Source organism: Colossoma macropomum, unplaced genomic scaffold (genome assembly GCF_904425465.1).
Source record: "Colossoma macropomum unplaced genomic scaffold, Colossoma_macropomum, whole genome shotgun sequence".
Classification (NCBI taxonomy): Eukaryota; Metazoa; Chordata; class Actinopteri; order Characiformes; family Serrasalmidae; genus Colossoma; species Colossoma macropomum.
The window spans coordinates 36,324,625-36,439,624 of NW_023494798.1; the positions used below are offsets into that span (position 1 = coordinate 36,324,625).

Genomic DNA, 115,000 nt, shown 5'->3' on the forward strand with positions numbered 1-115,000 from the left:
GTTATCATGATAAACAAAATTCATATCGTTCGATATCGATACATATCGCGATAAAAGTCAAATCATGATTTCTTTCACGTTTGAAGGCTGATTTTGCTCCTGGGGGGTTAACTGTGGTTTTAAACTATCACTTATGGTCCGATCATAACAAACACTCGGCAAGCAGTGGAACATTTCACTAATCTGTCTTGGGACAGTGGGAGAAAGTTTCTGAGCTGTTTTTATCAGCTGGAAAAGCACAGCTGCAATTTTTGTAATAGTCATAATTTAAGAAAGAAAACAGAAAACAGATTATTTTAGCTGTCTGGTGTCGAGCGCTCGGCTACCCCGCTACAAACGCTAAACAAGTGGCCAACAACAGGGCTAAACTCTTTAGTTTCTCAACAACGTCCACTCGGTTCGGTAGGTCACTGCGGTCACTCCTACCACATCCATGTCAGAGCAGATCACAGTATTCAGACACCAGCTAGACGGCTGGGTTTCTCTATGCTATCGCAGTAGTTCAAGGGGTGAACCGCAGTATATCTGACGCTCGCTGTGTAAAAGCATTATCTGCAGTGTGAATCTCTCTCACCAGTCACAGAGTCCTCCTTTTAGGCATGTTTAAACTGAAAGCGGTGATTTTGTGTCTTGTTTGATCTACAGTATCATCAATTCACCGTGTTTTGCCGGAGCGCTGCTTCAAGTTAGCCAGCAGCTAAAAACAGCTAGCCTGGAAAGACAGCGCTCTCCCGCTCTCCAACGCCTCACAGCTTCCTCAGTTTACTTTCGAACATGAACCACTTCTTTCTTTCACTTTCGTTGCTCGAGAATGCACTAACACTAAAATATGGCGGTTTGGCTGTAACACGGCGCTGCAGACGTGATTTAACACCGCTAAAGCTGTTAGGATGTTAGTAAAGAGGTGAGTTCACTGTAGGACAGTACAGTTACACCACTGACCTCGTCACTCAGACTCGGTCACAGGAGAACAGATCGCCGGTTGCTCCACTCAGACAGGGAATGCATAACTCCGCGTTTCAGCCGTTGTTAAAGTATATTTGGCAACCCTTTTTTTACTTGTGGCCCCCTCCCTCTCTAATCAAGTCGAAAAATTCGGAAGTGCGCCCTCTCCTGGCGACAGCAGAGTAGTGTCGCTTTCCTTGCAGTAGAAAGCGCCACCAGGGCTTCCGCTAAAACGTGGAAGTGTGAGAGTGGTGTATTATATTGAACATTTATCGAACCTGTCTTATCGCTCTATCGAGGAAAAGTTATATCGCAATACTTATCGTTATCGTTTTATCGCCCAGCCCTAAGTGATGCTATTTATTTGTTTGTTTGTTTTTTAATTTGAGGGTCCCATTTCATAGGGCAAGATTTCAACCACTACCCCTTGTAACTCAGCTACACTCGAAAACAAGGGGTAGGGGTAAAAAGAAGAAATGGGACTGGGCCTAAAAATGATCAGACGTTTGATTCTGTTAAAGCTGTACAGAACATTTACAGATGGTGAAATATTAAATTAATTTTTAATCATAACAACTTCTGTTGTGAACATGCCCGCTCTCCTCCTCCAGCGCTGCCACAGAGGAGCTTTAATCAGGCCTGAAATTCCGCCTGAAACTGACCCGAGTTTAACGAACGTCTGAGCGAAACTGCTTTTTGTTTTATTATCTAGTGGACGCAGAGGGCAGATCGCCAACGACACTGCCAGGAAACTGAATATTTCACTGCAGTCTTCAGATCATCACAGAGGAGGGAATAAATTATTCAAACCACAGAAAAGAGTCGTCAGATCAGGAGCACAACTAACAGCTAAAGTTAGGAAGTTAGCCTGACTCTCCAGATATCTTCCTCAGTTCGGCTCTTTTCTCTGACTGAAAGGGTTAAACCTCGTCTGTTCATTCAGTGCTGAATACAGACTCTCTGTTTTTTCAGGACTCATGAATGAGGTAAGACTTACACTAAAGAGTTACACTAATTAGCAGTCACCGCACGGATTCCTAATGCCTGTGTGATGCATTTGTGAAATGCATGCTGGGTATTGTAGTGAGAACACTGATAAAAACATGAAATGATATAAAATTGTGAGTTCTGTTAAACTGGTGAGGCTGAGGGAGATAATCCTGCACTACAGAACAGACTGGTTTACATTTCTGTTCTCCATATTTTTAAAATTTATCTTTGTATTTTCTCTTTGTAAAGCACTTTGAATGACAGTATAAAAGGTGCTAGATAAACAAACCTGCCTTTCCTTTAAATGCAGATGTGGTTAGAATAACACAAATTCAAATTCAATAAAATGCACATGTAATATTAATTGGTTAAGAGGATATAATAAAACACAGGAGTTAAAATGGTATATATGCACTATTTGACGCAGGATGTCAGGACAGTCACGGAAATGAAATGAAATAAATTGTTGTGTCTGTTAACAGCGCTGGCTCCAGCTGTGTACGCCCGCCGCTGACCTGCCCCTGACCCGAAAACAGAGGGCCAAGATACAGGAAATGACATCAGCAGCAGAGACAGAGAGGCTGATGATGATCATCACAGAGCAACACAAACAAGCACAACAATAAACAACTAACAGCTTGTGTTTCTGTAGCCCGTATGAAATAAAATCATGTGACACTGAACAGCCAATCAGGAGCATTTATTCTCTCCACAGCGCTTTATATTCAGAGACGCCCAAATAAGGACTTCCAGGTCTGAGCTGTTTTCCCCCAGGAGAAAACGACCCCGCAGTAAAAATGAGTTTCTTTAGTTTAGTGAAAAAGCTCGAGTTACGAGGCTAAAGATGCTAATACTGAAGGTCAATAGTCACCCAAACCTTTTCTGTAAAAACATCCCTAAACCTCCTCTCAGCCCAATCAAACTGCACCCAGCTCTTCATTAAGGGGCCGCAGACCTGCAGACAGAATTCAGAGCAAAGTATGACTGACTGAGCTACAAACATGAGCAGCTACAGACAAACAGGTGCTGTGCTGAATTGTGACTCCCTGCAGAATCCGACTCCCCTTCATGCTCACACAGGCGCATAAACACTACAGAGCACATCTGCAGTATTATTTCTATTTATAAATATCTGTTCATCTCCAATTTTTGACCTGAGGATGTGTTTAGATGTAATGACAGAAATCTAGGAATGTAATAATAATAATAATAATAATAATAATAATCTTTACTTATATAGCATCTCTCATACATTAAAATGCAACTATACACTCATTTTTATAGCCAAATTGCAAATTGAAAGAGCTCAATTTTAATTATGTCCTTTTTTTCTATGAATTTAAACTGATAACACAAACCTTGTGAACTGGTTGTTTGGCTCTCAAGCTGCAAGTCTGAATAAATGGACATGTTAGTGAAAAAAAAAGATGTGATCACTTGCACAGAACATCGTTTCCCCTTTTATCTGAAGTATCTTAAGCTACCTAAAAAAATAAATAAAATACTTTTATTATTAAATACTGTTTTATGCAAGCGGCATCTGGAGTTTAAATTACAGAGAATAGCAGCGTTTTAATCACATTATTGGTCTAAAAAGAAAGGTCAACATTTTTCCCAAATCGTTCACCACTAGCGCTGAAAGCGTCCATTTACCATCCGTACACCTGCACGACACACCTGAACCTGAAGAGTCAGAGTTCAGCACCTGTCTGTCCACAGTGCTCAGCTACACGGTGAGGTTTGACTCTTCTGATGTCACAAAAACAAACACAATCATCTCTAAGAGCCTTTTCAGCAGTTTACAGCAGTTTAGCCCCGCCCACTCACACTGACGTTATAAGGAGTGTTTCAGCCCGCAATGCTTTTTAAATGAGGTTCAATACAGCACAGCCAATCAGAACAGAGCTCATTTACACACACCCGTCTTACAGGCCCAGCCTTTTTAATTCTAAGGGATAAAGAGAGGCTGATAAACGTGTGCAGGACAGAGCTCAGACTGAGACGGCAGTGCGTTCTGAAAACACTCATTATCATATACTAAATTTGGATGGCAGTGTTTTCGAGCCTTAAATGCAAATTTGAAAATGTTAACTGGGTGTTTACAGTTGCGTTTGCGACGGGAGGGTTCATTATTAAAGACGTAATTCAGATACAGAATGTGTGAATTTGCATTTCTGTGTAGAGCAGCTGTTAATGTAGAAAAGCAAAGTGCTTTTAACATTTCATTATCATCTCAATGTCCTGACTGCATTTTCACTGTCAGTGAGGCACTCCTGTCAATCAAACACTGTGGGCGGGGCATCAGGAGGGGCTTTTTAGTGCAGGGTGTGTTTTTGATGATGATGAAACAGCTTTCTAGAGGAACAGCTACTAAACACAGAAACGCAAACCCACACACACATTCTGCATTAGAATCACATCTATAATAACAAACACTGACACTGGAGACAAAACCATAAATACTGTATTTAATTAGCATTTTCAGATGTGCATTCTAATTTGAATAAAGTCCAGAATGTGCTGTGAGACACGTCCTCAGATCTGATCTCCACTCTAATTCGGCTGATGTGAATCACTGAAAGGCCCTGTAGGGGCAGCGCACAGAACAGACGGAGAGAAGAGCAGAATGAAGAGCAGATCAGGAGGATGAACAAGTGTTTCTGTATGTTTTCTGTTTGTTTACTAGTAGTTGTCCCTCGTCTGTTACCATGGAAACAGTTAGAGGATTTCTGTTCCTTCTAAAAATGTAACAAAGCTGCGCAGCAAAAGATATACATTTTAGTAAAAGCAGATAAACATGCGTCAGCAGCAGCGCTTTGTCAGAACAGCAGAACAATTCAGCTCGAACAGGAGAAATAAACTACATGGAACCTTTCATATAGAATACTGTAACTCAGAGACCAAAAAACAGAGAAGAGGAGAAAGAGATGGAAAAATGGAGAGAGGAAAAATGAGAGGGAGAAGAAAGGTATGAAGAGAGAAGCATGAGGAGAGAGAAGAGAGAAAGAAGGAAAGAGAAAAGGAGGAGAAGAATGAAGGAAAGCAAAAGAAAGTGAGAGCTGGAAAAGACATGAAAAGAAAGAAAAGGAGGAGAAAAGAAAGAGGGAGGGGAGAGAATAATACAAAAGAGAGACAGAGCAACAGAAGAGAAATGATAGAGAAAAGAAAAAGAAAAGAGTGAGACACATTTATGTTGAATTTATTTTGGAGGAACAATAAAAGAACCAGATAGATATTTTACAGGCAGTGTTTGTTATTGTTTGTATTACTGTTAATAAACTCTGAATTTAAAGGACAACTTTCATACAGCGCACACACACACACGCACGCGCGCGCACGCACACACACACACACACACACACACAGACACTCTAGTGTAGGTTCAGTTGTGATTATAAAATCTGACAAACATCTCAATGAACTGACTCTGAACATCCTGGCATTTCAGTCTAAAGCAAAATATAATACAATAAATCAGAAAATAAAATCATTCAGAATGAGAGACATTCAGCATAATAATGAATTAAACAGCATTAAAGATTAAATTAACATTGTACATCATATTAAAAGCAGTACTGAAATCCTACACAGTGTTAAAGGGGAATTGCACCAAATTTTTCTGATTATTACATGAAATGGTTATGAATATGTTGCCTGATGTCAGAGATTGTTTGATGATAGTTTTAGATTTGCAAGAAAGATGAGGGAGAAAAAAAAATATCACTATTTCTCATCATTCAACATAAAAGCTTTGAAGACACGTGTAGGTTCACTGGTGGTTTTAGTAAATAAAATGTATGGTTCCTATCACCACCACCGTACAGAAATCTGAACCATTTCACACCAAACCACTCTGAATGAAATTTTGAAAATTTGGTGGGATTCCCCTTTAAGTGTAGAAACCTGTGCAGAATTCCACTCAGACAAGCTTTGCAAAGAAAAACATACAAACATACAGGGTCACGGATGCGCAAGAGAAAAATTGTGGTCCATTAAATTTGCATTTCAAACAAAGTCATTAAAATGTTCAGCGTCCTGGCACAGAGCCAAACTCACGCGCCCTCCGTTTCGCTGAGTAAAGCGTCCTGAGAGCCCAAACACAGAGTTCAACCACAAACAGGCCAACAGAAAGAATCAATCAGGGTTAAAACCAGCAGAGTTACACCAAAACAACCATCATTCACACAGCAAACGGACATCAGTACCTGACCTCACTAATGCTCCATCAAATCCTCACAGCAATGTTCAACATCAAGGGTAAAGCCTCCCCAGAAGAGTAGAGGCTGTTACTGCAGCACAGACTCACTATTAACACCTTCATTTCAGAAGAAACTGACAGATAGTGTGCAGCTCTGAACACAGGTCCTCCATCTCAGCTCTGTTTAAATGAGCCCTCCTCACCATTTCCCTTAAAGGGGGACTCCACCCATTTCTCAAAATTCCTGCATAATTAAATGGTTGAGATGTAAACAGAGTGGTTCAGAGAGGTTTGGCAGGGGGAGCCCAAAAGCAGCAACCTATCATAACGCTGCTGTAAACTCCATTCATGGTGGAGGGAGACATGCAGGGCATTGTGAGGCAAAATAGTCCCCAAAGAAAACTTATTATTCTAGATTTTCCACTATTTTCCATCATCAACATTCCATATAAACTCAGAAGACTCGTGTAAGTTCACTGGTGGTTCTGGATAGTAAATAAAATGTCTATATCTGTGTTGTAGTCATGGCGACCCCTGGTTCCTATCACCACCACTGTAAAGACATCTGAACCATTTCACACCAAACCTCTCTGAATCTCTGATTACATCTCAATCACTGGATTATGGGGAAATTTGAAAAAAATGCAGGAATTTCTGTTTTGAGTCCTCAGTGTCACCATTTTCTTTACTAAAGAACCCTTCAAGAACTATTTTTAAGAGTGTAAACATAAAATAAAATTTAGCAGCAACATGTCCAGAAATCATCTAATCATTTTTCAATAATAATAATAATAATAATAAACAATAACAACAACAATAACAAGAAGCAACAATATCACTAACATAATTAACATTCAGAAACACATTTTATTAATATTATTATTTATTAAATCAAACTTTAAATACTACAAGCTAACAGTCATAGCAAGTGGCGTAAAATGCTATTCTAAGGAATCCTACTCAATCTGGCAACCCTGCCCCGGCTGCTGAGACTGTTTGGGGTTTGCAGTTGTTTTAAACACAGTGTCAGTCTGAGGGATCCAGGATTGTCTCGCTTATACGCTCTGTGTATATGTAAATATATTTTATCAGATAAATATTTTCGCACATTATGCCGCCACAACTACTGGGACTGTCGATCGCGTCCTGATTGGCTTTCCACACGTCCACGTGCTCACCATTTTATTCTTGTCCAAAGCACTTTTGGTAACTAAAATAAGAAGTGCTATAAAAATAAAGATTTATTTTTCTGTGCATCACAGGGACACGGAGAGCTCCCCCAGACTTTAGGGCTAGGAGTTTGTATTTGTATATTTTAGCTGCACTGTTGATTTATTTTCATTACAGTGAGCCGAACCACTTCTCTCACCCCCCCTGCTGGCCGCTTTGGGAGACGAAAGCACCTAATATTGTTTTTTTTTTTAAACTAAAAAGAAAAAAAAAGGGTCATTTGCATTTTTTATTAACTGTTCTTAACTTTTATTAACTGTTATATCTCCCACTGATGTGGGTTCGAGTGTGTGATAGTGAGCATAACACACGGCACATCTGCAATCTGATTGGACATCACACAACTCATTTGCTTAAAGGTTTGTCCAGAAGGAGAGAGCAGAGGAATCAGGGTGAGCGTCAGCGGTTTAATGGGTCAGCTATGAGGGTATAATGTCGTCTCACCACCTTATGACACGCTCTGACGTAAACTATCAAAAAAGTTCAAACGAACAAAAAGGCAAGTCGTTTTGCACGACGTCACCTTTCACATCATGTATATACTGCTTAAAACTGCACCTCCCCCAACTTAAAACACCCTTCATCTCTGGTTGATTGAAAGATTTAAAAATTTCAAGGAAAACTTTCAATTTTTCTTTGAAGAATTTAATGGCCAGTAAATTAGAGATCTTCACATGTATTTCCAGCACATATTTGGTTTCTCGCTGGTGTGTTTTTGTTGTAACACCATTAAAAAAAGTCTACAGCTACTATATGTCACACTAAAACAACAGACTGCGATTGGTCAGACGGCCTTTCATGTCAAGTGACAGAACACTTCAGACTGATGAAGGTTCCAGATGTGCAGTGTATTTTGGGGCATTGCTGTCCAATTCATTGCTAAGCTACAATCTTAAAAGAAAGATGGTTCTTTGGCAAGGGTTCTTTATTAAAAGGAATGACCATGTAGAACCTTGAGTTCTATATAGAATCATTTGATGCTATAAAGAAATTGTGACGTTCTGTAGTTGGCCACATAAGGAACTCCAGGTCTGAGTCGTTTATCTTTATGGAATCACTTTAGTACAGACAGTTGATCTATATTGAACCATGAACCATTTGCATGCTTAAGGGGTTCTTTGCATGGTGAAATGGTTCTTCAGATTGTTGGAGAATGTGTTGTATATGGTTCTTTATAGCACAGAAAAAGGTTCTTCAGTTATGACGTCAAGCTTGTAACAATAGAAGAACCCTTGATATAGAGAACCATAAACAGCACATTCTCCAACAATCTGAAGAACCATTTCACCATGAAGATAACCGTCTGCAAAAAAGGGTTAAAAAACCCTTGAAGAAAAATCTGTGTGTATAATTTGAAAGTAACCAGCAGGGGGCGCACCGATTACTTTCTTTTCTCACAGAAGTATAGAAACTCCCATCCCTCCTCCCGCTGAGCGGACACATTAACGTAGGCATGATACGCAATTGAGTGTAAGGTGAGGTCCGAGAGGGCATTAAAACCAGAACCGAAACAGAGGACTAACTTCAGAGCCTCATACAGTGTTTACATTCTTTAGAAAAAGTCACGACAGCGGCCCAAAACCCGGCCCAAAACTCAGCCAAAAATTGTGGCCAATAATTTATATTTTTAAAAATGTTTAGTTTTATGGGGATGAAATTTCTGATAACACTGGCTGATGAGTCTTAGTGTTAAATATTACACTAATATAATAAACATTTAACTTACTAAACATAGTTATGTAATAGCAACATAATGAACATAATATAAATCTCACTCATTCATTTTTCATCTCTTCATAAAATTATTTTACATTATAACGTGCTATTCTGACGCTAAAGCGGTTTGGGTGATGTTTACATGTGTATGTTATTATAATCATGACGGTGTTTTGTGTTCAGTCTGTTGCCCCATTTACACACCTGCTCGTTTCATGTATCTGGACTGTAAACCAGATCAAATTTAAACCACATGATTTTACACTTGCTATTCAAACACATCTCCAGTTGTGTCTGCTTGAGATCTGACTGCTGTCTGCAAAAATATGAGAAATATATCAGCTGTGTTATTCACATCTATTCTAATTCCAAAGATGTCTGGCTCATCGAAAATCAAGCACACATTCATTTACAACATGACGCCGTTTACCACCTGCAGTAAAACAAGATATTTTAGTGAAGGTGAATAACGATGACAAAGATCAACCAAACTGGAGCGTTATTTTAACGAGCTCAGGCCAATAGAGAGTCCTGAATTAAACATCAGCAATGCCCTTGGCAATGGCAGTCTAGTGGGTGGAGTCTAAGCCATATGCAAACAGCAAGGGGGAGTTGCTGCAGCATTGGGAGGGGTTTTGGTTGTTTGAGAGACGAGACATTTACATTAGTATTACTTCTGGATAAAATGCATCTCCTGAAGTGATTTAAGTGATCAGATTTAAATCCGCTTTAAATGGGTGCATTTACACCTGCATTTTTAATGTGGATAACATTAATCCAGATCTAATCCTGATACTCAAAATGCACCAAGTGTAAACAGGGTCCGTATTACTGTGGTGTAGTTAAACAGGGGGCTTCTAGGCTTTGTTCAGACTGCAGGCGAATAAGATCTTTTGAGGCAACTGTCCGCTCTGTTATCTGCGAGTGGTCAGATCAGATTTGTTAGACTGGATGTCTGGACAATCTGCATGGGTTGTTGTGGTAACGACGTAGGCTTTCCTACGTAGCTATGCTGGTGATGTGGATTTCAAATGTAGATGCAGAAGAGATGGAGGAGCATCATCTCCTCTCCAAACTCTTCAGAACTCTCATCATGAATCTTTGGAGCTCTTCTTGAATTCCAGCACTTCATCGCTCAGGATCTGACATCGTCACCGTTTGTCGTGTTGCAAGTGACGAAAGACACTGAAATCTGATTTGAGCGTCCAGACTGACACCTACAAATGTGATTTAGATCTGATTTGCAAAAGTCAGATTGTGTTTTTTTGCTGTTCAGACTATCAAATCAATCTGGATATGACAAATCAGATTTGGGCTGACAGTCTGAACAAGGTATACCTGAGCGCCCCAGCTGTTGAAGGGATTTGCCAGGTTATCAGGAGATCGCAGGTTTAAAAATACATAAATAAATAAAAATACCATTTATCAATACTGATCAAACCACCAATATCGTCGGGCAACTTATCAGTTGAGGCCTAATGCCAACATCAAGAGCTTTCCTACTGCAGTCAGCTACAGCTCTACAATCCAAGAAAAGTGATGGGAAAGAGTTTGGCTTTTTATTGTAGTCGAATCCGTCCGGAGCATCAAACGCACACATACATACTCACTTATACACAAAGATCATTAAACCCTAATTCACAATTATTCCCCTTTAGAGAAGATCAATATCCAACTGCAAACACGGCCCACACAGCTCTTCCACCGTGAAGGCCAAGCAGTTAATGCGATAGTTCAGTTAGGCGTCTCGTCAAACCCCCTCGGCCCCCTCGCTCTACCCAGATCAGCAGAGGTGTTTGGTGTCCAAGTTCGCTTCTTTGGTTTTAGCGCTGAGATTCTGGTTTGGCATCTGCTTTGGCAACTTGTGCTGCACGCTGAACCTCCTTGAGGGCTGCGGGTTTGGGATCATAAACAACTCATGGAACAATCCGGATGAGCTTCTGATGGAAGTGGACCTCTTGTTCTTTTTGGGTCGCTTTCGTGGCGTTTATGGTGCTAGTTAGCACCACGCTAATTGGTGGGGCTTCCACTCCATGCCTTATAGCTTCACTGCCAAAACTAAAGAAGAAAAACCTCAGACACCAAACATGTCTCGGCTGATCAACTACATTTGGGACTTTTTTGCTGAACTATCGCTTTAACACTATGGTCTGCTACAGCAGTCCTCCAGGAGTAGAGCTATCTGGAGGCATCAGGATCTCCTCAGGCAGGCTGGTGCTGCCACTTCTGGGCCCTCTGCTGTGCCCTGGAGTGGTGGCACTCGCACTGTGAGAGCCCTGAGCTTCAGATGGCGAGTGCGTGGGGGCAAGGAGGGGGGACGGGGGGGCCATTTCCTCGCCCCCGTTAATCCCGTACCCGCAGGCGGCAGGGGCATAGGGCTCCACGCCACTGATATCCGCCTCCAGCTGCCCATCCTCGGCGGTCTCCAGCACCAGGCCCTTGAGGCTGGGGTAGCAGCCAGACTCAGCCATGGCCTGATGGAGCTGCATCCAGGCGGCAGGTGTGCGGGCACCGGCCTGGGCGGCGTGGCACAGCAGCTGCGCATGCTGGCGCAGCTGAGCAATATCCCGCTCGGTGGCGGCACTCTGCCTCAGCAGCTCCTGCGTCCGCAGGGTGATGTCCAGCAGCCCCGACTGGCTAAGGATCTCCACCGTGTTGAGGAAGCGACGGTGCTTCGCTGAAGCGGGCAGAGCGCCCCCTGCTGAAGCGGAGTCAGAGTCAGTGCCCGAGGCGTGCTTTTGGAGTCCCCTGCTGGACGGCGCGGCAGACTCGCATGCCGAAGGCGGGGAGGGCGTCTCCGAGCTGGAGACAGAAGGAGAGCTCAGGCTAAGGGGGGAAGGGCTGCAGGGGGGGCGAGGGCTCCTCCGATGGTGGGGGACCAGAAGTGTGTCAGGAGTGCGGAGGGGGCGGGGCTGGGGACGGCTTTCAGGCTGCTTTCGCGGATGCTTTTCGGGCGCTTGCGTAGACGTGGACACCTCCTCTCGTTTCGCCTCTGTGCAGACCCTCTTACTCAGGCTGTGCTCGTCTGCACTGCCCCCCAAGCTGGCTGGAGGCTTGTCGGGGGTCTTCTTGCTGGGGTGCGGGGCGATGCGGGGGTAGGAGTTGAGGATGGGGAGGTAGGTGTTTTTGCTCTTCGATCTTTGGCTCTGCGGTTTGAGCAGGTGCAGTGGTGGGGTGCTGAGGCCGGGCTGCTGCAGCAGGAGAAGGTGCGTGGGGGTCTGAGGGTTAGCCCCTCCGGACCCCCAGCCCAAAGGAGACTGGAGAACATGCTCTTGACCCGACTGCACTGGCTTTAGAGATGGGGAAGAAGAAAAGAGAGACAGAATTCATTCTTGTACAGCACAGGTTGAACTGGATTAACTCAGTCTCACAGCGCCAGAGCTCCGTCTCTCAAAGCAGGACTCAGTTTTAGTTTCTCACCTTACAATCAGTTTTTAACTGGGAAATGAATGATGGGCACCTAACCTCCTCCAGGACCGGCTGTTCGGCCTTTCGGGTCATAAACGGCTCTTGAACCAATCAGGCTGAGTTCTGACAGAGATGGACACCTCTGAACATTTTTGGGTCCCTTTTGTGACGTTTGCAGCTTTTGAAAATTTGAGTTGAGATGTTTGTGCTCCTTAAACTTGTTCCTTAAACCGTTGTTGAATTAATGTCATGTACCTGTAGTTTTGTGTGTTGATCATAAATAAGGAGCTTTATTTTCCTGTGTAAAAGAGCTCTTACACTGACTTATTAATACCTGTTTGTTTCTTTTTTTGATGCTTATATTTTCCCTCAGTCAGTCATTTTATATTACTGAGTTTTCAAGACAAAAAATGGATTATAAAATGGACATTCTGGGAACTGGTCAGTTTCATTATACCTGCTAAAAGCTGACTGCAGATGGACTTTCATTTATATTACCCAAATGCTATGAAATTGCATATAGTTGAAACTTGTGGGAATCTGCTTTGTGAACATTCTATATATGTTCAAGGTAAAATATTCATCAAAATCAAACTCAATGGGGCAATAAAGTCTTAATTATGTATTTTCAGAGTGGTAACCTCCCTTTACAGACCTCTAACCTCATCCTTTGGTTGAAGTAAACTCTGAGTGTTACGGCTGTTTTATGGCGCTTTTCCACAGCACAGTACGGCTCAACTCGACTCAACTGCACTCACTTTTGGTACCAGCTACTTTGTTTTTCACTGCAGATATAGCGCCCCCTCAGTGCAAGCAGTCGTATAGCGACGCCACTTGAAGCTGCCGAGATGTGAAAGAGAAATTGTGTTCAGAAGAGACAAAAGACTGAACAAAACAGGAGAGTTTGGGAAAAAAAACTTCAGATGAGACGATTCTGGTGCTCAAAGGAGACGCAAGCGGCCGCGCTAACCTGGTAGCTAACGTTAGCATGTGTGTTTAGGGATTCTCTCTGACCAATCAGCAGTCTACAGTGTTTTTACATCACCTTTTGTTTTTGGCTCAGCTTACTTGGAACCTCAATGGAGGTGATACCAAAAACAGTACCAGGTATCAGATCTGCATGGAAAACCAAAAAAGCGAGACTTTGTGTGGAGCCCTGCTCTCGCCATCTGTACCTCCACCTCTGTCCGTCCCCAACTCGTCTTCCTCACCTGTTTTAAAACAACGTTTTTGATGATGAAGATGGGCGTGAGCTCCGGAGGTGTGGACACCAGGATGTGCTTTCCCTGATCAGAAACACTCTGGACCCCCGGGGCCTTGTGGAGCTTCGGCTCAGAAACGCTCCTCTGATCCTCCGCATCTGTCTGGAGCGAGTCAGAACCAGTATCTGATAGAGAGATAAAAAAAACAAGGAAAGGAACTATGACTGTGAAAATGGACAAGCAGAAAGCACAACTCCGTTCTCTGTCTGCTAACTCTCTCTCACTATAGCGGCGCTGATGCTTCAACGGCACTAAAATGTCTGTTTTATCAGCTGTTCTTCTGTAGAGTCTCTGTTCTAGTGCGGTTCTGCGCTCTTCCTCACATTAACTGAGATCTTCCTCGTCTCCTCTTCTGTAGAGTCTCTGTTCTAGTGCGGTTCTGCGCTCTTCCTCACATTAACTGAGATCTTCCTCGTCTCCTCTTCTGTAGAGTCTCTGTTCTAGTGCGGTTCTGCGCTCTTCCTCACAGTAACTGAGATCTTCCTCATCTCCTCTTCTGTCTTCAGTGTGAGAAATGAGGAAACTGGGTGAGTTTTCAGATGAATCCGGGCAGAGTTACAGTTTCTAGACTATGAAGGACCAACTGGGTGAACCAGTCTGCTACAGCGCCACCCTGAGGCAGAGCAGTGCTGCAGCTCTAGATAGTTAAGAACACCAGAGACAGAAGCTGATTGTGGGAGAAGCAGATAAACAATCAGCTTCACTGATTTTGAGCATCTATCTTTCCCCTAACAGACAGCATAATGTTTATTTTCTGGAACCCCTAGAACTTTGAGACATTCAGGGGGTCCAAGAGGTTAATCAGAAGTCCCAGACCCCCCAGGCCCCCCTGTATTTCACACCTTAATTGAGTTATTCAATTAAGCATACGCAGCAATTATAACCTTACAATCATAAAATTAATTGATTTCATACAGTTTATGAACAGTCAATTTGAAAAACATCTAAAATCACTGTGCGTATATAGGGATATATATAGGAAGCTGTGAGGCGTTGGAGAGCGGGAGAGCGCTGTCTTTCCAGGCTAGCTGTTTTTAGCTGCTGGCTAACTTGAAGCAGCGCTCCGGCAAAACACGGTGAACTGATGATACTGTAGATCAAACACGACACAAAATCACCGCTTTCAGTTTAAACATGCCTAAAAGGAGGACTCTGTGACTGGAGTGAGAGATTCACACTGCAGATAATGCTTTTACACAGCGAGCGTCAGATATACTGCGGTTCACCCCTTGAACTACTGCGATAGCATAGAGAAACCCAGTCGTCTAGCTGGTGTCTGAATACTGTGATCTGCTCTGACATGGATGTGGTAGGAGTGACAGCAGTGACCTACCGAACCGAGCTGACGTTGTTGAGAAACTAAAGAGTTTAGCCCTGTTGTTGGCCACTTGTTTAGCGTTTGTAGCGGGGTAGCCGAGCGCTCGTCACCAGACAGCTAAAATAATCTGTTTTCTGTTTTCTTTCTTAAATCATGACTATTACAAAAATTGCAGCTGTGCTTTTCCAGCTGATAAAAACAGCTCAGAAACTTTCTCCCACTGTCCCAAGACAGATTAGTGAAATGTTCCACTGTTTGCCGAGTGTTTGTTATGATCGGATAATAAGTGATAGTTTAAAACCACAGTTAACCCCCCAGCAGCAAAATCAGCCTTCAAACGTGAAAGAAATCATGATTTGACATTTATCGCGATATGTATCGATATCGAATGATATGAATTTTGTTTATCGTGATAACGTTTTTGGCCATATCGCCCAGCTCTAATATATATAGGATAAGCGGTTTAGAGGATGTGTGTGTATATGGTCTTGACCTGAGTATCCGGAGTCCTTCTCGGAGCTGCAGCGCGAGTCCCGGCCGTCCACCTCCTGCTGCGTATGTGCTCGTGATCTGGAGGCCAGCAGAGCGGCGCTGTTGCTTTTGTCCTTGGCGTTTTTGCTGGCGGGGCGGGCAGGGCGCTCTCCCACACAGCCCGAGTCCAGCGGCATTCTGGGCACTGAGGGCACACAGGACAGCTGGACAGATCCAGGGCTAATCTATAACCTATAACCCAAAATCTATGACCTATGGGGCAAAAAGCATCACAGCACAACAAAGAACTTCCAGACAGACAACGGCAACTTTGCGTACAAGAGGATTTGCCCAGTGTTTGAGTATCTTGAGAGGCAATAGTAAAATATTTGAATAGTGCACCTCTCAATACAAACTCAATTCCATTAGGTTAGGACAGTATGTGAGACTCAAAAACAAAGCAGTGACTTATAAATCTACTTTGACCTGTATTTAAACAAAAACAGAACAGACACAATATTTAATTTTGTATCTTACAAAATTCGTTTTTTCCAAAATTATACACTTTTTCTGAAACTGATGGCACAGAAGGAATTTAAGACTAGAAACATTGAGAAACGTCCAAAATATCATCTTAAACAGGTGATGCAATCATGCTTGGATATTAAAAGAACATCCAGGAAGGCACAGTCCTGTGAGTGAGAATGGGACGAGGCCACCAAAAAATACATCAGCAAAAATCCAGCAGCTTCAAAATAACGTTCCTCAATGAGCAATCACGGCATTTTTAGGAGTCTCGTCTTCTACAGCGCATCATATTGTTTATGGAAGTAATGGACGTTGTGTTCTCCAGGCCAATGAAGAAAGTGACCATCCACATCGTTACAGCTCGGTGCCACTGCTGGACTGAATCCACCAACCAAAAATACACTGTCCAAAAGTTTGTGGACACTTCTTATTAGTGAATTCAGCTACGTTAACGTCAACTCACTGCCGACAAAGGAGCTGAAATACATGCACAGCTTGTACAATCTCCATAGAAAAACACTGACCAATACAACAGGATGCTCTGGAACAGCTGCACATGAGCCTAAGGTCTCCATGTCCAGTGCTAAGTGTCAGCTAGAGGGGTATAAAGCCCCCCCAGCATTGGGCTGTGGAGGAGGGGAACTGTTTGTTGAGTGATGGAGCTCCTTCCAATACCTTTGGGATGAGTTGGAGTGACCCAGAACTGACCATCCAACATCAGTACCTCACTAATCCTCTTGTGGCTGAATGCAATCAGACCATCACGGCAATGTTCCCAGATCTAGTGTAAAGCCTTCCCAGAAAAGTAGATTCTGTTACTGCAGCACAGCAAAGGGGTGGACAAACTCCTTTTTAATGGGCCCTTTTCATATTTCTGCACTTTTTCTGCTGGATATGCTCGCTGCAGGTGACGCTGCTTACGCTAAAGCAATAACAACGATGGCGAATAGAAGTTGAGCGTGTACAGCTCAACAGCCTCATCTCAGTTTCAGCGGTTTGTCAGCTGACGATGATCAGAGGAGAAACAAGTTTGTGTAATTAATAAAGGAATAAACTGTCATACACAGTAAAAGATCCTCTGTGTCTGCATTTCAGCGCTGCTGACTGACGTTAACGTACAGTTTGTGGTTTAAAGTTGCTGCTTCAGCCGCTTTCAGAGGAACAGTTTTCATTTTGTCCTCTAAAGCAGTCGGTATCAGAGAGCGAGAGCTCAGCGGGGAGGGAATGTTTGTTCGGTGTTTGTATATAACATTTACAGTAGCTTTACAGACCCTGTCAACCCAGCACGCCCCCTGCTGGCCTGTGTGCCCATTTAGCTTTTTGCCAACTACTTTGTTAGTGAGCTTTTTCAACATCTCCAGCTAACACGGCTAATCCAGCATTTTGGCTATAGTTTTTTTCACCTCCATTGATTTATCCCTCTGTAGCCGTTAGCTGACGTTACTGTGATCTGATAGCTGTGAAGGAGTTTTTCCACAAAGCTTTTAAACCCTTTATTTAGTCTGGACTCCCACATTGTTGGGTGTCTGGTTCTCCAACAGTTCTGGACTCATCCTCGGATTATAATCTTGGCAACTATGATGAAGATAGTGATACGCCTTTCTGTGGTGCTGAAGTGATACAATACGAGGTTAGTAACTAGCAGAACCTGTTTTACTCAGCATTTACACTTCCATTTCTTGCGAAAAGTGTCCATTTTCTTGATTTTAGCAGCTTTGGACGAGCAGGCGTCCACACACTTTTGGTCATATAGTGTATCCAGCCACTGATGAAGGACTAGAGGATGACCAACACAAACTGTGCAGCAGCAGATGAGCTATCGTCTCTGACTTTACATCTACAAGGTGGACTGACAAGGTAGGAGTGTCTAATAGAGTGGACACAGTGTTTAGAAACTCCAGCAGCACCGCTGTGTCTGATCCACTCAGACCAGCGCAACACACACTAACACACCACCTCCACGTCAGTGTTACTGCAGTGCTGAGAATGACCCACCACCCAAATAGTATCTGCTCTGTGAGGGTCCATGGGGGTCCTGACCACTGAAGAACAGGGTAAAATGGGGGCTAACAAAGTATCAGAGAAACAGATGGACTACAGTCTGTAACTGTAGAACTATAAAGGGCTCCTATATAGTAAGTGGAGCTGATAAAATGGACCTCGAGCTCAAAAAAAAAGTGGTTTTTCATGATATGGGCCCTTTAAACACTCCAGCAACAGCACTGAGAACTGAAGTGACCTTACAGGGCACCTGTATGAATCACCATAATCATCTTCTGTTATTCCTGTCACTATTTATCAGTCTTAAACCTTCCCATCTATAATTACAGCTGATTATTTGCTTACTTTATCCCAGAGTGCGCGTGCATGCGCGCTCTGTTCCCTTCCCCCTGCTGTATTATGTAATACTATAACTTGGCACGGAGCGGCGACACTCAGCTCACAGTCAGAATAACAGATAACTGCCTTTAGCACTGAAGCTAACGCTACAAACAGATAAACAAGCTCGCTGGATGAGGCTGAAATTCAGCTTCTTAATGGAATTGTCCGTTGCAACTGCTGGGCCATTTAAGGTGGAACGGACAGTTCCAGTAAAAAGCTCGATTTCAGCAGTTTAACCTTAGTTTAGCTTTAGAGTAGGAACAGAAAAGCCCCCCATCCCTTACCTTCTCCTCCTTCTCCACCAGCAGCTCCACTCTGGGACCTTCTGCCCCCTCCAACTGCCCCCCACCCCCCTATCTGCCCCTCTCTCTGACTACAACCTGCTCTGCTGAGTCCATTTTCCTGCTCTGCTGTTTTCAAATCTCTCACTCCGTCCGTTCACTCCACCTGAGCGAGGCCCCGCCCACTCCACGCACAGGGGCGGAGAGATGACGCAGCGGGGCCAACAGCGGCGACCGACCCCGCCCTGAACACGAGTGACGCAACACCGCTCCCCGCTGGGCCAATCAGGAGAGCAGCACGTGTAGGGGCGGGGCGGGCGCGCGCTGCCGAAGCTGCCTCTGTCCCGGTTTGTGTAACAGGATTCCAGCGCGCGAGCGTCAAACGGTGGCCCAATAGACTGAGACAGGCAGACAGGCAGAGACGCGAGAGGATGAGTTATTAAAGTATAGGAAAACATAAAAGGGACAAAGTCAAACACGCCCCCAGACTCTTTGCCACCCCCAGCCGCCTCTCGCGGAGCTGCACGCGCTCCGTTTCCGCTCACGCGCTCCCCCATCCGCGCACGGTGACGCGCCGCGCGGCGCGACCAATTGCGATCGCAAGCGCGCGGGGCCACGTGAGCGCGGCCCGCGTGGGCGGAGCGTCGGCACACGCCGACGGTCACGTGACTTGCGGTCAGCGTGGAGGAGAGAGAGGAAGAATGAAAGAGGGAGAGAGAAAGAGAGAGAACGGGGAAGAATGGGAGAGAGAAGAGCAGAGGAAAATCAAAAGATAGAGAGAGGAAGAGGAAAGAGAGGAAAGGGAAAGATGGGGGATTGAGAGAAGGGAAAAGGAGAAAAGGGAAAGATTGGGAGAGAGAGCAAAGAGGAAAAGGGAATGAGAGAGAAAGGAAAGAACGAGCAAAAGGGGGAAGAATGAGCAATAGAGAAAAAAGAGAGGGAATATTGAGAGAGGAAATAGGCATAGATGGGAAGAAAAGAGGGAAAGAATGAGCGAGAGAGGGGGTTAGAGCAAAGAAAAGGGAATGAGAGAAGGGAAAGAATGTGAGAAACAGACAGAAGGGAAAGAATGAGGGGGAAGAACGGATGAGAGAGAGAGAGAGATATGGAAAAGAGACAGGAGGAAGAGAGAAGTTGAAAGATAGAGGGGGAAGAAAGAGAGATGGGAAAGGGAGAAAGGGAAAGAATTGAAAGAGAGAAGGGAAAGAATGAGCAAGAGAGAAAGAGAGGGAATATTGAGTAAGAGAAGGGAAAGAGAGGAGAGAGAGAGAGAGGAAGAAAGAGGGGAAAGAATAAACGGTGGAAGGGAAAGAATGAGAAGCAAAAAAAAAGAGGAGGAGAGAAAGATTTGAAATGAACGGATCGTTAAAATAAGAGATGAAATGATCACAATTAAGAATTAGATTTATTATTTTTTCACATATAAAACACTTAGAAAAAGACAAACCGACCCAAACAAACCCGCTCGATTCTGAAGTGCAGTGAGTCCAAACGAGCCCCACAGTTCCTCTCTTCACCGAACACACCTGAGCCTTTAAAACCGCACACAGGAGCCGACTCTCCTCCACCTTCACCAGGATCATCTAAAGCAGCGCATCAGTCCGGAGTTGCTTCAGACGTTACCATGGTTACTGTCCTCCTCCTCCTCAGGCTGGACCCCAGGCCCCTCAGGCAGGCGCAGGTCAGGTCGGCAGGCCCAGCAGGCAGGGGGCGCTGCTCAGCGCGGGGTGCAGGCTGACCTGCAGCGTTTCTGCGGTGGAGTACTTTACGAAGGTGGCGCGAGTTTCCCGGCTGGACGCTCGAGCTGCAGCCGCGGCCATGATCTGCATTATACCGCACAGAGTCGCCTCACTGCACCAAACACACACAAACAAACAAACAACCAACATCACTATTCGTCTGCTTCAGTCACGAGTATTTTCTTGCAGCTGCCACATTAAGGAGGAAATCCATCAATTTTTCAAAATAACCCCATAATTAAAAGGTTAAAATGTAAACTGTCAGTGAAAGTGTGAAACGCTCTGTTCTCGGGAAACAGAGTCAGAACTGTTCACAGTGGTGCTGATAGGAACCAGACGTCCACCTCTAAAAGCTCCCTCACAGAAAGTTCCTACATGAAATGGTTATGAATTCACTGCCTGATGACTGAGACACTGTTTTATGATAGTTTAGAGAACTTAAACTCCATTCATGGTGGAGGGATACATGCAGGGCGCTGTGAGGCAAAATAGTCCCAAAGAAAACTTATTATTTCAGATTTTCCACTATTTTCCATCATCAACATTCCATATAAACTCAGAAGACTCGTGTAGGTTCACTGGTGGTTCTGGATAGAATTTTTTTTAATTTTTTATTTTTTTTTAAATGTGCGCCCATTTTGAATTTGATGCCAACAACACGTTCCAAAAAAGTTGGGACGGGGGCCTGTTTACCACCGTTTCATCACCTCTTCTTTAACAGCACTCTGTAAGCGGTTGGGAACTGAGGAGACACTGCTGTAGTTTAGAAAGTGAAATGTTTTCCTGTTCATGTTTGATACAGAATTTCAGCTGCTCATCAGTTGTATTTTTCAGTTCATAATGCACCAAATCATTTCAGTGGTGACAGGTCTGGACTGCAGGCAGGTCAGTTTAGCACCTGGACCCTTAATATGGAGCAATGCTGTTGTAATACATGCAGAATGTGGGTTGATATTGTCTTGCTGAAATAATCAAGACCTTCCCTGAAAAAGACGTCGTCTGGATGGCAGTTTATGTTGCTAAAACGTATATATCATTCAGCATTAATGGCGCCCTCACAGATGTGCACGATACCTATGCCATGTGCACTAATGCCCCCCTAGACCATCATGAATACTGGCTTTAGAACTGTGTACTGATAACAAGCTGAGTGGTCTTTAGTCCGGAGGACACAGTGTCCATGATTTCCAAAAGGAATTTCAAATGTTGATTCATTGGACCACAGAACACTTTTCCACTTCCCCTCAGTCCATTTTAAGTGAGCCTGGGCCCAGAGAAGGTGGCAGCGTTTCTGGATCCTGTTTATTTGGTTTCTTCTTTGCGTTTTAGAGTTTTAACTGTCATTTGTGGATGCAGTGTCATGTCTGTTTTTAATGCAGTGCTGTCTGAGGGCGCAAAGATCACAGCCAGCATAAACGACGCAAACATTTAGCTTTGAAAAGTCTGCATGGTTAGCCAGTCAGCTCACTGAGGCTAACCTGCTGAGGGCGAGCGATCTGTTTGAATAATCCGCTGCTCTCTGGCTCCTCCTCCTCCACTTCTCCACGGACTGGATGCTTGTTTAACACAGGAGTGACACATCTGAGTGGTGGGTTATGTGGGCGAGGGAGAGTTAAAGGAGAATTCCACCAATTTTCCCAAAATTTCCCCATAACTCAGTGTGTTAGATGTAATCAGAGAGATTCAGAGTGGTTTGGTGTGAAATGGTTCAGATGTCTTTACAGTGGTGGTGATAGGAACCAGAGGTCGCCATGACTACAACACAGATATAGACATTTTATTTACTATCCAGAACCACCAGTGAACCTACACAAGTCTAGACAATGGTCCAATATAGAACCATGAACATCCAAAGAACCATTTGCATGCAGCTTCTTTAGACTAACTGACATTGTATTGTATATGGTTCTATATGGCAACTTTTTGAAAAGGGTTCTGCTGTTGCAAGGTCAAGCTTGTAACCATAGCAGAACCCTTTTTGGTGCTATACAGAACCTTATACAACACAACCTCCATCAACCTGAAGCATCTTTTCATGACGCCAAGAACCATTTAAACATGCAGATAGTTCTCTTGAGTGTTCATGGTTCTATTTAGAACTACTGTCTTTACTAAAGAACCCTTGAAGAACCATCTTTAAGAGTGTAGGCTGAACAGAAGTGATTTTCAAAAATGTTCACGCTGACTAGAGAACAGCGTCATGACTCCTCCTGCGTCTGCTCTTTATGACTGACCTGCCTACGTGGATGGTGGAGGCGACGCACCAGGCCGTCTCCGCCTCAGGTGTGGGCGTGTCCTGCAGCAGCCTGCGGGCGAGGCGGAGCGCAGCGCCGGCCAGCTGTGCAGGCAAATACACCACACACTGACCCTCCAACAGAGAGAGCTCCAGCAGATACCGCGCCATACACACCACCTGCACAGACACAGGAACCACAATAACCACACACACACACACAATGCGCGCGCACACACACACACACACACATTACAGCTGTAAACTGCTGCATGTAATATAATATATGAGGCCAAAGGCTAATTAAGTCTCATTTCCACCCACTACAGTTATGTGGAGAATCTTCAGCCGCCGCAGGCTGCCACGGTTAGGAGTACTGAAACGAGCAGGATGAGATTTAAACCTTTATGCTTTAAAAGAACCATCTTAAGAGCTGTTTGCTGACTTTTTAATGATTGTTTGCAGATCAGAGACGCTGGGCAGGACGAGCAGTGGCCACCTAACGGGGGCTGAAATCTCTGTGCCCCCCTGGTGACGTCCACCTCACATTTGGGAACTAAACACACCAGACAGCTCTGGAGCTCACTGTGCAGAGATATTTTTAAAACCGGCTTGGAATTCAGCATGTTAGAACGTCAAGAACACCCTTTGAAAAGCTCCGCGCCACAAACGCGCCGCCTGAATCAGGGAATCACGCAACTTACGGCTCGATACGCCATCGTTTATTCAACAAACCCTTTTCCGTCACTTTTTTAGCATTTCAGCTTAAGTGATTATCTTTCCTCCTCGTCGTACCATAAAACTGATATTCAGGTGTTTTTTCAAATTTCTGGCTTTTTATAATCAGGTTTTTGTGCATTTGCAAAAACTGGTGTAGGAGAACAAGTCATTAATTATGACTGATGAAACACTCAGCAAGGCAAATTCAATAAAACTACAAAAAAAAGCACATTAACAACCATTAACAACCATTAACAATCCTAACACTGACTAAATAAACACAATGGAACGCAATCCGATGGTGTTATTTATATCTCGTGTGTTGAGTCTTATTTATGTGTGTCTTGTTTTATATGTTGTGTGGACCCCAGAAACAGCAGCTGCTACCTTAGCGGTAGTTAATGGGGATTAATAAGAATGAACCCTTCTGGCTGGCTTTACACGCTGATACCTTCACGCAACTAGCTGCATGTTTAGAGATGCAGACCTTAATTTCTGTGCAACTTCACAGCTACATGAAGCACCAACACAGCTCAAGCACCCTCACACACAAATGTCTTGACTGACTTCACAGATTTACTGGAAGGGAGGAAACTGGGCACGTATGACTGAATATCAGTGCAGCAGTACCTTGTCGCTGCAGCGTGCGATGTAGGCGGACAGCAGCAGGAAGTGAATCGGTGGGCAGTGAAACAGCTCAAACTGAAGACCACCCAGGACCCGACGCTCCATCCGCAGGAACTGCTTCTTACTGTACGCATTCGCCATCAGATAACACAGCTCAGACACCTGCACACACAAACACAGCTCAGACACCCTCACACCCCCCAACACAGCTCAGACACCCTCACACCCCAACACAGCTCAGACACCTGCACACAAACACCTGCACACAGCTCAGACACCCTCACACCCCCCAACACAGCTCAGACACCCTCACACCCCCCAACACAGCTCAGACACCCTCACACCCCCCAACACAGCTCAGACACCTGCACACACAAACACAGCTCAGACACCTGCACACACCCCAACACAGCTCAGACACCTGCACACCCCAACACAGCTCAGACACCTGCACACACAAACACCAAACACAGCTCACACACCCTCACACCCCAACACAGCTCAGACACCCTCACACACAAACACAGCTCACACACCCTCACACCCCAACACAGCTCAGACACGCACACAAAACCCGCACCAGCTCACACACCCTCACACCCCAACACAGCTCAGACACCCGCACACAAACCCTGCACACAGCTCAGACACCCTCACCCCCACAGCTCAGACACCCGCACACACAAACACCTGCACACAGCTCAGACACCCTCACACCCCAACACAGCTCAGACACCCGCACACACAAACACCTGCACACAGCTCAGACACCCTCACACCCCAACACAGCTCAGACACCCGCACACACAAACACCAAACACAGCTCACACACCCTCACACCCCAACACAGCTCAGACACCCGCACACACAAACACCAAACACAGCTCACACACCCCAACACAGCTCAGACACCCGCACACACAAACACCAAACACAGCTCACACACCCTCACACCCCAACACAGCTCAGACACCCTCACACACAAACACAGCTCACACACCCTCACACCCCAACACAGCTCAGACACCCTCACACACAAACACCAAACACAGCTCACACACCCTCACACCCCAACACAGCTCAGACACCCGCACACACAAACACCAAACACAGCTCACACACCCTCACACCCCAACACAGCTCAGACACCCGCACACACAAACACCAAACACAGCTCAGACACCCTCACACCCAAACACCAAACACAGCTCAGACACCCTCACACCCCCCAACACAGCTCAGACACCCTCACACCCCCAACACAGCTCAGACACCCTCACACCCCAACACAGCTCAGACACCCTCACACCCCCCAACACAGCTCAGACACCTGCACACACAAACACAGCTCAGACACCTGCACACCCCAACACAGCTCAGACACCTGCACACCCCAACACAGCTCAGACACCCTGCACACACAAACACCAAACACAGCTCACACACCCTCACACCCCAACACAGCTCAGACACCCTCACACACAAACACAGCTCACACACCCTCACACCCCAACACAGCTCAGACACCCGCACACACAAACACCTGCACACAGCTCACACACCCTCACACCCCAACACAGCTCAGACACCCGCACACACAAACACCAACAGCTCAGACACCCTCACCCCAACACAGCTCAGACCCCGCACACACAAACACAAACACAGCTCAGACACCCCACACCCCAACACAGCTCAGACACCCGCACACACAAACACCAAACACAGCTCACACACCCTCACACCCCAACACAGCTCAGACACCCGCACACACAAACACAGCTCACACACCCTCACACCCCAACACAGCTCAGACACCCTCACACACAAACACCAAACACAGCTCACACACCCTCACACCCCAACACAGCTCAGACACCCGCACACACAAACACCAAACACAGCTCAGACACCCTCACACCCCAACACAGCTCAGACACCCGCACACACAAACACCAAACACAGCTCAGACACCCTCACACCCAAACACCAAACACAGCTCAGACACCCTCACACCCCCCAACACAGCTCAGACACCCTCACACCCCCCAACACAGCTCAGACACCCTCACACCCCAACACAGCTCAGACACCCTCACACCCCCCAACACAGCTCAGACACCTGCACACACAAACACAGCTCAGACACCTGCACACACCCCAACACAGCTCAGACACCTGCACACCCCAACACAGCTCAGACACCTGCACACACAAACACCAAACACAGCTCACACACCCTCACACCCCAACACAGCTCAGACACCCTCACACACAAACACAGCTCACACACCCTCACACCCCAACACAGCTCAGACACCCGCACACACAAACACCTGCACACAGCTCACACACCCTCACACCCCAACACAGCTCAGACACCCGCACACACAAACACCTGCACACAGCTCAGACACCCTCACACCCCAACACAGCTCAGACACCCGCACACACAAACACCTGCACACAGCTCAGACACCCTCACACCCCAACACAGCTCAGACACCCGCACACACAAACACCTGCACACAGCTCAGACACCCTCACACCCCAACACAGCTCAGACACCCGCACACACAAACACCAAACACAGCTCACACACCCTCACACCCCAACACAGCTCAGACACCCGCACACACAAACACAGCTCACACACCCTCACACCCCAACACAGCTCAGACACCCTCACACACAAACACCAAACACAGCTCACACACCCTCACACCCCAACACAGCTCAGACACCCGCACACACAAACACCAAACACAGCTCAGACACCCTCACACCCCAACACAGCTCAGACACCCGCACACACAAACACCAAACACAGCTCAGACACCCTCACACCCCAACACAGCTCAGACACCCGCACACACAAACACCAAACACAGCTCACACACCCTCACACCCCAACACAGCTCAGACACCCGCACACACAAACACCAAACACAGCTCAGACACCCTCACACCCCAACACAGCTCAGACACCCGCACACACAAACACCAAACACAGCTCAGACACCCTCACACCCAAACACCAAACACAGCTCAGACACCCTCACGCACCCCAACACAGCTCAGACACCCTCACGCACCCCAACATAGCTCAGACACCCGCACACACCCCAACACAGCTCAGACACCTGCACACACCCCAACACAGCTCAGACACCTGCACACACAAACATCTGCACACAGCTCAGACACCTGCACACACAAACATCTGCACACAGCTCAGACACCTGCACACACAAACATCTGCACACAGCTCAGACACCTGCACACACAAACATCTGCACACAGCTCAGACACCTGCACACACAAACACCAAACGCAGCCCAGACACCCTCACGCCCCAACGCAGCTCAGACACCCTCATGCGCCCCAACACAGCCCAGACACCCTCATGCGCCCCAGCACAGCCCAGACACCTGCACACACAAACACCAAACACAGCCCAGACACCCTCACGCCCCAATGCAGCCCAGACACCCTCACGCACCCCAACACAGCCCAGACACCCTCACGCCCCAATGCAGCCCAGACACCCTCACGCACCCCAACACAGCCCAGACACCCTCACGCCCCAATGCAGCCCAGACACCCTCACGCACCCCAACACAGCCCAGACACCCTCACGCACCCCAACACAGCCCAGACACCCTCACGCCCCAATGCAGCCCAGACACCCTCACGCAGCAAAGCAGCCCAGACACCCTCACGCACCAAACGCAGCTCAGACACCCTCATGCAGCAAAGCAGCCCAGACACCCTCCCGCACCAAACGCAGCTCAGACACCCTCACGCACCAACACAGCTCAGAAACCTGCACACAATTAACCCAGCTCAGACACCGGCACGCTTCAGACACCCTTATGCACCAACGCAGCTCAGAAACCTGCATGGAATAAACAGCTGAGACACAGTTGAGACCCTCATACACCAACACAGCTTACAAACAGGCACACAATAAACCCAGCTCAAACAGGCATGCACCAACGCAGCTCAGACCCCCTCACGCACCAACGCAGCTCAGACCCCCTCACACACACCAACGCAGCTCAGACCCCCTCACACACACCAACGCAGCTCAGACCCCCTCACACACACCAACGCAGCTCAGACCCCCTCACACACCAACGCAGCTCAGACCCCCTCACACACCAACGCAGCTCAGAAAGACCCACTTTTTGTTTTAGAGACAAATGTATAACTTCTACCTCTGGCAGTAAACACTCCTCCTTCTTGGCGGCGATGAAGAGGCAGGTGATGCCCAGCAGCTGCAGGCTGGACACAGAGACTTTAACACACCTGAGCGCTCGGTTCAGCAGGTGAATGGCCAGGTACAGCGTCTCCTCTGAGAAGTTGAACACCTCCTGCACAACAAACACACAATAATCAAGCTCCGCAGATCAGCTCTGTTGGATATCAGAGCTAATCTGAAGGTGAGGAACTCTGTCACAACCAGAAATCTGCATGTGAAAAACGCTATTTTCACAGAAGAGGATGGAGGTTTATTAAAAAGGTCAGCTGGAGCTTTCAAATTATGTAAATAAGCAAAAAGTGACCCTCAAAACCGAATGTACTGCTTTCTCCCTGCATGCTTTAGAGGGTGATTCAAAAGGACTTACCCGATTTCAAAATGATTTCTCTTGTAAATCATTACAGATCAATGCAGTGAACTGTAAATGGTTTAAATGAGCATAAAGTTTATTATGTAACTGTACAAGGTCTCAGTATGAACCTCCTCCAGCTGTACAGACAACATCAACACCATAGTCAAACTCATCCCATACTGGATTGAGCGTGTCGGGTGTCGCTGCACTCACGGCTCTTTCAGTGCGATTTCGGAGATCATCCAGTGTTGTGGAACCAACGCCGAACGCTCTGAGCTGTTGGAGCTTCACTGCCCACGAAAAATCACACTGCACAGTTATGACGGATTCACTCTTATTGAAGTGGAGAACGCAGAACGCTTTCTGCTCAGGGGTCTCATCTCCTCACAGACTGAAGGAGCCATCTTCCACTGACAGTCAGAAACTCTATGACCCCCTCTTACAATTGGATTGTGATTGGTTCCTCGACGCCTCACGGTAGAAAAATATGGCGCTTTGAAATCGGATTAATCTTTTTGAATCACCCTGTAATACATATGCCTAGGTGCATAGAACATATGGCCAACAACAACAAACAACAACAACAACATTTCATTTAATAAATCCCAGGACTGCAGTGACCCAGTGGGATTTCAGAATTAATTAGACCAGACATTCAGTGAACAAGTCAAGATTAGATTTCACCCCATCAAAAAGGGGTCACCATGTTCAGAGTAGCCACCATGTTTAGCACAGCTATATTAGACATGCAGTGAATTATCAGCAGGTGTGGAGTTGAGAGACTCTGCAGTGCCTACATGAACCTGAATGAGCCAGTCCACCAGGATCACGCGAGTGTTCTCGGAGAACGGCCGCGGCAGCTCGGCGCTCGGCAGCGTGCAGCGCAGCTGACTCCTCTGAAACAAAACAGGTGCACAAGAGTTTGGACTGTTCATGCTCTGCTTATAAAACATCATTTGTGCAGGTGAAGCAGCATCCGTCCCAAAAATTCCCCACAGTTTCCCCATCTTATCCCAAATGTGGTCAATCAGCCGAGACGTGTTTGGTCTAAAGTCTGCTTTTTAGCACTAGAGCTACGACGCTAATGTAACAAAGGTAAGGGAAGCTTATACTGCACTGATTAGCATGGTGCTAACTGCACGGGTGGGAGCAAGCATGTGTCACTTCCCTGTCGTCTGAATGACCACGCCCCCTTTTGGGTGAAAAACCTGGTCAGAGTGCTGGCGGCAAATAGGAAATTCTAGGTCATCAGAAGAGTGGACGAACCAGCCAGTCAATACGTTCACGTCTGTGGTAAACACTTCATCAGGGCATTTCTAGATTACTTGTTGAAGTTGAACACAGATGTAAATTCTACATAAAACATCAACACTCAAAGAACTACTTGCAAGCTTAAATGGTTCTTTGCAGGGTGAAACTGTTTTTGACCTGTGTTGCAACCTGTAGTAAACAAAAACATTTCTAGCTTCAGTGTTAGATTAATGCTGCACTGGTGTCAGAAACTGGGAAACACCAGTTTTCCCCACTTATAAATTGCACTTGAATGGCTAACAGTCGTATTTACAATTGGCAAGCTTGAAATTCTAGATGATATGAGGGAATGCCACCTTTAACCTTTGACAAGCATAGAAAAACCTTAACTTGCTGCGAACGCAAGAAATATAAACCTGAGGTGCTTCTGTTAGATCTGTGTTCTCTGATCTCCACACTGTCCTTCTCCATGTGGTGGGTGGATCTACGAACAGAGTGAAGTCATGTTTACTAGTTAACCATCTGGTACATTCAACCTGCTGATGAGCACTGAACGCAGCATTAGACAGCATCAGTCAAGCACCTCCACACGTCTATAAAAAAAGATGGGCCTCTTCAAAGAAAATGGATCTACAGTATACAGCACCAAAAAGGATCCTTCTACTGTTACGATAAAGCTTGTTCAAAATAGCAGAACACTTTTTGGTGCTATAGTTAACCATATACAACACGTTCTCCATCAATATGAAGAACCATTTCACCATGCAGAGAACCACTTAATCATGAAAAGGACTGAGTTCATGGTACTAAACAGAACCATTAATCAATGAACCCTTGAAGAACCATCTTTAAGAGTGCATGGTGAAATTTTTCTTCAGACTGATGGAGAATGTGTTGTATATGATTGTATATACATAGATTCACTCGAAAGAGGCCCCAATTATTCTGTAATAACTCTCTCTAGGACGAATCAATCTGAACGAAACAACCTGCAATGAGCTCCTCAGTATATGGAGCTTCAAACAAGCTGGGTGCCCCTGCGTCGGAGCGATGAGGGAGGCGCTGTACAGCCATTGCGACGTTTAACTTCTCTAATGCTTGCTGATGTGTTCAGGAACATGGAGTGCCGCGTTGAAATGTGTCTGCTCCTTTTATACATATCACTTCCAGCATCGCATGTAATGCAATCGATTACATATACGTCAAGGTATGTGGCGGATTTTTTTGGTTCAGATTGCTTCATCCTAACGGGAGTCACAACAGAATATTTGGGGCCTCTTTCAAGTGAATCTCCCTGTAGAACCACATGCATCATATTTTCAATCTGAACAACAGTTTCACCACGTAGGGAACCATTTAAGCATGCAAACAGTGAGTGTTTAGGGTTCTATATAGAAGAACCACTGAAGTACCATCGTCAAAGAACCATCTTTAAAAGTGTATAAAATGCCAAAATAAGAACGTGCCCAGGTTTAACCCACATGGATGTTCATGTCTGGATGATTAGGCCTGATCAAATGTTCACAGATTAAAATAATAAAATAATTTAATTTTTGGAGACACATGTAGGTGCCCCTGCAGTCACCCAGGTCAGCCCTGTGGGCCACGCCCAGCTGATTCTTACTTCAGCTCCTTAAGGACCTCATAACTCCAGTGAGACTCTGGGGGAACGTTCTAGAACAAATCTTCAGGTTTGGAACATCTGTCTACCACAGAGTGAGAACAGCGGTTTCTGTAAATGTCACTCGCTCCTCCCTCAGAGAGGGGGGTCTGAAAGCTGGACGCCGACTGCAGCAGCAGCTCTGGGCTGACAAACAGCTGTTGAGTTACCATCATGTCTGAGAAGACGTCCCAGGCGTAGGTCCGGTCGTACAGGAGGCCCAGGCTATCCATGGCTGCCTCCATCTCTCTGTGCAGGAGGCCAGGCAGCAGCTCCCCGAGAGACGGCGCCACCTGCAGGCTGTGAAGGTGGTTCAGCACAGCCTCCTGCTCAAAACTGTCCACTACAGAGGAACACAGCACAGACAAAAGGTCAGAGGAACAGAGCAGAACGTCAGAGGAACATGACAGACGCAGAGCAGCAGTAGAGGAACGCGCCAGACGCAGGAAAAAAATGTCAGGAATGTGCCAGATGGCCAAAAAAGTAATGTGGCAGACGCAGAAAAACGTCAGAGAAACACAGCAGAACAACAGAGGAACGTGACCGAGGCTTCAGCATCAGATGAACGCAGTGAACACAGAAAAACATCAGAGGAACACAGACACAAAAATGTCAGAGGGACGTGGCAAACATGAAAAAATGATAGCAAAACGAGAGGAACGCACCAGAACAGAGGAAAACAGTAAAGTCAGTGAGAAACAGAAAAACGTCCGATGGATGCAGCAAAATGAAAGGTTTGCATGACTCTGACTGAACTCTGAATCTGGAAGAAACGCTCTTCAGTAACGAGACAGTTTCTCAGATCCACACTGAGCCGAGAAACCAGCTGTAAATCTAACCGTAAACAGAAACGTTTCAAATCACTTGTTTGTGCTAAAGCAGCTTAAAGGAACACTGTGGTTCTGCGAAGATTCAGTCTAACCCAGTTTATTAAAGGACTAATTTAATAAGAGTCTCTGTTGATCCTGGCTGCAGTCAGAACAGCAGCCAAGCACACCTGTACACCAACACTTCACAGGTGCAGAGTGAGTTCAGTCCTACCTGGACTGACTGAGCTGTTCTGGGAATAATCCATGATGACCCCATCTTCCTCACATAGCGGCGGCCTCCACACCTGCAGCACAGAGAGAACTACCGTTACAGCGAATAAACACAGATAAAACACCAGAGCAGCGAGAGACTCGGAAAAACAGCAGAGAAGACAAGTGACGACACAGGAGTGCAAACAGAGTCGTTCAGAGTCGTTCAGAGGGGTTTGGTGTGAAACGCTCCGTTCTAGATAAACTTAGAGTCAGAACTGTTCACAGTGGTGGTGATAGGAACCAGACGTCCACCTCTAAAAGCTCCCTCACAGAAAGTTCCTACATGAAATGGTTATGAATTCACTGCCTGATGACTGAGACACTGTTTTATGATAGTTTAGAGAACTTGAACTCCATTCATGGTGGAGGGATACATGCAGGGCGCTGTGAGGCAAAATAGTCCCCAAAGAAAACTTATTATTTCAGATTTTCCACTATTTTCCATCATCAACATTCCATATAAACTCAGAAGACTCGTGTAGGTTCACTGGTGGTTCTGGATAGTAAATAAAATGTCTATATTTGTGTTGTAGTCATGGCGACCGCTGATTCCTATCACCATCTGAACCATTTCACACCCATTCATTTTGGACTCGCTCAGGAGCGCCCTCTAGCGTTCCGAAACCCAGAAGACATTACAGAGTGACAGTTCTCCTCTCTACAAGCTCTCTGACTGAACCAAGTCTGAAGTTAGCAGGTTAAACGAGAGATCCAGCTTCATGAGACCGAACACACACAGGTTCTCACCCATCTGTGGTCACTGTTCTGCCGTCTGCGGTCAGTCTGTTTGTCTCTGTGCTGTTGTCTCCACTCGTCTCCGTCGGGGCAGCTCCGCCGCTCTCTCGCCCCGCAGATGTTCGCCCACGTCCTCAGTGGGGGGCGCTCTTCAGCCTGTGTGAAGGGAGAGGCGCATAAACATAGTAGCAGTTTCATTATTTGTGTTTAAACAATAATAACCTGTGGAGTTTCACTCCAACATCCTCTATTGTTTGCAAATTCAAGATCATTTTTCACAGATTCATATAAAGAGAAGCAAATCTACAGTGATTTGTACCGAGACCACTGAGGACGACAAAGTGAATGTCCTAGAACACGTGTGTCAGCCTCCAGTCCTTGTGGGCCAAATCTCTGCAGACTTCAGCTCACTGCTTCATTAAACACACCTGATTCAGCTCATCAGCTAATCAGACCTTCATGAACTGAATTCAGAGCGTTAGATGAGGGTGAACACTGATCTCCACAGCACTTTGGACTGGAAGGTCCCCAGTTTGACATGCCTGTCCTACATTATATACGGCTTCATAACGAAAAGTGTTCATATGACCAAAATAAATAAATAAATCTCCTGACGTCCACTTATTACATTTGTGGTTTTTATGTTATATATATATATATATATATAAAAAAAAAGACACAAAATGCTGATATTTAATGATTTCATTTATGGAAGGAAAAATGCCCTACCTTGCTCTATGTGAAAAAGTAACTGCCCCTTTACATACTAAATCAACCAGTTAACAAAAATCAATTGACTATCGGGTTCAGTTTCATTGCCACACCCAGACATGATTACTGACAGACCTGCTGAATCTGAACATCACTTAAATAGAACCTGTCTGGCAGCGTGAAGCAGCTAGAACCTCTCAAAAAGCAGCACATGATGCCACGTTTTAATGAGATTCAAATACACAACAAAGTCACTGAAATCTACCGTCTGGAAAGGGTTATAAAGCCATTGCTGAGGCTCTGAGACTCCAGAGAACCACAGTGAGAGTCATTATCTACAAATGGAGGAAACTTGGAACAGTGGTGAACCTTCCCAGGAGTATCTGACCTACCAAAATTTCACCAAGAGTGCATCAACGATTCATCCAGGAGGAACAAAAGAACCCAGACAAATATCTAAAAGAACTGCAGGCCTCAGTTAAGGTCAATGTACACAATTCCATAATAAGACTCTGGGCAAAAATGGCATCCATGGGAGAACCGCAAGGCACAAATCACTCCTGACCAAAAAGAACACAAAGGCTCATCACACATTCGCCAAAAAAAACAAGACTTTTGGGATAACATTCCTTGGACTGACGAGTCGAAGGTGGAGCTTTTTGGAGACATAGGTTCCATTACATCTGGCGTAAAACTAGCGCCGCATTCCACCATAAGAACATCACACCAGCAGTGAAACATGGTGGTGGTAGTGTGACGGTCTGGGGCTGCTTTGCGTCTGCAGGACCTGGACGACTCGTCATAATTGATGGAACCATGAATGTTCAATGTCCGCCTGTCGGTTTGTGACCTAAAGCTCACGCACAGTCGGGTTATGCCGCAGGACAATCATCTGAAGCACACAAGCAAGTCCAGCTGTGAATGACTCAAAAGAAACAAAATGAAGGTTTGAGAGTGGCCAAGTCAAAGTCCTGACCAGAATCCCATCACAAGACCTTAAATGGTCAGTTCATGCTCGAAAACTCTCCAATGTAGTTGAATTAAATCAATCCTGTAAAGACAAGCTGGCTGAAATTCCTCCACAGTGATCTGAAAGACTCATCACAAACGTTTGGTTGTAGTTGTTCCTGCTGAGGGGGCACAACCAGTTATTAGGCTTAAGGGAGCAATTACTTTTTCACATGGGTGATATAGGTTTTAAACAAATCGTTATCTTTGAAAAATGGAGCGATCATTTAAAAGCTGCATTTTGTGTTTACTCATGTCGCCTTTATCTTATATGATAATTAGTTGGATGATCTGAAACATTTAAACGTGACAAATTGGCAAAAATTAGAAAAACAGGTGGTGCAAATACTTTTTCACAGCACTGTATATATAGTCCATCTGTTTCTCTGCATACTTTAAAAACTGCAGCAGCACTGCTGTGTCTGATCCACTCGTACCAGCACAACACACACTAACACACCACCACCAGGTCAGTGTTACTGCAGTGCTGAGAATGACCCACCACCCAAATAGTACCTGCTCTGTGAGGGTCCATGGGGGTCCTGACCACTGAAGAACAGGGTAAAAGGGGGCTAACAAAGTATCAGAGAAACAGATGGACTACAGTCTGTAACTGTAGAACTACAAAGTGCACCTATATAGTAAGTGGAGCTGATAAAATGGACAATGAGCGTAGAAACAAGGAGGTGGACTTGAAGTGGAGGGTCAGTGTTTGTGAAGCTCTCAGCTCAGCTAAGAAGAAGCGTTTTTATTAAATGTGAAGGTGGTGCACGAGTTCGTCAGGAGATCTGCTGTAGATACCAGCTGTAAAGCATCTCTAACTTCTAAAGTGACATCATTTTGCAACTCTGGAATCACGTTATCACTAATTACCCTCATTACCTTTACTGTTTATCAAACTAATGAAAACCACTAGAATATAAAGATTGAGCTCCAGCCAGAAGGCACTGTTTGTGAAGAGATCTCATTTCAGGCCTCAAAACCGTTCAAAAATTCACTTTTTCTGTTAGTATTTTTTGACAAAGTATTAATATAAGAAACTTAATCTTCAGAAAATATTAGTTTCCACTTTAGACTATCCAATCAGAGACGGCCTGAACTGTTTTCACCATAAACGACTGAAAAACAAGGTCAAACTCAGATCATGTTCCTCATTAACATGACATTAATGCAGCAGAAATATATGAAGTGGAACAGAGCAGAAGGGAAAGCTGAAGATTAGTTTTCATTAAAATATCCATATCAAGTTATTTCTATATAAAAATAACTGAAGATTTAAATGAGGGTTGCAAAAGTAGCCTAAAATAAGCAGCAATCAGGAGCTGCTAGCCTGACCAGGGACACACGCTGCAGGCCAACTACTAATAACCTCATATTATATAAAATAATAAGTTTGGGTAAAAGGGCTGCGCATAAAATGTGGGACACGTTAAAATGACTCACATTAAATAAATTAATAGGAAGAAAAAAGTTAGTTTAACATTAAATTCCTCAGAAGTAACAAAGTAATAGAGCTGCTGAAATATTAATTAACTAATATTAACGTTTCACAGAGAAGTTCAATGTCAGTGAAGAGGAACAGCACAAAACCCCCACGAGGTGAACAGACGCGGATTTTAATTACTTTGTGTTAAAGTACAGCTCCCTCTATCGAAATAAAACAAAAAGTGACTTCATACCTTTTAAAATGGGACATAAATTTAGTGCTAAAAACGCCCCCAGAGGCCGAACTGCAGTTCATGCTTTAACCGCCAGGTGTCATTAAAGCACACTGATTTAAGAGCTTCCATCAGTGAAGCTTTTCCTCGCGTCCAGTTTTGGAAAATGATCAGAACCAGTTTAAAGTTGGGGGTTATGAGGGTTATGAGGGTTAAACGGCACCGCAGTCACAGAATCATCCAGCATCAGTGCCTGAGCTCACTAACGCTCAATCAAATCCTCACAGCAATGTTCAACACCTACTGTAAAGCCTCCCCAGAAGAGTAGAGGCAGTTACTGCAGCACAGACTCACTATTAACACCTCCACTTCAGCAGAAACGCTGTGGGGACCCTTAAACTGACCTTTCTGGGGTCCAGCAGCATCCTGGAGTCACACAGTCCAGTTCGGGCCATGATGGACCCGGATCTGCAGCTACCTGAGCGCGCGAAACACAGCGCGAACTTTTAGAAGCCGGCACCTGCACGCGGGTTAATTAAGCACCTGACTAATCAACAGAGAGCTCGTGCGCACCGCCACCTGCTGTTCGGGGGTAGAAGTGCAGCAGAATGGAAGAACAGGATGCTGCATTTAAAGGGGAATTCCACCAGGCAAGCATGCAAACAACATCGGTCCAGGACCATGCAGAGTGGTTCTGATTGGTCCTTAGTCTGTTCCTGATTGGTCAGAAGGTTATCCTGATTGGTCAGAAGTTTGTTCCTGATTGGTCACAGTGCTGTTGATGTCTGGTTAGTAGGCTGTTGATTGGTCATAAGCCTGTTCCTGATTGGTCAGTGGGATGTCCTGACTGGTCAGAAAGCTTTCCCTGATTAGTTAGACGAGAGTTGTTTATGAACCTTAAACCGTCCTGGAGTAGATTAAAGGAAAACTCCACAGATTAAATTTTCAGCATAATTTAGTGGTTAATAATAAGGAGATGAAAGTCCACCTGCCGCTGTCCGCCGCATGTGAGCGCCTTCTACGTCACTGTGACGCGTTCGACTGCGGTTTAAGAAGTTCGAACTGAAATAAAGCCAAATTAAAGACGTCACCACGAAAGATGTAATCAGAGTCATTCAGAGTGACTCAGAGTGGTTTGGTGTGAAACGCTCTGTTCTAGATAAACTTACCGAGTCAGAACTGTTCACAGTGGTGGTGATAGGAACCAGACGTCCACCTCTAAAAGCTCCTCACAGAAAGTTCCTACATGAAATGGTTATGAATTCACTGCCTGATGACTGAGACACTGTTTTATGATAGTTTAGAGAACTTAAACTCCATTCATGGTGGAGGGATACATGCAGGGCGCTGTGAGGCAAAATAGTCCCCAAAGAAAACTTATTATTTCAGATTTTCCACTATTTTCCATCATCAACATTCCATATAAACTCAGAAGACTCGTGTAGGTTCACTGGTGGTTCTGGATAGTAAATAAAATGTCTATATTTGTGTTGTAGTCATGGCGACCCCTGGTTCCTATCACCACCACTGTAAAGACATCTGAACCATTTCACACCAAACCACTGTGAATCTCTGAACGACTCCATTGAATTCCTCTTTAATCAGCTAACTGGCCAGTAAAAGAGGAAGCGCTGTTTAGATAAAGATTTTTTACTCGCATAAACATCCCAACAGCAAACAGCTGTGACCATGCAGACAGGTGTTCTCATTCCTGCAACTTAGCAAAACCTCATTTAGTACGTCACATTAGCGCTGTTTGCGATTGTTCATCATTCAGAGAGAAACAGAACAGAAATCAGTTCCGCAGTTTTTGTGTTTTTCTGTGTCTTATTGCATGTTTATGTTTATATTTCCAAACTGCTGTTCATGTTTCTTGATGCAGTTCCTCCTGCAGGAAGAGTGCGGCCTGGGGACGCCACCTGGCGGACAAACATAATGAAGAGCAAAAAAGGACAGGAGTGTGAGGGGGGGGGGTGTTGGTGACTCACCTTCCTCTTACACGCACACACACACACACACACACACACACACACACACACACACACACACACACACACAGAGCACAAAAGAAACGAAAAAATGTTCACTATTGTAATATATATATTTATATATATATATTTATATATTTCATTGACAATTTCAGGGAGTGGGTGAACAAAGGGCGAGCGCACTGATCCAAAAGAAGAAAAACAAAACAAAAAACAAAACCAGACGCCCGAATAATGAAGCATCTCAAAAAAGGCAAGACACAAAAAACAAAAACAAAAACAAAACAAAAAGAAAAAAAAAAAACAAAAACAATCTCACTCTAGTGAGCAGTGTGATCTGACGGCAGGTGGACACAGACACACCATTATACACACCTCCATCACCATCACCGCCCACCCCAAATCATTATTTACTACAGAGAGAGAGAGAGAGAGAGAGAGAGAGAAGAGAGAGACACAGAGAGAGAGACAGGAAAGAGAGGGAATAGAGAGAGAGAAGAGAGAGAGAGAGAGAGCGAGAGAGAGAGAGAGAGACAGAGAGACTGTGTGTTAAATAAGGGGACATTCAAATAATCATACTTATAAAATCTTTTTACATCAATGCCTCCGACACTGTACAGATGATTGACATGAGTGATAGTAGAACACACAGCTGTTTCTGATGGAGACATTTCTGATATTTCTGATAAAGAGCTTCTGATGTTCCTGGTAGAAAAGTATCGGATGCGTCTCAGCGGTTCTGCTGGGAGACACTCTGCCTTCTTCGTTATGAAGAAGGTTCTAACGGAGAACTTTTGGTGTTTATGTAAAAGTGTGTGACATTTCTTTTGAAGGTTCTGATGGAGGACTATTAGGGCCAGTTTCCCAGACCCAGATTAAGACTAATCCAAGACTAAAAGGAATTTTCAGAGGTGATTCTCCAACAGCACTTCCATTTAGTCCAAGACTAGACTTAAACCACATGGGGAAAGTGGTCCCTAATTTCTGAAGGAGACGTCTCCGATGGTTCTGATGAAGAACCTCGGGAGTTTACTAATGAGAAATTTCTGATAGAGATGTCCTAAAGTTTCTGATGGAGGTTCTGGTGGAGAAGTTTCCAGGCTGGTGATGAAGGAACTGCAGGTTGTTTCTTCCCTTTACACGAATACAGCACCTCCCAAAACCCACATTATGCCCATTTTACAAAACCAACACACACACTTTAAGATGAAGATTCAGACCACACACACACACACACACACACACACACACACACACACACACACACAGAGACAGACTGATGAAGGCATGGACGTTCCACGTGCTGAGAACCCGTTTACACCTGCTCGTTTCTTGTGCCTCGTATCTGGACTGTAACGTGTTCCGATAAGTGCCTGCGTCACTTTCAGCTCGTTCCTGCGACCGAATCACAGCCGTGAAGTTATTCACTATAAAGTCCCTCCAGTGTTCTACTGCTTTAACAGAACAGTTACGAAAATCAAAAACTGATAAAAATAAAGCCACATTGTATCTGCAGTGCTTTAGTATCGGCGAAACCTTCCGACGTTATGCATTACAGAGCTGTTCAACTGTGAATATCAGGTTGAGCTCAGTTTTTCAGTGTTTCCAGATGAAACTGAATGCGGTTTCGCTCGTCTGTAAAGCGCCTCGTTTTGCCGAATTGTTTTCAGTTGGTTTCTGTCTGATTCCAGTTTGCTTAGTTGAATTTGACGTAGTCCTGCGGTCAGTCTCTTTTTCAGAATCTGACCAGGTCACATATTATCTTACAGAAGTCGTCTAATGTGTCCATTTTTTGTTTCTCAGTAACGGTCAACTGCAGCGTAAAGCCAGTCGTTCCTCAGCAGACTGACACATACAGTGATAAAAACGTTATCACATAATAGAACACTTCTCAACCAATCAGACTGTGCCGTCAGTCGGTCGTATAACTGGTAGTCAAACGCGCCGACTGCTTTATGGTGTGAGATATGCAAATTAGCTCATGTACAACAGCCAATCATTATTACACATCGTTATTCACACAGTGATGCACACAGGCATTAAAACGTTAAGTATTATAGTGAGGCAGTGAATAAAGACGCGAAACTGGAGCTTTATTTTAACGAGCGTGGGCCACTAACGGCCCCTGAGTTAAGCTCAGAGGAGAATCTCATGGCTGAACCGGAGGCAGTCCGGTGGGCAGAGTCTTAAACAAATGCAGAACAACTGGGGGAGGAGTCACAGCATTGGGAGGAGTTTTGGTTGTCGGATGCAGCTCGGAGAGACGTACGCATTCGCACTTTTATAACATTTGTGTCTCGAAGTGGTTTGACTGATCAGCTTTAAATCTTTTTAGGGCATTTCAGTCAAATCTGGTGTCTGATCATCTAAAGTCTTTATGATAAACAGATTCTCATCGTCTGCCAAAGAGAGCAGCCTCGTCACATCGCAATCCACCTCCTACTTTAGTGAGTGAAGTTAATCAGCTGACGCTAAACCTGATAAATTCACTAAAGAGGCTCAAAGTCTGGTTCCGCTGAATCCAGTCTGCTTTAGACAGCTGCAGCATCGTACTGTGCCTCCCTCTTTGGAGTAAACAGACCAGAAACTCATTAGACCAGGTGACACACAGGCTCTACGCTGCCCTCTGGTAGAGAACAGGGTTCATGGCTCTTATAAGAATGTGTAACGTTGGAGAGAAGTAGAGCTGAAAGATTAATAATTTTAATATCAAGTGCAATTTTCAAATCGCAAGAGCTGCAATTTTTATTAGTCTTTAAGTCTTTTTATCAACATTAACACATTGCAAGTTTTATATAAACTGAATAAATCGGAACTTGTGAACTGCGTTTAGATGAAATAGACTAATAAGAAGCAACCAAACATCCATGTGCTGTGACACAAATAACTGGCAGGCTGTGTTAAGCGTTCAAGTCTCAAGCCAGAAAAAGTATATGCTGGTCTTCTTAGCCAAAAAAGGCTCAAACCTCATCTTACAGAAAACAGTCGCAGTATTAGTCAGAAAATGTGCCCAAATCGTTCAGCCCTAGAAAGAAGCTACTTTGCATGTAAAAAATTGCATGTAATCCAAATTTAATCAAAGTTTTTAAAACTTTCATGTCTATTTGAAAAGTTCGGACTCTTGCCTACAGCATTTACACCTGCACTGTTACGCGGCTCTCTATCCAGATACGATACCGATACTGAAGCCTGAACGAAGCGAGCAGGCGTAAAGACGGGCTCCACTCTGTACACAGGCTCTCCTCCATCAGCAGCAGGCGTGATGTTCTTCCCCCACCTCCTGGTTCTCTCTCCTGTTTCAGAAAGAGTTCTGAACACTGCCGGTAACAGCTCGATCCAGAAAGAGCACTTGTAAAGTCGCAGAGATATGGCTTTGTGTTCTTTTCTCTTTTCCTTTTTTTTGGAAAAAGAAAAACTGTAACAATCAGAAGTTTAATATTTTCTCTCTCAAAGAGAGGAAAAGAAACGTGGTGCATGTCCACCGGAGGGGTTTCACTCCGCGTGTCCTGCTGGTTCTGTTACCATAGCGACGCCTGCGACAGTGATAATTACAGTGGAGCAGGTGTAGTGTGACTGCAGGCTGGAGGATCGATCAGAAACAGTGTGCGTGGGTCTGTTCGCCTGTAAAACCCCCCAAATAAATCAGGCTGGTCTGCTGGTCCGAGTGCGAGTGTGTATATATATGCATGTGCTGGGAGGGTGTGGGGGTCCAGTTTGCTGGTCAGGGTGTGTGTGTGTGTGGTGTGTGTGTGTGTGTGTGTGTGTGTGTGTGTGTGTGTGTGTGTGTGTGTGTGTGTGTGTGTGTAGGGGGTGCGTGTCCATCACTCCCGAACGCTGGCGGAGTAAGAGAACTGGGGGAAGTGCGTGCGTGTGTCCGGATCTTCAGCGTCCAAACTGTCATCTGCAGAACAGAGAAGAAAAAATAAAATTCAATATTCCACCAATCAGAACACAGCAGCATCAAAATACAGGAAACACAGACAAGGCTCATTCTGGCTCTGAAGTCTATTATAGCAAAACGTGACTCCAAAACACTAGAGGGCACCACAGAGCATCCTAAATGGGGGGTGAATAGAGGAAAGCAGCTAAAACAAAAATCTAAATGCTTCTAAATCATTTACATGGAAACTTCCTTTAATTTTGGAAAGGAAAAGGATGTATTATATTTAAAAGGATCAAAGAAAACCCTGCATTTTTCTACGGCAGTTGTTTGGCGCAGTTGGACGCTAATATTACTGCTACTGATTGGTGATTTTATATTTTTTCCTGTATTTTTATTTATTTATTTATTTTACCTTTAATTAACCAGGATGATCACAATAAATATTTTACATGTGAGCCCTGAGAAGGCAGCACTCAAAACAACTCACAAAGAAACACCAACAAAATCAAATCAGAGTCAAAACCAAATCAGAAACAAGAACAGAACGATATAATTCTTTAACAGTTATTTTAAAATCACTCAAGGAATTAACCTGCTCTAATTTTTTTATATTTTTTTGCAGATCAGTCCACACAGACGGAGCTCTGGGACTAAAAGCTGCCTTGCCGCATTCAGACTGTACTGTTGGAATGTCCAGCTGCATATATATGCACTTATTTGTTGACATGAAAGCAGACGAATACAAAGGAAGCTGACCAATATTTGCTTTATAGACAAAAAATATCCAATGATTTTGTCTTCGCACTGAAAGTGAAGACCAACCAACCATTTCATAGAGTTCACAGAGATGAGCTGAATATCTAGCGCCTGTTATAAATCCTAATGCAGAATGATAAAGGATCGCCGTCACAGCCGCGCTGGGCTGATGTACTCACACTGGTCTGGAGGTGTGACGGTGATGGTCTGCAGAGTGAACTCTTCATCAAAGTAACGCGTGTCAGTTTCTGAGGTCACCTGAGGCTTGAATGGTGGGATGAGCTGAAAACAAGTTAAACAAAGACAAATATCTGCTCAGCGCTGAACAAAAAACAAAAGCTTCTTATGTGAATTTTTCATTCCACCTTAAACCGCTCACGCAGTGGAGAGTGGGGAACAGGCTAACAACACAATATTATTGAACAGAAATCTTTCAGTACCGGATAAACACTTAGACTAATAACAGAGTTCAGAGTGTCAGAAAGGAAAGTGTGTTCAGCCGCTGAGCTGGAGAAAAGAGCAAAGGCTTCTTCTCTATTTCAGCATGCAGGCGGCTGTTCTGTCAGCCCTTATATACCCTTATCTGAGGTATCACAATGTCACCTCAGAACTTGATGTTCCATCAGACCCTATTCAAAAACTTCTCCATCACGTGGCTTCCCTTAAGTTTACTGCAGACAACACTTCATAAAAAAAAAGCCAGTTTCAGCCAGTTTGCACCAGTTTATCTGATCCTACAAGGCCCTACTGGACCATATATCATAGGGACTCACTGAGAGTGCACCTGCAAGTAAGGTCATCTAAGGTCATCTAAGGTCATCTAAAGGGCATCTGCTTTAGAAAGCCCCGATGCATTATGGCCTAATGCATTCTTAGTGCCTCTTATGTTAACCATGCACTAGAAGACTTTAAAAAGACTTTGAAAAGACTTTTGAAAGACTGAAGTCTGACGCCCTCTCACACCTAAAGACCATCACAGAGTTTTTAGTCACAGATTACAATTCTACAAAGACTGGGAATCTTGCAGTGTCACTATTTACAAGACTACAACTAGATTTTTGAGAGTATTTCCCATCATTTACAAGCAGATGAACACTTGTCCTTCCACTCTATGGTGGTACAGATGGGCAGAAACGTTGGCTGGTCAAGTAAAGATCAGCCAAGTTCACTGTAGAACTGTGCATACCGGCAGATCGCCACCCAATATCTTTTTAATTAACCTGTAAAATGTGCAGTTACGTTTTTAATCTGACAGAAAGCAAAAGAAAAGAAAAAAAACTTGGATTCTTCAGTGATGTTATTCTGCACATTTCCCTCATTCCTGTTACGCTCAGTGAACCTGAAATATTGAAACAGTCAGTTTACAATTTAATATGATTATTGTATTAAAGCAGATACGTTTTCTCCTTTGCTGTCTCTCTCCCTCTCTCTCGCGCTGCGCCCGCCCGCTTGCTCTCTCGCGTCTCTGGCACGTCACTGAGCATGAGCCAAGACTCAAAACTTACAATATCAAACATGGTTTTGTTGCAGCGTCAAGATGAGAAAAAGACTGATTAAAGACCGTCCTGACCACCTCACACTAAACGATCGAGATGACCTGAGAGCAACGCAACTCCAGCAAGTCTCGATTTTATTCCAACACTGGAAATTCGTCTGCAACAGTGAAATCGCTTGAAAAGTCGTTTGGTTAAGGCCGGCTTTAGTGAGACATTAATATTCCCTTTTAGCCAATGCTTAACTATTTGATCTTTCATTACATGTCTAATCTATTTACTTATTAATTAAGGTTGTATTTATTCAAATAACAATCAGTACTTATAGAAAAGTGAACAGAATGGGGTAGAAATGATTTTACAAACTTCTTGGACTTCATTATTTCGTTCCTTTTTACAGCTAAAGATTATGTTACATTATTATTAGAAGAGGACGACCAGCTGCAAGATGGATGGAGACAATGAGAAAATCATGAACAGGACATTCAGAAGCCTGAAGATCCAAACAGAAGACAGGACACGCTGGAGGTACACTGTCCATATGGTCACCAGGAGTCAGAACCAACTTAACAGCACTTAATGATGACGACGACGACAACAACAACGACGACGACAACATCGATGACAACATCGATGACAACATCGATGACAATTCTCCTAATTTTCAGATTTCTTAAAATTGGTGCAATTTTATTGTTCTTTTACATTGAATATTGAATTTTGCAATATTACATTTTTGATATACCTCCCACCCCTAGAGGAGATTAAACATTACATATCTCCATTTCAGAGACTCCCTCTCTCACCTTTTTCTGCAACACGTCTTGCCAGGTGATTGAGACAAAAAACTTGTGGCTCATCACTTCTTTGGCATCATCAGAACTTCCTCCCAGCCTGTCAACAAGAAAACATCACAATACAGATTCAAACTCTTCAATCTAAACAGCACTTTCAGAAACTTTCATGCAGAATTTTGTGGGCCTACAGTCGGGTGCAGACAGAATTTTGTGGTGCTACAGTCGGTTCAGACAGAATTTTGTGGTGCTACAGTCGGTTCAGACAGAATTTTGTGGGCTACAGTCGGTTCAGACAGAATTTTGTGGGCTACAGTCGGTTCAGACAGAATTTTGTGGTGCTACAGTCGGTTCAGACAGAATTTTGTGGGCTACAGTCGGGTGCAGACAGAATTTTGTGGGCTACAGTCGGGTGCAGACAGAATTTTGTGGGCTACAGTCGGTTCAGACTGAATTTTGTGGGCTACAGTCGGTACAGACGGAATTTTGTGGGCTACAGTCGGTTCAGACAGAATTTTGTGGGCCTACAGTCGGGTGCAGACAGAATTTTGTGGTGCTACAGTCAGTGCAGACAGAATTTTGTGGGCCTACAGTCGGGTTCAGACAGAATTTTGTGGTGCTACAGTCGGTTCTGACAGAATTTTGTGGGCTACAGTCGGTTCAGACAGAATTTTGTGGGCTACAGTCAGTTCAGACAGAATTTTGTGGGCTACAGTCGGTTCAGACAGAATTTTGTGGGCTACAGTCGGTTCAGACAGAATTTTGTGGGCCTACAGTCGGGTGCAGACAGAATTTTGTGGTGCTACAGTCAGTGCAGACAGAATTTTGTGGGCTACAGTCGGTTCAGACAGAATTTTGTGGGCCTACAGTCGGGTTCAGACAGAATTTTGTGGTGCTACAGTCGGTTCTGACAGAATTTTGTGGGCTACAGTCGGTTCAGACAGAATTTTGTGGGCTACAGTCAGTTCAGACAGAATTTTGTGGGCTACAGTCGGTTCAGACAGAATTTTGTCATGACACAGTGGGGTCCGGATTCTAAACTTGGTGCTGTGGGTTTGGCCTGGGACAGTGAATGTCCTCCAGCTATGTTTGGGTTTGGATGAAATTTCATGTCCGATTAAAGCTGCAGTAGACCCAGCCCTGTTAGCCTCCTCACCTCTGTTTGGGGTCTTTTTTCAGCAGGCCAGCCAGCAGGGACTTGGCATCAGGCGAGAGGCTTCGGGGGAAGCGGATCTCCTCCATCAGGATGAGCTCAAACAGACGCTCGTGGTCCTGGTTGTAGAAGGGCAGCCGACCACACATCATCTCATACATCACCACACCCAGACCCCACCAATCCACCGCACGACCGTAATCGTTATCCTCCAGCACCTGAGAAAGAAGGGAGAGAGAAAAAAAATCAAAACTATCAGAACCAAGTACAGAAAAATGTCCTAATGCTCCTCTCACTTGTAAACCCTCTGCGTACGGTTATCATTGCAAAAGGCCAGTTTTTAGATGAGAGTGCAGCATTCCTATCTATGTTGAAATGTCAACAGTGAATTATTTGCAGTTTGTCCGACTCTTCACCCTATTAGCAGCAGCTGAAGGTCCACGCTTCAGCAGAAAACACTGTCTGCTCTTTTAAAACCAGGTTACGGTAAAGATGGTTTTGTTAAACATTCAGTTCAACGGTTTCTAATGCATTTCTGACAACAGCATAACTCCAGATTACTCTTCCTTCTCATCACTTTAACTCAGTTTAGCAGTGAAGTGCTTTGAGTGTTTTCTTATTAAAATTTCTAAGAAATGTCGGCACTGTATCCACACCTCTGGTGCCAGGTACTCTGGGGTGCCACAAAACGTCTTCATCGTGGCTTCGTTGGTGATGCCCTCCTTACAGAGGCCGAAGTCTGTGATTTTAATATGACCGTCTTTGTCCAGCATTAGATTTTCCAGCTGAGTAAATAAAAACAACACAAATGTTATCGATTAAAGTTAAACATGAGATCAATTAAGAGAATCGGGAGCTATTTGAGGTTGACAAGCAACTAGAAGTTTGATTAAAGATACAACACATTTGTTGCAATTGTTTCTAACGTGCTTTACAACATTTAAGAATAACTCAATGCTAATCTTACAGAGATAACGAATCTACCTTAAGGTCCCTGTATACGACGTCTCTAGAGTGCAGGTATTCCAGCGCAGAAACGATCTCAGCTCCGTAAAACCGCGCTCTGTCCTCTGTGAACACGCGCTCTCGTGACAAGTGAAAGAACAGCTGAAGAAAGGAAGAAGAAAAAGGACAAACTCTAGGTTAGATTAGGGGTGCCCAAACTTTTTGCCATGGTGGGCCAAGCTGACAAACGTTATACAAACAAGTATATTTTGTTTTTGACATTTGATTTGCAAATAAAGAAAGCAGATATGTTTAAAATTAAACGTTAAAAAAAATTCACTATATTTTGTTACTAAATTACACATAAAATACATAAGAAATAAGAAATTAATAAGTTTAATAAATATATATATATACACACACACACACACACACACACACACACACACATACAGCCCGATCAGGCATAACATTATGACCACCTCCTTGTGCACTTTGTAGTTCTACAGTTACAGACTGTAGTCCATCTGTTTCTCTGATACTTTGTTAGCCCCCTTTTACCCTGTTCTTCAGTGGTCAGGACCCCCATGGACCCTCACAGAGCAGGTACTGTTTGGGTGGTGGATCATTCTCAGCACTGCAGTAACACTGACGTGGTGGTGGTGTGTGTGTTGTGCTGGTACGAGTGGATCAGACACAGCAGTGCTGCTGGAGTTTTTAAACACTGTGTCCACTCACTGTCCACTCTATTAGACACACCTGCATTGTTGGTCCACCTTGTAGATGTAAAGCCAGAGATGACAGCTCATCTGCTGCTGAACAGTATGAGCTAATCATCCTCCGCTGCCCACAGGACACTGTGGGCTGGATATTTTTGGTTGGTGGACTATTCTCAGTCCAGCAGTGACACTGAGGTGTTTAAAAACTCCAGCAGCTCTGCTGTGTCTGTCAGAGAAACAGATGGACTACAGTCTGTAACTGCAGAACTACAAAGTGCACCTATATAGTAAGTGGAGCTGATAAAATGGACAATGAGTGTAGAAACAAGGAGGTGTTCATAATGTTGTGTGATCAGTGTGTGTGTATATATATATATATATATATAATATATATATATATATATATAATATAGTATAAAAGTGTCTCTAAGTGAGCGGAGCAGCATTAGAATAACCTTCTGGCAGGCCGAATTAAACACCCTCGCGTTAACACTACACTCTGGGCAGCCCAGGGTTTGGTAAAGTCTTACAGTGGTGGTTTAATGGACACAATTTCATACACTGTATGATACATTGGCGAGTTTCAAGCTTCCATCACTTGCTAGCGACATCAGCCTTTAAAGTAAAGAAGCAAACTTCAGACACCAAACATGTCTTGGCAGACTGATTACATCTGGGGTGAAGAGGGAACCAAACTATCGCTATAAGCTCGTATACTGTGTACTGAAGAAAGGGTGAGAAGATAATACCTCGCCACCGTTTGCGTACTCCATCACAAAACAGAGGCGGTCGTGCGTCTGGAAGGCGTACTTTAGTGTCTGTGGTCAGAAAGAGACTCGAGGTTAAAGCATGAAATGATTCAGTGCAGTTTAAACACAATAAGACAGACCGGCGGAGCCGAACGCACCGTGAGGAAGGGATGCCGCGTGTTCTGCAGAACTCTGCTCTCTGTCACTGTGTGCGCCACCTCGTCCTGAAACACAGACACACATTCACTCGTTTAAAGGTGACGTCAAAAATATCACATTACAATTCACAGCGCTCGGCTGAGTCATTGAGAAGTCGGCGTCTCCATGTTGGTGGGTGAGCTGTAGCTCTGACTGTGCTCTGATGGAGCTCATCTCATCACCATTACTGCAGACGCAGCCCTGCAGGAGGATAAACACCAACAACACAGACCAGAATGACCACAAACACATGAACAGATATGCTGATGCTTCATGCTAACTGTACACTAAAACACTTTATAAAGACTTGTAAAAGACTAAAGTCTGACACCCTCGCACATCTAAAGTTTTTAGTCACAGACTGATTTTGCAAAGACTGGGAATCTTGCAGCGGCGCTATTTACAAGACTGCAACTAGATTTTTGAGATTATTCCCCATCATGCACCTGGTGGAAATTTACAAACAGAAAAACACTTTTCCTTCCTCTCTGTAGTGGTACAGATGAGAAGATACGTTGGCTGAGCATGTAAAGATCTGGGGCTCAGTTCACTGTAGAACTGTATACTCTGGCAGATCATCACCCAGAATCTTTTAAATTAAGCCATAAAATGTGCAGATACTTTTTAAATTGTATAATAAATGAAGATTTACACATCAACAAAACACGCAGTGATTCAGCACTGTTGATTGGGTGTTATGAACAAAAAACATAAGAAACATAAGAAACCAGTGTAACAGTAAAAAAAAAAAAAGGAAAGAAAAAAACAAAAAAACAGATGATTCTTCAATAAAGCCCTTCTTAAAGTCCTCTGCACGTCTCCTTACAGCACTGATACACAGAAATATTAAACCAGCCAGCTTACATTTTAAGTTAATATGATTACTGTATTAAAGTGGAGCAGATTTGCCTTTTTACAGAGATTTCAGGCTCATTTCTCTCTCTCTCTCTCCCTCCCTCCCTCCATCTCTCAGCACGTCACTATTTGCATGAGCCAAGACTTAAAACTTACAATAATATTAAACACGGTTGATTTTGTCGCAGCATCAAGACAAGAAAAAGACTGATCTAAGACAGCCATCCCGACCACCTCTCACTAATCGAGATGACGCGAGTGCGACGTCAGCAAGACTCATGATTTCGTTCGATTTGTCTGCGACAGTGAAATTGATTGGAAAGCCGTTTGGTGTGAGGCCGGCTTTAGATGCATCTCCAGAAAACACTACAAAGAGAAGATGAGCTATATTGGTGATTAGATCCATATAACCTGCCCATGGCAGCACTACGGGATGATGTCATTGGAAGACTATGAGCGCCTGAAGAAACAGGCAAGGAATATTATCGTGAAACCACACGTTTCTCTGAGCATATCGTGAATATCGTCAGTACTTAAAGAAAACTGTCCGACTGCATGTTTCGTTAAAAAGAGAACATAATTTGTCTCGTCTATCTGGATTTAGTGCGGAACATTTTTCTGAATAAAAATCACCACTGATCTTTTTAATGAGGCACTGTTTCTGTGTCAGAAGGTCCTAAAGCACTGATGTCGTTATGCCATATCGCCCACACCGACTTCAAGACATTTTCCTGATATGCATCACTGTATGTAGTTTCTCTGAACTTAGTCAATTCACCAGCAAATCTTCAGCGCTATGTTAATTGGAGATTGTAGAAAACTATGAGTTTAATTCAAGCAAAAATAAACAATTTAAGAAGAAAAACAAGGAAATAAAAAACATCACGACATACATGATGTATACGCTCACTGACTGTATGATACATTTGATATACACATTAATTGAGTGTATATTTGAAATATACATTCATTGACTATTTGACGATATACACTCATTGTGTATATGATATATATGATATACATTCATTGACTATGTACGATTACATAATACATAATTAATTAATATAACATATATATATATATATATATATATACACACATACACACACACACACACACTCTGTGTATATGATACATATACTATCTAGCTGAAATACGCAGACACTGTTCCTTTCACTGGATGTCGGTGATATAAACTGGAAGCTGTGTTCACTCTGTGGAGATCACATGATCAGGATCCATATTCAAGATATTGTTACTGATTTTCTGAAAGTAATAATAATATTCTGATTACATTTAAATATATCTATAACAAAATGCACTGCCTTTTATGTGGAAAACGTGTGTTTTGGCAGAAATCTGAGACAATAATAATTTTTTTGAATCATCTGACAGCTCTAATCAAATCCATTAAGCTATTTGTTAATATGCCGTTTATGTAGTTACTCTACTCTGGCTGTTGTTTACAGACTCTCTATAATAGTCTTTTTTATGATTCATGCAGTTGGTCTGTGCTGTAGAAGTGCTGACTGAACCCACTGTATACTCAGAGAAGAGTATCATGACAAAAATCATCACAATAATGATAGCATATCATCATATTGTCCGCTGTTACACCTAAACAAACAAAGAGTCGCCATCACATCCTCACGGCCTGTTAATATGCGTGTTCAGTTACCTTGGCGATGATGACCTCCTTGCGTAGGATCTTCATGGCGTAATGGACGCCAGTGGCTTTTTCTCTCACCAGAATTACCTTCCCAAATGTGCCTTTTCCCAACAGCTTCAGGTAGTCAAAGTCATTCATTGTCTAAAGACAGAACACAGAAACACTGACGAGCCAAACTTCAATAGCGTCCATAAGAAAATCACTGAAGGGTTTGGATTTGTAAATAACCACATCACAAAAAATAAGAAGTCAAACTCATGAAAATAAATCAAGACATGAGAAAACAGTGCTGGTCTCTCCTTTCTGTCGTACATCACATTTAGTGGAAGATCTACCTGGACCTCTTTTTGGCCACAGTGAAATGCTGGAGCTCATCAGTAAATTGTAGAACAGACTCATTAGGCTGAATGAATAACTGACTCTAAATGTAGGTGTTGTGATATAAACTGAGTCTGTTCTACAGTTTCTCATTAGGCTGAATGAATAACCGACTCTAAATGTAGGTATTGTGATATAAACTGAGTCTGTTCTACAGTTTCTCATTAGGCTGAATGAATAACCGACTCTAAATGTAGGTATTGTGATATAAACTGAGTCTGTTCTACAGTTTCTCATTAGGCTGAATGAATAACCGACTCTAAATGTAGGTATTGTGATATAAACTGAGTCTGTTCTACAGTTTCTCATTAGGCTGAATGAATAACCGACTCTAAATGTAGGTATTGTGATATAAACTGAGTCTGTTCTACAGTTTCTCATTAGGCTGAATGAATAACCGACTCTAAATGTAGGTATTGTGATATAAACTGAGTCTGTTCTACAGTTTCTCATTAGGCTGAATGAATAACCGACTCTAAATGTAGGTATTGTGATATAAACTGAGTCTGTTCTACAGTTTCTCATTAGGCTGAATGAATAACTGACTCTAAATGGAGGTATTGTGATATAAACTGCTTTTCTCTCGGAGCCTCATAATCAGGACACTGACCACTTTGGTGCGGGATTTGGTTATAGCCGTCTCCATGCCCTCCAGGCTGTTGTCTCCAGGGGAACCGAAGTTGATGTCCATTGGCTCCTCTTCTTCACGAGTCTTCAGCCCATTGGCCACAGCCTGAATCGCCCGGATCCACTCTTCCCTGGAGAGAGAGAGGAACGGAGCATCTATTAGAACACATTCAGAACAGCAGAATAACAGACCTACCTTTAAATAGACCCCCACCTCTCAGCATTGGTGTCCACGTGGAAGGTGCGCTCGATGACCGTCGTCCACTGCAGGCAGCGAATGACGAAGGTGTTTGGCCGGGGTCTCTCGGTCTTCATGAGCTGGCATTCTGAACGAGAGAAACACCACAAACAAGCATGTTTGCTTTAAGCAACAATAAGAAAAACAGTAATAATGACAGTAAAGATTCACAATTCCAGGGACACTTTATACAAAAACAGAGAACAATCGAACTGAAGCATAAGAGGAGTGATGTCTGATTTTCAGAAACTCTTACGTGTTAGTCACTACTGTTACCATTACATTCCATCATCATCCATTAAGAGCACTTTCACCAAACACCGAGTACATGCTCCTCAGCACCACCTCAGCACCACACTTACGGACCTGCTACGGAGAAGTTGTTGAGCGGAGGCAGGCTGGGGTCGGATATCTCAGGCTTTTCCTTATAGCCAATAAACGAGCCATCGCTCTTCAGGATAAAATAACGAGGCCTCCACGTCTTTATGTATTCACCTGGAGAGAGGTTTAAAAACAGACGGAAGGAAAAGAAAAAGAAAGTTACAAATATGACCCAAAAAGAAAACACCAACAATTTAACCCATTAACCCCTCGAACCTTAACCTCTAACTTTAACCCCTCGAACCTTACCCTCTAACTTTAACCCCTCGAACACTAACCTCTAACTTTAACCCCTCGAACACTAACCTCTAACTTTAACCCCTCAAACCTTAACCTCTAACTTTAACCCCTCTAACCTTACCCTCTAACTTTAACCCCTCGAACACTAACCTCTAACTTTAACCCCTCAAACCTTAACCTCTAACTTTAACCCCTCTAACCTTAACCTCTAACTTTAACCCCTCAAACCTTACCCTCTAACTTTAACCCCTCTAACCTTACCCTCTAACTTTAACCCCTCGAACACTAACCTCTAACTTTAACCCCTCGAACACTAACCTCTAACTTTAACCCCTCAAACCTTAACCTCTAACTTTAACCCCTCTAACCTTACCCTCTAACTTTAACCCCTCAAACCTTACCCTCTAACTTTAACCCCTCGAACCTTACCCTCTAACTTTAACCCCTCAAACCTTACCCTCTAACTTTAACCCCTCAAACCTTACCCTCTAACTTTAACCCCTCGAACACTAACCTCTAACTTTAACCCCTCAAACCTTAACCTCTAACTTTAACCTCTCAAACCTTACCCTCTAACTTTAACCCCTCGAACCTTACCCTCTAACTTTAACCCCTCGAACACTAACCTCTAACTTTAACCCCTCAAACCTTAACCTCTAACTTTAACCCCTCTAACCTTAACCTCTAACTTTAACCCCTCAAACCTTAACCTCTAACTTTAACCCCTCAAACCTTACCCTCTAACTTTAACCCCTCGAACCTTAACCTCTAGCTTTAACCCCTTAAACCTGCACTCCTAACTTTAGCCCCTTTAAACCTGTCAACTCTAACCCCTTAAATCTTAACCCCTAACTCTAACCTCTTAAACCTACCAACTTTAACCCCTTAAACCGTAATTCTAACCACTTGATTTAAGCCCTAACCCTGACCCAGATAAACCTAAGCCTACACACAGGACTTCACATGATGAAAGACCTTTGGCATTGCAGTTTAAGTCCAAGACTAGGCTTAATCCCTGTCTGGGAAACCAGCACTAAGGCTCTGTGCAGAACTTACACATTATCTTAAGATTAAGTTACTGAATAATAAGCCTTCAGATGAACAATTACATAATAAGCCAGCAGGTTAAGGTGTGAAGAACATCATCAGTTTATGACAAACTGAAACTGTCACTGTGACTCAGTTCTAAACACACAGTAACACATCAGTGAGATTTTCACTTTGATCTGTGTCTCAGATGAGTGTTTATCCGTTAGCTGCAGCGGTGCTCACCTCTCTTATGGAGCCAGCCCTCTCTCACCACGCTAACCTCGTTCATGCTGGGCAGGGTGTGTGTGTGAGTGTGTGTGAGTGTGTGTAGGGGGTGTGTGGGTCTGTGTGGGGCGACAGGGCGGGGTCAGGGAGGTCGGGGAGGGGACAGCCGGGTCACAGGGTCAGACGATCGACCACAAACACACAGCTGCACAGCACCTGGAGTAAACAGAGTAAATACAAACAGTTAATCACAGCAAAAACATTCAGAAATTCAAGTATGGGAGTCCATCACACTGTTCACAGAAGGTCCCCACAAACGCCTTCACATTAAGACATCATTAAGCAACATCAGATGTAAAAATAACTCGTTCCGCTAAGCACCAGTTGCTGAGTTGCTGGCTTTACATTGTAGCTAACCATAACCGTGACGCTGCGTTCACACGTTGGCGGTAAACCAGATACTGTTTTCAGTTGAGCCGCGACGGAAAAGAGTTTAATTTTCCCAACTTTTGCCATCGACTGTAGCGGTAAAACTGCTTTTTTTGTGGAGCCAAGGATGCCAAACATCTCCATGTTTAATCCCAGGCAAACACAGTTTTATTAAAATAAAAATAAAAGAGCGCCCTCCTGCTTTTCTCCACCTTCATTAAATCTACACCACTAAAGCACAGCGCATGAGGTGGTGTAACTCGAGGTATGAACAGCAACATCGCTGCCCTAGTGAGGGTCCTGTACGTGGGGCGCTGTTTGCAGCCATGCTGGGAATACATGCTGTCTAGTACTGCATTAACATGATGCTCTAAATTTTATTAGTGCGGTTAGAAAAAGTATAAATATAGTACAAAAATGTGCTGACAGGCTGTATTGCGGCGTCACCACACTGTGCCTTAAGTAGTTCCGTTTTTTAAAGAGAAAAATGTTTACTGTTTTCAGTTCATTTGTGAATGTTGAAGAGCCTGAATGTGGGGGAGCGGTGGGTTTTCCGGAGTAGAGCAGAGGGCTGTGTTTTTAGCTGTTAGCGCTGAAGAGGCTGTTTCTTCTCTGTTCTCTGTCTGAAACCTCGAGTTGTCAAAAGTTTCTCCCGAGAGCCCCAAATGGTGTTTTACAGCCTTTATTGATAGCCAACATTTATACAAAAAAAGAAAACAAATATCCGAATCCCAAAGTTAAAAACCAAATACCTACCCAATGAACGAATATCCGAATACTCGAATATTCGGTCCAGTATATTCGGGTCCAGTCCTAATAGAGTGTAGGGAGCTATTCGAGATTCACCACAGGCTTCTAATTTAACACATACAGAAACAGAAAACGGACACGTTAGAGAACTTCTACACAATAACATTCGACCGGCTCAGACTCTGAAAAGAGAGTAAACGCAGGACTAAATCACAAACGAGCTTCTGGAACAACTAAAACTAGAGTGAACTAGAAACCAACACAGAACAACTGGATCTAAACCATATTTAGCTTCATCTGGAAACTCTTTATTTTGCAGAACTGTTTAAACGCAACAGATTAAAGCAATAGACCAGGCTGTGTGATGACCTACTGTCCCCGCCTTCACCTCGTACCTGTGACTGAGTCACAGCAGTGATATCTGAAATAACGCGCCCTCTCTCTCTCTCTCAGGTCCTATTGCTTAAAAATAACACTGTAAGAGAAAGCATATACAGTATCGCATCACACCACCGTCAGGAAACAAGTCAGAACATAAACAGACCAGTCAACTTTCAGCTCGAGACATGCTGGACGTGTGGCTAACGTTATTTATCTTCAACACAAATTTATTTTTATAGATCAGCATATAGATATAGCACACAGCTAGACATTAAACAGCCGAGAAACCACAATGTCTTTGTTGGATCCATTTATGTATAAAGCCTTTACTTCTCACTACACAGCAGAGGATTCATCCAACCCTGCAGATCAGTGTCAGACTGTCCCCTCCGGCGGTCGTCCGTCTGTGCAAATAAACCACATTTTCATCAATTAATGAGTCGTCTTCCTGGCTTCCTGAGATACTGTGATCTACCAACAATAAACAACATTTTATTTTAGACCAAAAAGAGACGAACAGAGTCTAAAACTTCAGTCCCTGAGCTGCTCCTTATTCTAATAGTCCATACCACCTTAAATGGTGCACCTGTTACTCTCTGACATGGAGAATTCTGAATAAGACACCATATTTCGCCTCGCCATTTTTTGAAGGTCCTCCTTTGCTGATAGATGCTGGATGATGTAAGAAGCTGAAGTTTGTATTTTCTCACCACCAGGAGCTCCTGGCAGTGTTTTTGAAACAATGCTCAACCAATAGGAGCAAACTCAGGACTATCCAATCAGAACACAGCTTTCTGGCACACTGCACACACACACACACACACACACACCTGTGTGCCTGTCCGTCTGCGGTTCAGTCAGTTCCTATACACACACACACACACAGAGAGGTCCAAAGGAGAAAAGTAAACAGGAGTTCAGTCCATTTCAACAACTTAATGATTACTCACTGTCTGAACTGAGCGCTGAAACTCACCTGGACCTTGTACTAACGCTCGAAAAACAAAACCTGCACTACATCCACACTGCTGGGGATTTAAAACAATACAAGAATATCATGTTAACATTTTATGTATATAATTTTGAGCCTTTAAACCCTAAACCCTAACTTTAAACCCTAAACCCTGATCCCTTAAATGTAACTCTTTAAACCTTAACCTTTAATTTAGGCCCTTAAGCTCTAATCTTTAATTTTAAGCCTTTAAACTCTAACCTTTTAACTGTACCTCTTAACTGAGCCCTTAATTTTACCCTTAATCCCCAACCCTTAACTTTAACCCCATAAAACCCAAAATCCTACCTTTAACCCCTTAAACCCCAAAACTCAACCTCATTTTAACCCATTAAATCCTAAACGTTTAATTTTAAACACTAACTCATTAACCTTAATGTAAAAAATAAAAGCTGTTACAGAATAATAAAAATCAATAATAATCATCAGCTACGCTCCAATATCTCATTTCTGATAGAATATCTAATAAGTAACACCTCACTGTGACTGACACTGATAAACACCTGATTGTTTTACTTCCTCATATTTTTTAAACGAGTCTTCACTGTAATCAAAACAGATTTACACATAAATTCGGGCAGCCAGGGACAAACGACACTTTATTTTTGAAGTTAAAAGAAGTTGCTGTGATTGTTAATGCAGAGTTAATGTATTTCTGATTAACGTACAAAACAGAAAAATAAAATAGCAGAGCAGAAATTTGGACACCCATCCTGCTGTAAAATCTCAGATCTAACCCATTAGACTTTAATCGACTCGTTAGGACCAGTTAGGCAGGTCAAGAACCGTTAGCTGATGAGAATTCCAGAGTGTAATGAGCTTTTGCTAACATTCAACAACCATGGGCTCCTCTGACCGGCTGGGTGGGGATCTGAAAATGAAGCTAACTAAGGGGAACTGTGGTGGAAAGTCGAGGAAACACTGTCAGATAGAACTGCTGGTATGCTGACCAGAAAGGCAAAGCAAAACCCCCCTATGACAGCAAAGGACCTTCAGGAAGGTTTAGCTGACATAGGATCTGCATGGAAGAGACATCAGAAGGAAACCTCACCTGCAACGTCATAAAAGTCAACATTTGAGTACGCAAAACATCCAGATCAGCCAGAGGCGTTTTGGAAACAAGTGCTGTGGACTGATGAAGTAAAATCAAACTAACAATCACTAAACATATGTTTGGAGAAAAAAAAGCAGCATTTGATGAAAGGAACACCGTGCTGTCTGTTGAGCCAGAGATGGATCTGTTATGCTTTGGGGTCGTGTGGCAGCCAGTTGCTCGCGAAACACTGCACGGGTAGACGGAACAACGGATTCCACCAAATATCAGGAAGCAGATGGAATGCAGATAGACAAGAAACAAGAAGCTGAAAAGATGCTGGCTTTCACAACAGGACAAAGATCCAAAACACACCTCAAAACACAACATCAACTATGTCAAGAAACACAAGCTTCTCCTGACTTGATTATTACATGACTATATTTAAGATCTGTGAACATGAACCAAGAATATTGTGTCCAAACTTTTGCACATGCCACAAATATTATTGTTTTAAGCTAATCACATATAAATATTTTAGTTTAGCTCATTGTTTAGCATATTCAGACTTTTCACATGAAAAATTAACAAAATATTATAAATATAAAAGATTTGGCTAGGGGTGCCCAAACTTTTGCAGACAACTGCATATGAAGTACAGTGAGTGTAAAGTTAAAACGCTAAGAAATCGTCACTGATTCATTTACACAGCCGTGTGCTGCTTTAATGTAAACATTTATTTTTTGTTATGTTATTTAATGTAAATGTTTATTGGAGCAACTACAAAATTAAAATTTCTCAGTTTAAAGAAAAATAATATCTGTGACCAATTTACAATAAAGTAAAAGAGTCCAAAAGAACTATGAGGACACAGAATATTCGTACAGAATAGGAGTGGGCAATACGATAAATTACGTCCCAATATGCTTTTCTGAGAATATTGGGAATATTGTCAGTGCTTAGACTCACCAACTGCATGTTTCATTATAAAGAGAGAATAATCAGCCTAATTTAACTGGGTTTTGTGCAGCGCAGTGTGTGAAACGCTGAATAAAAAATAACTGTTCGGTTTTTTTGACAGCATTTTTTTAAACGTGGCACAGCTGGATGATTTTTGCCAGTCCCAACTTATCAAAAGGTAAATATTGTGACCGTATTGTGAATCTTGAAGTAACATGAGGCTCTTATTTGCCATTTCGTCCATCCCCAGACTAAATTTTAAAAACTGATGGTCAATACAAAAACGCACCAAAGTCATCTGGCCGGATGGCGACAGCCAAAGGGATGCAAATGTATTTTCTGGACACTGAAATAGACTAACAGTGAAAACTAAACATACCGTGACTGCAGCTCTCATTTGTTTGCACAACAACAAACACTCCCTACAACTCGGTGGCAACTGGAGAAACATCCGCAGACGCTTAACACAAACACAGAACGTACGACGTTTGTTTATAAGCACACTATAGCTAAGGGTGGGCGATACAGCAAAAATATAATATCACGATACCTCGAACTTTTAAAGACATGCAAAATGCCATGATTTTTCATTTTTCTGGCATCTTTTAAGTTGGAAAAGACAAAAAAGAACCAGCAGCGCCACATTTTAAAAAGCACTATCAAAAACTCACATTGTGCACTGCACTGAATCTACCTGAACAGGGCTAATTATGCGAACGTCGGTCATTGTTTGTAATGTACTGACGATACGCTCAGAGAAGCGTACTGTGACATTTTGACACGTAATTTATTATGATAATTAAGCAACAGAAGACGAGAGGGAGTGTTTTATCGTGAAATAGCAACGGCGTCTCAGCGGAGTGATACAGTGTTTGTGAAAAAGACAGCCTCTCAACCAATCAGCTTGCACGGACAGAACTAACTGCTGTATAATGATAAATGTCATATTACTCAACTGCTAAAATACACTATACGTCCAAAAGTACGCAGACAATCCTGGCAGCTGTACATGATCCTATGGTCTCCTTGACCAGAGGGGTATAAAGACCCCCAGCATTGGGCTGTGGAGCAGTGGAACTGTGTTCTCTGGAGTGATGGAGCTCCATCCAGTACCTCTGGCATGAGTTGAAGTGACTCAGAACTGACCATCCGTCAGCTGTACCTGACCTCACTAATGCTCAATCAAATCCTCACAGCAATGTTCAACATCTAGAAACCTTCCCAGAAGAGCAGAGGCTGTTACTGCAGCACAGGCTCACTATTAACACCTTCATTACAGAAGAAACAAGTCTGCAGACTTCTGGACACACAGTGGACGAGTATGTTGACCGGCAGCTCCATATCGGTGATGAGCACCACAACTACAGAACCTAGCTCACTTCTAGGGATGCACTGATCCAATACTCTGGATCGGATCGGCACCAATACTGACCTTATTAAACAAATCAGATCTCAGCCAGGCGTGTCTGATACACATTCCATACGTCACTCTTCACTTAAAGCGCGTTACTCCAAAACGTGATAAACATCAAAAACACTTTCTGCATTTATTAACGAACAGAAAACTCATTTATGTAGGAATTATCAATGACCACATTACAGGCAAACTTCTTTGCTTATGGAAATTAAATTAGCAGGTGTGAAATCTGCCACGATTTCTTTTCTGGGCTGCGGTGCGCCAGAATAAATGTCCCATGCAGGAACTTTTCCTTGCACTGTATCAGTTTTGTGAGCAAAAAACTAATTTTTTTTTCATTATTATTTATTTCGCGTAGGTTAAAAAGTTATGAAACGTAGTCAGGATGACAGCAAAACTAAATTAGAATAATGAGGGCAAATATGAAATGAATAACAAGCGAGCCTCATTTTAAAAAACCTCAGTTTAAACGTCAGATAAGACAAGCAGCACAAGTCTGGCTGATAAACAAATCTCTCGAAGTATATTAATAACTACTTTATGCAATAATTCTTTGTTTTTCATTCTCATGTTTTCATTTTTTTACTGTAGTTACAGCCTCGTTAGACACAGTGAGGTTTACAGAACTTAAAGAAAAAGTACTGGTATCGGATCGGTACTCAGTACTGGCAGATACCCAGAGTTCAGGTATCAGAATAGTTATCGGAAGAGGAAAAACTGGGATTGGTGCATCTCCACTCACCTCCCGGCTGAAAATAAATCATAGAAACTAAATCTGGGCAATATGACAATATTTATCATGATTTTGAAAATTCTGAAAATATGCTTTTCAGAGCGTATTGTGGACATCAGTACTTAAAAACTGCATGTTTGATTAAAAAGAGCCTAATTAGCCCTGTTTAACTGGATTTAGAGCAGCGCAGTGAGTGAAATTTTGAATACAAACGACTGGATTCATAGTTTTTGATAGTATTTTTAAAATGGCGACACTACTTTGTCTATTCTAACTTATTAGACATTCTAAAAAATAAATACCATGACACATATCATATATCGTAAGAAGACTTCAAGAGGTATCATGATTTTACACTTTGCCATCTCACCCACCTGTAACAGAAACCATTAAGTTTCTGCTGGTTCCTAGTGGTGTTCAATAGTCACTAATGGTGTTCTGTGTCTGTCCTGATGGGCTGACGTCACAGTGTAAAAGCCTACAATGGTTTAACAGGACTGATTCGAGATGCATTTGATGGTCTCCTAATGGGATTTTAAGGTGTCCTACAGGAAGCTTGTGGTGTCTAATGGTAACAATTAAACCAATTCCTATTAGAAAGCAAAAACCACAGGTTTCGATCCTAATGGTTCTAATGGTCTTTTTTTCAATAGGGTTATCCAAACTCTAGTACCAGTGGAAGTGATCTGGGATGGAGAGGCACTCCAGGAGACCTTCAGAGGCTTTAAAGGGGAATTCCACCAATTTTTCAAAATGCCTGCATAATTAAATGATTAAAATGTAAACAGAGTGGTTCGGTGTATTTCTGGAGAAACTTGCCGAGTCAGAATTGTTCACAGTGGTGCTGATAGGAACCAGACGTCCACCTCTAAAAGCTCCCTCACAGAAAGTTCCTACATGAAATGGTTATGAATTCACTGCCTGATGACTGAGACACTGTTTTATGATAGTTTAGAGAACTTAAACTCCATTCATGGTGGAGGGAGACATGCAGGGCGCTGTGAGGCAAAATAGTCCCCAAAGAAAACTTATTATTTCAGATTTTCCACTATTTTCCATCATCAACATTCCATATAAACTCAGAAGACTCGTGTAGGTTCACTGGTGGTTCTGGATAGTAAATAAAATGTCTATATCTGTGTTGTAGTCATGGCGACCCCTGGTTCCTATCACCACCACTGTAAAGACATCTGAACCACTTCACACCAAACCCCTCTGTCTACATCTCAAACGCTCAAACACGGGGGGGATTTTGAAAAACGGGTGGAATACCCCTTCAGAGCAGGAGCTGAACTCCAAGCTGCTCTGCGGAGGAAAACTCGGCGTTAGCACGAAGCCTCTGTGAGCTAAGGCTAGCGAGCTAACGAGCTACCCAGCTACAAACACAGACGAGCTGCAGCTCCAGACCACCTCGCTCTCTGTTTAACGCACAAACCAGACGCTTAAACGCCTCGAATGAGCCGCCGCGTCGCGCGCTAAGCCGCTCCAGAGCGGTGTGGAGCAGCTAGCTGAGCAGCGGGGCGCTATGCTAACCCGATTACCGCAGAGCGCTGAAGCTAAAGCTAAAGCTAACACTGCGCTGCGCTGCGCTCGGCCTGCAGCTCCGAGCGCGGTCAGCCGGCGGCTAATTATCGGCGGCGGACCTGCGCGGATTAAAGATCTCCCTGAAGGCGTCATAATACAACACTAATAATCATTATTAATAATAATATTCCCGCTCAAACCCCGCGCGCTGCTTCACTCACCGAGCGGCTCTTCACACGGCCACAAACAGGAAGTGACGTCCGCCCAGGCCCCGGACAAAACAATAATAAAAACATGGAGAGCAGCTCGATCAGAGACGAGGACGCGCGCGCTGCCTTCAGGCTCGGCTTCGCGTCTCTTTCCGCGGAACCCCTGAGATCACATAGCGATTACTGTTTAATAAGGTGTGGGCTCGAATTAATACATCGAGTCCACGAAATAATATATTAAGGCCACGAGTAAAGTCTCTCAAAAGGTCCCTAATTTTAGTAGTTAATTGCCTCAGTACAGTAATTTATGGCCTCAATATATTCATTTCTGGCACCATTACATAAATATGTGGCCTCAATATAATAATTTGTGGCCCCATTAATGGCCTGGGTGTATTAATTTGTGGCCTCAGTATAGTAACTTGTGGCCTTGATGTATCAAATTCTGGCCTTGATATATTATTTTGTGGCCCTTATATTATGATTCATGGCCTCAATGTATTAATTCATGCCCTCAATTCAGTAATTTGTACAATAATTACAATAAAGTAATTTTACAATAATTACCATGTCACCTTAAGGGCTCTGTACTTCTCTGGTCTCACTGAAGTTTAAAGCTCCCTCACAGAAAGTTCCTACATGAAATGGTTATGAATTCACTGCCTGATGACTGAGACACTGTTTTATGATAGTTTTGAGAACTTAAACTCCATTCATGGTGGAGGGATACATGCAGGGTGCTGTGAGGCAAAATAGTCCCCAAAGAAAACTTATTATTTCAGATTTTCCACTATTTTCCATCATCAACATTGAGATATGGAGATATAATTTCTCCAGGGGGTCCTACGACGACCTCAGGGCTTCGTACCAGCCATGCCTGGTAAACCTCCAACAGGAGGCGTCCAGAGGAGCATCTTAATCAGACACCTGAACCACCTCAACTGGCTCCTCTCAGTGTGGAGGAGTAGCAGCTCTACTCCGAGCTCCTCACCCTGTCAGTAGAGTGTAGCCCACCACCCTGCAGAGAAGCTCATTTCCGCCACTTTTATTCGTGATCTTATTCTTTCGGTCATTACCCAAAGCTCATGACCACAGGTGAGGGTGGGGATGTAGACCGACCGGTAAACAGAGAGCTTTGCCTTATGGCTCATCTCCCTCCTCACCACTACTGTCCGGTACAGTGGCCCATCTCACCATCCCTCTTCCCATCACTCGTCAACAAGACCCCCAGATACTTAAACTCCTCCACCTAGGGAAGGTCCTCTCCCCTCACGTGGAGTGGACATGCCATCCTTTTCTGGACTAGGACCATGGACTCAGACTTGGAGGTGCTGCATACCAACCGCTTTACACTCAGCTGTAAACTGCTCCAGTGAGCAGTTATTAAAGTGACTTACAGAAGATAGAGAAAGAAAATTAATGATAAGTCTGTAAATTGGACTGCGAGTGGAAAATGAGTGAAGAAACGTGGCATTGTGTTTAACAGTCTGTTTAACCACCAGTGGGTCACCTGGAAAACGCTGAGCAGAAAGCCAGTGGGCCGCCAGTGGGCCGCCAGCAGGTCAACAGTGGCCCACTATCCTCTTCTTGTTTTAAGTGATTTTATTAAGCAAAATTCTCTCAGTATACTGGCAGATAATTTTGCTTGTTGTAAGAAATGAAACCAGCAAAATTATCTGCTAGTATAGTGAGAATTTTACACGCTAAAATCACTTACAACAAGAGAAAGTGCCTAGCAAAGAGGGATAATCTTATAATCAGTGCACAGCCGTCTCCAAATGGGAAATATTAGATATATTGACTATGTAAGATCATTTCACTTGACAAGAGACCATTTTTGTGCAGTGAAAGACACCTGGATGACATTCTGCTCCAGATAAATACTCCAGTTCACAGTCAGAGCTCCATCACATGCTATTAATATAATTTAATTAATTCATCAAAAGCATCTATCAAAACAACTCTTTTGTACAGTAGTGAATAAAAGGCTTAATCAGCCGTTTCTGAGACTCAGACAGTTTAATGCCTGTTAGCCGCTCTGTTAGCGCTCACTGCTCCAGACTGAACTGATAAACTCCATCATGGAGAGAACAGCATTCACATTTATGAGTCTGTTCTGACCCTGAAATAACATTTTACACAGAGAATTATATTCATAAATTACAAAATAAGAGTTCATCAACAGAAGCTAAATAAATAACTAAGAATGCTAAAAAGCTTTTTGGACAAAGACTCTTCAGTCTGCAGGACTCCAGATGAACTGATCTGAACTCAATTTAGCTTCATTCAGAATATATTTACCCCAGTAAATCAGGGCTTTATAAGAAATACTGTTTGTTACCAGATCTGTAGCAGTAATTTTAACAAATTAGTGAAGCAGAAACAGTGAAGGTGGTGCAGTTCTAGTGCTCTGCAGTGTGGAGTGATGGTGCTGTCAGTGCTGCTGGGTTCTCGGAGGAGGAAGTCGTCCACACAGCCTGGCACTCGTGGTTAATGTGAGAGACTAACAGAACGCTGAGGTTGTGAAATGGCTGGTGTAGTTTATGAGCTGCCGGCGGTCAGGTCGGGCCTGTTTTACAGCTGTTCTGAACTCAAGCAGAAATAAAATGTCAGTTAACTGTACAAAACACTCACTTCAGCGTTTATTACATTCGTGTAGTTACTCTTCTGTGCTTCACTGAGACCAAAATAGTGTTGGTGTCACAAATTTGAGGTGCCTGACTTCATCATCCAACTCAGGTGGATGTTCATGTGGTGCTTCCTGGTGGGAAAAATGTTTTTCCAATGAAACTTGAGACCACCTGAAAGCAGTGTCAGCATTTACGCTTCCATAACTCAGTTTGAAAAATAGAAAAATAAATATTAAAATCACAAAATTGATCAAATGTTACAAAAATAATAAAGATAATAAAATTTTACAAAACAAAGATCAAATTTTACACAAAAATAAAATATTAATCCATTAATCCAGTCTTCCAGTGTAGACACACAGTGACATCACACATCAATAAAGATAATTTTGTTTATTTTTTTGATTTGTTATATGTACACATGAACACTGATCTCACTTTTCGTGTTCTGCATAGTTGTTTCTTTGTTTATGTGTTCCTGTTGGAGTGGGGGGTCCTCTCAACACCTGGATCCATCTCTGGTGCCCCTCTCTGTGGGCAGCCCGCTGATATACCTCTCCTGCTCTGGACGTCCTCGTTTCTCCTCTCACTGACTCAGTGACAGGCTGGAGTGTCTTCATCCAGGCAGGACACAGTCAGATCTCCACTTAAAGGACCGGTCCAGCCTAAAACCGTGTGATGTGTTCTTTGTCATGTGATATCCTGTAGTGCAGCGCTGCGTCACTCGGCCTCATCCGTCTTACAGCGTTCACTATTTTAAATTCTCACTGTGAGTTTGAACCACAGCCGAAACCGAGCTGGGACAGAGGAGGGAACTCTGAGCAGCTTATTAGGTATGATTTGGTACGGTTTAAATGATTTTGTACTAATAGTCCAGGCACAGTCCAGAAGATTTAAGTTATCCTTTATTAATCCTACTTCCGGTCACAAGGCTGGTTCCCTAACCTCCAGCCCAACTGCCCCCAAAAAAGGGGTGCACCGTTCCTGGAGGTACTGCAATACCAGGTCGATGCTTGGAGCAGACGGAGCGAGCTCCTCTTCCATCTCCTGTTCTAAAAATCAATTGAATATGTAGTCCTCATATAGAGGACGTATCAGATATCAAACTGATAAGAACAGATCAACAAAAGGCCGAGAAGCGATGATTTGGTATGAACACAGCATGGATAAGAAGATCTGGTACTGATATGACACGACTCAGAAGATCTGGTATGAATGTGGGACAATTCAGAAGATTTTTATATGAACACTGCATGGTTCAGAAGATTAGAAGATTTGGAAGCGATATGACATGATTCAGAAGGTCTGGTATGAATACAACACAGTTAAGAAGATCTGGTACTGATATGACACTGTTATGAAGATTTGGTAGGAATACGACACAGTTCTTAGGAATTGGTATGACGTGCCAAATATGCCAAACTGTTTGATGGAAAAAAACCTTTTTCTTTTAATTTGTGCTCAGAGAAACAATGACATTTAACCTTTCAGTGATGGAAATGAATGGGTTAAAACCCAAGAGGCAGGAGAGCAGAGGCAGTGATGCAGCTGATGGTGTGAGAACTTTGTGATCCCAATAAACACACGGCACACAGTCTCAGCAGCAGCAGCAGCAGCTGTATTTAACTATAAAGGCATTTCTAATCCAGTGTCTCTATGCACATTTCTTTATAGTTCAGTGTAAAAAGCCTATAATATTCTATAGAAAACAGAAAACCCAAAAACATAATAAATCACAAACAAAACCCATTCACCAATCATCTTAATTAAAATAGAAAAGTTCTCAAATCTTCTAACATATTCCCTCAAAACAAATATATATATATTCAAATATATATATATTCATATATATACTTATACGTATTTTCCAAGGCAGTTTGGCACGGCCAAAATAGAAACATGATTACGGCCATTCTGCTTTTCATCTGTTTCATTAGAAAACGTTTCAGATAACGACAGATGCTAATTAAAGCGACAGTCTGGGATGACGGTGGGCAGAGGATGGCATACAGACACATTTGCACACAACATCTGATGGATCATGTTTTCCTCTTTGAAGTAATAGTTTCACCAAAAAAGCTAACATTGCTGACATTGAATGGAAGTGAATGGTCACCAGAGTATGACACCACACTGGCTGATGGCCACTCATTGTTGGTGGCGATGCACCGATACCACTTTTTCCCTTTTGATACTGATACCTGATCTTTAATTATCTGCCGATACTGAGTATCAATAGCTCCGACTAAGCTAACTAATCGATAGGTGCCAATAAATCCTGATATTTATACCCTTCCATGTTCTCTGTCACCAATAAACCTTACTGAACTGGCGTTTACTGGTTGGATCATTTCACATTTGAAAGGTTTAAGATCTACGAAAAGTCGCTGTGCACTTTGGCATGGTTTTCTTTAAAGCAGCACTATGTGGGATTTGGGGATTTGGAGCCCTCTCTGGTGGAAATATGTAACTGCACACAATGTGCAGAAGAACTGCACATAACACTGTTGATATCGATACTATATCAGTGTCAGTATCGGCGCTGATGCGATACGGTATCGGTGCAGCACTAATGTTAGCTACGTTAGCATGTCTGGTCAATCTATTCCTTCAGACTCCACAGCTCTGAGATTAAGCTCTGGACATGTTTATGTAGTGGATATTAGCGCCTGTCCTGCTGCTGCCCCCTGCAGGCTGGCAGTGTGATAGCCAGTGAATGAAAGGATGAATACAACTACACCAGTGACATTAATTTTGTATAGTTATTAATCACATAGACCTTCAGAGGTTGTGTCGTCATTTTGTAGTTCATTATTAGCATCCGGACGAGTCCTGAGTCTAAGCCGTTTATCTCACTGGGAATATTTTGTTTAAATCTGGTAAACAGCATCGTTACACTGCCCCAGTGCACTCTTCCCCACGGGGCGCTGGATCCTCTGATTTATCTATATCCGTGCTCAGAGGAAGCTACGACTCCCGCGCACTGAAAAGACGCCGTGTGAAAGTAAGCCTGATATTATAATTATACAGAACTTCAACACTATTATTGGTCCAAAGTGGTTACATTTTCTACAGTTATACTGTGGATGCACATCTAACACTTGAATCATTTTGATTACGTATGATTTTCATTCTTTTATTCTCATACATTTCCCTCCCCCGAATATCACTGGATCCTTTGAATTAAGAGATGAAATGCTAATTTTGCTACAAACACGCTACAGGCAAGCTGCATATTTACTTGATTTTACTGTAAAAGTAACTATAATTTCAACACATCGCAAAAAATGGTATCTAAGCAAGTGGAAACATCTTGATTGTAGTCAATATATGTAATTTTTCTCATTTGTTTGCTTATTTTAAATTAATATTTAAAGCAAACTGATCTACCAACACTTTCTCCAGATAAACTGAGACAAACTGTAAATAATCATATAATATTCAACCTCATAATGAGAAATATTACATATATTGTCTCGATTTAAGATGCTTAGATATCTTTATTTGCTGTAAACACTGTTTTACACCAACACCAGCAGTTCAAACTGACAAAATGCTTCTAAACTACCACACTGGACAGAGTGTGCTGGTTTTGTGTTGGGTATTTCGGTGAGGTCAGTCTTATGACGTCATTTCAGTGTGCAGGAGTGTTACGGTACGCGTCCACCTGCAACTTCGCCGCACTGCATCCAGTTCATTTCAACGCTCTGTCGGATCTGGTGATGATGGTTGCAGCAAAACGATTCAGAAGATTTGTGCTTTATGCAAATGAGTCTGGCTGCAGCATTGTGTTTAGCCAATCATGCGAGAGTAGGCGGGTCTTCGCCACAATTGGCCCACATTAAACTTTCTCTGAAGCGAGAAAAACAACAGTTCTTCTTGTCTCCTCTGAATCTGTAAGAGTTTATCATCTGTTTTACTCAGGACTGCAGACGGTGATTTGGAAGAAGACTTTGGACAAAGTTTGCATCGTTACACTCTCGTATGTTACTCACTAGTGAGACTGAGTCAGACTTTCTAGCTTGTGTGAATGATAGATGCATTCAGAAATGTATAAAATCATCAAATGTATAAGTCTGTTTTCTCGTATTCTTTCATTTCCATTACAGAAACGAAAGAAAGGCCATAAGTGGCGGAATACGGCGAGACAAAGTGCGCGTGGACGCGTACAGTAACTCTAACCACAGTGGCGACTTTCCAAAACGCTGCTCATTTTCGCCCATAGAGATAAACTGCTCAGACCTGGACGCCCTTATATGGTCGTGAGGGCGACTGCAGAACGACACACGATGATCTTTAAACACTCGCAGTTACCTGTTTACATACTGAGTTCAAAGTGAGCTGAACGGGGTGATGGGTGCACTTTAATGAGGAGAGGGAAGAACAAATGAAGGCCGAAGCAGAATAAGAGAATAACGATAATGAGTAAAATGATCCTCAGAGTGGAGCCGCTGACGGAGGAAGTCCCTGCGTTCGTTATCAGTGTGTGTGAGTGTGTATCCCTGGGCTGCTAACTGGAGGAGGAGTGTGTCCCACGCTGGGGGTCTATGTGGAGCCCCTCTTCTGTAACTCCTGAATAAACGCTGAGGAGAGAAAACAATAAATAGGTTAAATAATCAAAGCTAAAACTTACAGCTCACAGCTAACAATCCAGATAGTGAGCATATATCTGCCCACTGGTTTGATAAGGTGGCCCCCTGCTGGCTGTACGCTGCTGCTGGTCCACCCTTAGACCACCCAGGTTGCTGTCCAGCATACAGGGTCTAACCAGTTTTTTTACCTCCTCAAACAGATTTTAAATGCGCACAGACTTTTATTTTGTAAAATAAACTAAGACAAAAATGAATGACTAGGCCTGATATATTTTGTTGAAAATGTTATGCTGACACTGTGCTACAGTGGATACAGCTGTACAATCCATTGCTTTTATGATTTTGCTGTTAAAATTTTTAACTAAATTAATTTACAAAAGATAATGAGAGACAGAAATGAAGGAAAAATAATTAAATTGGACTGTGAGAGGAAAATGAATGATGAAAAGTGGACATTTCATGGCTCATTTTCCTCTGTCCTCTTGCTGTGTGGGACTGGCGAGAGATTTGGCTGTAAGCGTTCACTCTGCTGTGTGTGGCTCACACTTTAGTTCCTCACTCTCAACTACACAATGTACATGTTTCATGTCAGTTCAGGCCTGCAGGGGGTGCTGCCACGCATATAAACAGAACTACAAATGTACCTCTAAACAGCTTGTGGTGCGGTCCTGTTCCTTAGACGAACTGAAAACTAAGACGGCTATTGTGCATATTTAAATGTACTGAAAGGGGAATTCCACCATGTTTTCAAAAGTCCTGCATAATTAAGTGGTTAAGATGTAAACAGAGCGGTTCAGAGCGGTTCGGTGTGAAACACTCTGTTCTAGATAAACTTACAGAGTCAGAACTGTTCACAGTGGTGGTGATAGGAACCAGATGTCCACCTCTAAAAGCTCCTTCACAGAAAGTTCCTACATGAAATGGTTATGAATTCACTGCCTGATGACTGAGACACTGTTTTATGATAGTTTAGAGAACTTAAACTCCATTCATGGTGGAGGGATACATGCAGGGCGCTGTGAGGAAAAATAGTCCCCAAAGAAAACTTATTATTTCAGATTTTCCACTATTTTCCATCATCAACATTCCATATAAACTCAGAAGACTCGTGTAGGTTCACTGGTGGTTCTGGATAGTAAATAAAATGTCTATATTTGTGTTGTAGTCATGGCGACCCCTGGTTCCTATCACCACCACTGTAAAGACATCTCCATTTCACACCAAACCACTCTGAGTCACTCTGTTCACATCTCACACTCAGTTACTGAACGACTGGGTTTGAGTTTTACCTCCAATGATTTCCTCCTTAACCTTCTGCAGCTCCTTCCTGACCTCCTCCAGCAACTCCTGCACAAATACACACAGAGAGGTGAGTAAAATGACCACTTATTTCAGCGAAGTTTCAGCTTAACGTACAACGGTACTGATCATATTCTCACTTGTTTGATTCTTTCTAACTCTGACTCCTCTCCGCTCTCTGTTTCGTTGGTGGTCACTGCAGCTTTCAGCCTGACGGAGAGAAAGAGAGAGTGATGAAGGTAAATGGACAAAATAACAGAAACAGGAGGGAAACATGGGAAAAAAAGAAGAGAAAGAAAAAAGGATCTGGATTAAACTGGCAGCTTTCCCTCGTCAGCCAAACCCTTCAGTGAACATGCAGAAAGCACAACCCAACCTCTACAGATCGACCCGTATCAAAGGCTTCACAGGGGCCCGGGCGACGGGTCAGGTGGAGCTCATTCAGCCCCACTCCTGTTACAGATTTACACTGGAATATAAAGTGATAGACTTCCAGCAGAAATAAACAGCTGAGCATGAGTCTTACGTTTCATGTGATTTTATCAACATCCCATATACAAACTGATTATGTCACCAAGGTGTGCACTTTAAGGAGGACCCCAGGTCCTAGGACTCTATTTTGGGACATGGTTTTATGTGTGTTCCTGCTGAAAATTTTAATTTTCTCCCCTCTGCCCCTTTATGAGTGGTCAGCATGGCATACAAACCAGTCCTGAAACAGAGAGCTGGTGCGTTTTGTGTGTGTCTCAGATTTGCAACTGATGGACCTTTGAGACGGGTTTATCTGCAGAGTTTAACCTGAAACATCAGAAAGTGCACCACAGCGCCCTCCTGTGGAGAGAGTCAGTAAACAGCACAACATTCATTCAAACCACAAAAACCAAAACAGGAACAGAGATGAGTCAGAAGATACAAAACTACTTAGTCAAAACAAAACAGCTCAGCTCAGCTCAGAGATGAACAGGAGGACTGAAACGTGTGTTAGTCAGCAGAGGCTCATACGGACCACCGGAGACCCACCCAGCTGCACTGTAACGTGTATATATGTACCTGGGGCTCATGGTGCTGAAGGAGGGGGAGTCCAGCCCTCTGGGAACCGAATTATTCCTGTTTGAAACACATACTGCTCATTCACTCCACCTACTGACCAGGAGTTCATCCCCAACCAAAACACTGACCATTAAAAGGGCCCACAGCTTCTACAGTCTCTGACTAGAGTGAATGGGTGGGGCTAAACTGCTGTAGGCTGAATGGGAAGGCGTGTCTAAATGGGTTCATAGTTGTGACATCACAAACAGGAATTTAAAACAGGTTGTTTTTTTCAGTTTAGTTTCCATATATGGACTGTATGTACTGGAGAGTGAGCCGTGTGTGTTGAAATACTAAGAGTGTTTACATAATACATTAAAATACAACATTCAACATATATATAGTTCTCCGTATATATATATATATATATATATATATATATATATATATATATATATATATATATATGTTTGTACGTATTGTACTACTGTGGCAATAAAAGAATCAATCAATCAATCAATCAATCAAACGCTTTTATTTGAAAAGACATCGGCCCTTTAAGGGGCTTCAGCCTAAACGTTTTTGGGTTTTTTGGAGATCTCTTCGTCCAGGAGACTGGAAACGGTTGGAAGGTCTGCAAAAATAATCCCTAAAGAATTAAAAAGGTCACAGAAAAGGCAGAGGCATGCTGGGAGTTTTACCTGGGCATGGTGGCAGATTTCTCCCACGGCCTCCTCAGAGTATCTGCGAGCAAAAAAAACAGCAAATCAACTGTTAACAAAACAAAAACAAACTAATAAGCATAGTTTACACGCTGAGAGTCGAGAGCACAGAACATCACCGTAACTGATCTTACCAGTTTGGCCCTGAGCGTCAGAATCGTCCTGCTGAAGGACAAACAGAACCACAACAAGAACAGAAAACAGGTTAATAACTCTGATAAACAGCATTTATTTACAGAGCACATTAAAAACAACAGCTACAACCCAGTAAACCAGAAATTAAGAAATTAAAAAATGCACAGAAAGAAGGATTTATAAAACAAAATAAATAAAAACATGAATGACAGAAAAGATCCTTCACACAAAATGTAACACAAACTCTCAGCCAATCAGAACAAACTTTACCTTTAACTGAACCTTTTATCTTTAACTGAACTTTTATCTTTAACTGAACTTTGCATTTGATGTGTGTTTCTGCCCTCGTCTTCCTCGCTGTTTGCTGAATGTGGCATTTTTAGTTCAGTGAAAATCTTTTTTTTACTGTATAAAATGTCTTTACAGACAATAACTAACTATGTTAAAAGTAATGGACCCCTCTGCATTTCAGCTTTGGCCACTCCAGCCTCAATAAACACTTCGCAAGGTTTACAAAACATGGATTATGTAAGGTGCCCCATTTGTGACTGTAATAAGCACTTCATAAGCAATGCATAACCATTTCATATGTACTTCATAAGCACATCACAAGCACTTCTTAAGGGCTTTAAAAGAACTGCATAAATATTTCGTAAGGGCTTCAGGCATGTTTAATAAGCAAATGGACAAACACTATTACTGTTTCATAGTAACTTTATAACCAATCTATAAGTACATCACAAGAGATTCTTAAGGACTTCATACACACTGCATAACCATTTAATAAGCACATCATAAGGGCTTCATAAGCATTTTATAAGCAATGTTTGAACACTTCATAAGAACTTTACAAGCACTTCATATGCACTTTATAAACACCATGTGAACTGCTGTAATAAATGAGTGCTGCACACAAAGCACTTACGTTACTGGGTTCTTCTGTTTTCGGAGCTGGAGGAACTTTCTCTCCTTTATCTGCTGCTTTCCTCCTAAAAACACACACAGTGAGACAAAATATACACCAGCAGAACGACAGCAGACGCTTTAGAAGAAAGCCTTCAGGACAAACAGGTAAATCAGGGCTTGAAAGGTTGAAATTATATCCAGGGATAATTCTGTATCTCTTCAAAGGTGCAGTGTGTAAGATTTAGTGGCATCTAGTGGTGAAGTTGCAGACTGCAACCAGCTGAATTCCCTCCCTCACCCCTCCCTTTCCAAGCGTGTAGTAGAACGTCTGATTTTCTCCGTCGTCTGTCTGTCTATTCTCTGATGGTGAGGATTCTCCCTCTCTCGCTTTTTCTTGCGCTAAATAATAACTTTGATCCTTCATTTGTCTAAATTTAGGTTCTCAAACTTCTCACAACACAGAATGTTCAGCAGCACCGGCAGCTCCAGCGATTCTTCTTCTTTCTGCGTCTTCTGACCGGAGCTACAGCGCCACCAAATTCAAGATGCTGCTACAGTGTAGAAACGCAAAGGCGCCCTCTAGAGCCCGTGTGTGGTTTGTCCACTCTGGGCTACTGTAGAAACATGGCGGCCTCTGTGTAGATACGAAGGGGTCATTCTAAGATAACGGAAACACAGCGATTCAGGTTTACAGCTGATTATACACTGATGAACACAGTTTACTTTACTGTTTTCTATTTCTGATAATAGATCCTCTTAAATCTCAACACTGCACCTTTAAAAATGAGAAACAAATCTGGAGCCACGTTTCAGCAGCAGATCTGTGACTCAGGACTTCTATTTTAATAGTTACATACAACGAATAAGGAAAGTTAAACTGTTAATCCCAATTATTTATAAGACAAATGTCTGCTAAAATGTCAGGACTGCACAGCTCTGCTCCTCCAAGCTGCTTCTAAAAAGTACGAAAATGAGTGAAACACGTATTACAGACCAATTTCTGGACCTGAAGCGCTTTAAGTCCAGAAGAATGTAGTGTTTTTCGACAGTTTGATGCTGAAAGAGCAGCAAAATCACCAAACTGGACTTAAGCCCTTTAGAACCGGAGCTGGTGTGTGAGGTGTGGTTCTCACCGTCTGGCCAGGATGGCGCTCATTTCCCCCATCAAATCCCCCCCGCTGGGCACGCCACTGGTGCGGCTGGCGTCCGGTTTAGGAGGCGCGGCCGCAGGAGCCGCAGCAGCAGGAAGAGGAGGCGCAGTACCACCTTCATCCGGCTGGGGGCAGCACAGAGACGCAGTACAGTGAATACAGGAGTGACAGGGTTTCAGTGGAGAACGTAGAACACAAACTCACACAGCACAGTCAGCGAGATAAACACTACAAACGCTTAATTAGCTTAGAACACGGCCCATTTTGTAAACATCAGCATGATTAGTGGTAGCACTGACTGCTCTTCCTGAAAAACACACGGCTCATCTAGTGAACGTTAAAATAAAAACAAACCTTAAACTGGTTAAGCGATGCTGCAGACTGAAGAGCTACAACATTAATCTACATATTCATATTTATTATTATATCACTCAGGCTTAAACAAAGCGCCGCATGTTTGTATCTGTGCTGCTTATTTAACTCTTGGTGAACAGAACCTCAGTTTGTCAGAAGCAGAAGTGGTAAGTACCAAAGTACCAGTACTCTGTTACTGTACTTAAATAAAGTGTCTGTACTTCAGAATTTCATTCACTTAATACTTTTTACTTTTACTCACTGAATTAAAAAAACTGTACTTTCTACTCACTACACTTTCAAAACAGGCTTCTTATTTAATGTTAATGATTTATTTATTTATCTATCTATTTTATCCCCATATCCATTTATTTAAGTATTGTTTGATCAGGTGCCTAATGACTGGTGCATTCTGGGAAGTGGCTCAGGGAGGAGTCAGACAGATGACATCAGAGGTGTTGATGCAGAAACGTGATGAATCATGTTCAGCAGACGGTAAACTTGAAATTATTAACTAAAGCCACAAAGCTGATTGGTTAACTTTCCCTCACCTTGGCTACTTTGCGCAGCTTGGCTCCTGCGAGTGCTGCTGCCAGACCACCACCCCCCGGACCACCACCACCACCCCCACCGGTGGGAGCAGGTAGTGGAGGCGCAGGTGGCGGAGCGCCCCCTGACGGAGGAGGACCCGGGGGAGGTGGGGGCCCAGGAGGGGGTGGGGGACCAGGGGGAGCTGGGGGGGCTCCAGGGGCCAAAGGCGGCGCAGGAGGAATGACCACTGAAAACAAAAACACAGAGAGTGAAGCTCTGCTACTTTCTCTCTTTCTGTTCTTATTTACATCTTAAAGAATTAATTTTACATGTCAGTTTTTCATCCTTCATCCTTTAGAATCAATCAGCCTGTTTACTACTATGCTTTTTTTAGCTGATATATGTAAATGAGCTGAATGGGTGGGGCTAAACTGCTGTTGGCTGAATGGGCGGGGCTAAACTGCTGTAGGCTGAATGGGCAGGGCTAGACTGCTGTAGGCTGAATGGGCGGGGCTAAAATAAACTGTTATAGTCTGAATGGATGGTCATATGTAAACGTGTTCATGGTTGTGACATCACAGTCATGACGATGCTCCACAGTGTAGTTTCCGTGTTTGGGCGAGGGACTGAATGGCACATTTTTGAAAGCAAAGTGTAGCTTCTACACAGATCCTATTTTACTCCTTTAACATGGGCCATTTAAGTGTTTGGCGCTGACCTGAAGCAGCCTGTCGCTCTCTCTCCAGTCGCTCCCTGTCCAGTCTTTCTCTCTCTAGCCGTTCTCTCTCCTGCTGCTCCAGTCTGCGGAGGTAATGTGTACAGATTAGCTCACAGCGCACACAGATGACTGACTCCTGAAAAACGATCTGAAAACACCCTAAAAAAAGCTGATGAAAGAGCTGCTCGCTGAGTGAAACATTTCAGAAACATTTAATCATGCTGAGACATGAATCAGCCCCACCTACGGACGCTTATCAGCACAGCCAAAACAAATAACACCAGGATCCTGCGTCTGCAGCTTAACCCCACAGCGCCTGCAGCGCACCGAGAACACAGCGGTCCTGTTCTGATTAACTGCGCACGGACTCAGAATGCACAGACTTACAGGTCATAAGTGTCTAATACACTTTTAATATGAGTGTAATTACACCTATAACCACACGACCCCTGTACACACGCCACACCCATGTCACACCTACGCCCACGCTACACCAATACCAATGCTACATATATAATCATTTCCATTGTTACACTACACCAGTTTCTATGGTGAGGCTAACCTGTTTCCATGCTTACACTACACTTACATTCATGGCATGGTATGTTACACTCTCACTCACTGTCCACCTCAAACTCGGCCTCTCAGCTGATCGGGTCAGGACGTATGACGCTGCTGCAGTTATGAATCCTCGATAGGCCGGATCGTTTGGCACTAGCTGCAGAGAGAGGGTCCTCCGCGGACCACCGCTGCTAACTTGCTAACAACTTACAGCTTAAGGTTTCCGGGTGGGACTTGTGTACGACTCGCACTTGTGAAGTTTGGTTCTGCATTACACTCATCAATTTTCACACAGGCCCCATACTCTCTGTATGCCTGCATGACCCGAGCCGTATCGGCCGTACCGTGACGGTCCGGGATGAAAACGTACCATTACACTCCTAACGGTTACGCTACACTCGTTTACCTGTTACTGCAGTAATGAGCTGTGAGAAAACTCAACACATCACTGGGTAAATGCTACTACAGTGAAGATGAAGAGGCAAAGAGATGTGTTTGACGTAACCGCTCAGTCTGATCATTATTGCTCAGTACAGTCTGAGTGATCGACCCCGTGTGAGCACTAACTTACCGTCTCTGCTGCTCCAGCTCCTCTGGCGATGGTCCGTTAGAAACTGGACGAGGGAGAGTTGCGTATCCTGCAGGAGGAGCACAGACAGAAAATTATTTTCAGTGAGGTCCAGAGAAAATATCACACGATTCTACAGAGCCTCTCACTCGTACCGCAAACACAGTCGATTAGCCAAGACGTGCTTGGTGTCTGAATTTTCTCCTCCACCTTAAATGGCACAGCAGTTACATTCTGGCCCCTCAGGTGCCACAACACAACTGCTGCAGCATTTAAGGTGGAACACTTGATCACGTTGCTTCTGACCCTGTGTGACACACTTATCTACAAACATGGACTAAAGTACAGACTAAGCTCAGACTTCAAGGAGCTGCAACAGTTTCTAGTGACTCTAACAAACTTTTAGAGATTTTCTTTGTACATTAGACCAACTATTTTTGGGGAAACTGCATATTTGAGATTTTTGCAAACTAATCCTTTTTGTTTGTTTTTACCTGAGTCAGGCATGGAGCTGAGCACATCCAGCGCATGCATCATGCCGTTAGCGAACAGCGTGGCGTCCTCCTTACTGCCAAAGTTCAAACCCCAAACCTGCCGCGCATCCCGCCACTGGTGGAAATTGGGCGTGGCTTGATTATACTTCAGCCCTTTTGTGATTGGACAGTTTATCACCACCTAAAAACATCAAAAATACACAGTGAAGCGGATTAATATTCAAAACAACACACCAAACAACACGACAGCTCAGGCTTTTTCATGCGCTGAAACAGTGAACACGGTCAGGCTTCTGTTACATCCAGCAAAGTTTAAAAGAAAGAAACAACATGATAATATAATAAAACATGGCTAAAACTGCTCATCAGACCAGTCTGAGTCTAAGCGCTCGACAGTCGGCTTTCGCTCGGTTGTTAGCTTTCGCTCTGTGGTCAGCTTTTAATCGATGGTTAGTTTTTAATCGATGGTTAGTTTTCACACAGTGCCCGGCTTTCAAGAGGCACAGTTTTTTAAGCTGTGTAGATGTGCTCCACATCAGCTTTGTGATTGGTGGAGATTTTGCTTATGTGAACTTTAAGACAAGGACTGCCCAGGTTAAGTCAAAGGTCACAGTTCATACATGTACACTGTGCAGCCACAAAGGCCAGATTAATCTGCGTTCAGTCAGGTTCTCTGGTGCTTTCATTAATCTACATCATCTATGTTGCACTTTTTCAAGCATTGAAAGGACAAATAAAATTTTAATACATGTTCTAATAATTGTTTTGCAAATGTTCCAGTCATTTACTTTTTTTGGAAATACAAAGTGTTTTATCATCCTGCCCAGCAGGTGGCGCCTCATTGCTGAGATAAGACTGTTGAGAGTGAAAGAGCAAGAAGAAAAGAGAGAGTGCTGTGTGAAATATGCTGACAGATCAGTTCTGTTTATTTTACAGCCCCGAATTCCAGAGAGAGAGAGAGAGAGAGAGAGAGGGAGAGAGAGGGAGAGGGAATAGGAGAGAGAGAGAGACATTAACAGTGCACTGGAGTGAATGAGATGTGAAGAAAAGATGGACAGAATTCCCTCAGTGACACAGGACGTGACACAGGAAGTGAGTGGAGTGGTGCTCAGTAAACAGTGGAGCGGACGCAGAGGACGCTGGGAAACTGTGAAGTGTGTTTTTGGACCAAAATGAGCCGGAACTGAACGAGTCTCACATAAACAGATGAAAGTATTTAAGTATTTAAACAGGGAAGTATTTAATAATAATAAAGCCCCCCAGAGCCTCTTTACTCCGTCCCCCGTTCTACAGCGTGCCCAGACGGACCCTGTCAGCTGAAGATGGAAAACCTGGAACGTCGCCAAATCCCATCTACCAGCTGTTTGCGTTCATCTATAGTTCAACTTCCCCAACTTCTGCCGTCGTCGCAGCGGCGGAATAAACCAGATGTCGATTTTTTGGGATCTGTGGATGCCGAACGTCTCGTTGTTGAATTCCAGCTTCGCACCGCCGTTGCACCGTTACAAGGTGTGGAATGACAACTGTTTCACCGCAAACATGTGAACGCAGCATAAATGACAGAGGTGGGAGCGGCTACTCGATTTACGCACCACCTTCACTCCAGAGAAGATCAGAAAACACATCAAACATTTCATTTAGACTCTGTTCACCCTAACCATTCGCCCGGCTGTCATAAGTGAATGCAGTGTGCCATCAGCATCTCCATCACCTCGGGAATTCACCGCAAACAGTCAACTTTGCTTAAAATTAAACTTCGTCTGTAAATTCTCTGAGCTGTATGCGAGGTGGGAAAACGTTACAAAGGTGAACACTTCTTAGAGCCTCCATACTTAAGAAACTCTGTAATAGCATTTTACTAACATGTCAATTTACACAGTTTAATATAAGCTGAGTTTCTTCTATGACTGAATTTATGGAAAGTAAAAGATGCCAGAATCTATACTAATGCAGGAGTTGATAAAAATGACTGACATGGCACATTTAGACGAGACCAAAATCACTGAAATACACCGGTAAAACCATGTTACCCACCTCCCCATGTGAAACTACTCCCACACGAGTAGAGCTATCAAGGGCTAAAAAGGCCCATCAACACAGCGCAGATACAATCAGTTAAAAATAACCTGTAAAAACTCCAGCTACGCTTGGGAGCCCGACTTGGTCAGTTTTAGGCCGCAGTTTGAGCAGCTGGTGTTGGTATATAACAGCGCTGATGTTTAATAATAGACTCTCTTTCATATGACGTCGTTTCAGTGGTCAGGACTGTTAGCCTGCTTGTAGTATTTTTCATTTTTAACTGCTAAACGACATCATAATTCAGACAAGCTGGTGAAATTCAGGAGAAAAACGCACACAGGACGAAACACTGGAACATTTTTGTTCAGCCCAAAGCGCTACGGCAGTGATTTCTGAAAATGCTGATTATTTTTTCCCCATAGAGAAAAACAGCTCAGACCCAGATTTCCTAATATGGGCATGAAACAGATCACAAGGCTGACACTTAACAGGAAAGATTAGTGATAGACCACTGAAACGCACCTGTTGGTCAGTCTGCATCTTGCGGCCGACCACTCTGAAGGCGTTGGTGCTGGGGTTGTGGTAGATCTGAACTCTGCTGAAGACCTGCGGGCCGTTACCTGCCGGAATCCACTTCTTATTCGTGTCATCGTAGGTCATTACCGTAGCACGAGCCTGACAAATACTGGACTCGCTGAGAAAAAGAGAGAAAAAGATGGAAGAGAGAGAAAAAACACAAACATCAGAATTGATCTGCGCTTTGGAGACAAAACGTTTCCAGCAGCAAAAACAATGACAGGAAGCTTTCCTGAGCTCCATCGACAGGAGAGACAACAGCTTCTGGAAACTTCTACCTACCAGCACTCCAGCATCCACACACACACACACACACACACACACACACACACACTCACACACAGTAATGAGTGAAGATGTCATTTCTGTAGTGTCTCAGTGTGTTCAATCTCATAATGCATCCATCGTGATCTGCAGATCAGCCCTCGAATAGTCTCAGTCTTACTATGAGGAAGCAGTTTGTATCAACAGATGAACGTATTTATATCATCCTCACACCTTTTACTCAGGGAGTGCCTCAGGGTTCTGTCCTTGGACCCCTTCAATATTCATATATTCAATATTCATATTTTTATTGACAATTGCACAATCCTGCCAATCATCTAACTGGTTCAGCAACAGTGATGGAGTAATGACCGTTAAGAATCAATATCAATAAAGCAATCATCAGTAACGACAAAGAGATAATGATGATGGTAATGACAAGTAGTGATGCAGCAACGATCAATAATGACTAATAGAGATGCAGTGATGACTGGTAATGACGAACAGCAATGCAATTATGATCGGTAATGACTAAACGCGGTGCAGTGATGATCGGTAATGACTAATAGTGATGCAGTGATGATCAGTAATGACTAATAATGACGCAGTGATGATCAATAATGACTAATATTGATTGGTAATGACTAATAGTGATGCAGTAATGATCAATAATGACTAATAGAGATGCAGTAATTACTGGTAATGACTAATAGCGATGCAGTGATGACTGGTAATGACGAACAGCAATGCAATTATGATCGGTAATGACTAAACGCGGTGCAGTGATGATCGGTAATGATTAAAAGCAATGCAGTGCTGATTAATAATGACTAACAGTGATCGGTAATGACTAATAGTGATGCAGTGATGATCGGTAATGACTAACAGTGATCGGTAATGACTAATAGTGATGCAGTGATGATCGGTAATGAGTAGTTTTGCGGTAAAGACCACTAACGACAAATAACATTGCAGTAATGATCAGTAATGACCGATAATGATGCAGTGATGACCCATAATGATAAATAGCCTTTCACTAATTATTGATAATGACCAACATTGTAACAATACAATAATATAAATAACCAAATAGAGCCTCTTATTATTAATAGAATAATAATAATAAATATGAATCTGTCAGCGACACAGAGAGAGTAAGACCAGCTGAACTGCGCTGCTGTAAATGTTTACATTTCTGCAGGTCTGCAGGGCTTCACCCTCACACTCACTCCTCATTCCTTCACTCTCTCTCTCCCAGAAGAGTGATAACATCTCATACTTCCGGTGACATCACTTTGTGGCTGCAGCCCACTTCCTGTTTCCAGTAATACCCAATAAGGCCTGTCAGCACAGCAAGCAGCGCTTACAGACTTACAGACTTACAGACACTTCAGTTCAGCTGCTGAGTGACGAGAAAGCTTAATTCAATCAGACGGAAGAATAAGAAAACAGCATCACACAAACATCCTAACTAGACTGAACCTCCTAAATCCTGTCCTAACTTTAGGATGAACCCCAACAGGGTCCTCACTTCTGTTTAAGGTCCGTTTCTATGGTTTTTAGGCAGCTGAGTCAGCAGCATAGTTCACTACCAGCATAATGAGCTCCATTTATCTCTACTGTAAAACGCTGCTTTCACTGTGAGATGATTTTCTTTTCTAACTCTGCGTTTTAAAGATCTCAGACGCTGCAGACTCGATCTCCACCGCCCCTCTGATCACCTTCGTGTGTTAATGTTGATGATGAAATATTACAGTGATGGTGGTGAATAATGAGGAGATGGAGCTGAACGTGTGTCTGTTTATTAGGAGGAGTAACGTTAGCGCGCTCGGCTAAAGCGTTTGGGAAATGGAGACTGAAACTGGGGAGCGGCGACGCTCTGATAAACAGCAGGGGGCGCTCTCACAGTATTCACTACTCACAGCTTATCACTCTTTAGTTCTGTTTGACCTTTTTTACATCAGAAACAGCAGCTTAACTCACATTTTAACGTTATTTTGATGACGTGTTGTAGGGTAAGATTTCCTAACTGGAGATAAGATGCTGTAAGATCAGATTAGATTCCTAAATTAAGATCAGATTTGCTTCTGTACATCTACAAATATATGAAAAATCTTATCTTGACCTAAAAAATCTTAACTCAGGAACAAAGGTGAGAAGTTTCTGTAACGCGGCTCCTGGACAGAACACCTGTGTTTCACCTGATATCCTCTATAATGTAACTGCTCTGGACTGATTTTACTGCTTTGTGTGATTTATTTGCTCGTACACTAAACCTCCTCTGTTATTAATCGTATAAACACGGTGGGATTGTTGTAGGTGAGGTGGTTGAAGCTTGAATTGTACTGATGCATCCAAGTTTGATTTAATGCTAAATATCTAATAAATAATAATATAGCTATTATTATTTTTTATTAATTTTATTATTATTATTATTATTATTAACAGGGGTGGGTGATATGTGATAAATATATGATAAATGGCATATTATGATACTTGAGGACATTTTCATGATCAACAATATGCATCAGTTTTCCCGAAGTTCGGTAAGTTGGAACAGACAAAAAAGTCCCAAATTTTAAACATATTATCAAAACAATAAATACAATAACTTTTATTCAGCGTTTCATTCTCTGAGCTGCACTAAATCCAATTAAATAGGACTAATTATGCTCTCTGTAAGCTGGTCAGTGTTCGAGTACTGACCATATCCACAATATACTCAGAAAAGCTTTTTTTATAACTTCTCATTTTACACTTAACTCTGGATAACTTTTATAAAATAAACCAAATAATTATAAACATAACTAAAAACAGGGTGTCAGTCACATAATCTAGTATCCAAGTGCTTACAAGGCCAATTTACAAACACCAGTGGTCACACACTTTTACCTCACACACAGCCACTTATGTATGTGTGCTAATTGCCCTAAGATCCACTTTTACCAATGTTTAGTAAAATATTCCATCATCATTAACAAAAATGTAACTCTTTCCATCGAATAAACTTCATAGACAATTTCAGTCCACTGTTTGGTTGTTGGGTGCGTGTGTGTGTGTGTGTGTGTGTGTGTGTGTGTGTGTGTGTGTGTGTGTGTTGGGGGTTCTTCTGCATCCATTTTCTCATTGTTATGGTCTTTTTACTGGCTGCCAATAATATTTTAATAAAGTATTTATCTTTCTTTCCTACTACCTGAGGTAGTTAAGTAGTTTCTCAAATTAATATTGACCCATCAAAACTCAAACTGAATTCTAAATAAGTCCTTATAGTATTTCTAATCTCGTGCCTTTATTGACACTATTGGACAATCCCAAAATATATGAAAGTGATCAGCCTTCTTAAGAAAAGGATATTGTGACAGAATTGATCAGTATAACGATAAAATACTGTAATATCACCACCCCTAATTTTTATTATTATTATTATTATTATTATTATTATTATTATCTTGTTGTTGTTGTCTAGTCGGTTCAGCCTCTGGGTGAGGCTGGATCATGTTTAACTCCGTTACACTCGTCTACGTTCTAACAGTCACATTTTTAGATCATTTTAATTCAATCCACACTGCGTGTTCCATTCTTAAACACATTCTTCTTCCTTCATTCTGATTGGTGCCCTCACTGCCCATTAATCCCACCCCCAAACCTCTCCATCACACACACTGATCTAGCAGAGGCTGAATATTTGAGATGTTTTCCACACAGGCTCCCAAAACCAACATCGGAGCTCCAACAACGAGGAGCCTGGAGGAGCCCAGCTCAGACAAACAGGCCTGAGATCCATTACAAACAACCAGACAATGAGATCTGAAGGAAAATCCTATTTCTCAGGATATACTTCTGTTCTGGCTCTACGTCATGGAGGAGCAGCGGAGTAGAGGATGAGGATGAAGGGATGAAGAGCAGAGCGATGGACGGAGAGGAGGAGCGCAGAAGGAAGTGATGCAGTTTTAATGAACACAGAAAGCTGGGAAGGAAACAGAGTGAAGAGTGAATTATTAATGCAAATAAAGCAGCGCTGAGCTTACAGAGCACTCAGCCCGCAGAGCCTCACAGCTCCCAGAACCCAACACTCACAGCACAGGGGAGAACACGGTTCTTCAAGGGTCCTTAGCAAAGGAAATGGCTCAGTATGGAAACGTGAACACTCAAAGAACCATCCACATGATTAAAGGGTTCTCTGCATGGTGAAATGGTTCAAAAGGGTTCTTCTATTGTAACAAGTTTGACATCGTAACAACAGAAGAACCCTTTTGGATGCTATATAGAACCCTTTTCAAAAAAGGTTCTACACAGAAACATCTACAGCACATGCTTAAGAACACTTTCATGATGCATAATCATGCAAAGGGTTCTTTGAGTGTTCATGGTTCTATATAGAACCACTGTCTTTACTAGAAGCCTCAAAGAACCATCTTTTTTTTAAGAGCATAGAACCCTGAATAATCAAAGAACCATTTGCATGCTTAAATGGTTCTCTGCATGGTGAAATGGTTCTTCAGACTGATGGAGAATGTGCTGTATTTGGTTCTACACAGAATCTTTTTGAGGAAGGTTCTCCTACTGTTATGATGTCAAGCTTGTTTAAAACAGTGCTATATAGAACCACATACAACACATTCTCCATCAGTCTGAAGAGCCATTTCACCATGCAGAGAACCATTCAAGCGTGTAAAGGGTTCTCTGAGCGCTTGTGGTTCCATACAGAACCACTGTCTTTACTGAAGGTCTTTGTTAAGAGTGTAATCTAACACGGAGAACGCGGCGCAATCACAGTAAAACATAACACAGACATGAAATGTAGTTAAACAGGTTCCAGCAGAACGTGCTCTAGACCATCTTCTCGTATCGCCATAGCAACGTTATCTGTAATTGTTGACAGTCGGTCAGTCAGAAGTTCCTCCAGATTCTCCCTGACGACTGTTTTCACATTATAAACGTGTTCCGTCCGGAGTGTTTGTGATCAGTGAGCTGAATTCAGTCCTGTATTACTTTAATTCAGCGTTCAGAATCAGATAAACAGCTCAGACTGTCCGTGTTTACACACACAGATGCTCTCCAGTCTGACTGAGTTCAGTCTGATTAGAGATTAGGACTACAGATTAGGACTGAGGTGTTTATTCTCACGCTACTCAACACTCTGATCAAAATCTCTGTTTACATTCACACCGCAACTAAACAGAGGCCAGATTCACAGAACAGTCTGAAGCCAGGTTTCTTTATCTAGTACCTTTCATACGTGGCTGTCAAAGTGCTTCACAAATGATGAAACACAAAGATAAAGTTACTATGATTAGAACATGTTTTAAAACCAGACAAACAGATTTAAGTATAGTTTCTGTCTCTGAGCCATCAGAGCTCTACATTCCACCAATACTGAGAGCTAAGAGCTGTAAACACTGGATATGAGGACTACTGACACTGTTATTAGGAAAAGCACCTATTCCTTTAATAATTTTATTATTATTATTATATTTTAGTGCAATATTCCATTCTAAATTATTTAATATGCTTTTTACATGTATTAACTTGCTTGTCTTGGTTTGCACTAATTAGGAGTAGCACTCTAACTTCACTGTATATTTTACACAGTGACAGTAAAGGCTTTCTATTCCATTCAATTCTATTTAAACAAGAGATTTAAAAGAAACTGTGTTCTCTGGAGTGATGGAGCTCCATCCAACCTTTGGGATGAGTAGGAGTGACCCAGAACTGACCATCCAACGTCAGTACCTGACCTCACTAATGCTCAATCAAATCCTCACAGCAATGTTCAACATTTAGTGTAGAGCCTTCCCAGAAGAGTAGAGGCTGTTACTGCAGCACAGACTCACTATTAACACCTTCAGGGGTCCGGCAGGTTCACCTTAAAAAAACACTTTAGTCCAGGTTTAGTCTTAATCTAGGTCACTAATCTGGTCTGTACTGTGTGTAAATGTGTTCAGGTGGAGCTCAGTGTCTCTGTGCCGGTCAGTGAGGAGTTAACAGGAAGTGGACGCTCCTGCTGGAGAAAATGACTGTAAAAGGCTCGAGACTCAGCGCTGCGAGTTCAGTCAGGCCCATAATCCCCTCCTCCTCCATTCCTTCCTCCCTCTCTCTGTCTCTCTCTCTCTCTCCCCCTCTCTTCACTCAACCTCCCTCCCCCTCATCTCTCTCTCTCATTTTCTCTCTCTCCCTTCCTCTCTCTCTCTTTCTCTTGTCTCTCACTTTTTCTTGCTCTCTCTCTCTCCCTCACTCTAATCTCACATTACTTCTATTCCTTTCTCACTTCTTTCTCTTTTATTCTCTCTCTTTCCTTTCTTTCCCTCTCTCCTTTCTCTCTCTATCACCTTTCTCTCTTCCTCACTGTTTTCTTTCTCCCTCTGTCTCCATGTTTGTCTCACACTTTATTCTTTCTCTCCCTCTATTCTTCTCTCACACTCTCTCCTCATTCTCTCTCTCTCTCTGCATCTCTCTTCACTCTTTCCATCTCCCTTTACCTCACACACTTTTATCTCTCTTTTCTCTCTCTCTTGTCTCTTACTTTTTTCTTGCGCTTTCTTCCTCACTTCTATCACACTATTACTATTTCTCCCATTTCTCTCTCTCTCCTTTCTTTCCGTCTCACTTTTCTCTCTCCTCCTCACTTCTCTCTCCATTTATCTCTCACTCTCTCTCTGAGCTGAACGTTATCAATATTGGTTCATTCTGAACAGAATCAGCTCAATAATGAACAGTTACTAACACTGAATCAGCTCCGCTGCACTTAAACACTGCTTACTTCACATTTAGTGAAGAAAAATAATAATGATAATAATAATAATAATAATAATAATAATAATAATAATAATAATAATAATAAAGCTCACACAGCAGCACTCGGAGAGGAGACAGTTAATCATTAAGTCATTATTCTATGAATATTAATCCAAACTAATTTTGAAACATTATGAACCACATTTTCAAATAAAAGTTTCACTCTGAGACAGAAAGACTTTCAGTTTCATTTGTGTAAAATATTTCAGTTTTAGGTTTTTGTTCCTTTTCCAGCTTTAAATAAAGACACACTTAGAACTTCTTCAGTAAAACATGCACAATCAACACACTGACTTAATCCAAGCCTGGACACATTCAGAGACCACAGTTAACACATACGATATGAAGTAGATATAAAGCAGATATAATAAATATAAGACTTTTCACAAATTCATTTTACAGAATCAAATCTGATCTTAATTTAGGAATTTTATCTAATCTTACAGCATCTTATCTTCAGTTCGGAAATCTTAACCTACTTGATCAAAGTCGACAACCAGCTGTCATGTCTGTTTCCTAGCAACCGACCATACACACACAGCAAATAATGTTAAAATGTGAGTTAAGCTGCTGTTACTGATGTAAAAAAGGTCAAACAGAACTAAAGTGTGATAAACTGTAAGTAGTGAATACTGTGAGAGCGCCCCCTGCTGTTTATCAGAGCGTCGCCGCTCCCCAGTTTCAGTCTCCATTTCCTAAACGCTTTAGCCGAGCGCGCTAACGTTACTCCTCCTAATAAACAGACACACGTTCAGCTCCGTCTCCTCATTATTCACCACCATCACTGTAATATTTCATCATCAACATTAACACACGAAGGTGATCAGAGGGGCGGTGGAGATCGAGTCTGCAGCGTCTGAGATCTTTAAAACGCAGAGTTAGAAAAGAAAATCATCTCACAGTGAAAGCAGCGTTTTACAGTAGAGATAAATGGAGCTCATTATGCTGGTAGTGAACTATGCTGCTGACACAGCTGCCTAAAAACCATAGAAACGGACCTTAAACAGAAGTGAGGACCCTGTTGGGGTTCATCCTAAAGTTAGGACAGGATTTAGGAGGTTCAGTCTAGTTAGGATGTTTGTGTGATGCTGTTTTCTTATCGGGAGTTCATGATGAGATTATGAAGGTAGGAACTGTTATTCTGGAATAGATACTGAACTAAATTCAGTCCGTACTGAAGTCGTCATGGAGACCAAACCCATCAGATTTCAGAGTTAAGTTATTGTAATACGGCTCCTGGCACCACCATGCAAAAGTGACATCAGTATAAAACCAACTCAGCTGCAGATAAACGTGTAAAGGATTCTAACAGTGATGGCGTCAATGAAATCAGCTGTTTATGATTCCAACAATTTCCATACATTAACAATCGCTGCTCTGTCTAAAGGCCTTTGCTGGTGAAATGTACTGAAGTTTAGGCTCTAAAACGCTGAACCTTCTGACGACTAAACAGAGAAATGAACACCACAGAAACGCAGATCTACAGCGATGAGCTCTGAGCAGGCTGTGATTAACTCTGACTGTTCTTACTGCGTTTCCACGGCACTATTTTTAATTCCTGGAAATCCTTAAACTCCAATCTGCTCCCAGACTGCTTAAAGTCCCTGAGTGACGATCTGTGCCGACAGTTTGAGGATGAAGCACAAACTCCTTGAGTTACACAACAACACACAGAATAACACCGTTACAACAATCAATGCTAACATGGACTTTAAGTTATACTTTAAGAGCCTTATTAGAAATAAACTCATTAGTTTTATAGCAGACACTGAATAATTCACAGTAGATACTGAATAATTCACAGTGGATACTGAATAATTCACAGTGGATACTGAATAATTCACAGTGGATACTGAATAATTCACAGTAGATACTGAATAATTCACAGTGGATACTGAATAATTCACAGTGGATACTGAATAATTCACAGTAGATACTGAATAATTCACAGTGGATACTGAATAATTCACAGTGGATACTGAATAATTCACAGTGGATACTGAATAATTCACAGTAGATACTGAATAATTCACAGTGGATACTGAATAATTCACAGTAGATACTGAATAATTCACAGTGGATACTGAATAATTCACAGTGGATACTGAATAATTCACAGTAGATACTGAATAATTCACAGTAGATACTGAATAATTCACAGTAGATACTGAGCAGGTCCAAAGTATAATAACTGAATAATAGACGCGTTTAAGATGTTTTATTATTTAAATGACGTGTTTCAGCTACAGATCCGGCCACAAAGCCGCTTCACTAAAATCCTGAATTACGACAGTGAAGAAATCCTGAGAGGAAGTGATTCTCAGAAAAGCAGAACCTCCTCCTCCACTGCTGAATACTGACTGATCCTGGTCAGCAGAGCGTCCAGATCAAATTTAAAAGGGTGGGGACCACTTCACTAACCAACTCAGATGTCTTTACAGTGGTGGTGATAGGAACCAGGGGTCGCCATGACTACAACACAAATATAGACATTTTATTTACTATCCAGAACCACCAGTGAACCTACACGAGTCTTCTGAGTTTATATGGAATGTTGATGATGGAAAATAGTGGAAAATCTGAAATAATGTTTTCTTTGGGGACTATTTTGCCTCACAGCGCCCTGCATGTATCCCTCCACCATGAATGGAGTTTAAGTTCTCTAAACTATCATAAAACAGTGTCTCAGTCATCAGGCAGTGAATTCATAACCATTTCCTGTAGGAACTTTCTGTGAGGGAGCTTTTAGAGGTGGACGTCTGGTTCCCATCACCACCACTGTGAACAGTTCTAACTCGGTAAGTTTATCTAGAACAGAGCGTTTCACACCAAACCACTCTGAGTCACTCTGAACGACTCTGAACTGCTCTGATTACACCTTAACCACTTAATTATGCAGGAATTCAGAAAAATGGGTGGAATTCCCCTTTAATCCGTGCAGTGCTGTGTCTCTGTAATGATGGTCCTCCAGCTGCTGAAACGTGTTTGAGCCTGCAGTGATGGAGCTTTTACTGCACATACTTCTCTCACATACTTTACTCGTCCTTTACTTCCACTGCCATCACTTCACTTCCCACAATCAGAGCCAGAGATGCATTTTTCAAATGGCTGCATTAATAAATCAGACAGTAACGCTGAAGCATTAAACATTAGAATGTTTCCTTTATATCAGCGCAGAAGCTCCTGAGCCAGCAGCGTTCCAGCTCCTCCTCGGCTCCGCTCAGCGCTGCATGGCCTTATATGGCTCTCAAACCTCCGTACAGTCTTCCTGCTTTAACTCCCTCGCAGGTTTGAGCGTTAACCCCCCTTTAGGCCGCAGGGTCTTCTAAAATTGCTTAATCAGCTTAATCGGGACAGCCACTGAGGGAATTTGATCAGATTCCTTTGGAATTCCACAATTCAGGCTGAGGAATTCAGCTTCAGGCCAAGATACAGTGATATTTACCAGAACAGCTAACCGCTAACAGTCAGTGGCTAGCAGGAGGTCCAGCGTCAGGTCCAGGAGCTCATTAATCCTGTGGTGCTCATCTGGCTGGGTTTCAGCGTTGGCAGTTGTGGAAACAGAATATTTTTTGATGGAGAACTGGAGTGAAGCTCGCTGAACTTGCTGAACCAATCAGCTCCTTCAGACAGAACCCATCAGGCATCTGCTCAGTCATTAACACTCTCCTCCAATGAGTAAGGAGCTTTCAAAGCTCGTTTGCACAATTAATGACAACTAAATTACAATAAAAGTGTAAACTTTGCTCCCTGCATCGTCGCCACGAGCTTCAGCACCAAAACGCACACTAAACAGAGCTCAGAACAGACGGCTTCACAGCGGAGAGACACAAGAGTCATATACGATTCTCACAAACCACGTTAATCACACAAATCACACGAATCACGATCACATGAATCACATTTATCACACGAATCACATTAATCACGTTAATCATACGAATCATACAAATCACACGAATCACGATCACACGAATCACGTTAATCACAAGAATCACATTCATCTTACTCACAAAATCACATTAATGATGTTAATCACACAAATCACATTAAATCACAAGAATTATGTTTATCACACAAATTACGTTAATCACATAAATCAGAATTACATAAATCTCACAAACCACATTAATCATGCAAACCATACAAATTAAAAAATTATGCAAACTGTGTAAATACTGCAAATCCTACAAAAGTCAACATTTTACAAATTCTCAGCGTAAAGCAACACTATGTAGGATCTGGGGATTTGGAGCCCTCTCTGGTGGAAATATGTCATTGCACACAATGCGTGGAAGAACATTTTGTAACGTCGGTTGAGGTTCAGACCCCCACAAGCGGATGAATCTGTCTTTGTGAGTGAGTTTAAAGAGAACTCAGAGAGCTCAGTGTAAACTGGGTGAAGCAGCGTCTCTGAGGATGAGAGTGAATTATCTACTACTGTCATCACATCTTCCACCTCTGTGATGTTAATACATAAAGACGTACGACGTGGAGTGAAAAACTCGACGCCTCTGAGTTTAAATGATTATTTCAGGCTTTACAGGCGACTCTCAGCAGCAGATCACCATATATTAGTGTTTATACTCTCCTCACTCAGTAACGACACACATTCAGATTTAAATTAAAATATTACACAGTGCTGCTTTAGCCTGCTCTACTGCTCTGCTTACACCTCACAGAATGACTGGAGTTTCTCCTGAAGAGAAAAATCAGCACCACAATCATCCACACACACCATAAAACAATAATAATAAGGAAAGACAGGCAAAGTACAGCCAGCAGTGACTCCGCTGGAGCTGCTTCCTCAATACTAAGCAATAATAAACATTAATAAACAATAATAAACAACAATAAACAACAATAAACAGCTCCACAGCCGAGAGCAATAAAGCCCTTAACAGCCCCTCAGCACTAAAGCCAGTTTACAGCGCTGAGCTCTGAGCAGCTCTTTCACAGCTCTGATCCATTCAAACACACTCGCAACGGAAAACTGACCAATCAGCTGCAAACAGGGGTGTGGCTAAAGGAGAGAGAGTGGCAGAGAGCCAAGAATCTAACAGAGCCAACAAACAAACACAACACAAACCATTCAGCCCCAAACATCACAGCCTCCCGGATACACTGCTGCACTGTTATCGAAGGGGAATTCCACCCACTTTACAAAATCCCCCCATTACTGAGTGTGTGAGTTGTGATCAGAGTGATTCACAGTGGTTTGGTGTGAAATGGTTCAGATGTCTTTACAGTGGTGGTGATAGGAACCAGGGGTCGCCATGACTACAACACAAATATAGACATTTTATTTACTATCCAGAACCACCAGTGAACCTACACGAGTCTTCTGAGTCTATATGGAATGTTGATGATGGAAAATAGTGGAAAATCTGAAATAATAAGTTTTCTTTGGGGACTATTTTGCCTCACAGCGCCCTGCATGTATCCCTCCACCATGAATGGAGTTTAAGAGGTGTCCCCGTAACTCAGTTTTAATGGAGATTCAGCTCTAAACAGCTGCAGTAAAAGGGAAACATGCAGCACACAGGCTGCTCAGGCTCTACTGTTTTCCTGCTGGCCAGCTGGGCTACTGAAGCTCACTACCTTACACCCCCCAGAGTCCTTCAAAATAAGAGTCCCGGACCAACTAAGAACACAATGTCAAACTACGCTCAACCAAAAGCAAGAACAACATTATTTTAAACTAAATACAACCCGGTGTGTCTGATGCCACAATATTTAATGACTTAACATGAAAATAAAATGAAACAAAAATATTTATATGTTCTTGTGTGCCTAAATAAAAAATAAATATATATATTTATTTGGTTTTGTGGCCTTTATAGAAAAGCGGCTGAGGTGACGCTGACTGTTCCTCATCCCTTCAGTGCGACTGCAGTTCTGATGTAAGCAGTTGTTAATATTTCATTTCTTTTTATTTTGTAAACAGTTAATGGTGCTTTTCGACAGCTTCATCAAACATCGCATTTTATTTCAAAATCGTGCAGCTCTACTGTCTAGGCCAGCCAATCAGAAGAGAGCTCATTTACATATACGCTCTTAAAGACACAGTAATGAAACCAGCCTGTGTAACTGTGAGGGATAAAGAGAGGTTGGAAAATGAATGATGACTGTTTTTGGAACATAAATCCACAGAATCGTTATAAGAGGACCTTGGGGGGGATAATCTGGGAGAAATGTGGAATATGGGCTCTTTAATGGCCGTCTGAAGTCAGTCAGGCCTCTAAACAAAGACATTAAAGAAGGTAATAAGAGCCGATCAATACGCTTTCAGCCTTTAATGGCGTTTATGTTTCAGAAGAGACGCGTCTGTTTCAGCAGCCACACTAAATCTAACGACCTGACGAGAAGCAACGTGTAGCAGCAGGAAGAGAAATGATTACACAAGCTGAACGAGCGGAGAGGAGAACGACGACAGAGGAGAGAAGAGGAGAGAGCAGCGCAGGAATCCCACCAACACCCTCACAGAGGAATTCCACAGGAACGCCGAGAGAACGACCAACTCACGGACCACAATGCACAGCACTCAGATCAGACAGTTACACTGCACGTCTGAATCAGCACTCTCCTCAAATTATCAGCAAATTAATTGACTAATAAGTAATCAGCTTTAAACATGGTCTGTAAATGTTCAGCACTGTAACAATATAATGTTGTTAATGTTCTGACAAACTGAGGTTCACCAAGATCTAATTTACCAGCATGAAGAGAAAAAAAAAAATAGTACTAGATATTTGAATTGTGCACATTAATCAACTAATAATTGATTAATCAGCTTTAATGAAGCCTGTAAATGTTTACAGCTGTAACAATAAAATGTTTGGTAACATTCTGACAAACTCAGGTTCATCAAGAGCCAGATTACCACCACAGAAAAAACACGGTGCTAGATACTGGAGTATTGTGCAAATTAAATGAATAATAAGTTTCGTATTGAGACGGAACAAATAAATAAACTGGAATCAGCCAGAAACCCACAAAACACAGTTTGGTAGGGCTCATGATCGGGATTATGAAATTTTGCCTGATGTTAAGGTGTTGTTAATGCTGAGGTTAATTGCTGAGGCGAAAATCTGAAATAATAAGTTTTCTTTGGGGACTATTTTGCCTCACAGCGCCCTGCATGTATCCCTCCACCATGAATGGAGTTTAAGTTCTCTAAACTATCATAAAACAGTGTCTCAGTCATCAGGCAGTGAATTCATAACCATTTACTGTAGGAACTTTCTGTGAGGGAGCTTTTAGAGGTGGACGTCTGGTTCCTATCACCACCACTGTGAACAGTTCTGACTCAGTAAGTATATCTAGAACAGAGCGTTTCACACCAAACCACTCTGAACCGCTCTGAACGACTCTGAACGACTCTGTTTATGTTTTGACAGTTAAATTAAGGAGAAATTAATAAAAAATCAACTGAATTAAGAGTGTTCCATGCTCTCATTAGTGAGGGTGCTGGCACTGCTAATTTCAGAACACATGAAATGCCTGCCTCAGCCCCTCCTTTAAACCGCAGTAGCAGGTGGACAGTCCGCGGATGACCAGAGTGAGGCCTGGAGCGGCGTCCAGCAGAGGAAGTGGTTAGTGGGCAGTCCCAGCAGGGCCTGAGCAGATAACACCACTGAATCACTCCAACAACGTTAATCAGACATGAAACATTTCCTGAGTGACACAGACAGAGCGGAGGAATGACTGGACCGCAGGCTGGACCACAGCGCTAATATCAGACTGTAGCGTGGCTAATGAAGCTTCATCAGGCTTCAGTTTTAAAAGAACACGACCGTAATTTAACTCAGGACTGCAGGCCTGTAATCTCAGCCTCAGAGGCTCCGCCCACACACGCTACACTGACTCTCTGATAGTTATCGTACAGTCAGATAGACACGACTTTGCCCATTTGACAGTTTTTATCATGATAAACTGTGTCACAGTAAGTCACAGTGAGCTTTTCTGAGTTTATGGTGGAGATCAAACTCTTTCCACTGCATGTCTGATTATGAAGAGGCCTGTTTAACTGGATTTATGTGTTAAATGTTAAATACAAATAACTGGACTCGAGTTTGTGACGGCGTTTTTTCAAAGTGGCGCTACTTTGTCTGTACGAACTTACCAGACTTCAGAAAAAATAAATATTGTGACTTTACTGCATATTGTGAGGCATTGTGATAGAATATTTATGCCATATCGTCCAGCTCTACAGAAATGATGTGATTATATTTTTGCCACATCACCAGCCACTAACACAACCATTACATCACTCACATCTCACCTGGCCTTGTGTGCACTGTCTGATGGGAAATAGACGTCTGCGAGCCTTTTAGAGTAAAAACATACCGACGTGGATTTGAAAAAGTTCAGCTTTCTGTCTTTCAAAGTCGTCTGAAGCTCTTATCTGCTAGTAAACAGTGAAACACTTTGTTTCCTGCGAGTCTGTTTTTGTTGCAATGTTTTGACTTGCCTGCTCTAAACATCACGCAAAACAGTGGCCTGTGATTGGTCAGCTTTCACGCCAGTCAAATTTCTCCTAAAGAAGGTGGTTCTCGGTCACGCTCAGCACCAAAATCCACCTCCTCACCTTCCGAGACGCAGAGGTCTGGCTTACGGGACTGACAGCTTAGTAACTTTGTTTAGACCCGTAAACCTCTGAGGTCATGCATGAAAAAATAGCTGCTTAAAAGCTGCTTTAAATTTACATGATTCGAATGTGCCACACTGACTCAACACGACCGAAACACGTCACATCAGCATAGCTACTAAGTGTCAGTACTTAATTAACTGACTTTACTCAGGCTGATGTGTGAAGCCAATGTAAACATGTGAATCAAGACAATGTTTTTCAGTGTTTGTTGTTCTGTAGTCGTCGTCATGTCTGTATTATGAACTCCAGGTCTAAGCCGTTTATCTTTATGGGGAAAATGAGCAGCACTTTTAAAAAATCATCAGTAAACAAACACGATCCGACCTCGATACCTGAGTACGTTTTCACCTGGACGTCACTGGATCCTCTGAACGACAGAGTCGTTAAAGAGTCAAAACACGAATAATGCTGCACACAGGCTGCAAGTAAGCTGCGGTTCCCTGTATGGCGATGTCAGTTCAGTGCGCAGCTGTGTTAGCTTACATATATTAATATTCATATCACGACACCTAAACAACCTCATAATTACAGTTACAGGACAAAACATATCTAATTCTAATTGAGAAAAACGGTTTAGACACCAACTACAAAACAACAACACGACGTCAGAGTCTTTCAGGGTTTCAGAGCTACAGAAGAAAGAAACACAGAAAAACCTTAAACTGACCCACTTTACCAGCACATTCACACGCATAACAGGACAACCGGCTTCACAATAAATACAGTGGATTTTCATTCCAGTGTCTCCACCATAGCGGTCATTTCTAAAGCCTTTGGGACCCCAAGGCCTGGGGGGCTCGCATGCTTTGGACAATCCACTGCAGATATAAACAAAATGAACAGCCCTTCCATTTGTATAAAAGACTAAATAAACAGAATAAGTGAAGAATGTCGTCTGTTTTCAGGCCTGTTTCATTTTTTCAATCATTTCCATTAATGACTTTGTTGTTGCCGCTCAGATGAGATTCTAGCATTCGTTTGTTCTATATGAGACTATTTTTTGCATTATGACTGAGAAAACAAGAAGCTAATCGTAAGGAGTAAATGCAATAAGATATATCGCATTAATAAAGTTCTAAACTAAAATTAATACACTTTTAAATGACTATTATTGTATAATTGTAAATATGAGGGGTCACAACAGTAAAACGTCTAACAAACGAGCCCACGTTCTTCTGCTGGCGGAGTGATCAGTGAAGTGTGGCTGGTATTCAGTAATTCAGTAATTACTGTGGACACTTTGAAATCCCGTCACTGTAATTTGGTCAGAGTTGTTGCGGTTTCAGTGGAGATCTGTAGATCTGTAGATCAGCTCTGCTTTCACAAACTCCCGCTGCGCCCGTCTGATATGGCCCCTCCTCAGAGCAGAGCTCAGCACTCGGCAGCCGCAGCACAGCAGAAGGGGGAGCAGGCAGAACTTTACATCCCTCAGTATTCGGATATTCATTCGTTGGGTGGGTATTAAGTTCCTAACTCTTTTTTGCGAAATGTAGCCCATCGATAAAGGCGAACTGCAAAATACTGTAATGTTTGGGTTCTCAGGAGAAACTCAGACGACTCCAGGTTTTGGGCCACAGTGCAGCTTCGTTTTTAATCTGCTGAGAAGAAACACAGCCTCTCCAGCGCTAACAGCTCTGCCCTACTCCATTCAGGCTCTTCAACATAAAAGTCCTTGTATGAATGAACCTAAAACAGCCCAACATGAACATTTCTTCTCTTTAAGAAACTGAACCGCTCACAGCTCAGCGAGTACATCCTGCCAGCACAGTCTTGCGCCATTTTATAGTTTTTAGTCAACCCCCCCTCCCCCATGCCCCTCAAATATACACCTAATATTTGAGCCCAAAATACAGTATTTGGGACAAACCTAGAAAACATGCATGCTTACAGTAAAAGTCTGTGCATGTATGAGTTCAGTGATAAACAGAGTTCAGCTTTAAGTCGAACTCTTAACTAAATGTTTCACGGTGAAACTGGAACACAAACCTCGGCCTGTCACTGTTACTACAGAATCGCCTGATCACAACTGTGAGACGATCAGTTATTTACCTGACTGCAGTCACTTCACACAGTCGCTGGATTTCAGTCATGCAATGCGGCAAAAAGCAGAATCAGTGTTTTTGGTTGGGCTGAGGTGAATAAATGCAAATAAACACTGCGTTAAATGAGACATCATGGAACTCATGAACACTTCTACCGTGGAGCTCTACTCTAACGTTAAGAGGGCAGCGGCAAGAGATGGTTGTTGTTAGCTGTAGCTGATGCTAAGGCTTTTAGCATGGATGCTAACAGAATGAAAGCTTTTTTGTTTCCATTTTCACTCTGAAGAACAAAAGCAGCTTTGCCCGACTCTAAACGCGATTGTGTGTAACTGTAAACGGTTGTTTGAGTGAACATTTTAGGTTGTAGTTTATCGGCTGGACACGATGAACAAAAAGACAAATTGTTAATCACAAATATTTGTGTGACAATTAATCATCAGCTACACTTTCAGAATCATGTCAGCCCCACACAAAGTTAGAGTTAGCTTAATGCTAACATAAAATGGAATATCTAATATACACGCTAGCAGATATTAGCAGTGTTGCTGATAAACAGAGGCTGCTAATAATGTTAATATTTCCACATTATCGTTCTAATCATATGTGTGACACGTTAATGATGATAAGTGCTGTTCTAAAGGTGGCACATTAAAGGTTCTAGTAGTTTGTTCTAAGCTGAATTTCATGTTGGAGCAGCTGTTGGTAAAGATTTCAATGCTCTCAACTCCAAATCCGATGGCTAATTAGACAGTGATACGCAGTGAGCACCGGTATGTGGACAGTTTTTTGTTTTTATTTCTAAAAATAATAAAGTGATGGATATTCATCTTTTTTGGATTGGCTTTTTATTAGTAACAGCTTTTTATTTTGCTTGTTATTCTATTGTTTTTACTCTCATTCTTACCGAGTTATTCATGTTGATCAATTTTATGTATGAAAATTGCTACATGAATAAAGTTGTCATTATTATACTGATTATTTTATTGTAAATATTGTGAACATACATTGCTGTTTAAAATGACTATATGAATATATCTCTGTAACCTTCAGAACATATTTTAATTTCTTATTTTATTAATACAATATTGTAAACTGATAAAAGGCAATGATGTTCAAATATGTTTACATGCACAGTGTTTATCCTGCAATCTTTCAGCCTTTCAGCAAAGAGGCCTTCGACATTCTCTGATAAGGAACTCAGGTCAACCTCAGCAAAAACAACAACCTCAGTTCTTCGCTGATATTTACATTCTTACTGAACGCTCTTCTATAGCATAGGCTGGAAGGTAAATTGAGGGCAGGAATGATCCCAGCCCAGGCCTGAACAGGCCGGGACAGGATGAGGAATGCCGCTCCATTCACTTCCGGGTTCTTTGGCCAACTCCCAGAGGAGGATCCAAACAGGGCTGCCGACGTGGGTGAGAGAGAGAGAGAGAGAGAGAGAGAGAGAGAGAGAAGAAAGAAGGAGAAGGAAGGAAAAAGAGGTTCCTCATGTACCTGAATAGCCCGGTCATCCTCAGTGAGTGGGGATCAATAGACTTTGATGGGCGGAATGTGAATAAAATAAAATTAAATGAAATAAAAAGTGAAGGAAATGGAACCTGAAATGGGAGTCCCTGGTCAGAAAGTTGAAGAACAGATCGATTAAGAAGGGATCACAAAATAAACAAGAGGAATAGCCTAGGAAAACAAAACAATAGGCTGAAGTTGGGCTGCTTTTTGGAATTTTCCCGTTCCACCTTAAATGGTCCAGAGGCATTCTGAGGCGCCAGAATGTAACTGCTGCACCATTCAAGGTGGAACGGGAAAATTCCAAAAAGCAGTGGGGAAAAATGAGAAAACTGGAGAAAACTTCTCCAAAAGCCTGTCAGATGAGCAACCACACGAGCCCACCCTAGACAAGACCCCCTCTAAAGCCATCAAAAGCCCCCCATTCACTCTGCTGGCCAAACCAACCTGCTAAACTACTACTAAACACAGCCTGACCTCCTGACCCGAAGCCTATTCACACTGCAGGCCAATCAAAGAGGCAGAACACACTCAGAAAGTTTCCTTTGTGCTGGAGCTTTTTTTGTTCCAGGCGCTTTTGTGCCGCTGTCCCGCAGAGAGACGCGCACAAAAGCGCAAAGCAGGAGCAAATCTGCCTTTTTTCAAATCTGCTCTCACCTCATGGCTGGACCTCAGGTTCTCCACTGCTCCACAGGGTTCGCTTCTTCACAGATCAGAGCCAAAACAGAGAGAAAAAGCGGTCAAACGCGGACGAGACGGTCATGAATCCGCCCTCAGAGGGAAGCGAGCAGCAGCTCAGCGATGATTTCCTGGTTTGGGAAGGGACAAAAAAAGTGGGAGGGAGAGAGAGAAGCAGGCAGCATGTCAACTCCAGTCTCCAGCCGTCCGCTCCAAACCCCCCAATCTCATCCTCCACTCGTCCCTCCTCTCTATCTCTCCCTTCCCGTCCCAAATATTAGGCTGTCCGAGTCGAGCTTCAACCGAAATTCCTTCTACCGCATCCTCCTTCGCACCAGCTCCTCCATAAACTCTCCGCGGCCCAAACAAGCTCGGCCGGTGCGCGCTGTTATTTCATTTCCCACCCGCATTCGGGAAAGCCCCGCCCATCGACGCTGGGATTGGGCAATAGTAGCTGTGCTCGCAAGCTGATTGGCTGATGGTGTGTGCCGGATTGGGTCAAACGTAAACAACAAAATAGAAACGTATATTTTATATTACGGATTTATGAATATATTCTAAATATATAAAAACATATTTCCAGAAGAGTTTGAGCTCATCAGCTCACAAACGCACTAAATTCAAACACACTTTCCTAGAAAAAGTGACTTTATTCTCGACATATTGACTCACTGTGTTAAAATAACGACTTACTAAATAATTACTATTTACTGTCTTGAAATGTTTCTAAATAATATGTTAGTATTTCAGGAAAATGTCATTATTTCAAATTGTGAAGTCAATTTTTAAAAAAGTCACTTTTTCAAGACGTTCAGTCAATATTGCAGCTACCGCAATAAAAGTGCTCCATAAATAAAAATATTATAATGAAAATTAGTATTATTTTGAGTTATTAAGTCAACATTTCAAGATTAGTAAGTCATTATTTTGAGATAATCAATATTGCAAAAAAAAATCATTGTTTAAAATAAATTAAAAATACGTCATTGTTTAGAGACACTAAATAGTTTAAGAAATAAATAAAGCATTATTTTAACAATATTTCAACAAAATATAATTATTTTGAGGTATTAAGTCAATATTTCAAGAAAATAGGTCATTATTTTGAGATATTGACTTTTTCTAATGAAAACAAAAAAAAAGCAAATAAAAGAACCGACTACAATAACAGAGAAAAAACTGAAAATCATACAACTAAAATTATTCAATGAAATAGTAGAATAGAGCAGTGAAAGAACCACATAGAACAAAAGAACCATCTGAATGGATTAACGGTTCTTTGGACAGTTAAAAGCTCATCTTTATATCTTATTTGGTTCTTTACAGAAACTTTAAAAAATGCTTCTATGTAGCACCAAAAATGGTTCCACTGTTGTGAAGGTAAGATGAGAGCACCGTGGTTCTGTATGGAACCTTTTTAGCTAAGATAGAAAACTAGTGTAGAAAGTCACACTGATAAGATCAGAACGTTAATATTTACATTTTAATATGAATGTAAATAAATTCTCCTGCAGACTGAGCTTCAGTATGACCTGCATGCTTAAGAAAGATGGTTCTTCAAGGGTTCTTTAGCAAAGACAGTGGTGCTTCATAGAACCATGAACACTCAGTGAACCCTTCGCATGATTAAACGGTTCTCTTCATGGCAAATGGCCATGAATCTGAAGAACCGTTTCACCAAGCAGAGAACCCTTTGAACATGAGGTGGTTCTATATAAAACTCATGGTTCTAAATAGAACCATTGCCTTTACCAAAGAACCCCTGAAGGACCATCTTTTTAAAGAATGTAAAATAAATACAAATAAATAATAAACAGGCCATGGAGATTAATTAATAACTTTTTACATTTTTAACAACAAAGAATCTCATGTTGTGCTTTTGTTTATTTGCATTTATTCTAATATTTTACAGTGTTTTATTTGGGTTTTACAGTGTTTTTTACCTTGAAAAAGTTGTTCTTTAAGGGTTCTGTAGAACCATTCGAATGCATAAAGGGTTCTGCGCACAGTTAAATAACTGTCTTTATGATGGAAATCACAGCATTAATATTTGTATTTTTTATATAAATATCAATGAAATTCTGCCCGTCCAGACCGACAGACTGAGGTTCAGACTGAACTACCAGCCAATCACAGCGCAGGAGGTGGGACGCCAGAAGCCAATCACAACGCAGAATTGGGATTTGCCTGAAAACAGGTGTGAAATAAAAGCTCCGCCCCTCGACCGCCATAATCCCAATCCGTGTTTAAAAGGGCGACACTGAGAGGAGGACCTACATTTAAAAGGGAAACACAGAGAAAAATACAATCGCAAACACATTTACTCACAATTACTCACAATTACACACATTTACTCACAATTACTCACAATTACACAGATTTACACACAATTACACACATTTATACACAATTACACACAATTACACACATTTACTCACAATTACTCACAATTACACACATTTACACACATTTACTCACAATTACTCACAATTACACACATTTACACACGTTTACTCACAATTACACACAATTACACACATTTACACACAATTACACAGATTTACACACAATTACACACATTTACACACAATTACACACATTTATACACATTACACACATTTACACACATTTACTCACAATTACACACAATTACACACAATTACTCACAATTACACACAATTAAACACAATTACACAAATTTACACAATTACACACATTTACTCACATTTACTCACAATTACACACATTTACACACATTTACTCACAATTACACACAATTACACACATTTACTCACAATTACTCACAATTACACACAATTAAACACAATTACACACATTTACTCACAATTACACACAGTCACAATTACACACAATTAAACACAATTACACACAATTACACACATTTACACACAATTACACACATTTACTCACAACTAAATACACTTACTCACAATTACACACATATACACACATTTACTCACAATTACACACGTTTAGAAACAATTACACACAAATTTACACACATTTATACACAAACACAATTACACACACTCACGATTACACACAATTACACACAGTTATACACATCTACACACATTTAGACACAATTACACACATTTATATACAATTACACACGATTACACACACTCACAATTACACACAAATACACACATTTATACACATTTACACACAATTACACACAATTATATACAATTACACACAATTACACACATTTACACACAATTACTCACAATTACACACATTTACACACAATTACACACATTTAGTCACAATTACACACAATTACACAGAATTACTCACAATTACACACAATTACACACAATTACACACATTTATATACAATTACACACATTTAGACACAATTACACACAAATTTACACACATTTATACACAATTAAACACAATTACACACACTCACGATTACACACAATTACACACATTTATACACATTTACACACATTTAGACACAATTACACACATTTATATACAATTACACACACTCACAATTACACACAATTACACACATTTATACACAATTACACACATTTACATACAATTACACACAATTACACACAATTACTCACAATTACACACATTTACTCACAATTACACATAATTACACACATTAACACAATTACACACAATTACACACATTTAGACACAATTACACACAAATGTACACACATTTATACACAATTACACACAATTACACACATTTACACACAATTACACACATTTATACACAATTACACACAATTACACACATTTAGACACAATTACACACACACACAATTACACACAATTACACACAAATTTACACACATACACATTTACACACAACTACACACAATTACACACAATTACACACATTTAAACACAATTACACACAATTACACACATTTATACACAATTACAATTACACACATATATATACATTTACACACAATTACACACATTTAGACACAATTACACACAAATTTTACACACATTTATACACATTTACACACATTGACACACATTTACACACATTTACACACATTTATACACAATTACACACAATTACACACACTCACAATTACACACAATTACACACATTTACACACAATTACACACAATTACACACATTTATATACAATTACACACAATTACACAGATTTACACACAATTACACACATTTGTACACAATTACGCACAATTACACACACAATTACACACAATTACACACATTTAGACACAATTACACACAAATTTACACACAATTACACACAAATTTACACACATTTATACACAATTACACACAATTACACACACTCACAATTACACACAATTACACACAATTACACACATTTAGACACAATTACACACAAATTTACACACAATTACACACAAATTACACACATTTATACACAATTACACACAATTACACACATTTACACACAATTATACACATTTGTACACAATTACGCACAATTACACACACAATTACACACATTTAGACACAATTACACACAAATTTACACACAATTACACACAAATTACACACATTTATACACAATTACACACAATTACACACACTTACACACAATTACACACATGTATACACAATTTAACACATTTATACACATTTACACACAATTATACAAATTTACAGACAATTACACACTTTTACACACAATTCTATGCCATTTTAACACAATTATTCCTGATTTTAAAGCTATATTATATAAGTAAAACAAAAATAAAATAGCTAAGCATTTAATAGAAACAAATAATAGCATTACGAAGATGGTTCTTCGAAGGTTCTTTAGTAAAGATAATGGTTCTCTATAGAACCATGATCCATTTGCATGCTTAAATGGTTCTCTGCGTGGTCAAATAGTTCTTCAGATTGATGGAGAATGTGTTCTAAACAGCACCAAAGAGGGTTCTGCAATTGTTACGATGTCAAGCTTGTGATATTAGAGGAACAGAACTGTATACAACACATTCTCCATCAATCTGAAGAACCACACACTACACTCACATTTATTTATTTACCTCAAATGGTTATAAAATATTACAAGTATTAACTATCACATTTGCCCTTATTTAGTTATTATTATATTAATAAAAAATCTGATCAAAATGAATAAAGTATGAGGTAATTTCCATCTTCGTAATATTTATTTATATATTCTCTGGCTGCCTGATCTCTCCATGTCAGACACACTGTCCTCTAAAACAAACACTTCACTGAAATTATGTAATAAACAGTTTAGCAGTTTAGCTCCACCCTTTTTGCTGCATATACATTAATGTCACCTGTTCCTCTGAATTATCAGGTCAGTGAAGAGATATTCCATTTGGTCAGAATTTCTGCATAATTAACAGTTATGAAACTTACCCAGACTTTTTCCATCATCAACATTCCATATAAACTCAGAAGACTCGTGTAGGTTCACTGGTGGTTCTGGATAGTAAATAAAATGTCTATATCTGTGTTGTAGTCATGGTGACCCCTGGTTCCTATCACCACCACTGTAAAGACATCTGAACCATTTCACACCAAACCACTCTGAATCACTCTGTTCACATCTCACTCTCTCAGTAATGGGGCAGAATTTTGAAAAATGGGTGGGATTCCCCTTTAATGAAGGAAATATGAATATGCAAATCACATCAGGCCCCACAGAAACATGTACAGGGAGCTCCTTCAGAGGCACCATGAAGCTGTGTGATCAGGTTCTCCTCCATCTGTCTGACTGATCGCTGCCATCTGCCCTCAGAGTGACGCTCCTCTCCTGATTCCTCTGCAGGACCTGCAGCTGCTCTCTGTCCGTCTGACCCACTTCCACTGCTCCCGAACCAACACTGCCCCCTAGTGTAGCAGAGGGAAACCTCTCCACTACTGCCTGGATTCACAGAGCAGATCTCAGAGCTCAAACTGATCTGTCCTCCATGCCTCCGTCTTCCGTCCTCCATCCTGGCTTTGTTTTGTTTTCTTTATTTATACAAATGAAAAGATTTAAAAAGATACAAATATAGTTTATAAGTAAATGTGAAGGAGAACTGCCAAAAACCCTGCAGGGGCTGAACAACCAATCCAGAAAAACTATGCTCCAAATGTATCTATCAAATATATTTTTCCAATGAAAATGGCCAAAAATGTATTTGTTAAATATATTTTTAAATGCATTTATCAGTATTAGTTATTATCTGTGTTCAGTTGAGTGTAATGAAGGTTCCAGATGTAACTAAACGTTCTTCTGTGATCTGCACTGTACTTTACATTAACCATGTACGTCTGCAGTCAGACTCTCACACACAATGTATTTCACATAAACAAGATATCAGATCATACATCAAATTACAATACAACACTTTAAATGTATCTATCAAATAAAATTATAGATATAAAAATAAACACAACAAAAACAAAAACAAAGAACAAACATTTATTAAATACAAAAATAAACATTCAAAACATCAGCCCTAACCCAGACATTCAGCAGGGTTCTTTACTAAAGACAATGGTTCTATATAGAACCATGAACACTCAAAGAGCCATTTGCATGATAAAATGGTTCTCTGTATGGTGAAATGGTTCTTCAGATTGATGGAGAATGAGTTGTATATGATTCTCTACGGTACCAAAAAGGGTTTTGCAATTGTTAGGATGTCAAGCTTGTCATAATAGGAGAACCCTTGTTGGTGCTATACAGAACCATTTTCTAAAAGGTTCTATGTAGAACCATATACAACACATTCTCCATGAATCTAAAGAACCATTTCACCATGCAGAGAAACATGGCTCTTTGAGTGTTCATGGTTCTCTATAGAACCACAGTCTTTAGTAAAGAATCCTGAGGTCAGCACTGATGAGTCTTAAAGCAGAGTGCAGAGCACCTCCTCACACAGAGGAGACCGTTACATCATATTACACTAGATTTGAGATGAATTCACTACCAAAATGAAAACATACTCGGTCAACTCATTTAAATATGTGGTTCCAGGGGGCGCGGTTCCTGTGCTTTACCCAGAACCCCAAACTGCACTAAATCCACCAGGACCTCAGACAGTGCAGTAAATGTGCTTATATTCTCACCACCAGGTGGCAGCACATGCACACAGTAGAATTTACAGGTGAATTTACAGTCTCCCTCATGAGTCTGTTAGAACCACAACAATATTTACCACAGTCTACTCACATACCTGTCTGTCTGTCTGTCTGTCTATCTGTCTATCCATCTGTCTCTGTCTCTCTATCTGTTTGTCTATCTGTCATACTGTTTATAATGAATTCTCTGGGCTCTAACGCACCTCCTCGTGCATTTGGTGATGTTGGTGATGGTGATTTTGATGATGGTGTGTTTTGGTGATGTTGGTGATGATGGCGTGTTTTGGTGTTGATGATTTTGATGGTGTGTTTTGGTGTGTTTGAGTGATTTTGGTGATGGTGATTTTGATGATGGTGTGTTTTGGTGATGATGATGGTGTGTTTTGGTGATTTTGGTGATGGTGTGTTTTGGTGATGTTGTTTATGTTGATGGTGCGTTTTGGTGATGTTGGTGATGTTGGTGTGTTTTGGTGATGTTGGTGATGGTGCGTTTTGGTGATGTTGGTGATGATGGTGTGTTTTGGTGAAGTTGGTGATGTTGATGGTGTGTTTTGGTGATGTTGGTGATGGTGCGTTTTGGTGATGTTGGTGACGTTGATGATGGTGTGTTTTGGTGATGTTGGTGATGGTGCGTTTTGGTGATGTTGGTGATGATGGTGTGTTTTGGTGAAGTTGGTGATGTTGATGGTGTGTTTTGGTGATGTTGGTGATGGTGCGTTTTGGTGATGTTGGTGACGTTGATGATGGTGTGTTTTGGTGATGTTGGTGATGGTGCGTTTTGGTGATGTTGGTGACGTTGATGATGGTGTGTTTTGGTGATGTTGGTGATGGTGCGTTTTGGTGATGTTGGTGATGATGGTGTGTTTTGGTGAAGTTGGTGATGTTGATGGTGTGTTTTGGTGATGTTGGTGATGGTGCGTTTTGGTGATGTTGGTGACGTTGATGATGGTGTGTTTTGGTGATGTTGGTGATGGTGCGTTTTGGTGATGTTGGTGATGATGGTGTGTTTTGGTGAAGTTGGTGATGTTGATGGTGTGTTTTGGTGATGTTGGTGATGGTGCGTTTTGGTGATGTTGGTGACGTTGATGATGGTGTGTTTTGGTGATGTTGGTGATGGTGCGTTTTGGTGATGTTGGTGACGTTGATGATGGTGTGTTTTGGTGATGTTGGTGATGGTGCGTTTTGGTGATGTTGGTGATGATGGTGTGTTTTGGTGAAGTTGGTGATGTTGATGGTGTGTTTTGGTGATGTTGGTGATGGTGCGTTTTGGTGATGTTGGTGACGTTGATGATGGTGTGTTTTGGTGATGTTGGTAATGGTGCGTTTTGGTGATGGTGGTGACGTTGATGTTGGTGTGTTTTGGTGATGTTGGTGTTGATGATGGCGTGTTTTGGTGATTTTGGTGATTTTGGTGATGGTGTGTTTTGGTGATCTGCTGTTTGTAGATTAAAGAGTTCATGCTGTCTGACAGTGTTTCAGTGTTTCTTCAAATTCTTCATGTTTATGTTGTTTAACTGCTAATCCACTAATCCACTAATCCACTAATCAGAATCACAGTGTTTCCTGTTTCCTGTTTCCAAACTCTGGGCTTCTGAACCCAAACATGTATTTTATGTATTTATTTGTTTGTTTGTTTGTTTTTAAAACTACCATGAAAAAGAAATAAAAATACTGTCAAAAATGTATATTATGAACAAATCACTGATGACTTTTTATTTTGCACTTTTTATTTTGTGTGTTTTGTTTTAGTTATAATTAAATAACTAATTTACTAAGTAATAACTAATTAATAACCTTATAATTGACTGACTAATAACATTATATAGTTGTTTACTGTTTAGTTGTGCACTCCCCCGTATATAGATAACTTTTTACAGCAATAATGTTTTATTTTTGTTTTTAATAAATGTTTGTCCTGAGAAAAATGATTGTAGTATTAATCCTTCTTCATAATAATCATAAATTATTGATCAATACTTATTATCATTACTATTCTTCCTGCATTACAGTGTGTACAGCTGATATCCTGCAGGTTTTCTTTTATAGATCTTATAAAATATTAGTGCAACCATGTCTTCAGATCTCTTTTTCTTTAATAATTGTCTTTAATCTTAAATTATTAAATTACAATTCAAATGTACTTCATTAAATGTACTTTGTTTTTTCTCTCTGAGCAAAACATCAGCACTTTAAATATGAGCTTTTATTTACTCTTAACAAAAAGCGTTCTATAGAGTACCAAAAAAAGGGTTCTTTGGCTTGTAACAATAGTGGAACCATTTTTGGTGCTACACTGAACCATCTACAGCACATTCTCCATCAATCTGAAGAACCGTTTCACCACACACAGAACCATATAATCATGCAAAGGGTTTTTTGAGTGCTCAAGTTTCTATGTAGAACCACTGTCTTTACTAAAGAACCCTCGAAGAACCATCTTTTTGAAAAGTGTTCAAAAAGCAAAACAATAACGCAACATGAACAGAGAATAAAGCTTTACCATTAATATATTCATTAAATATATTAACTAAAACATTGAACACCGAGAAAAGGACAATCGGCCCAGCCTGTGATTGGAAAGAAGTGTTTAGAGTAACCAATTTCTCTGAACAGAGCTGGACAGCAGGAGCTCCACGGTGGTCAAACGGCTCCAGATTAAACATTAATTAAAGATTAATGTCTAAAGAAATTGAATCTGCATCATTTTATCTGCTTGAACTGACGCTGTCAGCCAATAGAGTAAAATCATTTCTCTAAATAGAACAAAATTCAAAACAATTATTACATATTTTTTATTATTATTATTATTATTATTATTACTACTTTAATGTGTTAGTGTACTGGATTAGTGAAATGTATTGGCGTGATGCATCTGTGTATTGCACTGGTGTGATGTGTTGGGGTGATATGTTTATATAATGCATTAGTGTAATCCTTTGGTATCAGTGTAATGCACAGCATTGGTGTGAGTTGTTGGTATAATGCATCAGTGATGTGTAGGTGTAATGCATTGGTGTGATGTGTAAGTGTAATGCATTGGTGTGAGTTGTTGGTATAATGCATCAGTGATGTGTAGGTGTAATGCATTGGTGTGATGTGTAGGTGTAATGCATTGGTGTGATGTGTAGGTGTAATCCTTTGGTGTGATGTGTAGGTGCAATGCATTGGTGTGATGTGTAGGTGTAATGCATTGGTGTGATGTGTAGGTGTAATGCATTGGTGTGAGTTGTTGGTATAATGCATCAGTGATGTGTAGGTGTAATGCATTGGTGTGATGTGTAGGTGTAATGCATTGGTGTGATGTGTAAGTGTAATGCATTGGTGTGATGTGTAGGTGTAATGCATTGGTGTGATGTGTAGGTGTAATGCATTGGTGTGAGTTGTTGGTATAATGCATCAGTGATGTGTAGGTGTAATGCATTGGTGTGATGTGTAGGTGTAATGCATTGGTGTGATGTGTAGGTGTAATGCATTGGTGTGATGTGTAAGTGTAATGCATTGGTGTGATGTGTAAGTGTAATGCATTGGTGTGATGTGTAGGTGTAATGCATTGGTGTGATGTGTAAGTGTAATGCATTGGTGTGATGTGTAGGTGTAATGCTTTGGTGTGATGTGTAGGTGTAATGCATTGGTGTGATGTGTAGGTGTAATGCATTGGTGTGATGTGTAGGTGTAATGCTTTGGTGTGATGTGTAGGTGTAATGCATTGGTGTGATGTGTAGGTGTAATGCATTGGTGTGATGTGTAAGTGTAATGCATTGGTGTGATGTGTAAGTGTAATGCTTTGGTGTGATGTGTAGGTGTAATGCATTGGTGTGATGTGTAGGTGTAATGCATTGGTGTGATGTGTAGGTGTAATGCATTGGAGTAATGTGTAGGTGTAATGCATTGGTGTGATGTGTAGGTGTAATGCATTGGTGTGATGTGTAGGTGTAATGCATTGGTGTGATGTGTAGATGTAATGCATTGGTGTGATGTGTAAGTGTAATGCATTGGTGTGATGTGTAGGTGTAATGCATTGGTGTGATGTGTAGATGTAATGCATTGGTGTGATGTGTAGATGTAATGCATTGGTGTGATGTGTAGGTGTAATGCATTGGTGTGTTATGTCAGTGTAATGCTTTGGTGTGATGTGTAGGTGTAATGCATTGGTGTGTTATGTCAGTGTAATGCATTGGTGTGATGTGTAGGTGTAATGCTTTGGTGTGTTATGTCAGTGTAATGCTTTGGTGTGATGTGTAGATGTAATGCATTGGTGTGATGTGTAGGTGTAATGCATTGGTGTGATGTGTAGGTGCAATGCATTGGTGTGATGTGTAGGTGTAATGCATTGGTGTGATGTGTAAGTGTAATGCATTGGTGTGAGTTGTTGGTATAATGCATCAGTGATGTGTAGGTGTAATCCTTTGGTGTGATGTGTAGGTGCAATGCATTGGTGTGATGTGTAGGTGTAATGCATTGGTGTGATGTGTAGGTGTAATGCATTGGTGTGAGTTGTTGGTATAATGCATCAGTGATGTGTAGGTGTAATGCATTGGTGTGATGTGTAGGTGTAATGCATTGGTGTGATGTGTAAGTGTAATGCATTGGTGTGATGTGTAGGTGTAATGCTTTGGTGTGATGTGTAGGTGTAATGCATTGGTGTGATGTGTAGGTGTAATGCATTGGTGTGATGTGTAGGTGTAATGCTTTGGTGTGATGTGTAGGTGTAATGCTTTGGTGTGATGTGTAGGTGTAATGCATTGGTGTGATGTGTCAGTGTAATGCATTGGTGTGATGTGTAGGTGTAATGCATTGGTGTGATGTGTAGGTGTAATGCATTGGTGTGATGTGTAGGTGTAATGCATTGGAGTAATGTGTAGGTGTAATGCATTGGTGTGATGTGTCAGTGTAATGCATTGGTGTGATGTGTAGGTGTAATGCATTGGTGTGATGTGTAGGTGTAATGCATTGGAGTAATGTGTAGGTGTAATGCATTGGTGTGATGTGTAGGTGTAATGCATTGGTGTGATGTGTAGGTGTAATGCATTGGTGTGATGTGTAGGTGTAATGCATTGGAGTAATGTGTAGGTGTAATGCATTGGTGTGATGTGTAGATGTAATGCATTGGTGTGATGTGTAAGTGTAATGCATTGGTGTGATGTGTAGGTGTAATGCATTGGTGTGATGTGTAGATGTAATGCATTGGTGTGATGTGTAGATGTAATGCATTGGTGTGATGTGTAGGTGTAATGCATTGGTGTGTTATGTCAGTGTAATGCTTTGGTGTGATGTGTAGGTGTAATGCATTGGTGTGTTATGTCAGTGTAATGCATTGGTGTGATGTGTAGGTGTAATGCTTTGGTGTGTTATGTCAGTGTAATGCTTTGGTGTGATGTGTAGATGTAATGCATTGGTGTGATGTGTAGGTGTAATGCTTTGGTGTGTTATGTCAGTGTAATGCATTGGTGTGATGTGTAGGTGTAATGCATTGGTGTGATGTGTAGGTGTAATGCATTGGTGTGATGTGTAGGTGTAATGCATTGGTGTGATGTGTAGGTGTAATGCATTGGTGTGATGTGTAGGTGTAATGCATTGGAGTAATGTGTAGGTGTAATGCATTGGTGTGATGTGTAGATGTAATGCATTGGTGTGATGTGTAAGTGTAATGCATTGGTGTGATGTGTAGGTGTAATGCATTGGTGTGATGTGTAGATGTAATGCATTGGTGTGATGTGTAGATGTAATGCATTGGTGTGATGTGTAGGTGTAATGCATTGGTGTGTTATGTCAGTGTAATGCTTTGGTGTGATGTGTAGGTGTAATGCATTGGTGTGTTATGTCAGTGTAATGCATTGGTGTGATGTGTAGGTGTAATGCTTTGGTGTGTTATGTCAGTGTAATGCTTTGGTGTGATGTGTAGATGTAATGCATTGGTGTGATGTGTAGGTGTAATGCATTGGTGTGATGTGTAGGTGCAATGCATTGGTGTGATGTGTAGGTGTAATGCATTGGTGTGATGTGTAAGTGTAATGCATTGGTGTGAGTTGTTGGTATAATGCATCAGTGATGTGTAGGTGTAATCCTTTGGTGTGATGTGTAGGTGCAATGCATTGGTGTGATGTGTAGGTGTAATGCATT

The 115,000-nt window shown here is 42.1% G+C and overlaps 4 protein-coding genes and 1 pseudogene across 11 annotated transcripts; all 5 read right to left on the reverse strand.

Moving 5' to 3' along the window:
* Positions 1-10,616: 10,616 nt before the first annotated feature.
* si:ch211-132b12.7 (uncharacterized protein LOC564531 homolog) lies at positions 10,617-18,906 on the reverse strand. Of its 3 annotated transcripts, none has more exons than XM_036585097.1 (4): positions 18,733-18,906; positions 15,561-15,743; positions 13,699-13,874; positions 10,617-12,369 (listed from the first exon to the last, which is right to left on the reverse strand). In XM_036585097.1, the coding sequence occupies exons 2-4, from the start codon at positions 15,733-15,735 to the stop codon at positions 11,233-11,235; spliced, it is 1,488 nt and encodes a 495-aa protein (XP_036440990.1). In that variant the 5' UTR covers positions 15,736-15,743; positions 18,733-18,906; the 3' UTR covers positions 10,617-11,232. The 3 variants fall into 3 exon arrangements, with proteins under 3 accessions (XP_036440990.1, XP_036440989.1, XP_036440991.1); XM_036585096.1 differs by having other exon boundaries at positions 15,561-15,790; XM_036585098.1 differs by having other exon boundaries at positions 15,561-15,811.
* Positions 18,907-20,411: 1,505 nt separating this feature from the next.
* On the reverse strand, positions 20,412-37,219 carry LOC118817854 (cyclin P). The gene is made up of 9 exons (XM_036584811.1): positions 37,174-37,219; positions 33,405-33,548; positions 32,617-32,689; positions 31,746-31,918; positions 29,462-29,560; positions 28,269-28,424; positions 24,052-24,210; positions 22,703-22,881; positions 20,412-20,580 (listed from the first exon to the last, which is right to left on the reverse strand). Exons 1-9 carry the CDS (start codon positions 37,192-37,194, stop codon positions 20,412-20,414), a joined length of 1,173 nt encoding a protein of 390 aa, XP_036440704.1. The 5' UTR covers positions 37,195-37,219.
* Positions 37,220-38,851: 1,632 nt separating this feature from the next.
* On the reverse strand, positions 38,852-63,593 carry akt2 (v-akt murine thymoma viral oncogene homolog 2). 3 transcript variants are annotated; one of them, XM_036585102.1, is made up of 16 exons: positions 57,236-57,450; positions 56,980-57,053; positions 56,275-56,373; positions 55,108-55,305; positions 53,581-53,709; positions 53,191-53,302; positions 52,960-53,107; positions 51,981-52,112; positions 49,408-49,473; positions 49,250-49,318; positions 47,821-47,943; positions 47,493-47,621; positions 46,840-47,054; positions 45,696-45,783; positions 43,576-43,678; positions 38,852-42,658 (listed from the first exon to the last, which is right to left on the reverse strand). In XM_036585102.1, the coding sequence occupies exons 4-16, from the start codon at positions 55,151-55,153 to the stop codon at positions 42,579-42,581; spliced, it is 1,440 nt and encodes a 479-aa protein (XP_036440995.1). In that variant the 5' UTR covers positions 55,154-55,305; positions 56,275-56,373; positions 56,980-57,053; positions 57,236-57,450; the 3' UTR covers positions 38,852-42,578. The 3 variants fall into 3 exon arrangements, with proteins under 3 accessions (XP_036440995.1, XP_036440994.1, XP_036440997.1); XM_036585101.1 differs by adding an exon at positions 56,664-56,743 and having other exon boundaries at positions 56,980-57,450; XM_036585104.1 differs by lacking the exons at positions 56,980-57,053; positions 57,236-57,450 and adding an exon at positions 63,550-63,593.
* Positions 63,594-67,135: 3,542 nt separating this feature from the next.
* LOC118818571 lies at positions 67,136-67,310 on the reverse strand (annotated as a pseudogene).
* Positions 67,311-70,520: 3,210 nt separating this feature from the next.
* Positions 70,521-102,174, reverse strand: vaspb (vasodilator stimulated phosphoprotein b). Of its 4 annotated transcripts, none has more exons than XM_036585106.1 (14): positions 101,743-102,174; positions 81,769-81,940; positions 79,228-79,408; positions 78,737-78,803; positions 77,605-77,687; positions 76,907-77,133; positions 75,984-76,126; positions 74,870-74,933; positions 73,944-73,971; positions 73,789-73,831; positions 73,109-73,165; positions 72,199-72,268; positions 72,049-72,106; positions 70,521-70,750 (listed from the first exon to the last, which is right to left on the reverse strand). In XM_036585106.1, exons 1-14 carry the CDS (start codon positions 101,745-101,747, stop codon positions 70,713-70,715), a joined length of 1,236 nt encoding a protein of 411 aa, XP_036440999.1. In that variant the 5' UTR covers positions 101,748-102,174; the 3' UTR covers positions 70,521-70,712. The 4 variants fall into 4 exon arrangements, with proteins under 4 accessions (XP_036440999.1, XP_036440998.1, XP_036441001.1 ...); XM_036585105.1 differs by having other exon boundaries at positions 73,944-73,974; positions 101,743-102,173; XM_036585108.1 differs by lacking the exon at positions 73,109-73,165 and having other exon boundaries at positions 101,743-102,173.
* Between the last annotated feature and the right edge of the window lie 12,826 nt (positions 102,175-115,000).

What these genes read in the sequence shown, in the direction of transcription:
- vaspb (XM_036585105.1), bottom strand. An exon ending in AAACAGAAGAACCCAGTAAC is followed by an intron (nt 73,975 to 74,869) that starts GTAAGTGCTTTG and finishes TTTGTCCTTCAG; the next exon opens with CAGGACGATTCTGACGCTCA. An exon ending in TAAGGAGGAAATCATTGGAG is followed by an intron (nt 70,751 to 72,048) that starts GTAAAACTCAAA and finishes TTCTCTCCTCAG; the next exon opens with CGTTTATTCAGGAGTTACAG.
- si:ch211-132b12.7 (XM_036585097.1), bottom strand. Translation starts at nt 15,735, where the DNA reads ATGCCGCTGGACTCGGGCTGTGTGGGAGAGCGCCCTGCCCGCCCCGCC. An exon ending in GAAGGACTCCGGATACTCAG is followed by an intron (nt 13,875 to 15,560) that starts GTCAAGACCATA and finishes TCTCTCTATCAG; the next exon opens with ATACTGGTTCTGACTCGCTC. An exon ending in AAAACGTTGTTTTAAAACAG is followed by an intron (nt 12,370 to 13,698) that starts GTGAGGAAGACG and finishes CCATCTCTAAAG; the next exon opens with CCAGTGCAGTCGGGTCAAGA.
- akt2 (XM_036585104.1), bottom strand. Translation starts at nt 55,153, where the DNA reads ATGAACGAGGTTAGCGTGGTGAGAGAGGGCTGGCTCCATAAGAGAG. An exon ending in CCAAATCCCGCACCAAAGTG is followed by an intron (nt 52,113 to 52,959) that starts GTCAGTGTCCTG and finishes TTCTGTCTTTAG; the next exon opens with ACAATGAATGACTTTGACTA. An exon ending in CGCGGCATCCCTTCCTCACG is followed by an intron (nt 49,319 to 49,407) that starts GTGCGTTCGGCT and finishes TTCTGACCACAG; the next exon opens with ACACTAAAGTACGCCTTCCA.
- LOC118817854 (XM_036584811.1), bottom strand. Translation starts at nt 37,194, where the DNA reads ATGCTGCTGGACCCCAGAAAG. An exon ending in ACGTCTTCTCAGACATGATG is followed by an intron (nt 29,561 to 31,745) that starts GTAACTCAACAG and finishes GTTTTGTTTCAG; the next exon opens with AGGAGTCAGCTGCGCTGCAC. An exon ending in AGGAGTGTTTACTGCCAGAG is followed by an intron (nt 24,211 to 28,268) that starts GTAGAAGTTATA and finishes TTGTGTGTGCAG; the next exon opens with GTGTCTGAGCTGTGTTATCT.